Source organism: Cyprinodon tularosa, unplaced genomic scaffold, assembly GCF_016077235.1.
Source record: "Cyprinodon tularosa strain WSP-4 unplaced genomic scaffold, ASM1607723v1 ctg350, whole genome shotgun sequence".
Classification (NCBI taxonomy): domain Eukaryota; kingdom Metazoa; phylum Chordata; class Actinopteri; order Cyprinodontiformes; family Cyprinodontidae; genus Cyprinodon; species Cyprinodon tularosa.
The window spans coordinates 131,979-250,747 of NW_024039064.1; the positions used below are offsets into that span (position 1 = coordinate 131,979).

The 118,769-nt window shown below is 38.7% G+C and overlaps 8 protein-coding genes across 10 annotated transcripts; 4 read left to right on the forward strand and 4 right to left on the reverse strand.

Annotated features, from left to right (window-relative positions):
- The first annotated feature begins 3,385 nt into the window (after positions 1–3,385).
- Positions 3,386–12,636, forward strand: LOC119789934 (UDP-N-acetylglucosamine/UDP-glucose/GDP-mannose transporter-like). Its single transcript, XM_038295137.1, has 13 exons — positions 3,386–3,647; positions 6,421–6,454; positions 6,526–6,612; positions 6,691–6,758; positions 6,855–6,926; positions 7,000–7,068; positions 7,167–7,269; positions 7,339–7,431; positions 10,075–10,142; positions 10,223–10,301; positions 10,382–10,464; positions 10,592–10,644; positions 10,845–12,636. Exons 1-13 carry the CDS (start codon positions 3,454–3,456, stop codon positions 10,853–10,855), a joined length of 1,014 nt encoding a protein of 337 aa, XP_038151065.1. The 5' UTR covers positions 3,386–3,453; the 3' UTR covers positions 10,856–12,636.
- A 2,994-nt stretch (positions 12,637–15,630) lies between these two features.
- Positions 15,631–30,664, reverse strand: mier1b (mesoderm induction early response 1b, transcriptional regulator). Of its 2 annotated transcripts, none has more exons than XM_038295131.1 (13): positions 30,562–30,664; positions 27,523–27,547; positions 27,156–27,304; positions 26,764–26,940; positions 25,710–25,833; positions 25,564–25,631; positions 25,377–25,449; positions 25,114–25,265; positions 22,954–23,035; positions 20,480–20,574; positions 20,122–20,168; positions 17,868–17,995; positions 15,631–16,062 (listed from the first exon to the last, which is right to left on the reverse strand). In XM_038295131.1, the coding sequence occupies exons 1-13, from the start codon at positions 30,568–30,570 to the stop codon at positions 15,755–15,757; spliced, it is 1,437 nt and encodes a 478-aa protein (XP_038151059.1). In that variant the 5' UTR covers positions 30,571–30,664; the 3' UTR covers positions 15,631–15,754. The 2 variants fall into 2 exon arrangements, with proteins under 2 accessions (XP_038151059.1, XP_038151058.1); XM_038295130.1 differs by having other exon boundaries at positions 20,122–20,249.
- Positions 30,665–34,434: 3,770 nt separating this feature from the next.
- On the reverse strand, positions 34,435–38,246 carry LOC119789919 (tctex1 domain-containing protein 1-B-like). Its single transcript, XM_038295113.1, has 5 exons — positions 38,089–38,246; positions 37,778–37,912; positions 37,540–37,645; positions 35,441–35,626; positions 34,435–35,359 (listed from the first exon to the last, which is right to left on the reverse strand). The coding sequence occupies exons 2-5, from the start codon at positions 37,879–37,881 to the stop codon at positions 35,156–35,158; spliced, it is 600 nt and encodes a 199-aa protein (XP_038151041.1). The 5' UTR covers positions 37,882–37,912; positions 38,089–38,246; the 3' UTR covers positions 34,435–35,155.
- On the forward strand, positions 34,499–35,074 carry LOC119789930 (relaxin-3-like). Its single transcript, XM_038295132.1, has 2 exons — positions 34,499–34,742; positions 34,824–35,074. The coding sequence occupies exons 1-2, from the start codon at positions 34,550–34,552 to the stop codon at positions 34,970–34,972; spliced, it is 342 nt and encodes a 113-aa protein (XP_038151060.1). The 5' UTR covers positions 34,499–34,549; the 3' UTR covers positions 34,973–35,074.
- A 2,574-nt stretch (positions 38,247–40,820) lies between the features above and the next one.
- mgst3a (microsomal glutathione S-transferase 3a) lies at positions 40,821–42,475 on the forward strand. Of its 2 annotated transcripts, none has more exons than XM_038295128.1 (6): positions 40,821–40,979; positions 41,285–41,411; positions 41,544–41,617; positions 41,730–41,787; positions 41,917–41,989; positions 42,078–42,475. In XM_038295128.1, exons 2-6 carry the CDS (start codon positions 41,295–41,297, stop codon positions 42,215–42,217), a joined length of 462 nt encoding a protein of 153 aa, XP_038151056.1. In that variant the 5' UTR covers positions 40,821–40,979; positions 41,285–41,294; the 3' UTR covers positions 42,218–42,475. The 2 variants fall into 2 exon arrangements, with proteins under 2 accessions (XP_038151056.1, XP_038151055.1); XM_038295127.1 differs by having other exon boundaries at positions 40,843–40,979; positions 41,276–41,411.
- Positions 42,476–46,863: 4,388 nt separating this feature from the next.
- Positions 46,864–60,692, reverse strand: LOC119789918 (endochitinase A1-like). The gene is made up of 5 exons (XM_038295112.1): positions 60,408–60,692; positions 56,724–57,002; positions 52,725–53,009; positions 52,471–52,637; positions 46,864–47,123 (listed from the first exon to the last, which is right to left on the reverse strand). Exons 1-5 carry the CDS (start codon positions 60,472–60,474, stop codon positions 47,079–47,081), a joined length of 843 nt encoding a protein of 280 aa, XP_038151040.1. The 5' UTR covers positions 60,475–60,692; the 3' UTR covers positions 46,864–47,078.
- Positions 60,693–60,862: 170 nt separating this feature from the next.
- Positions 60,863–86,225, forward strand: LOC119789916 (importin-13-like). Its single transcript, XM_038295109.1, has 21 exons — positions 60,863–61,253; positions 61,648–61,773; positions 62,191–62,831; positions 62,901–63,041; positions 64,417–64,558; positions 64,680–64,846; positions 67,953–68,073; positions 70,654–70,801; positions 70,891–71,072; positions 71,149–71,175; positions 71,258–71,392; positions 72,544–72,693; positions 72,779–72,859; positions 72,951–73,088; positions 75,646–75,742; positions 80,217–80,269; positions 80,363–80,429; positions 80,584–80,642; positions 80,726–80,815; positions 80,905–81,086; positions 85,197–86,225. Exons 1-21 carry the CDS (start codon positions 61,185–61,187, stop codon positions 85,288–85,290), a joined length of 2,910 nt encoding a protein of 969 aa, XP_038151037.1. The 5' UTR covers positions 60,863–61,184; the 3' UTR covers positions 85,291–86,225.
- On the reverse strand, positions 85,457–99,552 carry fzr1b (fizzy/cell division cycle 20 related 1b). Its single transcript, XM_038295111.1, has 14 exons — positions 99,341–99,552; positions 98,854–99,027; positions 98,524–98,625; positions 98,366–98,429; positions 98,158–98,285; positions 97,836–97,918; positions 97,536–97,719; positions 95,154–95,219; positions 94,973–95,075; positions 91,605–91,786; positions 91,199–91,432; positions 89,935–90,039; positions 89,629–89,721; positions 85,457–86,033 (listed from the first exon to the last, which is right to left on the reverse strand). Exons 2-14 carry the CDS (start codon positions 98,929–98,931, stop codon positions 85,992–85,994), a joined length of 1,464 nt encoding a protein of 487 aa, XP_038151039.1. The 5' UTR covers positions 98,932–99,027; positions 99,341–99,552; the 3' UTR covers positions 85,457–85,991.
- Between the last annotated feature and the right edge of the window lie 19,217 nt (positions 99,553–118,769).

Consider the following 118,769-nt stretch of genomic DNA (forward strand, 5'->3'; position numbering starts at 1 on the left):
CTGATCCAGATGTGCTACCTGTTTTTTCAGGGCCCTGTGTATTTTAAGGCTGGTCCTCATAGGTCATACAGACTGTACAGATTGTACCTTCAGGACCACTAAGCAAATGTTTTTTTTTTCTTTTTAAGCGTGAGAATAAATGTGAGTTTTTAGTTCCTTAGACTTTGAAGGATTCCTCTGCTTTGAACTTGAGTTTCTCTCACAGAAAACTACAAGTTCTCGCCTGAAGTAGTGAGAAGTGATTGTTAAATGTAGACGGTAGACGGACCATGGACATATCTGGCTCCTTCAGTACCTGTACTGATTTTCAGAGCTCAAAGCGTTTGGTTTTTAATCACCAATTGTCTTTTGATTTTTTTTTTTTTTTTGCAGTTGCAACCCAGATGTTTCTCTCTACTAACCAGTGCACACCCATCATTGCGTTATTTGTTAAGGAACTGTCAACTGTCCTTGTGGAACAATCATCGGGCCACAGAATGTAATGTAAGCTAATGGTGCTTTCAGCCGCCTGTGTCGGAGTCATCGCTGAGCTTTTGCCTTTTCAGTGAAATCTGTTCGCTGCAGATGACTTTCCAGGTGATGAAGGGGTTTTGCATTGGAAACATGGAGGGAAATGAAAGCTTTAGGCGTTTTGTTCTGCAAAGGCTCGCTGGCTGTCCTCCGATACAGACGGCTGGAGCAGATTTCTTGTCGGACTGTTTGAGCCACATGACTATGAAACTTTCTCTATAAACATCCCTGTTCTAATAAAGTGCTCTAGAGGTGTGACTGGTTCGGTCTACGGCTTTCTGTGTGCATTCAATGACTGCTGGGGATTTTAAAAGTTAAAACAAGCCTCACGCTGGCTTCTATTTTCTTTTACAAGTTACAGTATAATGTGTTCTTAGGTGCTACTGGATGGCGGACTATAGTTTTGTGTTGGTGGGAATACAGCTTGACAAAAAAAATGCAGTTCCTGTTAAGACATGAAGTTTCTCACTCCAGCCCTTGAGGTGGCCATACATGTGCTTTACTGCTAAAGCAAACTTGCGCTTAGTGAGTTCATCGCCACACGGACGGAGAGAGTTGAAGCCAGTGTGCAACATACCCTGGACCAGAGCATAAAAAGGCCTGAAATTTTATTTTTTTATCTTTGGTACAAACATTTATTTATCCTAGTTAAACCTGGAAAATTCGGTCAGCAAGGAGTAATCAGTGGATTATTATCTATACCTAAAACTAATACATTCGAGTTGATTTAATGAATTTAGTGTTAATCAGTAAAAAAATAAAAATAATTTTCATTATGATCACAGAGTGTGGGAGCGGCCATTTTTGCCCAAATATAGTAACACCTCACTCCTGACATCTTCCGGCAGTGACGTCACTGTGCGGTAAGCCTAGCGCCAATCTCTCCACCCCTCTTTAAAAGCAAAATCAATGGGAACTACTAGACAGATCTGGACGTTGTAATACATCTGGTAAAAGTGAAATATTTCCCATTCATGATCCATCACGGGTTTGTTGTTGAAGAGGGAGGATTTGCCATCGAACTTCTGGCCAGAGAAAAAAAACATATGTAGCCAATATTTGAAAGAAGAATGTTTTCAAGATGGATAATAGCGCGTTGTGACAAACACCAGATACAGCACTGGGACTGGATCAACAGCCGATAGCGCACCGTGACGTCACAAACCAGTAGGGGGCAGTAGTGTTCTTTGACAAACATGGATGCCTCCAGTAAAGAACATTTAAATGAAAATCACTTTAAATTAAACACATTTATGGAATGGTATTTAATAATTTTATATTTAAAGTAATTTCAGGAGTTTGATTTCTGAATATTTCCTATAATTAATAAAATGTAATAATTTGTTGGGGTTTTTTGCTAAGATTTAATTCTTGGAAAACTGTCATTCAAGTTGATCTCAAAATCCAATATGGCCACCTAGCATATAAACTTTGAATCGTTCATTTGGGTTCATTTACATCTCAACAAAATAAGACATTTTCATGTCAAAAGACCAAACTATTCAATGTTTTAATTTGGAGGGCTCTCTAAATTTACACACTAATAAACGAGCTGAGTTTGTGGCAGATTGTTTTTATTACAGCCATCAGGCTTTATGTGCAGAACCTGCTCAATCTGAATGTGGATGGAGGGAAGGAGGAGAGAACAAGTATTTTTTTTTTTAATCAAAGGTATTATTTTTAGACATTTTCTATATAAGATTTTATAATTGGCAAGGTAAAGCTAACTCATTTAGTATATTATGGGAACCACAAACCTATGCTTGCAGACCCATGATCTAACAGATGACAGCTGTTCCTATCTTAAAGGTATAGTGGAGGATGTTCCTTTTCCAGGTGGATCATCAAAATAAGTGGTCCTCTTAGTTGTCAATCATTGTGATATGTTTGCATAAAGCCGCCCTACATGCTCATCCCCATTTTCATTTACCAATGGTGAATCTGACAGTGGAAAAATTGCAAATGTTCTTTTGTTTACTCTCGGAAGCGGGTACGGGGTTGTGCATGTGCCTTTTTTTTTTTTTTTAGTGCAGAGGGCGGGTCTTTTCAAAAATCCCTTTATTGTCCCACAAAGGGTAAATTTACTCTGAATTGAACCCATCCCCTTGGGGATCAGTGGGCTGCCATTGTGTGGCGCCCGGGGAGACGTGTGGGGTTAAGGGTTTTGCTCAGGAATCCAGAGATGAGGCTATGGGGACCGAAACGGCTACTTACAACCTTCTCAGAGCTAAAGCACACTGCTCTAACCACGAGGCCAACGCTCTCCATTTATTAAAGTTAACTGTACACTGCAAGAACATAAATTAAGTTAAATAAAATCTTAAAATCTCTCTTTTTGCCCCTAAATTGAGCAGGTATATTAAATATAACGACGGAGTATTAGGGCCAGGCTAGAGATTTTTTTCTTCTATTTCGAGAATAAAATTACAAGAATAAAGTCTGTAAAATTAGGAGAATAAAAGTCACAACAAGAGTAGTAGTAAGATTACGTGAAAAAAAGTCATGAGAGTAGTCGCAAAATTACGAGAAACAAGTTGTATTTCATGACACCTCTTAAAAGAAGCGCTTTCTTACCTAAAATGAGGAATTTTGAGCATCATGTGAAGTTATACCTTTATTATCCTACCTACCAGCTCAAATCAAGGGGAAATGCATTTAATTCAAGAAAAATTGACCTGTATTTCAATTTTTATAGTGTTTGCTTTCAGAGCAGGGGCAGGGCCCCCTGTTCAAACCCGTCTGGAACAGCCCATGTCTTTAAACGTAACCAAATCTCTCCAAAGACCCACTTATAGTAACCAGAAAGTCCTCAGATGAGCTTTAGAGCACCAGTGCTTGCAGTGTTACCCCTCACCTATAGTGAGAGTTTATTGTGCGCATGCGCGGCAGGACAGGCAGCTGGAAGCTGCCCCTTTTATCAGCTCCACGGTCGTTACGTAGACCATGGCTGAGCTCCACAGACGCGGCGGAGGGAGATCTTCGGCTACTGGGGGAGCATCTTCCCCCTCCACCGGGGGCCATAGGGAAACATCCGGAGACACCTCCACGGTCTTCGTCAAACTGCTCGCCGCGGCTTTTTACGGCGTCAGCTCGTTTCTGATCGTTGTTGTCAACAAAAGCGTCCTCACCAGCTACAGGTAAAGGTGCAAAGTTCAAAGAGGAGCGGAAAGGGGGCGCGAGGGCGGCGGATTAATACTGAAACATGAGGAAGTGAAGACGGAAACAGGAGCGCAGACTTCCTATCAGTGGAAAAATTGATCAAGCAAAACTAAAAACTTTACACTGCAAATTATCTGGTTCTACTGAGATAAAATATATATTTAGAAGTCTTAGATAATTTATCTTGTTTTAAGACATACATTCTTGATTTAATAATCTTACATCAATAAATCCTGTCCAATGAAAGCCTCCTACTGCATGTTCTCCTACTAGAACATTTTATTAAAACGGAACAAAAACTCATTTGGCCAAGTAAAAGAGTTTAGCTGGCTTTGCTTAAAATTATGTCATCTTATGTTTAACTTTTAAATCTAACTTTATACGTTTTGCGTTCTTTTTACGAACTAGGAGTTTGGTTTAGGATTATTCAGGATGCTGAGATTTATATAAGCTTAAAGTTTTTGGGTTTGTTTTCCCTTTTACCAAACAATCAGTTCAATATCTGATGGTTAAAACTCCCATCAGTCTAATTATGGACAGGCTTCTATATTTATTTATTTATTTTAAGTTAACTATGGTGTTTTTATGACCAATATCACTGAACAACAACATTCTTTGTTGTTTTTTTTTTTTTTTTAATGTAGCATAGAGACAAATACCGTAACAATCCAATCATTGATTTTTTTTTATTTGATTTAACAAAACCATCCGAAAGTATCACATATTTATGAAGTAAAAGGAACATATAATTTTGAAAAGATATTTACTGTTAAAATAAAATAAAAAATACATCTGAATTTGTATTAACCTTCTTTAATTAAAACAAGTCCAGTGCAAGCCGTTTCCTTTTAATAAATCTCAGGATAAATCTAGTTGTGTTTTGGATGAGTTCAGAAGTTGTTTTTTTTCCTTTTAATAAAACAAAGGAGTGAGGAACACAGCAGAGCAGTTGGAGAGGAAGTTCTGGAAAACTTTGAAACAGGATTAGGATTTAAAACGCTGCACCGAGCTTTGAACATGATGAGCACGAGTCTGTCCGCCAAATGATGCAACTATGATGAGACTAGACCTACTGCCTAAAGTAACAGGCCCTGGCTAGGATAGCAAATATTTCAGACATAGAAGTCTGCATTAGTTTATTGGTAATCATGTTTTATTTTAATGCACAATCATCTTTTTAACTAATTTGAATGTTTTTGTTGTGATGTGACCAAATGTGAAGGAAACTTCTTTTGCAAAACTCATTAAAGGGGTCATAGAATGCAAAACCGAGTTTCCATTGTCATAGAAGAATAACGATAGTTCAGTGGGTGAAATGGACGTATGGAGAAGTTCAAAACCTATCGACACCTCCTTACTTTGCAAATCTCACCAATATAAACTTCCACCATAAAACGGGCGAATCCAAACAAAGCCCTGATGTCAATTTGTTTTTTTGACATACGGACCAGCCCATTGGTTCACTGGCCAAAGGAAGGCGGGGATATGAAGTGTCGACTGCTGAGAGCTGATTGGACCAGACCTCAGCAGGGAGCCATGAGTTGCCCCTCCTCAGCCAGAGGGCAGGGGGCTGGTAAGGCATGGGTCGCCGTTGTCCAGGCTACCGTCACCAGGTCCGATTCAGTCACTCCAACCCCCGCTGGCTCCCTAGCCCCGTCCACCGGGGTTCCTGGTCCAGCATCGGAGCTCACGGCTCGGTTCAAATGCCCGGTGTGTCCCGACTACGTGCTGCACTGTATTCAAGCAAAAATCCTGGACGATTTTGAAATTCCCACGGACATTTTTTTAGGTTCAAAAAGTAGGACAGTAAGACATCTGGACCCTACCATATAAAAAATTTTATATTTCAGTGAGTGAGTGCTTGTTGCTATGATGCGTCTTTGCTCTAGCCTTGTGAGACCATCCTGATCTCGCGAGCTTTCAAGATTTCACTCGCTAATCAGTCTGGAGACTCTCCGTTGAAGAAAATTTGGAGCCGTTCACCAAACAAACGTCCAATCAGCGTTGGCTTTGAGGCGGGTTGAGGTGTGACGCAACGAGAAGCGCGACAGTTCAGTCTAAAGAACATGGCGGCTTCAGCCGATGAAACTAGCGTTAGCGTGGCTATCGAGCAAGTTTTATCGGAATTGCAGAGTATTTCTTCACTGAAAGAAGAACAAAACACTGCTCTGGAGGCTTTTCTCAGAGGAAAAGATGTTTTTGCTCTTCTCCCGGTTAGGGCAAGAGTAGCCTGGCTTGTGGTTGTGTTTTCGTCGTCGTTACTACGTCATATACTTCGTTGATCTTCGTTGTTGGTCTATCACCAACATAGGCCAATCAGCTAACCAGTATTTTCGCCCCTTCCCAAAATTACTTCAACGGAAGGTTTCCAGATGGATATGCGGAGCAAATCCATCTGGCGGAGTCAGGTTATCTTTACTCAGCAGCTTCACTCGTTATAAACCAACCAATCAGCGCACAGCTCATCTAAATATTCATGATCATACCATAAAAGGAAGAAAACCTGTCGTTTCATTCTAGGGCTTATAACCAGGCTTGCATTAGGATTCATAGAACAGCAAATATGCCATTTTCAACCCGACCAATATTACACAACCTATTCAGAGACCTTAAGGGCCAGCACCAAATACCCTATATTATCATTCTATCACCCCTTTAAATTTCAACTCCTTATGTGAAGGTTGATCTAAAGCTGGTTGAGCTAAACATCAGCTGGAGGATTTCTGTCTCTGACCCTGCTGTGTTTTACAGGTTTCCGTCATCAACATGTGTTGGGATTGGCCAGGTAAGTTTTTCCTTTTGTGAATCTTTTCCTGTTTCTCTACCTACCGCATCTTTGTGCACCGATCTCTGCAGATGCTGGCCACCATAGTGGTCCTGCGGACTGGGAAACTGTTGGGTGTCATCTCATTCCCAGATCTGGACTTGACCATACCTGGCAAGGTAAGGGGGAGAACAAGGCCATCATTAAACCGACGTGGAGCTGCTGGCGTGTTTTTGACGTGAGCTCTGTCCTTCCAGATGTTTCCTCTGCCGCTGCTGTATGTGGGGAATCAGATCTCAGGCCTATTCGGGACACAGCGACTGAAGTCAGAGCTCGTTAGCGCTCCTGGTAGCGAGATATATAAAACCTGTTTTTTTTTTTTTTGAGAATGTGACACAGTTGCTTGTCGTCCCTATCTTAGCTTACCCATGTTCACGGTTCTGAGGAGGTTCAGTATTTTTCTCACCATGGTGTTTGAGGGATTCCTGCTGAAGTGAGTCAAACCTTCTGCATTTCCTCCAGAAAGTTTCCTATAAAAGGTAGATTTTAACCTCCTCACTCTGCAGGAAGACCTTCTCTGCCTCCATAAAGATGACAGTGTTCACCATGATCTTTGGTGCTTTTATCGCTGCAAGGTGAGAGGGCTCCACTGAAAGAGAAAAAAAAAATACACGTTTCAGTCTGTATGAACTCACTTTCTGTTGGGTTTTTTTTTGCATCGTTTTTACCATAGCGCCGACTTAGCTTTTGATATTGAAGGATACATTTTCATAATGCTCAACAACATCCTGACGGCAGCCAGTGGGGCTTTTGTGAAGCAGAAGCTGGAGTCCAAGGTGAGCAGCAGCAGATCTGGGAGCACTGAGATTGATGAGAAACCTGAAAGAAATTTTCTTTTCTTGCAGGAGCTTGGAAAATACGGACTGCTGTATTACAATGCGTTGATCATGATTTTCCCCACGCTGGCATATGCATATTACTCAGGAGACATACAGATGGTAGGTGTGCAAACAGGAATTTGTGTTCTCGGCAGAGCAGCAGGGGTGGAAACTGGTCCGTGAGTTTTCAAAATCATTGTGATGTCATCAATTTAATTTTTTTCCCCAATACATAACTGGTGTAAAAACAAAAAGGTCTAAAATGCACAAAATAACCACATCTTAAATTATATAACAAAAATATATTAAAGGTATACTATGCAACCGGTGTTGATTTTCCAGCGAGGCTCCCTCCAGAGGGCGAAAGTAAAAGTGCACTGTCGTAAATATGCTCAGCTGTTCTCCTGGTTTCTCCGTCAAGCCAGGCGCGGTTGTTTTAAGCTTAGCAGACAGGCGAACGCAACGAATCACCATGTCTACTGCGTTAACTGACTATTTTGTTCCAATTTTCGAGTTTGAAAATTCTTACTGGTTCCGCCCTGATAACTGCACAAATATCGCCACTGTGCTAGCAACGAGCATGCCTTTCACTGGGGGCGTGTAGCAGTTCTCGCCGTAAAGCAAGACCGACTCTCCCGATGCACGAGACTTCTGAGCCTGTGGGTGCGGGCCGAGGGCTCCTGCAATTGCAAGTACAGTATTTCCCCTACAAACCACCAGGGCGGCCGAGAAAACCTTTGTTCGACCTGAAATGACTTATTTGATCATCCAAAACGTTATGGAACACATTAATTAACTGAAAAATTTTGCATAGTATGCCTTTAAAATGGATGATGCATACAATGTTTAAGAGGTGACGGTAATAAACAGTTCTAGGACGGCGAGCGGTGCTATGCGCCACACAAAGCCACCTTTTTTTTTTTTCTACTTGAGCACCTGCCCCCCAAAATGTCTGTGCACAGCCCTGTCTGTACACTGCAAAAACGATGTAGAAATAAGTAAAAATGTCTTAAATTAAGTATATTCACCCTTAATTTGAGTAGGTAAATGAGCTAGTTTGCCAATGGAATGAGTAAAATAAGATAATTAGATAATATGCACTTGAAATAAGACAATGCAATTGTGTTTTCTTATTTTAAGTGTAAATTGTCTTGTTCCATTGGCAAAATGTCTCTTTTACCTCCTAAATTGAAGAACAAATGCACTTATTTTAAGAAAAAATGACTTATCTCGATTTAGATTTTTTTTTTGCAGTGATATGAGCAGCAGAACATTTAATTTGAGTCTTATTTTGTTTCCTCCTTGGTCTCTGGACTGTTGACCAGAGAACAGCTTTTCCAGTTCAAAGCAGACCCAAACAAGCCTCATGAGACCATCCTGATCTCGCGAGCTTTCAAGGTTTCACTCGCAGATCAGTCTGGAGACTCTCCGTTAAAGAAAATTTGGAGCCGTTCACCAAACGAACGTCCAATCAGCGTTGGCTTTGAGGCGGGTTGAGGTGTGACTAGTGTTGTCACGATACTAAACCAACTCGATACGGATACTAAGTAAAATATTCGATACTCGATACCCTTTTCGATACCACAAGAATAAAAACAGACTCTAAAATTCAACAGAAATATTTTCATTACTAAAAAAATACAAGAAATAAATATAAAACAATAAGAATAATATTTTGAGGTTGTATGCTGTGCACAATATTAAGCAAGCTTGATAAAAAAAAAACTTACAAAATAAAAATTAAGTGTTCCTTCCTTGCACTGCAAAAAAATGAAATGTAAATAAGTAATTTCTTCTTATAATAAGTGCATTTTTTCTTGAATTAAGGTTTTAAGTGAGACACTTTGACAATAGAACAAGACAATTTACACTTAAAATAAGAAAAAAAAACAGTTGCATTGTCTTATTTCAAGTGCATAATATCTAGATACCTTATTTTAAGAGTGAAAATACTAATTCCATTGGCAAAACATCTTATTTATCTGCTCAAATTAAGGGTAACTAGCCTTAATTTAAGACATTTTTACTCATTTTGAGATCATTTTTGCAGTGTGGCTATGTTTTGCAGATGTTTTTCAGTCTGAAACTGAAAAATGCACAGAATTATTCAATTAGATGGCTGAATAGATACTTTTGAAAATGAGTATTGTATCCGGATACAACGTTTCAGTATCGATACTTTTGACAACCCTAGGTGTGACGCAACGAGAAGCGCGACAGTTCAGTCTAAAGAACATGGCGGCTTCAGCCGATGAAACTAGTGTTAGCGTGGCTATCGAGCAAGTTTTATCGGAATAACAGAGTATTTCTTCACTGAAAGAAGAGCAAATCACTGCTCTGGAGGCTTTTCTCAGAGGAAAAGATGTTTTTGCTCTTCCCCCGACTGGCCCCTTCCCAAAATTACTTCAACGGAAGGTTTCCAGATGGATATTCGGAGCAAATCCAGCAAATCCATCTGGCGGAGTCAGGTTAGACCCAAACATATTCAATAGTGTTTATTCTCCTCAGGGAGGGGAGGGAAAATGTGGGTGCTGAACGTGATCTTGGGAAAGTAATGAGATATTTCGCCTTGTAGGAAACTAGACCCCCAAGACTTGTCAATAAACATATGTTTTGTAATCCCTCCACCCTGGTAAAAATAAAGATGTAAGCTCAAGGGATCATCAAAAGCTCCAAATAAAGATCAGTTAATGCTCATCTTGATGGTTTGTAAAGTTTCTATAATAGCTGGTGAGACTGTTGACATGTTTTTTTTGGGAACAGGGACTGGAATACCAAGGATGGGCTGATCAGCTGTTTGTTGTGCAGTTTGTGCTCTCCTGCGTCATGGGGTAACATAGATACAAGACTCAACTTTTTTTTTTCTACACAGAATGTGTTTCTGAGTCCTTCTTCCTCTGTGTTCATACAGCTTTGTCTTGATGTACTCCATCATGCTGTGCACGCAGTGTAACTCAGCACTCACTACCTCCATTATCGGCTGCATCAAAGTAGGTCGCCTCACTTTGCATGCAGTCTCTCCTGGATGAACTAATGCATATATTAAGCTTTGTTTTGCACTTTTTCTCAGAACATCCTGGTCACGTACATTGGGATGGTGTTTGGAGGAGATTATATATTCACCTGGCTGAACTTCTTAGGTCTAAACATCAGGTAACAAATCGGTTTTTCTGGATTCGGTTATAGGAGGAGGAAACTGCAAAGACTGACGAACTTAGCTGATGGATTTCCAGAATTTAGCATACCGGTATTATAAAAAAGTTATTCTTTTTTTTAACAGCATTGCTGGCAGCCTGGTGTACTCCTATATCACTTTCACACAAGAACAAACCAGTAAGAGACGCTTTAAATGTCATTTAATCATCATCCTGTCTGAAGTTTGCATTGTTTTTTGTTAGTCTTAAAGGAGCAGTGTGTAAGATTTACACACTATCTCATCAACAATACTTTGTTGTTCTTCAGTTTTTGCAGCTTTTTTATCCATTTCTGTCTAAAAAGGAACTGAACTTGTTTCTTTTCACCATATTGAACAGAAAAGGCATAAATCTTGGACTGCAAACCCAGCGAAGGTGAAGAGTGATGATCGCCCACCCAGTCCGTGAAGTCCGCACACTTCCAAGAGAAATGATCTGACTTTTTAACTTTGCAGATGTCTCTATAGTTTCTAGAAAACTTATGAATTTTCTAAGCAAGATTTTAACATATAAAGTCAGGATGATTTAGTGATTGTCTCACTGCAAAACCTGATCATTTTTCCTAAAACAAGCCAATTTGCCCTTAAATTGAGCAGGTGAATAAGATGAGCTGACAATGGAACAAGTATTTTTCCCCCTTAGAATAAGATACTTGCAGTCATATGAAAAGGTTTGGGCATCCCTATTAATCCTAATTATTGTTATTTCTAAATATTGCAACAGCTACTTAAGTTTGATATATCTAATAACTGACGGACACAGTAATATTTCAGTATTGAATTGAGGTTTATTGAACAGAAAATGTGCCGTACGCATTAAATCACAATTTGACACGTGCAGAAACATGGACACCTAAGATAAAAAGAGACATTAATATTTAGTAGATCCTCTTTTTGCAAAAACAACAGCCTCTAGTCGCTTCCTGTAGCTTTTAATGAGTTCATGGATCCTGGATGAAGGGATTTTTGATTATTCTTCTTTGCAAAACAATTCCAGTTAAGTTAAGTTTGGTCTTGCTTGCTTCAAATCATCCCACAGATGTTCAATGATATTCAGGTCTGGGCATTGGAATCGTTCCTCTGCATGAATGCCTGAGTAGATCTGGAGCGCTGTTTTGGATCCTTTGTCTTGCTGAAATATCCATCCCGGGTGTAACTTTAACTTCTTAACTGATTCTTGAACATTATTCTCAAGAATCTGCTGATATTGAGTGGAATCCATGCGACCCTCTACTTTAAAAAGATTCACAGTGCCAGCATTAGCAACGCAGCCCCAAAGCATGTGCTTTTGCATACCTCAAGCGATTCTGTTTGTGCTTGCAGAAAAGGCTTCTGTCGCATTACTCACCCATACAGCTTCTCCTGGTGCAAAGTCTGCAGAATTGTTGAACGATGCACAGTGACACCATCTGCAGCAAGATGATGCTGCAAGTCTTTGGAGGTGGTCTGCGGGTTTTCCTTGACCATTCTCACCCTTCTTTGCCACTCTGATATTTTTCTTGGCCTGACACTTTTGGGCTTAACAAGAACTGTCCCTGTGGTCTTCCATTTCCTTACTGTGTTCCTCACAGTGGAAACTGACCGTTTAAATCTCAGAGACAACTTTTTGTATCCTTCCCCCGAACGATTATGTTGAACAATCTTTGTTTTCAGATCATTTTAGACTTGTTTTGAAGAGCCCAGGAGATTCAAACAGGAGAACAACTTGCAACTGGCCCCCTTAAATACATTTTCTCCTGATTGGATACACCTGGCTATGGAGTTCAAATCTTAATGAAGTTACCAAACCAATTTTATGTTTCAGTAAGTCAGTGAAAAGTAGTTAAGGGTATTCGAATCAATAAAATGATCAGGGTACCCAGATTTTTGCACCGGTCAAATTTTGTTTTAATGCGTACTGCACATTTTCTGTTAGTCCAATAAACCTCATTCGATACTGAAATATTACTGTCCATCAGTTATTAGATGTATCAAACTGAAATAGCTGTTGCAAACACCCAAATATTTAAGATTAATAGGGGTGCCCAAACTTTTTCATATGACTGTACATATTCTCCACTAGAAATAAGTAGTTTTTGTTGTTTTTTCTTGTTCTAAATGTTAATCATCTTTTTTCCATTGGAAAAATACCTTGCATACACTGCAAAAACAATCTAGAAATAAGTAAAAAATTCTTAAACTAAGTGTATTCATCCTTAATTTGAGTAGGTAAATGAGATAGTCTGCCAATGGAATGAGTAATTTTACTCTTAAAATAAGATAATTAGATAATATGCACTGGAAATAAGACAATGCAATTGTGTTTTCTTATTTTAAGTGTAAATTGTCTTGTTCCATTGGCAAAATGTCTCAATTACCTCCTCAATTCAAGAACAGATGCCACATTTAAGAAAAAATTACTTATCTAGATTTAGATTTTTTTGCAAGGTACCCGCTTAGGTGTAAGCAAAAATACACTTACAACAACATACTTGCATGTATTTCAGTTTTTACAGTGTTCCATTTTATAGTCATACCAAATTATGTTTATAATTGTTTATAATTATTATCTGTTTATAATAATAAGAATGATTTTACTACTTTGAAAGATGTGGTTACTTCATTTAAAAAGCCATTAATGTACAGACTGATACAGGAAACCAATAAATAATATTTTGTTTTACAAAACAAAGATCTGTATTTTAATTAATTATTTATTAATAAACAATAACTGGAATCCAGATGACTTCATTCAGTTCAGATCTGCTGATTTGAAACTCAGATTGTGACTCTAGGATGAACTATATCTATATGAAAAAAAAATCCAATTTGGTGTCAACTAAGTTGCCCTAACACTAGTTGAAGCAATGTTTTCAACTTGATGGTCGGAAACAAAAATCTGATTGTTCTGTGAACCACGAATGCACCAGAGGTTAGACTCCTAACAGCCACTTGGAATGGATGCTGTAGCTAAGTGCTAATTTTATTTTATTTTTTACTGCCTCAAACAGTTAATCCTAGCCTAACATAACTCCAGGATTAGCCTTTTACATCATTTAAAGATTTTTAAGTTTTTAAGCATTTGTATTGCTGCACCCACTATGGAGAGAATTTGGTTCCATTATTGTTGCCATCAAAGGACATGATTTAAAAAAAAAAAAAAAAAGGCAATCCAGAAATAAAATTTAAAAAAAGATTTCAAATAAAGGTTTTGAGAGTTTTGTTTTTTTTTCTTCAAATTATTTTATAATTTAGATAAGTTTTTTTTTTTCTCACTTTTTTTTTGCCAGATTTCCCTTTTTCAGATTTAGTTTTGTGAATTACTTTTTCAAATAGATTTTTACGGATCACACTTCTGGAGGCGGACTTTCCTTTGGATTTAAGAGTGAAGATGCATTTTTATACGTCAGCCTGAATGTTGACAATATTTTCATTGGTCGGTGTGCGCGCCAAGCAGGGGTTAGTTAGTAATGGGCTTTGAGAGAGCGCAATCTGTCAGGCAAAATTTTAAAACAATGCAACTTGTAAAATTCAATCTAAAAAAAGAGAAATTTGAGAAAGAAAAAAAAAGTTGGATTTGGGAACACAGCAGTTACTCTCAAAACCTTTTCCTGATTAATATTTCCATTTACAAAGCCTGCTTTTAGCTTGCAACAATAATGGAACAAAATGAACTCCTTCCAAATCAAACCAGCTAGATTCCTAATCATTTCAAAAACTATTTAAGGCAGATTTAACGAGCACTTCCAGTAAGACAGCCAGAAAAATAAAACCACATTTTTGGATTAGTCAGACCAAACAAAAAACAAAACAAAGTCATGATATTTGGTCTAATAAAATAAAATTAAGTAAAGTACTTTTAAAAGTAAGCTTTCCCCTGCGCTAAAATGCTCAGGCTATGTTTTGGTTAAACACTATAAGGGTAGATCTTAACTATTGAAACTTTGTCATGAAAACCTACTCTATCTACATTTAGAATATATATTTATACATTTTATGCTTATATGCCTAATTTTACACCTTTTCCCTTTTTGATCTTGTACACCAGATATTCCCAAATTGAAGCAAAATGGACTAATGATTCAAATTAAGTTAAAATTTAGAATAATACAATTATAGAAATAATAGTAATGAAAACATCAAAAAGCATTTTTTGTTTTTGTCTATTTCTAAATGATGTTTCCATTTCTATTACCTTAAATGTCTCAGATTTATTTAGGTAGGAACCAAACTTGTGGAATCAGTGTCGTAGACCTAACATATTATCTTCCTAATTCTAAATAATTGTTAAAGTAGAATCCAATTAAATTCTGGATCGAGCCTAAGATTAGCAACTTATCTCCGAATTAGCTCCACCTAGGAGGTTTTTATTTTAAACTAGAACACGGTTTCATACCAAGGAAGGGGGAAACAAAAAAGGGTTATTTCTTTATTACATCCATCAGAAAATAATTAGGAAACAATTTGTCAAAGGAAAAAAAAAAAGCTGTATCCTACAGAGACAAGAAAAAAGCAACATGATCACTGGAGGGGAGAAATAAATGCACCGACTGCAGAAGGTAAGAAATCTATACAAACTTTACATGAGCGGCCACAAACCTTCTGTCAAGTAAAAAAAAGTGTTGAGTAAAGCATTGGGCTATGGAAATAATAAAAACAAAAATACAGAGATCTACATGATAATACAGGACATCACTGATGTCAGCTGCTTTTCACAAACAAACCTGTACGGGGCGACAGACCCGCCGGTTCATTTAGCAAACTCAAACAAACAGCTGTGGCAGAGAGAACATGAAGTTCTATCAGGTTACCTCCTCAACCAGGAGAAACGTACAATCAAAGTGCAACTATAGTGAGCTGGAGACAGCGCCAGCTTCTCCTCCTCAGGATTTTACTCATTTCCAACAAACCAATGGCTTAAAAAGCAACAACCCATCATTAGATCTTTTTTTTTCATTATTGGTTAGAAAATATAAATATCTCTGGTGTAGAAAAATATCACAGATGATTTGTTTTCATTACAAATAGAAAAAAAGAAATTCTTGGCAAAAATTCGACTGTCCAAAGTCAGAATGGAGAAGATGGGTTAAAATGATGGGAGTTTGTTGAGGAGCAGACCGTCGTATGAAGCGCAGCATTTTGGTTGGTTTTTTGAGAGATTCCTCGTCTTCCTAATCCTCTGCTCCTAAGCTAGCCATTTATGGAGAAAATCGGGGGGGAAAAAAACCAAACCAGGGCGTGTTTAAGTGAACAAAGCCAGTCTTGAAGAGTTTAGTCTTCATGTGTTCTGGGTGGATCCACCTCGCTTTGGCCCAAAGCCTCTGCTTCAGTCCTGCACCTTTTGGCCGGCCTGTCTTGTGCCACAGCTGGTGCGGTTTTGTGCTCTAGCACAAGCTCTAGTGAGCCGTTTCTGTCGTGGTTCGCTGCGCTGACTTGGCTGCAGCCGTTAGAGTTGTTGTCTGGGGCTGAAGGAGGAGGTTCTGCCTCTGGATGAGAGGGACCGTTGGACTGAACGCCTTCAAGCTTGACTTGGGTTGCATCTGGCAGATGAGACGGATCTACAGGATGACCCACAACACCTGTTAAGGAAGAAGAAAGCACTATTAAACTATATTAACACGCCGCCATGTGGGGATTTTTAAATAATTTTATCAGATTAAAGACAAATTCACACAACCATGCATTAATATTCAAGGGATATTCTTGTTTTTTTCAGTAATCTCAACTCAGTAATCTGAGAGTAAATTACAGGTGCTGGTCATAAAATTAGAATATCATGAAAAAGTAGATTGATTTCAGTAATTCCATTTAAAAAGTGAAACTTGTATATTATATTCATACATTACATACAAACTCATATATTTCAGATGTTTATTTTGTTTAATTTTGATGATTACAAATGACAACAAATGAAAATCTCAAATTCATCATATCAGAAAATTAGAATATTGTGAAAAGGTTCAAAATTGATGGCCCCTGGTGCCACACTCTAATCAGCTAATTAACTCAAACCCTGGATTTATAGTAAAAAAAAAAAAAACAGTTCAAGAGTCCAGAAACAAAAAACAAAATAAATTTTAAAAGATTGTTAGGTTATGTTTATACCAGAAGACTGAATGCAAGGTATTGTCTGCTGGATAAAAACAAAAAAAGAAGAAAAAAAACTCGATCAAATGATGATCTTAGTTAAAATTTTGTCCATTAAATCATCTCAAACAGTCTGTCCACTTCCTTCTCTAGCTTTTCCCCTAGGTTTTGCTTCTAGTTGGGTATTTGGTTGGACAGTCAGAGAGTGCGGCCGGCAGAGAAGGTAAACTGGGTGCTAAGCAATCTAACCTCACCTGCATTCTGAATAAGTTTGGTATTTCGGAGTTTAAACACACTAGAATCTATTTGGTCTTGTATGGAGTGAATTTTGCGTCACAAAACATTTGTGAATGGAAAATGCATTTTTTAATAATAAAAAAAAAAGGTTTTGAGATCTGCAAAAGTTACGTTTTTATTCCTTTTTTTTTTTTCAATGGAGTTTTACAAATTGCTTTCTTTTCAAATTCTTTACGTTCTCTTCAATTTAAGCCAAATAGAAATACTGGCTATTGACCAATGATGTTGTAGCTAGCTTCCAAGCAGACCAATAGAAATGCGTCTTCAGACGAGGAAAGCCCGCCCCCAGGAGGGAAGAGAATGTGATCTGGTTAAAGCAATTAGAAAAGAATACAGCTCAAAACTATAAAATCTGTAAACACTTTTTTTCTTTTAAGTTTAAAAATCTAAATGCTAAAATCATTTCAAATATTTTACATTTTTAATTTCTGGTTAGTTTTTTTTTTTTCCTTCTTTTTTTTTCAAATAAATGTTTTTTATTTCCATTTACAAACCATAAACATGCTTATGATTTAAACTTAAAATAGATTTTATTTGTTATTTTGTTTACGCAAGTTTAAAACAGCTCTCTGGACAATTTCATCTTTTTTAAAAGTGCAGCCTTGAAAAATAGTAAGAAAAACAATAAACAAACTTATGAACTCTGTTAGTCACAACTAAACAAGCCCATTTAGTGTGAATTATATACTAGGATTTTTTATTTATTTACGTGGAGCTTTTATTGACTCCTACAAAATCAGATTTGCATAATAGTTCTTAACTTCTGAAACAATCAGCGTTTCCATTGATCAACCTCTAGTTTTTCATCTTTATAAATGTTTCTAAAGGGATCTGAAAAGTCCCCAAATTAGCAGCAAAGCCTCTAAGCTGTAATCTTTAAATTATTTGTTTTCATGTTTTTCTCAAACACATCATCCCGTCTCATCCTGAATGCATCCCATCATCCGTCCCGACCAATTGCTACGCTTCTTTAAAGGACCTAGAGTGCAGACCGACTCACCGTTCTGACTGCTGCTGTCCTCCCTCTCAGAGTGGCTGGCGCTGCTGCTGGAGGTGGTGGGCGGGGGCGACGCCGCCCTACTGGACGTCACGCTCTCCGTCTCATCCAGTAATCTGTCCATGTAGTCCCTGAAACACAGCGGCGTCGGACCCGTTAGACACATCTGACCGAGGGTTAGGGTTGCTAATCCAACACTAATGTTAAAACACTAGAGTCCATTTAGATCCTCAAAACATTGTTGGGCATATTCCCGTCTCTTGATCAAATTTTCTTAAAGTAAACCCCCCCAACTTTAAAATATTTCACTGGGACTGGACATAATTGTAATAGACCGATTCAAAGTAGGGAATCCTTTAAAAATGGTGAGAAAAGTGTGTTTAGTTTCCCCATTCTGATACCTTCACATCAAATCCAGGTTAATAGAACAGACTGAATAGACTGAACACAACTTTTCCATTATTAAACATGGGGATGGAAGTGTCATGCTATGGGGAGGCTTATAGCAAAAGGACAGGAAGTGGTTCAGAGTTTAGATACAGGGCGCCGCTGAAGGGGAAAAAAAAAAAAAACCTAGAGGCTACAAAAGATGTTACACTCTGGAAGAGACTTAAAAAAAAAAAAAAATAGCAGAGATGAGGGAAAAATAACTCAAACTATCTGATAATGTGAAAAATAGCTCAGTAAAGTTCCCTCAAAATCAGTAGGTGAGATCATTTGCCAATTGAATAAGATTAATTATTTTTACAAAAACAAAATGATCCTATTTCAAGTGCATAATAGTGAATTATCTTATTTTAAGAAAATTCTTATTCTATTGGCCAATCATCTTATTTATACGGAAGAGGATTAGGGCCACTGGAAAAAGAAAAAAAAAAGTTAACTTATTTTTTTTAATTTTATTTCAGTATAGTATGGGGAAAAAGTCAGAATTCTGACTTTTTTTATTGTCAGAATTCAGTCAGAATTCTGAGATTAAAGTCAGAATTCTGACTTTTTTCCCATGTTAAACTGAAATAAAATTTTAAAATTAGTTAACTTTTTTTCTTTTTTTCAGTGGCCCTAATCCTCTTCCGTATATTTACTTCCTCAAATGAAAGCAAATACACTTATTTTATGAAAATAAAACCCATACAAGAAAAACCCAAAGAAAGAGCTTTAACACAAGACTGGAGTCTCTAATTGCACAAAGCTGCTAGAGTTGCTTCCCAGATCTAAATGCAGCAGCTATGAAGAAGTCTTAAAGGGCAGGTGAGAATAAATATACTTTCATTTTTGGCTTAATTTGTAAATAAAGAAAAGAAATTCATTACCGAATTTACACTACCCCTAAAAAACCGATCCATGCCGAGAGCGGTCTGAGCTCGGATCAGTTAACCAGGCCAAGTTCGGTTCTGATGACCGTTTACGCATCACGCTATCTCGGTTCCTCGACTGCTCGCCTCCTAGTGACGATCTGCGGTATTACTGCCAGTATTGAAGGAGGAAATCAAGCAGTTGGTGGCGGTAATGCACCAAAAGTTGTTTGCCAACCGCCATAATACACAAGAAGAAGACGAAGAAGGAGGGAATCAAGCAAATCAAAATGGCGGCGCCCGTCACATTCAGAAAGTGCTTGATTATTATTACTGTACTTCGGTGTTTATTTAAAATGCCATTATTTAAAATGTTGCGTGTAGAAGACTTCGATTGTTGTTAATAGTTGAAGAAGAAGTTGTTCTTCTTCTTCTGTTTCTGGAGGGGCATTACCGCCAACTACTGGAATGGAGTGTGAATCGTGATGTGCATTCAGACGGAGATGACGCGTTCTGCTCATGCGCTCTTGTTATCAGAGAACCGAGCCAGGGAAAAACCGAGCCGAGCCCACCTCTGGAACTGGTCTGCAGTTAGCGCGGTTCGGTTGTGTCTAGCTTGGTTCAGTTCAGTTTGCTTTCCATTTACACACGATAAGTTATCTCAGTTACTGAGCTCGGACCGGTCTCGGCACGGTTTTTCAAGGGTAGTGTAAATGGGGTACATAATTCATTGCACTTATGCAATACTTTGTGTTGGTCTCTCCTTAAGAAACTCAGTGTAGACTCTCTTGGTTGTTTTTAAAACATAATAAAACGTATTACAGTTCAAGGGGAAAGAATATCTACTTAGAATTTCTTTTTCCAAAATTTTTATTGAAATATCCTGGGCTGTAAATCTGAATGACAGAAAAACATTTCAGTTCATATCTGGGTGTTTTGCAGGATCTCTTTTGAAGACTTACGTGACTCCAGGGTGAAGGTTGTATTTCCTTTTTCCAAGCCTGGTTTGCTGTGCAAAGAAATCATAACGCTCAGACTTCTTCCACATGTAATAAAAGGCCACACATTCTCCTACAGACCTAGTTCTCACCTGAAAGATTTGAACCGGTAGAAATAAAGTCACCATTATTAAAATCATCCGAAGAAGCAGTTTGGTACAAGTCAAACACACGACAGATTAAAAATTAAAAGCTCATGATTACAAAATCAAATCTCTCATAAATAATTCATAATTAAAAACATTCCCAGTTATAATTAAGTGGTATAAATAAAAATCAGTTTTATACAACTGAATAAATTAATTATTAGGACATCTCTCACCTTGTTGGCCTGTATTAAATGAAAATCTTTCCCATAAGCACGTAGTCCTTGTTCAAAGTTTCTACATTCCTCTTCAGTCCAAACCGATATCTCCTCTGTTAGATAGAAATTGAGCGTTAAATCTGAACGTTTTCAACATTTTCAAAAATAACATTATGCTATCATTTATGGTCTAGAATAGGATTATTGACACACAGAGTGAACCGGATGGTAAGGAAGCTTTAAAGGACCATCACAGCTCATTAACAGAAACGATACCATAAAAAACACAACCGACGCAACAAAGATTGATCTTAAAATAAGATTTAAAATTCTTAAAAGTATTTGCCCCTAATTTAAGCAGGTAAACAAAATGGTCCGCGAGCAGAATGAGAATGTTTGCGCTTAGAGTAATTAGATGTGTGCCATGAAATGATATAATGGATTTGTTGTTTTTCTTATTTTAAACACAAATAATCTTATTCCAATCGCAAATTCTTTTACTTACTTACTCTTTCAAGAATTATTGACTTGCTTCTATTTCAGTTTTAGCAGTGTACATCAAACTGTTTTTGGGACGCACTTAAACTGCTTGTTTTGGTGTCAGACTAGAACAGAGGCCTCATTCTGATCCAACTTCTGCAATTAAGTCAGAATGAGATGATTGTAAATTCAGACACATCTGATTTTTTTGTGTTTTCAAACCCAAAATAAAAACACAATAGTATTTTTTTGGCTTTCTGACTAAAATGGAAATCTGATAACAAATCTGGCTTATCGTTTTTCTTTTTTTGTTTTAGAGAAGCAGCCTGACCCAGAAGTTCCTGCTGCCTCATATCAAATCAAGCGCCCTCTAGATTTCTAAGATCTCTTTCAGGCACATAAGCCTAGAAGAGATCAGATAAATATAAAGGTGTCTTTCCATTCAGGGCCTTATAGGCCTAGACTCATTATTCTTGCATCAGTCTAATAAGAAAAACAAAAAGAAAAACATTCGTTGATTAAAAACCCCCACTAACATTGGATTGCAAATTAAGGGAGCAGCAATAAATCTAATGATATAATATGATCTAATGCTGCTGAATTCAGTATCGGCCAATACCAACATAAGGAGAAAAAAAAGCTAATATTGAACAAAAATAAAGGCCAACAAATGTATCAGTGTATCTCTAATATATATACATATATATATATATATGTACAGACAGACTAAAACAACTGTGCAAAATATGCCAAAATTGTAAATAATAAAAAATTATATATATATATATATTTTTTATTACGGCCGATGACGTCACCATCCCAGCAGACATTAGTGCTGCGATCTTCCCCCAATATAAAGTTATTGCGTAACATGACATGTCATTCCCACGCTGGTATTTAATATAACAGTGGGCATGTTTACTTTATTTAGTGGCTGCAATGATTGTCTAATATTTAGTAAATCACCAGCCTCCTAAATCCCTCGCTTTGGCAACAACATTTCCTGTCAAGGTCTCGCTGTCAGCATTTCAAAATAAAACACAATCAACAAACAAATGGTTTCTTTCAGAGCGGTCCCAGTCATACACCTTAATTCTTAGGGGTGTAAATCACATCCATCATGTCGATTCGATTCAGTATCGATTTCCTGACCCAACGATTCGATTATTTTCGATACTCAAGAATACACCACGATTCGATTCGATTAATTTTTTAGCTGTAATATCGTTATGCATTTTTTTTTTTTTTGAAACAGCAGTTGTATCAAAAAATACTGCAAAAATTCTGCAGATAATCAGTACAATGAGTGCAATGCAATATCGCGGCTGCAGACGTCCCGTCCCCTTGAGAGACGCTCCGCTGCTCCTCTCCCAAATTGTAGCTGACTGCAAACAGTGCTTGAGACAGGAGGCCGGCTTGTTTTGTTTTTATGACCGAAATTGCAGAAAACAACTCGTGAAGTTTGACCCGCTAGAAGAGCGAGATGTGCGAGAACGCTGGGACCCTTTTTCCACCTGGATCTCCGCTCTTTTTGGCCCTCATGTCCCTCCGTCGTCGGACTAAACTCTCCCCCACTTCCTCACCGCCTCGGCCGTATCTAGACCCACAGCGTGTAGCACAGACCACGCTTCAATATTGAGCATAATTTAAAAATGTCTGTGTCAAGCAACACACTGCTGTAAGAGTATAACCAGGAAGCGAGGTAGGAGGGCAAAATAGGTTTAGCGCCACCGCAGCACGGGAGGGAGAATTACGCCCAGGAGCAAATGAATAAAAATAGACAGGAGGAAAAAAACAAAAAAACATGAATCGATTCTCTTGCGGACGTGTCGATGCATCGGATCGTCGGCTGTTGGATCGATGCATCGATACAAAACGATTATTATTTACACCCCAAGTAATTCTACTAAACATCTATGGACCGAGGTTGAGAAAATATTGCAGAAGATGAGATCAAAAGAGTTTTTTTTTTTATGTTTGTGTATTGACTCAAGCACTTCTATGGTTCTCACCTCGAGCTGCTTTCACGTTAAACCTCAGTCTTCTTAGAGCTTCCTCTGAGTCAAAGTCACATTTCACCAGCTCATACAAAGCCTACAAAGAAAAAACAGAAGCAAACTCAAATCAATCATATGAAATAATTAATGCATTTGATCTAATAAATCAGGTAAAACATTGATGCTGCTTTCACACCGACTGAAACGATGCTTGTCCACATTAAAGTTGTAGGGAGGCGGCAGTTCCAATTGTTGCTTTTCCGAATTCTCCCAAGCGGTGCCCGACTTTACACCAGTGAATAAAGTGAATGTGATTTGTCGAGGGGGTGGAATTGTTGTGGCGGAAGGTTCGCAAGCAGGTTTGATTGTGGCCGGTTTGTCGGAAGCATCTTGCTAACCAGTTAGCAACTTAGTGCTAGTAGGTTCCCAATGGGAAATTACATTCGGACCAAGTAGTACTTGGCAACGACACTGTCAAGTAACGCTATGGACGGCGGAAACATGCAAGAGGAGGAGAGTTTAGTGTCGGAGGTCGTGGATGAGTCTCCATCATACATTTTTTATTTAGAGTAGGAAAGCGGGGACGAAGATGTTGTGGAAGAGGACGCCAGGGCGGCAGAAGCTTGGTTTGGTGTAGAAGGCTCACAGCCGTACATGTTTGAGCCCTTGCCTCGCAACGCTACCAGTCCTGTTAGCTCTACGCCTGCTGAAGACACAGACGTCCATCCCCGTGAACACTGGGACAGAACTCAATGGGGAAGGAAATGATTCTGAATTCAACTGTTACGTATATTAGCTGCGACATATGAATCAAGAGGCTATGGCCGGAAAAATAAAATTGATTGACAGAAGACCGTTGATATATGATTGGCCGAATGTAGGTGTACAAGCTGACGTATAACTAACTGGCCTGCATAAGATAACGGGGGGGAAAAAAACAGATTTTAAGAAAGGATTTTTTTTTTTTTACAGAAATTTTCTAACTTTCGGGACAATATGGTCTGATAAAAGGTACGATAATATAAATGAGAAAAAGAGTGGCTATTTACTAAATACAACTAGAGAACACTGTGGTTGGGGGCCACGTCTGGATTGACTAAATACTGGTTGTGGGACAAGAGTCCCTTCCAGGGCTATTTTCATCTCACCTGAGATGAAAGTTTGACGACCTGCTGACCAGCCACGGTGCCTTTACATCCTACCAGGACATGACCATCACATAGAGGAGCCTCTCTCTGATTGGTTGTTTTGGTTTAGATATTTCAGATCGGGTGTCGGCTGCTTGTGAAGCACCTCAGATTCTTAAATGCTAATAACCTTCTCCTCCAGCTGTGCTGTGGAACCTCCTTATAGACTTCAAATATGTTGAAAGTCAGAGACATAATAAAAAAAAAATCTTCAAAATTTAACTTCCACGAAATAAAAAAAACAACCTTTTTTTGTGAAACAGACAGGAGTTATGATTTAATAGAAGGGAATTCTAAAACAGTGTAATAGGAAAACCAAAAGGGTTTTTTTGTCTATCGGGACACGGAGTAGATCTATGGACTGGACTAAATGATGGGTGTAAATGGAAACCAGTTTAACACACTGTGCAGAAAGGAGCTTATTGGAAAATGTGTTGCATAGGATGGGTATATCATAGGCTAAAAATAGCAATGAAAATGTAATGTTTAATGTGAGGGTACTCTAAAGGTTTTTGATGTGGAGAGATGAATAATTATTGGTGTGTATAAGAAGGCAGGAAATTATGATACCTTGTGTCTTCCACCTGTTCCTTTTGGAGCAAATCAACTATTAATCTTTTTAATTTATTGCTGTTTTACTTCTATTAGTATTAATATAAACCAGCTGCTCCTGCTGCTCAAAGCGTGTTCGGTTTGAACGCAGCATTAGACCTCCGACTGCTGAACAGACGGAATCATTTCAGCATCCTGACAACCATTAGTGTGTGACGTCTCTTAGGCGGCGAGTGAACATTTTACCCTTAATGTTTGACGATATAGAAACAAGCAAAGGAAAAACTAAAAAAGTTGGGTGACGTAGTGCGGTGAATGTGATCTAATTTACAGCACTGCCTGCTGTAGATCAGTTAAAGCTGGTTCTGATAGGAACGGATAAGGTCTAATTTTAAGCCTGTTTGATTAGCATTAAGCTTTATATTAGTTGTTTCACCTGTTCATTGTCTTTGATATGAGATCCCTCTGGTATTGCATCCACTCCTTTCTCCTCTCCGGTTCGCCTCGACGCCTCCGTCAAAAACTCCACGACTTTTCCCTCGGGGACACAATCAGGGTTCCACAACAACTGGTCGTCGTTTTCATAGACTAGACGGCGAAATTTAAATCAATAAAACGGTTAGAAGGGTCGACCCTCATATCAACAGAAACACCAGCAGACACTTTAACATCAGAGAGGAAGACAACAACCAGACTTACTTCTCTCGTTTTCTTTGTATTTACACAAACCGACCGGAGTCTCTGCCTGATACATAGAACCCACCATAATCTCCTGTTGGTAGAAACAAATAGTTACTCACAACCACACAGATAACTTATAGCTCTTTTACTTTCCATTTTTACAGGCAAATATAGCACTTTGGTTATTGCGTAAGTGCGAGCCCACCTTCTTCCAGTCTTCAGAGGGAACATAGTCCTCATCTTCCTCCGACTCCTCCTCTACATCATGATTACCTGAGAAGTGTCATAAAGGTTAGAAAAGCGGCTGCTTCTTAATGCAAACATTAGGAAATGCCGCTTGTAGACTCTTACTTTCAAAGTACTTGGCGCGGCGGATCAGTTCTGCCGTCCCGAGCGATCGGACTGAGCGTGTGCGGCCATCAGAAGAGGTCTGAGGATCGCTGCCTTGCTCTGATGAAGCCTTAAAATCTTCACCCTAAAAGAAAACCAAACAGGACCTTATAGAGATTTAACAAACACGCCTCTGAGACAGGAATGTGAAACTTGGACATTAACTTTTATTGTATTTTGCTGGGATAAGAGAAACGATTATATGTTTTGTAGCAAAAGACTCAATGGCTTTTCACTTTATGTCCCCCCTGCATTCGATCAGAGCCCAGAAAACACGAATGATGCTCTTAAAAATAAAACAAATGCATTATAAAGTAGGCTTTCTGACAAAACTACATACTTTATGCCATACAACTGAGCTGCTAAATAACAGCATTTATTCATGTTTTGAAATACTAAGATATTGACTAAGACATTTACCAATTAGCATTATCAGATATCGGATGAATGATGCAGATCCAGCATTCTGATCCAGTCATTTCTGGTTTAATCGGTATCCTACACAGCAATACAGTTACAGCAATCTAGTGACTTTTACTTTATGATTTAACGCTGATCACGTAATCGCGCAGAGCAAACACAGCAGCTAGTGATGATTCAAATTTTTAACATTATTTATGCCATGTGTGATGCATTTACTCACATGGCAAGATATACTGTTAATTATAAATTAGCACTGGGTCAGCATGGGTTATGGTGCAACCCGCTCAGCCCATGTATCAGTGCTGGATTTGAATAATATGGATCAGTGCATCTTGACTCACAATTGATGGTTATTAGATGAAAAATTGTCCAAACGGACTCCAGGCCGATTAACTGATGCATTACTGGTTTCAAAGATGGAAATATTAAGAAAGAAAGGTTAAGATAGTAAATAATGTGGCCGAAATGGAAGAAAACTTGAATTTGCGATTGAATTTCAATTCTATTGGACTATTGATTATTTGCACAGTAGCTTTCCATGATTCATTTTTCCATGTCCTGGTTTTAAATCACAGCTAAAACACCAGCATACCTCATTCTTTTTCAGCTCTCCAGTGCTTCTGCTACTTTCATCATGATCAAGGTCCTCTTCTTCATCCTCTTCATCCTCTTCCTCTGGTTCTTCATCTTCCTCCTCCTCTTCCTCTGCAGGAGATCTGCCCCCATAACCATAAAGACTAAGTAGCTCATGTATGGGCATCTCGCCCTCCTGTAAAAAAAAAGGTCATTCAACCAATAATCCAGGCATCAGTGAATTAGAGAGAACAGATAAAAAGATGTTGATGTGTTTAAAATTCTTGAACCTTAAAATTCACAGTAAAATACGTGATTTGTTTTTTCTTTTTTTAACTTTAGTTTTCTGTTTTTGTTCTTTTACCGTAATACTGACTGAAACCCAAAACGACTGAAATGTTTCACACAAACCCGAGCTAGATCTTCGATCTCGTTGGAATTGGTCTCATCTGTTGCCTCCAGCAGCTCCTCCTCCTCCAGGGTACGTTCATCATCGAAGTCGTGAACAAGCATGTCCGCCGACGGATCAAAATCGTGGTCATCAGAACCTGCTGAGCCTCCTGGAAAAATTCAATGTAGAAAAAAAGTCTGAGCTAAAACTAAAACCAAGATCTCACAAATCTTTGTGTATAAGACAACAGATCAAATTATTATAAGAGAACATTCAAAATAATAAAAGAACTATCATTATCAATATTAGCAGTTGATATTCTGAGGGAGGGGCGTTGAATGGTCTACATATACCAAAGGCAATGCAGAGAAACAAAAAACAATCTACCTGGGCTCGCATTCCCGAGGGAGGGCTGAAACACAGGAAAAGGAGGGGCATAAAGTTAGGAAGACAGAAGAAATAAATCCAAACATATGCAGGACGTAGTATTAGATGATAAAAAAATAAATAAATAAACAACATCCCAAACAAGCAGAACATTCATAACCAAGTGTAAGAGAGTGATTTATCTATATACAAAGGTTCAAAATCCAAAAAACCCCAAAAAGAGTGAAGGGACGAATCAAACTTCACAGACGTTTCATAGGAGGCAGAAACGCTAATTAAAATTTGCTTTAATGGTCCACAGATGATATAGATGTTAAATATCAAGGTGATAAAACCCAGGGAGAACAGTGGGGAAAACTACTGAAGAAAGTGAATAGTAGTCATAAATATTACAGTTGTCAAAACATTCAACTTTATAGTACTTTCCTTATATTGTGAAGCCTTACATAATAAGGTGAAATATTACTTTAAAATGTAAAAAACAAAAATGTGGCTCAATATTAGCAGAAAAAAATAAGCTGATTAGGGCTGAAACAATTGATCAGATTAATTGTGATTATTCAATTACTGAAATAATCGTCTACTCGTTTTGCACTTGTTTAATCATCAAATGGAGCATTGACTCTAAAACAAGCCTTCAGCTGACAGAGCAACCCACTTAGAGCAGTAACTAGGACCGAAATCGTAAAAAAAATATATAAATATTTTGCATTTATGGCGGAAATTTTTTTTTCATCTATCAAAATGCTCTATTAAGAACTCTATAAAAGAAAACGTTTTACTTTTGGTGTAAGTTCTGTAAAAAAAAAAAAAGAAAAAAAAAGGAAAGGATTAGTCTAAGGAACCTTTTATTACTGATTATTAATCAATCGGAAAACTAATCAACAGATTTATCAGTTAGCAAAATGACGGCTGGTTGCAGCCCTAAAGCTGAAACATTGAAACAACTTATTTTATGCTTATCGGGTGCTGACCAGTGATTGGCTGGTGGAAAGCTAAAAAACAAAATTACTATATTCTAATCTTTTTTTTTTCTATAAGTGAACACAACACACCCAAATCTTAGCATGTGTTGAAGGCCTCTATCCTGTGCAGGTTGTGACTCATGAAGGGAGACTCGCTTAGCCATTTTCCAAACCAATGGCTGTTCAAAAGTAAAATCAGAGACAAACAAAAGGTGTGGGAGGTTTTTTTTATGAAGAGAAAAATGGCAGTTCTACATCATACTTCGTAATTTGGACCACTTCTTAATAAGAGGGCAAGATTTATGTGAAAACAAGAGCTCCTGTAAACATGTACATTTGCTAGCACATTAAGTAACTTTGTAACAAGCTGTTATTATTATTGTCTTGTTCTTTGTAATCTTTAGGTATTACCTTCTTAAGTTGTAACAGACATCGCTGTACATAACAGTGCTCATATACTGCAGCATTTTTAAAAGATTGATTTTAGGTTTCTGGCCTTTTGTCAGTCATTTTAATGCAAATAAAAATAAATTCCTCTTCTGAACTGTTGAAATGACATTCTTGTTTGTAAAAGAGAAAATCTTCTCTTAAGTGGTCTTCTTTATATATTTTGTGGAGATTAAAATAAAATAAATGAGCATCTTGTTTAAGAGCAAAATCAAAAGGTATGTTGTAGTTGCTTTTATTAAGCTTTATTTCTAAAATACCTCTTCCCCTCACAGTAACAATAAAAACGGAGGGAGAAAAACTCCAAAACCTGGTAAAATGATTTAGACAAACAAAATATGATTCACTGAACAAATTAGAATATTAAAATTAAAAGTTAATTTATTTCAGTCACTAATGCAACAATTGAAAACTTCATAATTAATTACATGGAGCTTGGTGTTTTTATACCTTTATTACTGCTAATTATTGCATAATTACATGAGGCCAATACATAGCATGAAAAACTTGGACTTTATGAAAGATAGTTGAACAAATGTTGAACAAAATGTACATTTAATCAGAACAAATATTTTACTACAGAGCAGGAACGTGTACATTAATACACAAATGGCATTATTCAGTTGGATTTTTTCTTAGATGATTTTTTTTCTTTTTAGCTTCTTTGGTAAAAAACCTGATTCCAACATAAAAAATAATTTTCTACTGAGCCATTTGTTGATAAATACTGACTAAATATATATTTCTTTCTCCAAAAAGTGAAACAATTTAAGGTATTTTTACACAGAGATCCAATACTAAGTTTACTAGACTGAAAATGACTGGTTTAAACTCATTGTTTTAGGTCTACCTCCTAACCTCCCCATAAACAAAGTAAAAAAAAAAGAAAGAAAAGAAAAAAAGACAACCCCTCCTCAACAGGAGGACCATTCGGCGACCACCCCGAGCTATGGAGCCATTGCTGCATCAGTGGGAGGTGTGCGGAGTCCAAAAAAAGCGCGCCTGATGCTGCTGAGCCCTAAAAGCTCCCAGCAACTCAATGGGACACAAAGGCTACATGACCGCTTCATGTCAGGAACATGTCGTTTCATCCATGTCACTATAGCCAGAACATTCAAAATGCAACGGCTTTCATAAGCTGGACTAAATCAGTTTCCTTTAATAAAACACCGCTTAGTGAGTTCATTTTCTCAACTCGCTAACTTCAATACAAGTTGTAAGCTAATTTTACCTCCATAGAATTCCGCTAAGAAACCCAAGTTTAGCTCACCATCAACAAACGGCAAATAAGAATAAACACAAAGACTTAAATAACCCTAAAACATGAAAATGTCCCATAAAAAGTTTTCCCATACGATGATGAATACCTCAGAGAAACCGTGAAGTAATAAACACCGCAGCTAGATGAAGTACCTCTAGGCTAGCGCGGCTAATGCTAGCTAAATCCGAAGTTTACAAAACATTTTGGACTCAAATAAATGACCGCCCTCTAGCAAATCAATACGCAGCATTTTCATTTGTTTTAAAACCGTCGACACGCAGATAATGTGCGCACATTCAGAAAAAAAAATTTACTATTGCGTATGATGAGAAATATTTTTTCTGAGTATTTATTTCACTTTCTTACCTCCGCCATGTCTGCTATCCAGCAAAGTGACGTCAGAGGTCAACGTCAGTTCCCCGGATGCGGAGCTCCGCCCACCTGCAATATCCGCACCTTTAAAGCTAAAATGTTAAGCAAAATTAAGTTAATTAATGCTGTTTTTTGTTTATTTTGAATGTATTTAGGGGTGCAGTTAGTATTCATTGTTAAATAACCCGAATTCATTGGTGTGGAAGTCATTATAAAGTTGCTCAAATACAGCTTTTCATCTGTAAATAAATCAGTGCAGAGAGAGTGAACCTCCGGATTACGCGCTCATCTGATAAACGCGCTTGCTGCTCGTGCTTATGAGCACGTAGATCTGGAACAGCAGCTTGATGTGATAAAATGATATCAATGAAAATTTGTTTGAATCTAGGCAATTCAATGTTTTACATGAATGAATCAGTAAAATAGCAAAATCAAAGCAAAAAAAAAAAAAGCAAGTGGATGGATAAAAATAAGATAAAAGCAGGTACTGAAGCCAATAAAACAGTCAGACCATAAACTTAAACTAATAATACCTCAGTTAACAGTTTAACTTTAACAGTAAAAGCCGGTTCTAAAAAAAAACCGATTTTTAACTTGGAAGAATGACCTGACTACTTTAAAAAAGTAAAAATATAGAGGTATAAAAAATTAGTTTGAAACGTTTTTTTAATTATTGATTAATTGTTACTTTATTATTCACACCCTAAATTGTATTTTGTCACAAATCCATATGAAAAAGCTTTTGACTTTAAGAAAAAAAGAGGCTGTAAATTCAGCCTACGCAGTGTTAAATATGAAGTGTCAATGTACATTGACTCTTTTAGAGTTATTACAACAACAACTGGTGTAAAATATACACTATGTAGCGTTCTGATTTAACACTAATTCAAAGTGGGACTAAATGCACTTTTAAAGTGTTACTTTAACACTGCAGAATTTACTGTATAGTTGTTCACAATTGCAAAGTATATATATTAGCCGCAGTTCCCCGTCTGTGGAATGCCCTCCCAGACCACCTTAGGGCCCCACAGATGGTGGACTGTTTTAAGAAAGGATTGAAAACTTTCCTTTTTAGAAATGCTTTCAATTGCTAATTTTTAGACTTTATAATAGGCTACGTATGCCTTCAAATTTTTTGATTTTAATGATTGTCTTTTACTCTGTTTTAATGTTATGGTCTTTTAACCTTTGTTTTGATCTTCTCTTTTTGAACTGTAGCACTTTGAGATTTGAATTCAAATGTAAAGTGCGCTACAAATAAAATTCATTATTATTATTATTAACTATTCCTAAAAAAATTAAAAAATCTGAGCGGCCTTCAGTAGAAATGTAGAACCATCTTTTGATGCAGAGCAGACGCAGAACCACTTGCAGATTAGATGATACCACAAGTTCTCAGGTTTATTGCATGTTAGACTTAGACAGATTTAACTGTCATTTTGTACACACAGTGTATACAAAAAAAAATAAAAAATTGTTCAGTACAGCTCTCAAGACATTTCCATTTTTTAAGTGCAGCAGTGATAAAATGTAAACAAACTGGTATGTGATATACAGTTTTCAACATTCAGCGCTTTTTTTTTTAAACCCCATTTTATACAACATTCAGCAGTCTAATGGCAGTGCAGAAGAAGCTGTTATGGAATCTGCTGGACCTGCTATTATAACACATTCTCTGGTTAAATATTCAGGGTTGCTGTTCATCTGGTTAGCCTCTATCTCATCCTGAAGAATCAATAATCCCTTGTTGTTCACATCATGTTTATGTGATCAGGGTGATGAAACGTGTTGTTTTTTCTCAACAAATGGTAGTTTACATGTAACCTGACTCCGCCAGATGGATTTGCTACACATATCTATCTGGAAATCTTCCGTTGAAGTAATTTTGGGAAGGGGCGAAAATACTGGTTAGCTGATTGGCCTATGTTGGTGATAGACGGGCCAAATAAACCAATCAGATCAACGAAGCGTATGACGTACTAACTTAGCGACGACAAAGAGGAGCCAATTGATGCATCAAACTCTTGCCGAAACCAGTCGGGAGAAGAGCAAAAACATCTTTTCCTCTGAGAAAAGCCTCCAGAGCAGTGTTTTGCTCTTCTTTCAGTGAAGAAATACTCTGTAATTTTGATAAAACTTGCTCGATAGCCACGCTAACGCTAGTTTCATCGGCTGAAGCCGCCATGTTCTTTAGACTGAACTGTCGCGCTTCTCGTTGCGTCACACCTCAACCCGCCTTAAAGCCAACGCTGATTGGACGTTTGTTTGGTGAACGGCTCCAAATTTTCTTTAACGGAGAGTCTCCAGACTGATCTGCAAGTGAAACCTTGAAAGCTCGCGAGTTCAGGATGGTCTCACGAGGCTAGTTTACATGTAGGTCGGAAAGCTGAATTTTGGTCTTATTTCTTATTCTTAGACTTAGATGAAATGAAATTTCGGTTTGTACAGCTCTCATGCCAATTCCATTTTCTTAAAGTGCAGCAGCGATCGAATGTAAACACTGGAGAAAAAAAACACGGTGCAAAAAAACACATTTCATATGGTCCAGTTTGATGCAGAGACTGTGATATGATTTACAGTTTTTTCAGCTTTATTTTTTTTCTTTTCTTTTTCAACATTCAGCAGTCTAATGGCAGTGGGGAAGAAGCTGTTTTGGAATCTGCTGGATCTGCATTAAATGCATGGTGGGGGTGTGAGGGGTTATTTTGCCGTGGTGCATTACTTTGCTTTTTTGTTCTGTTTCCTATGGCTTTAAAATATTTTCAAAGTAATGGCTTCCTGCCTCCCCATATTCCACAGAGTTCAGAGATTTTGGTATATAAAATAATCACACTAGTGTTCTTGTAAATAGATTGTCCTACTTGAGCTGCTGACCTCCGCAGCTTCTCCTGAGTTATCATCAGCATATTTACCTATTCTTTATTTCTAACTCTGTCCTGCCTGTCACCCCAGATGGAAGAGTAGGCTACAGCTTGATTGCTAAGCAGCAGTGCTGGACAATTTCCATTTTTAAACAAGGGTTTAAACACTTTTTTGTATGATAAATAAAGTTTGGGATGTTGCTACCCAGATAGTCATATAGCTTAGTGCATAGTGCAATAATCCAGGTCAACTACTGTGTAGTCTTTTTAATTTTCACCTATTAAATTGTCAATAAATTTCTGTAGTGCAAGTGCAATAACCCAAGTCAACTACTATGTATTCATCCCTTAGCTCTCTTTATATCTAAGGAAAGCGTATTCCAGGACATTACAACTTTTTTTTAATGTTTTTTTGGTACTATATACACTCTTTTTATATTGTCTGTTGTATTTGTATCTTTAATGGCATTTTGCCCTAACTGTTTGTACTCTATATAAGCTACTGGAAACAGAATTTCCCAGAAGTAGTTATAAATAAATGAAAGATAAAGTTAAAATTAATTCTAAGCTTTAAACACACATAGCCATACTTTGCCTGACTTCCTTGTGAACGTAAAATACTCATCAAGTTAGAAATGAAGTTTATTGCAATAGGAAGATAAAATGTAATAACATTTATATATATTTATTTATATATATATACCAGGCAGTGCGGTTGAAAAGGTCTCCTTTATGATAGTGTAATCTGACAAGTTCATCTATGGATGTTTGCATGTTTTCTTCCTCTTCATAATAGCCACATGAATCTCACTTTGTTGCTATGTGGAAAGCAATCACCTCTATTTGTTGCTGGATGGATATCTAAAGCAACCCATTTGCTGACTGTCAGCTAAATCCCTGGCTGTAAAACCTCAGCATTTCAGATGTAAAACGGCTCTTCTCAGCTTATCAGTCATCTTTACAGCAGCCTAGATTCCCACACATGTCCCAAATCACCAAAGTGACATCCGCTTGGTAAAAGCACAAGATGATTTCCAAAGATAACAAATGTTTTTTTTACAGAGGAAGGCTTGGTGGAGGCTGTATTTATAACGGCTGGCCAGGACAGGTGTAGACTGAAGATGAACAACATGAGATCATCGCTCCAGCTTGCCGCTGTATTGCTCTGCGTGCTGTGTGCGGCACACGTTCAGGCTCAGGAGAAGAGGAACTCGCTGAGGCTCTGTGGCCGGGCCCTGGTGCGAGCTTTGGTGTTCACCTGTGGGGCGTCCAGATGGAGAAGACAGCTGGAGGAGACGGGGTTCTTGCCAGACGGTACGTGACAATCAGCTTGATAAACTGATGTTTTAGCTCAGATCTAAACTTTAACTTTGATTTATTTCTGTTCTTCAACAGTTTTTGGGGCAGAAAACCAAGAAGAGACAGACTTCCTGAAGGCAAGTGATGCTCCAGTGGATTATCATCGGAGGGACCAGGACCAAGCTCTGATAACAACATGCTGTCAAAAAGGCTGCAGAAGAAGTGAGCTGTCCATGCTGTGCTAGAGAGGACGCTGTCGCTCTAAAATGTCAACATTTGAGTCCAAAAAGGTTTCTGTAATTCTATGATTTACCTTTCTAAGCAGAGAATTAAAAAAGCATCATGAATGTTTGTCCTAAGTTCTTCTTTAATTTTCACAATTTAACCAAGAGAAACAAATTACTGACGAATGACAGATTTCCTGTGAGTTACTCAAAATAGACGGCGAATACAGCGGCACAGCAGAACAGAGAATCGTTTTGAAAGGAGTGAGATGCGAAGGTGTCGGTGGACGGGTCCCACAGAAAGCCGCTTCTGGTTTGTATCCCCTGCCCGATGATCTGGCCGATGTGGACTTTGACCACAATTCTGTATCTGGGGATCTGAAGCTGCTTCACACGGTTCTTTATCACCTTCAACGGATCAAAAAGAGGTTTTCTGATTTAGCAGATGTTCAGGTAGAATTTAAAAGACTTCCCTTAATTTTCACCTACTTCACAGAGAGTTAGGGTCAGTTCTCGACTGCGCTGTACTTCATATTTTTCTCCTTGAAGCTTGTTGTCGATTTCTTCCTTCAGTATTTTTAAGACGTCAGTGACGGGAAACGGTTTAGAGGGACCTGTGTGCACACAAACACACACAAACACAAAAATGCTTCTTATGTTATGGATACCAAGGCACTTAACGGTGAGAACATAAAATATCACAGAATTGTAATGCTATCTAATGGATGGTGTTAGATATCGGGAAATAAATCTGTTAAATTTTAAATAAAGATTAATTAAATTTAATTATACTGCAAACATAATTACCAATAATAATACATTCCTACAATCATCAACATCTTGTAGAGAGCAATCCTGTTTAAAAGTAGTCCTCAGCGTTGGTTGCAAGCATTAATTTAGTCCAAGATCATTCAGCTTTATCATTAAAGAACAGCAGAGGTGACATGTTTATATGGGTTTTCTACATGTGTTTTTTTTATGTTAAAAAATATAGTTTCAGTTGCATAAAAAAAAAAAAATCCACCCTGTTAGCAAGAGAAGCTTAACCCTGAAAGTGATGGATAATAAATAAAATCCATGCAAATCTTTACATTATAAGTAACAAATTAGCTTGATTAAAGTAGGTAAATCCTATCTTGACCTCATGTTAACAGTAGCAAATGCATGATAAAAATATCTAATAAAATGAATTTAAAAGTCTGCACCAGTCAGAACAGGACTGCCTTTTGCAACAAGTAAATATTTTTCAGTTCATTCAAGTCTGTATTTTTGATATTATAACTTTTCACTACTGTTTTGATTTAGATTCAGTTATAAAGTGCAGACCAGTTTATCTTACTGTTGAAGAGTCAAGAATGGTAAACTAGACGGTGGTAATGCTAATGCCTTGCAGGAACAAGGACATAGATTTGATCCCAGACTATCACCTTTCTATATGGAAAATGTTTTAGGGTCATATTGTAGTATGGAAATATTAAGTAGACGTTACCCAATTTCTGCAAGATTTTTATTGCTATTAAACTTACATTAACATACATTTTACTAATAAACATTTTAAAAATTGTTACCTATATGCTTTTTTTTTTACAGTGTAATACACATAATATTTTACCTTTTTTCCTAACAGTTTAAAATATTTTTTTTATTATTTTACAAACCATTTATATCTTAATTGCAAACCTTATCTTATATTTTTTGTTTTGTTTTGTTTATTTTGTTTTAACCTAGAGACCAAACCGGTCGTTGATTTTTTTAGCTGGTAAATTTGAATTATTTCTACTAAAAGACGGAGACTTAAACAAACTTTATTGTCATTTAGTAAACACAGAGTGTTTACAAAATGAAATTTCAATGCATATAGCTTTCCGACAGTGAAATGAATATTACCATTTATAAAGTGCAACAGGGATGAAGAATGTAAACGGTGTAGGAGAAAAGGAAAGCCAGTTTTAAGGCATGGTGCAAAATGCATTGATATGGAAAGGTTCAGTGCAGTGCTAAATAAATAAATAAATAAATATGGTGCAAAACGCGGAACATATACATACATAAAATTTATATATATATACCTTTTTTAGCAGAAATTATTTACCCATGTACACAAATTAATGTAAATTTAACTGTTTCTTTTTAAAGTGTAGCTGGTTCTAATGAGTTTCCCTGAATGTGGCTCAATCTGTACATGGATTAAAAAGGTTGATATCTTAAAATATTCATATTCTTCTAATTGCTGCTATCACAGTTAGCCACCATATGAAAAGCAGACTTCAAGTTGTTAAGCTGTAATAAATTTGCTATTTCTGATTATCATAAATAGAATAGTTATTCTCCAGGTGCTCAGTTTTTATACTGTTAAAGCACTTAATAGTACAGTATTTTATTGTTTATCTTTTAACTCTTCACTAATATGTTATTCTTATACATTTTCCTAAGGTCCATATATGTGTGACTTTTTTTTAAGGCCACACATTTTTTAAGGCCACATATTTCCAGAATTTTCCCCTTTGTGGGAAAATAAAGGGTTTTTCTGTTCTATTTTATTCTAATCTATTCCAGAAGATGATCTCCACATAGTTAAATTATTTTACCCAGTGATGGGTTAATTTACCCAGTTGATGGGTGGGATCCATCTCTGCAGCATGGAAATCTTCATGGTTCCCTTGCTCATCCAAACCATAAGCAGTGATCATAGGGCTGAGCATCACCATCGGTTAAAGATGATGGAAAAAAGAAAGAGAGAACAATGTGAGATTGGTGAATCAATTATGATAAAAAAAAAAACTGATAAAGAGTTAAAATGAGCAAAAACACATGGTTAAACTTTACTCCTCAGTTCCACCGGCTTTTTCTTTGTCCCTGGTTCCATCTGCAGGCATTTTATCAACTTTCTTTTCTTGTTTCTCTCGTTTGTCTCTAAGTAGATCCGCCATCACTTCTTCATCAGATTAACCTGGAAAATTACTATTAAAACGAAGCAAGATGAAGCTGATTCAGAGCCGCGGCTCTGAACACGTTATTTGCACATTGTTTTGAATTTAAGCAAAAACATCCCGATAAGCTCTTGAAAAAAAAAAATACAAGAAAAACTTATCCCGATAGTAAAGTGAAAAACAAACAATCTTGAGGCCGCAGCTAACCTCAGTGGCTCGTATCCAAGGCTATATCCTCTTCAAACTTCACACACGATCTCAAATGTAATAGTTTGAATATTTACAGCATGTAGAGTAGGCTAATACTAGCCGATTAAAATGATTGTCCTTACGTGAAGACGCTACGGTAGTCATAGCAACCATGATTCCTCAGTGGGAGGAGTCAGGACGGCGGAAGCTGCCTGTGTTCTTGGAGTTTATTTCATGTATTCGTGTTTCATTGCGGTATAGAAGCCCATTTCCGCCACTGTGATAAAAAAAAAACCCACCAGCTATTTCATAATGATGAGATACTGTCCCATTATAATGAGATATTATCTCATTACTATGAGAAAGTATCTTTTCAGTTCATTTCTATACCGCCAATTCACAACATCTGTCATCTCAAGGCACTTTAGATTTCACCAAATCATCCAGTCAAATTGATTCAAAGTTTTCTATCTAAATAAAACCAGTTAATTGCATCGACTCATTGACTCAAAGCAATCCCTCAAACTAAGCATGCTTGTAGCGACAGTGGAGAGGAAGAACTGCCTTTTAACAGGAATAAACCTCCAGTAGAACCAGGCTCAGTGTGAGCAGCCATCTGCCGAGGCCGACTGGGGTTCAAGGTGACAGAAGAAGAGATACAAAAAGCAGCTGTAAAAGGTGCCCCGTCCAGGAAACACACAGCCAGGCAGACGAGCTCCGAGCCAGCTCACATGTCAGAGGATGAAGAGAGCACATCCAGCCAGTCACAGTCAAAGAAACAGGACTACACTGGAAAACAGGCTGATCTCCAACATCTATAAACAAAGATGTTGATGGCAGCAGCAGGGCCGGAGCTAGATGGGGGACCAGGCCAATCATTGGCCACCCCAACCATTTTTTTCCTCTAATACAGATGGTGGCAGCAGTAATACTCTGAAGTTGAATACTCAAAACATTATTTTTTTTTTTTTGGTTAATTATACACATCAATATACTAACATCAAAGATGATAAATACAGAATTCATGCTCTTTTCAGAACTAGATTTGGTGTTTTAGGGGGTAAAGAGAAAATTATGTGTCTCTGCAAGTCATCTAGGGGTTTTCAGTGAAATCAAACATAAATAACAATTTTAATAAAAACTTATCAAATCATCAATTTATGTAAATATTAGTGCTTGTAAATATAAATTTTATGCAGAATGTTTATTGATAAAAGTAGGTAAGTAATGACAATGAAGATTGATTTACACCCCAGAACTCAAAACGGAGTTTTATCTGGCGAATATATGCGTTTTTGTTAGCAAAGGCTTTAAGAAAGTATAGTTAGTCTTTATTTAGAAAATATGGATGTTTTGTTGGTTCATTTTCCTGTTGGAACAGAGTAGATTGACCCTGAGGTTTTGGTGCCTATCCGCTTTCGGCCACCCCTCAGTGAACATTGGTTATTACCTGGCCACCCTTATAAACAATTTTGGCTATACCTCTGGGCAGCAGCACAGCTGATATTTCTCTCCAGGATGGAGTCACAGCCAAACAAGAGCGGCTGAGGCGAAAATACTTTGAGAAAAAGCAGAGAGAGCAGAATGTTAGAGATTCAACTAACAGATTCTGCAGAGTGGGAGAAGAGAGATCTTATTATGAACAGATACCTAAGTCCTAATGTTTAGATGGCATTCCACAGTTTAGCTGGTATTAATAAAGTATTTTTGAGTTGAATTTGAATTTAATTAAAAAACAATTGAATAATTTCTATCTATCAAATATTGTTGTTGGCTACAATATTGAGAGGTTTTTCATTCAAATACATTTCTTCGTTTTGTACAAAGTGAAGATACACAACATAAGTATAAAATCAAGCAGGCTATAGTCATGCATTTAATTGCTATGGGGTAATTGCTTTATAAATAAGTATAAAATTGTATCGAGAGGATGTGTTGTTCATTTTTAAAGGTAGTAATGACAGTTTAGTACCTCTAAGTTTACCTTTATGTATTAGAAAAACCTGGCCACAGAAATAATTAGAAGAATTATATATAACATATCTAATTTTACAGTTTTCTTTAATAACAAACGGTATATTCTTCCAGAATAAAATGAAATATTTATCTAATTTAATTAAGCAAAATGTGTCATGCCAAAAGGACTTGATAAATTACCAGTTCCAAAACAGATGAGCAGATTTTTCTGGATTATTACAGATATTTGACACCCAGTGCAACAACTATATATAATAATATCCATCTATATAAATACCCCATGTAAACACCCTGTGCAATAACCTTGTAAAATAATCCTACTATTTAAAAAAAGCTGTCATATGTGGACGCACTGTATATACTGTATATATATATATATATATATATATATATATATATATATATATATATATATATATATATATATATATATATATATATATATATATATATATATATATATACAACATGCACCTTTTTCTTCTTTTGGCACATTCTTCTACTTTTATTATTTGAGCTGATATAACGAGTACATTTCTCCACTGTGAGATCAATAAACTCAGTCAATTAATTTATCTTCTTTTTTTAAAAAGCGTTTCTGGGAAAAAAAAAAAAAAAGGTAGGATAAGGATCAAAGTCCGCACCATCCTGATCTCTGCGCCACCATTAAATAAACCACAAAACACGCTCCTTTTTAAATGTTATTTTCTTTTTAATTAATGAAATCTTATATCAAATCACTGCACCATACATAACCAAAGAATAAAAATTTAGAATCCATAAAGTAAAAATTTCTGCACCCAGACGTGGAAACTTGTTACGTAAACACGTAGAAACGCGGAAACTGTGCGTAAAGCGAAAGTTTCCAAGCTCCTTCACCGCTGCATCTCTGCGTCAGGGTCAGATCAGCCAGCCTGCCTCACAGCTTTCAGGTAACATTCTCCTTTTTATTAGACGCTCATTGCTTCAGGTAAAAGCTTCTAAACTCATTTCTGTTTCTGCTCCTGTTCTCATTTGACCTTCCGCCTCCCATTCGTCCTTGCTCAGTCATTTTCTTCGCCTCCAGCCTTCTGTCCACTTTCATTTTCTGCCCACTTGCGCCTTTTCATTGCCTACAGACCTGCTTTGCGTCTTTTTTTCATAAATTATTCTAAATCTAAAAAAATAAGCCTCAAATGTTGGCAACTTGCATTTAGTTTTTAACTCTATTTTTTATTTTATTTTTGGGTTCTTTCAGGTTTTCCAAAATGGGTGCGCTTTCTAAGGAGTATGGGTTCGTTGTGCTCACTGGCGTTGCCAGCATGATCATGATCGGACACCTGGGCATCAAAGTGGGAAAAGCCCGCAAGAAGTACAACGTCCCGGTGAGTTTGGGTGACCTCACTTCTTTGTTACCTTGCTGTTTCAAAAAAAAAGGTTTAATCTTACACATAAGTAATTTCCCTCTGGGATTATTAAAGTATTTCTGATTCTGATTCTGATATAATCTCTTCCAGTACCCACAGATGTACAGCAATGATCCAGAAAATGGAAACATCTTTAACTGCATCCAGCGTGCACACCAGAACACGTAGGTATCAGTTGCCATCAGAGCAGCCTTGCCCTGCACACACCTGCCATTGATTCAGGAAGAAAAAAAAAAAGCAGGTGAAGGTTAAAAAGCTCTTATCACCTTTCAACAGGCTAGAGATGTACCCGGCCTTCCTCTTCTGCCTGGCTGTTGGTGGTTTGCACAGACCTGTAAGTTACTTGTTTTACTTCACACTACAGTTACCCCCCAACCTCATAAGGGTTCTATAAGACGGACCCTGGATCAGATCTCAGCAGTTAAAGCATGTCCCTCTGGATGTTTGCATGTTTCTTTCACAGCGTCTAGTAAGTGGGCTTGGACTTCTGTGGATTGTTGGCAGAGAGGTGTTTGCTCATGGATACTCCACAGGGGGTAAGATGAAGCTGTACAGAAATCCTTTCACTCACTTAAAAAATAAATAATTGATTGTGCTAAAATGATCTATCCTTTTAATGATCAGATCCAGATAAAAGAAGGAGGGGCATGTTTGGCACTCTGGCTTTAATGGGGATGATGCTGACCACTTTGAACTATGGTCGTCATCTGCTGGGCTGGACAGGACTGCCACGCCTGGGGTTCCGTGGTGCATCCTGCCACTAATGAGGATGAAGAGAGAAGCATCACAAGCCTTTTTATTCCAATCACACTAACTTCATGTAGAATAATGCTGTATATCCTGCAGCATATATGCTCAACTCTGACCTGCATAACAGGTTAAGTTAATGCTTGAACGTAACTGGACTGGTTTCTTTGAGAACTCCACTCCTATTATATCACTATTTTTATTACAATGGCTGTAGTTGTATGGCTTCTAATGTGTAATTTTTGCAATAAAGATAAACGTCTTTGTCACAACGTGATCTCCATTTGCATTTGTGAAGCTCACAAATTAATAATTTTCTGTGATTATTGCAATGTGCAAAATTTCTTCTTTTTTCTTTTGAACTTAACTGCACTAAAGTCAGCCTAATGAGGGTTATTATTCAAAAGGAGTATACTAAGGTGTTGCATTGAATGTAAGGGTGTGTGTGACATGGGTGTGTTTATGGGGAGTAGCTTTTTTTTCTATTAAGTAAATGTTTAAAGTCCAACATGTCTGATCAGGTAAGAGTAATAATTCATTAAGGTAGTTATAAATCTTTGTCACAGCTCGGACTGGATCAAAGCAGTTTGTACTAGGTAAAAAAAGAAAAGCAGTAGGCTTATCTTTGGTTTCCTTTTTTTAATTACTAAACATGTAATCATGTAATCATTCAGTTATTTCAACATTTACAATCCTTAGTGGCAGTAAAACAAAGTGGGGCCCAAACTCTGGTATAGAACCTTGTGATTCACACCTCTTCAACTTTTTCACATGCTTTCATGTTTAAACCACAAAGATAATATATACACCTATAAACTGAGATTTCTGTTTCACATGACTAGTCATGTTTGTCAAAGTTTGCAAGATTTACACCTGCAAAATTGCTCCAGGGCACTAAAACAGGATATAGAGCACCTTCAAACGTCTTTTTTTTTTTTTAGGCCACATATTTTCAGTTTGCTTTGGATTATTATGGGATCACTGTTCTACTCTGACCATAACTCCCACAGCATGATGCTGCCACCACCATGTTTCCCCTTCACAGAGGGTGTTCAGGGTAACTTTTTTTTTTGCATGCAGATTTTTTGCAGGTAAGCAGGAATGTTTAAATTTGGTCTCATCTGACCAGAGCATGTTTGTTGTATCACCTGCATTGCCTTGAACTAAGACTCTAATGGCTTTTTTTCTTCCACTGCCATAAAAAAGCCAGATTTGAGAAGTGCATGGGAAATAGTAAAGCTGTGGATATTTGGTGCTCCTCAAGCATTATGGATCTCTTGGTACTTTCTCTGATAACACTATTTTTGCCTGACCTGTTAGCTTGGGTTGGCAGCCATAGATCTGGAGTAAGGTCATAGTACCGTATGTTGATTTTCAGAGGAAGTTTTCAGTAACAACACTAAGATAGATGTTCTAAGCTTTGAATGTTTTTCATCCTTAACTACTAAAGAGATCACTTGTAAATTAAGTTGATCTGGGTTTTATTTACTTACTTGACTTTATTTAAAGGAATTAAAGCGCACTGAATCCTTTCTTTTGTCTAATTTTTGCCGGTTTGTGTTTTACCGTTTGTGGTTTGCAGCATGACAAAATGAGAAAAAAGTTAAACAGGTATGAATGCTTTTTGCTAAACACGCTTGAATCCAGGAAGTTTATGGCACTTTAACAGAAACAGACACGGAAAAAAAACTCATCAAGGTTAAAAAACTTCTCATATGCTGACAGCACTTAGATTTTTATGGCAGGTTTATTTCTCAAGGAGCTTCGGCACATTTAACATTCAATCTAAGGAACAATCGTCAATACTCAGGATCTATTTTGCAACATTAAACACCTTCTCACATTCCCTAATTTACTAATTTTGAGGTTACTGGTGTGTTTGACTTAATACTGAAAAGTGGAAATCTTTTTATTTATGGAGTTTCTTCATCATGCAGCTTTAAGGCAGCAGTTTGATTTGAAAGTGCACTTTACTTCTATTTGGTCACCTAAAGCATCTCAAGTGAAATTTATCGGTCTGTATGGACAGCATCTCATCCTCATCACATTTTATATGTATATACAATGTATATGTCATATTTAATACTAAATGACCTGAGGTGTTTGTTTTTATGCATGAATCTACATTATCTTCCATGTCCACTAGAGGGCAGTCTTCTCTCACATTAAAAACGTTATTTGTGCAAAGATGCCACAAATTTCAGGTTTGGTTGAAAGATTTAAGTCATCAGGAATAAGAAGTACGGTGGCTGAGAAGTGCAAAACACATTTACAATTCAAAAACACATTAACAAATAAAAAACAAAATAACATTTGAAGAAACAAAATTATATTTTGTGAAACAAATGTATTTTTGAAAAAAAAAGTTTAAATTTTTAAAAACAAATTTACATTTTAGCAAACAAATTTACATTAACAAATAAACAAAATAAAATTTGAAGAAACAAAATTATATTTTATGAAACAAATGTATTTTTGAAAAAAAAGTTTAAATTTTTAAAAACACATTTACAATTCAAAAACACATTAACAAATAAAAAACAAAATAACATTTGAAGAAACAAAATAATATTTTATGAAACAAATGTATTTTTGAAAAAAAAAGTTTAAATTTTTAAAAACAAATTTACATTTTAGGAAACAAATTCACATTTTAAATAAGTTAGATTTTAGGTGAGAGAAAGTTTCATTTTAGAGAAAAAAAAATACATTATAGGGAAACAAATTTACATCTAAAAAAAAATTGACCGTTCGGAAACACTTGTACAAGTGCAAAGACAAAACTGCAAGTGGCAAAACACAGTTACATAGCCAAAAACAAATTAACAGAAGACGGCTACACGGAAAGGGAATGTCCCAGTGGCCGGATGTGACGTCACGATTACCCTGACTTGTAGTACAAACAGCTCAAGCTGTAGTCCTCCTGCTTCACGTGAAAAGTCAGCGGCGATTTTAGATGGAAAGAATTGCACTGAAGCTGTTTTTCTTAAGTTTACGCTAATCGAACAATGTTTTCAGCCAATTTACACCATTTTGTTCTTCGTGCGGACGGTCTCTGGAACTTTTACGGGACACGGACCAGGTGGCAGGACCAAGCAGCAGGGCCGGGCGTATTACTGGCCGGAGCAACTATTATTTTGTCATGTAGTTTTTTAATTACTTTTCTTTGGTATTTAATTATTTTTTGGGTATTTTTCCTGCCGTTTTTCGGCAAATGCCTTATTTATAGTACTTCTAACTAGATTGTTTTATATATATATATATATATATATATATGCTATATATTGTGATGTTATCGCTTAATAACCTGTATTAAAATGTATTCTTTATGGGTTTCTTTTTATTGTGATGTTATTGCTTAATAAACTGCATTAAAACTTTTATAATGTCACATTTACTTGATGGAACGGAGTACTTTATCTGCGAATAAGTGGCCTCGGCCGGCAGCAGCCACCATCGGCCTCTCCGATGGCAAGCTCTGCCGGCAGCGGCCACCATCGGCCTCTCCGATGGCAAGCTCTGCCGACAGCGGCCACCATCGGCCTCTCCGATGGCAAGCTCTGCCGGCAGCGGCCACCATCGGCCTCTCCGATGGCAAGCTCTGCCGACAGCGGCCACCATCGGCCTCTCCGATGGCAAGCTCTGCCGGCAGCGGCCACCATCGGCCTCTCCGATGGCAAGCTCTGCCGGCAGCGGCCACCATCGGCCTCTCCGATGGCAAGCTCTGCCGGCAGCGGGCAACAACGGCCACTCCGATGGCCGGCTCTGCCGCAGCCACTGTCACGAATTGAGCCCGGCCCTGCTGCTTGGTCCTGCCACCTTGTACCGTGTCCCGTAAAAGTTCCAGAGACCGTCCGCACGAAGAACAAAATGGTGTAAATTGGCTGAAAACATTGTTCGGTTAGCGTAAACTTAAGAAAAACAGCTTCAGTGCAATTCTTTCCATCTAAAATCGCCGCTGACTTTTCACGTGAAGCAGGATGACTACAGATTGAGCTGTTTGTACTACAAGTCAGGGTAATCGTGACGTCACATCCGGCCACTGGGACATTCCCTTTCCGTGTAGCCGTCTTTTGTTAATTTGTTTTTGGCTATGTAAATGTGTTTTGCCACTTGCAGTTTTGTCTTTGCACTTGTACAAGTGTTTCTGAACGGTCAATTTTTTTTAGATGTAAATTTGTTTCCCTATAATGTATTTTTTTTCTCTAAAATGAAACTTTCTCTCACCTAAAATCTAACTTATTTAAAATGTGAATTTGTTTCCTTAAATGTAAATGTGTTTTTAAAAATTGAAACTTTTTTTTTCAAAAATAAATTGTTTCATAAAATATAATTGTTTCTTCAAATGTTATTTTGTTTTTTATTTGTTAATGTGTTTTTGAATTGTAAATGTGTTTTTAAAAATTTAAACTTTTTTTTTTCAAAAATACATTTGTTTCATAAAATATAATTTTGTTTCTTCAAATGTTATTTTGTTTATTTGTTAATGTAAATTTGTTTGCTAAAATGTAAATTTGTTTTTAAAAATTTAAACTTTTTTTTCAAAAATACATTTGTTTCACAAAATATAATTTTGTTTCTTCAAATGTTATTTTGTTTTTTATTTGTTAATGTGTTTTTGAATTGTAAATGTGTTTTGCACTTCTCAGCCACCGTAAAGAAGGGAATGTGGAACAGATATTAAGTGACTCTAAAACCTTTGATTTAAACAACAATAACTAAATAACTAAATCTGTTCTCCAGTAAGTCTTAAACAGAGAAGTTAATAAATGAGAAAAAGCTCCTTTGAAGGTCATGTTTCTTCCAACATGGCCTTAATTGCTTGATCTGCATATGTTCTCTGCAGGGTGCAAGTGAAGGAACAGACAGGAGCATCAATCAGTGGGCGTACGGGGAGAGGGGCGTGTCTTCCATCAAATCGTCCTAGAAAAAGAGTTTAAAATCAAAATTAACACAATGATCTCAAAAGAAAACAATTCCTCTCTTACCATAGACTGTCATCAGAGAGGTTTGTCCTTTAATTTCTGTGTGCAACATTTAAAACATGACATACTTGTGCATACATATAACAAGACAATATGTATCAACATGGTAATAAAAGCAGCATTAATAATCATCAACCAAGTAGAAATATCACAATCCTGGCTTAACTGCAAGTGCAGCAGTAAATGGAAAACACCTTTTGGGAACAAGTCAACACACTGCGCCAGTCGCATCTTATCTAACAAGCTGAAACAACTCTGTTTATATTCAATAAAAATGGTGCAGCACTGGTAAGAGGAACAATACAGCACACTTACCAAGCCCTGACTTCCTTACATGTCGCTCTCCATTGTTTACTGTCCTGATTTCTGTCACTACATTCAATGACTCCATGCAGACAGCTGGATTTTCCTTAGAAAACTTTTAACCAATTATATATGACTATATAATATAATTGTCTTTGTAAAGTGCCTTTAGGTGACATGAGTTGTGAATTTGAGCTATATAGATACAGTGAAATAAATTAAGATAAACTTTATTATTATTCCAAAATAATGCAGTCAATGTAGCTTTTAATGTAAAACACGATAGCAGATGTGCTCTCATCACTGCCATGGTTTGTAAACATATCTCAGCAAGTGCTCAAAACATTCATGCAATTGAACTTAAGTCCCCTCTGACTATATATTAATAATTATCACATAGGATAAGGTCTATATCAGGGGTCCTCAACTCAGGTCCTCAAGGTTCAGTGTAGTACAACTTTTACATGTGTCTCTGCTTTCAACACACCGAAGTCAAATAATTAGGTCATTAACAGGACTCTCAATTAAGGTGTGTTGGAGCAGGGACATGGGAAATGGTATAAACATGATCCAACCTGATCTCTTGTGGGAAGGTTTCAATGCTGGTATAATTGCAGTAGGATTGACCTCAAGCTTACATGATTAAAGTCTACAGATATAAAAAAAAATCCATCTGGATGGACAGTCTGTTATTAGCTAAAGGCAGTAGGCGATATGTCTAATGTCAGCCCACTACTAGAACTTAGCTGTATCTAACCAGCAATAATGATAGGCACTGTAAGCTCCTGTGGAAAGTGAAATAGTTGGCATCCCACTATGATGAACTCAACATCTCCTGAATGGCATTAGTCCACAGCTATTTTTACACAACTGGTTATTAGTGTAAATTCAAAACCTGGCTTTTACCAGAGCTGTTGTTCTGTCGACCCAGTGCGCTCTGACCTAACCTGACTCCGCCAGATGGATTTGCTCCGCATATCCATCTGGAAACCTTCCGTTGAAGTAATTTTGGGAAGGGGCGAAAATACTGGTTAGCTGATTGGCCTATATTGGTGATAGACGGGCCAAATAAACCAATCAGATCAACGAAGCATATGACGTACTAACAGCCAGGCTACTCTTGCCGAAACCAGTCGGGAGAAGAGCAAAAACATCTTTTCCTCTGAGAAAAGCCTCCAGAGTAGTGTTTTGCTCTTCTTTCAATGAAGAAATACCCTGTAATTCCAATAAAACTTGCTCGATAGCCACGCTAATGCTAGTTTCATTCGGCTGAAGCCGCCATGTTCTTTAGACTGAACTGTCGCGCTTCTTGTTGCGTCACACCTCAACCCGCCTCAAAGCCAACGCTGATTGGACGTTCGGTTGGTGAACGGCTCCAAATTTTCTTCAACGGAGAGTCTCCAGACTGATTAGCGAGTGAAATCTTGAAAGCTAGCGAGATCAGGATGGTCTCACGAGGCTAGCTCTGACCTGGGTGTGTAATGAAAATTGTCACGCAATTTCCCTCCTTCACCTGTGCAGCAAAGATTAGCGCAGATTTTGTCATTTTATAACCCAGGGATCTGTCAATTGAGCGGGAGCTGATGGGTAAAATAGGCTTAAACAGAGCTTTTGATAGCCTCATTAGCACAACAGCTCAGCATCCCTTTTTCTTCCCTTGCGCTACCTTCACCCTTTCTACTACGTGGACAGCTGTTTGTATTTTTACATATGGATAAAGAATTAAATATTAGCATTTTACACAAATCCCCTAGACTAAAGCAGCTGATTGTACTTGGACTGGAATTAACTGATGAAATCGCTTGATTTAATGTTTTTTCAGATGAAATTATTTTTATGCAATAAAGGCCTTTATTTTTGTTAATTTTTATAGTAAGTGGAAAAAATGGGAATAGAAAGAGGGGGAAGACATGCAGCTTGGGTCACTAGACTGGGACTCAAACCTATGACAGCTGCTTAGAGGAGCAGAGCACTTTTCGCTGTTAGATATCTCCTAATAAGTCATCAATTAGCGGACTGTGTGATACCACTAGCTAAAAACATTCAGTATGTTATATTTCACTGTTTATTGCTTGAATTTTGTTGCCCTTTAAATTAAGGCCACCTCCGTGAAAGGATGATGCCTCTGGAGCTTAAGTCACAGACTGATATTCGACTTTTCTCCACAAGATTGAAAAAATGGCTCAAAGACAATCAAGAGTGTGAGCACTAAACAGGCTCGTACTGTACATTTTTTTTTTGACTTCTCTTGTTTTTTTTTCTGCATCTGTGTGTCGTTACTAACCTCCCTCCCCCTTAATGCTAACACCTTTTAAAAGCCTAACCAGGGACGAAGGCTGCAAATTAGCCCATGGCTACAAGCCTTATGTACTTGGACATCAGCCACCTGTTTGGTTGCAATTTTTAATTGTACTTACCCTGTCAAATAAACAAAAAAACAAAAAAATTTAAATCAAAGCAATATATATCATGTTATGTTTATAACAAAACTTAAGTAGAAAAAAACCCTGATTAATTGCATTTTGTATGCAAAAAATCTGAAATAGATAATCCTTGTTCTAAATACCAGCAAGACTGAGGCCATGATTAAAGGTTCAGAATCATGCTTTTTTTTAAAAGCGTTCCACAGTCAACTAAAGGCACATATGGTAAAATATTTCATCTTCCACCACAGAGTATTGATCTGATGACAGACATGTTTCCAATAATAATAATAAGAGTTTTTGAGCAACTTTTTAAAAAGTTGAAAAAAATAATGCAACTGCTTTTGGCACTTACTTAATCATATTTAGTTACTGTAACACAATTGTTTTATGTCCTACCCTGCTAACACAAAACAATTGTGTTAAACTAAATATGATTAGGTAAAAGCCAAAAACGGTTTCGTTATAGTGTATTAGAGTATAGTGTAATATTTCATAAGGCTGGAGCCATGGATGTCTCCTCATCTGCAAACTTGATTAGTGACAATGCTTCTTTAACCCTGTAATGCCAAATGTATCATATTTGATACATACGGTTTCTGAAATTTTTTGCGTCTGACACCTTTTGCATAATTTAATGGTAAAAACTTTGCTCAAAATCCTATTGCACACAATCAGATATACCTGATAACAGAGGGCAGAAGACTACACAAAAAATAATTTGACTTATCGCATAGTAATAAATTATTAATATAAAACATTTATTTTTGTTTTTTCTTTTTACATATTTTGTTAAATGGCCAAATAAGGACTTCAAACCAAAAAAAGTAATTTTCTGTTTTGTTTTATTCCTGGGTCAGGCTTTAAAGGGTTAACTGTGATATGCACTTCATGAGATGTGAGCCCGGTTGATAAGAACTGCCTTCTGTAACCCTATGCAACTTCTCTGGACTGAGTTAGATTACAAATTTTGTCAAAATCTGTTGTTATGTCTCATGGTTATTTAATACATATACATTATGCAGTGTTATAAGAAACAGAGAGAGAAAGCTTCAAGGTGTAAAAGCTTTCCTTAACAGACTTATATGAAAAATGTGTTAACATCTCCTCATTGGTGCATTCATGCTTTTTCAAAAAACTCAATAAAAACCTCATGTGAGCATAGATTGATTTGATTTTTGCTGTTTCCATCAAGCTCTAATTCAAAATGTGCAACAAAAAACAAAAAAATCGGTTGATGGAAAACTGATCTAGTTGATGTGTGGGAGCCGACCATTTTATAATGTTATCCTAAAGTCGCTGCAGAATAGTATCATGCCACTTCTGGTGATTAGGCTCTCTTTTAGAAGGCCAAAGAAAGTCAGATACCTCTCACAGCCAAATAATACAGTTGTGCAACCCATAGTAAAAGAAAGAAAAAAAAAACAGTTGCTGTCACTGTGCAGATTCAGTGCTAAAAGGGCCAGTGTTGTTTACTGGGCGGATGCACTGCGGTCAGGGTAGGTGCTTCCTGGAGGGGGTTGGAAATCCCTGTACTACTTAGAACAGGGGTCTGCAATCTTTCATATCCAAAAAGCCGTTTTGCCCAGAGTCCGACCAAGTAAAAGTTGTTTAGAGCCGCAAAATATAACATGACTTTTTCTAGAAAACCTTTTTTTTAAAAAAAATCTTGTATAGGAAACTAGTTGTTGCCATCTCAAACAATCAACAATTCATGTATTTTTAATGTTAAAACATATAATTTTCAAGCTAATTCATAGAAAAATGTCTCTTAAAACATATTTCTGGTTCTTTTAATCTCATTCTTTTCCATCTTATAAAAAACGCTAAAGCTATTGATACCGGTATATATTATAGTAAATTATTTAGCTCTTTATATACATTTTAGCTACTATTAAGAGCCGCTGGAGAGGGTCCAAAGAGCCATATGTGGAGCCGCAGGTTGCAGACCCCTAACTTAGATATTCATGGCAACTCATTTCCCAGTACAGTTATGAGCTGTTGCCCAGACAGCAGAATTCACAATGATAATTCAGACATACATACATACAGGAATAAAGCAAAATAACATGAAGCATAGTCAAAAACTAAAAAAAAGTTCAGTTTGACTTAAAAAGGCCCTTTTAATTTCTGAAATAATATCTCTAAGTATTAAAAAATCTAAAACTAAAGGCACTGCAAAAACTGATCTAAAAATAAGTAAAAATTTCTTGGAATATGTACTTAATTTGAGCAAGTATATAAGATGACATGCCAATGGAATTAGTATTCATGCACCAAAACAAAAAATGTCCTTTTTTCTAGAAATATTTATTTATATTTCAATAAATCTACTTGTAATTTAACAGTTTCTTAGTGTCAATATAGTTTTCATCCCAGCTGTTGTGTCATCCATTTATTTGTTACACGAGTCTGTATGACTTAAAGATTAAAGACTATTTTGATCACAATTAATCCATAGTGAAACCAGCAATTGTATGAAAGAATACACATACTCTAAAAGTTGATGTCTAGACCCCATGATCCTATTTGAGTGCCAGCTGAGAGTGTGCATCTTACCATGGGAAGGTCCTGCAGTCGATGGAACTCAGGGTTGTTCATCCTCTTGCGGAATTTCAAGAACAGAACGGCGAAGACGACAGCTGTGGCAACAATGAACACTGACAACAGACTCGCTAGCAGAGGGTCCAGAGGAGAGCTGGAGCCGTGGTGGGACCCCTTCAGGTCTACATGACAGAGAGTAAATATAAGATAAGTACAATGAAATTATAAACTCAAACAAATAAGAGGTCAAAATCATCTTATCTCCTAACCTTCATCTCCGATGTTCAGCTCAGATGGAAACTCCCTGTGTGTGGGTCCCACTGGGGCCAAAACGAAGGCTAAGGTCTGAGACAGAGCTGTTGTATGTGTGGTGACTGCAGATTGTGGCTGCATGGTAGAAGTAAGGGAAGTGGAGCTTTCCTCCCTCGCAGTCTGTACTGTTGGAGATGAAACGGTGGAGACAGTCTTGCTGGTCAGCAGATCTATGTGACCGGTAGCTTGATGAGAGGTGGAGCTCAGAGCGGTCGGCGTGGAGGAAAGGTTGACTGCGGCAGCTGGGAGTGTGAACAAAAACATCTGTTCAAACCAGTATAAAGAGTTCTTCAAAGGTAATGAAGCAAACGCATCAACCAGAGGTCACTGCAGTGCTATGATCCTGAACCGGATCACAATACTGCTTCTGCTAATTTTTGCTAAAACCATCACTGCAAAATGTAATGAGAATTACCTTTCAGATCGGAGAATCTTCCACAACCTTTTCCTTACTTGCAGTCATTAAAACAATATAACAAAAATATCGATAGTACTGCAAAACTGTTTTTTAAAGAGGTGTATTCCAAATTGTTTGAACTTCTCCATCAACAGGGACAATTTCCCAAAAATCACAAATATTTCTGCATGTGTAAATATTATTAAAACTTCTTTTCACATTATTTCTATAGTATGATTCTTATTATATGCCACAGAGCTTATTCCCTCAGAAAAGTCACGCCATTTTCTATATTCCCTTAATATTCCTACACAACATGCATTTTTTTATACATGTCCATTATCTGTTTGTGTAGCACTTCACTATCAAGGCTAAATTTTACTAATCTCTCTTGTGGATGTTACATAATTAATTCACTAACTTGTTTATAAATAAGCATTTGAATAATGATTAATGTAAGTTATACTCATCAATCATGAAAAAATATATAATAATATTTAACATCTTATCCATGTCTGCATTTCAGCCTTTAAACATTGAGTTGGGGAGTGGAGGTCTAGTGGTTAGAGCATTGGGTCCCGGAGGTTCACATCACACTCACTCCCACAGACTGCCACTGTGGGTCCCTGAGCCAGACCCTAAAACCCAGACTACTCCCCTGGCACCGCACGATGGCAGCACACTGCCCCCTAAGGGAAGGGTTAAAATACAGAGAGTGAATTTCCACATTGTGGGAAAATAAAGGGATTCATGGGGGAGAAGGAAAAGTTAAGAGTCTGCAAGTTGTGTGGGAATTTTCTATGTAAATGAGAACAATTGCTCAACATAGTATATATATAAATATTATATATATATTAGTATATATATATATATATATATATATATATATATATATATATATATATATATATATATATATATATATATATATATATATATATATATATATATATATATATATATATTATGCAGAAAAATAAATTATTCATTAAGACATCATAAGTGTATGACTTGATTTATTGGCAATTGATTTATGATGATCTAGTCTTTCTTCAGTGATGTATTTGGAAAATACAGATGTGCTTGCCCTTTTCCATGCCTTTCTTGGTGAATTTTAAAAGGGCTTTAAAATGTAAAATGATAAAATCCTATGTTATGTAGATTTGAATATTTATATACGCAGTATAAAAGGTAGGTTGTAAAGGTTGTAAGTATAAAACAGGGTAGGCAATAATAAGCTTTGCTTCAGCCTATTCCTTTTTTTTTGGTAAATTGTTGGTTTTGTTTTGTTTTGATATTGTTGTTTTGTTGTTTAATGTTGGATTATTTGCTTAAAAAAAATAAAGTGAAAGTGAAGTGAAGTGAAGTAAAGTAGGGAAGCCGCTAAAAGCTGCAGGACAACGTTGGGCCTGCCCACCTTAGACTCTTTCTATATGGATTGCTGATGTTGTTTCTTCCTGATGTGGTGTTATCACACACCCATGTGCTCCAGAGCAGCATAAAGACAAAAGTGTTTCTTTATAGGAATAGTCACTTTTATTCATGTTGATTTGACCAGCAGCTCCTGGATCCTAGTTTAAATAAACTCAGGCTTGTTAAAGAACTGATTACTTGTTTCTTTACTCCAAATATCATAGATGCTAGAACGTTGCCTCTAAATAAGGTTATAGAACAATTCTCTGTCTAAGATGGTTTAAGAGTGACTTCATGCTGCACAACTAGCAAAAACAATTTATTAAAAAAGATTGCAAACATGGGAGGTTAATAAGAGTTTGTTTGCATCTCTAAAACTGAAGCTTTTTTATTTCTAAGTGGAAACCTGCTTCATCTGTAAACATCAAGGTGACAGTAATAGCTGCCATTTGCTGTTGTTTCTCTGCTCCAAAAATAGACACCCAGCGTCAGATGAGGGCAGCGGGGGTTATATTTATCAAACCTGTAAAAGAGAATCTCTTTGAAAATTCTACCACATATGCTCCTTTCTCATTGCAGTCGTGTGGCATTCAGGGCAGGACTGAATGCTAGGGGAACATAGGCTGGGAAAACGGGCCGTTTTTTCCAAAAAGGCAACATTTTCTTGTGTGGCTGTTTTATTTTAAGGCTTTAGTCTGGACGAAAAAAAAAAAAAAGAGAGAAATTGCAAAACCCAAAAATAAAGTAGTGACATTAGACCAGATCAAAGGAGCTTGACAAAAGTTTTGCCATTACAGCCACAGACTACAATATAGTTTATGTGTCTTTTTTAAAGACTGCTCTGTGTTCAGCCCTCCCTGGGAATACTTTTAAAATCACACTTTGGTGAAATCACAGCTATAAGTTTTTTTAGGTTGATCAGATGCTGACTATACACTGGAAAAATGATCTAGAAATAAGTAAAAAATTATTAAAATAGGTGTATTTACTAATTTGAGAAGGTAAATAAGGTAGTTTGCCAATGTAATGAGTTTTTTACTCTTAAAATAGGATAATTAGATAAAATGCACTTGAAATAAGACAATGCAATTGTGTTTTCTTATTTTAAGGGTAAATTGTCATGTTCCGTTGGCAAAGTTTCTCTTTTACCTCCTCAATCCAAGAACAAATGCACTTATTTAAAGAAAAAATGACTTATTTAGATATCGATTTTTTCCAGTGTAAATTGGGGGTTATAGGGCACTCATTTGAATACTTTGAAAATCAAAATTTCAAGCCAGTTTTATTGGAGTCCAGGACAAGAACTTATTACCTTTGTAACATTAAAAATATGGATATTTTGATGGCAAAAATTAATGTCAATGTTATAACAAGAAATGCAAACTTGCCCGAATATATCAAGAAAAATAACAAAAGTGTTTCTATAAGAAATTCATGAAAAACTCTGCACAAAGAAACAAATTTTTTTGTTACAACATAATCTTAGCAGCATGTCTGGCTGATACTGGCATTAACATTTTTTAGTTTATAAACCTTAATATAATTATTAACTAGGCTTATTAACTTTAATTTTTTACTTTTGAATTAGCTTTTTACCTTTTTTTCTTGACTTAACTTTTTTTTTCCAATTTAATTTACAGTAGGTAATATATCATTCAAGGGCTCGTCTAATTGGTCAAATGCCAAAATGAGATGTGCAGCCATCTAGCAGTATCTTTGCTGAATGCCTGGATATAGATCTTGTGCTTCTAGACCTCACTGAGGGACGGGGAGACTCCATTTTTAAGGGGTATGCAAGTGATCCAAAACGGAAACTTGCCCTATAAAGCGTTAAGTACAGAAAAAATGTTCAATTCTTTTCCAGCCTGTGCTTGTGTCTTATATTTAATACTGCCTAATCACCAACTTCAATGAAAAGCAGGATGCTGCTACTAACATGTTTCACTGCAAGGACAATGAGTTTATTATGTGTAGTGTTAATTACAGCTGGTACATCCCATATATGAAAACTTTCACCTTTAATCACACCATCTCCCACAATGACACCACTTTTAGTCAGGTCTTCATATGAATACCTGATAGTTTTTCGTTTAATTAGTTGATTTTGAAGGCACTGTAAGCAGATAAGCAAGTAAATGTAGCTTACCTGACAGGGATGGAGTTGTATTTGTACTCTGAGATGTAGCTTTAGTGGAACTTGAGACGTGCAAGTGTCCTGCATCTGCTGAGGTCTCCCGTTCAATCATCCTTTCTGTCGAGGAAGGGACTGTGGGATCACTGAAGGTTTCATTCCTGCCTGCAACATGTTGTGTCCGCTGTGGAACCTCTGTTATCGTGGGCTCTGTCCCCTCAGGAGGTGGCGGGGTCTCGGTAGGAGCCGGGGATGAGGATGCAATAGATGCAGCAGGCAAAGCATGGCTCTGACCTGTAGACAGTGTCATAAACACTCAATGATGATGTGAAACAAGTGTTTATTTCATTTGTTGACATAAATGCTTCCTCATCCAAGATGTTATTCCCCCATTCATATCATGCAATAACGAACATTTTTACGTATAAGTACAATCCGAACTAGTCATTCTCATGCTTTCATTATAAGAAGTAAAACATTGTGGCCACAACAACAATAAAACAAAATAACATACTTCTCCCCAAGGGCATGGGATAAATGCAGAGTTCATGTTGCTGCCCTGTACTTGTGACAGTGCAATGACAATAAAAATGTGGGAAAAAGGAAACACAAGACAAAAAAAAAAACACTTTTTCTAGTATTTTGAGATAATAACAAAGGTATGCAAATGCACATATCAACATAACAGCTTAACTGGTTGCATGAAATTCTGTTGTGTCAATTTTGCTCCTCAGATGTCTAGGTTTGCTAAACAATGACATCAGCAGTGAACTTAAAGAAGTAATGCTCATCAAGTTAGGAAGGGTCATAAGGACAGCCGTAGATTGCTTTCAGTGCAAAAAATATCCCATAGAAAATAACTGCCCTGAAGTTATCTTGTTAAAGTACCTTTCAGTACAGATAAAACAAACAATAAAACACCTCAAACATTATTGTACAGATCTGGAATAGTCTAAGGGCAAAATACCTGAATACCTCAGATTTGAGCTCCTACCTCCTTTTCCTAGCTCCTATCCTTTACCTTTCGCGGCGCCAACGGTAAGTAATCCCGACAGCTTTCCGCCTTATGGACATTATTATCCAGCGGACATTTACATGAATAAGGCCTCTTAAACAAGTCTACAGCTTTCCTAAAAAGAACTACAAAGTACCAAAAGTTACTAAAATGTAGCCTATGGCTAAAACTCTTCATTATAAAACCCAAAGCTTATGAAGGTTTGAACATTAGCATGTGTCACCCCGAGTACAACTTAAGAAATAATGCACTTTTGTTTAACTCTGTGAGAAGGAGGAGGGTTGTGTTGTCACGGTAAGAATTGTGGGCAAACCTTTAGTTCCTAGCAGCAGCTAGGAAAATCAGGAGGCCTCGATGCTTAGTGCATCCTAGCCCCTTCCTTGCTGCGAGCACTATTTGGATAGCACTTATTATGGCCACTGCTGACATACTTCCGCCTTGGCCTAAGTGTCCTTACCGGTTTGAAGTTTTCAGATTGAGCTTTGATTTGCCTTATTTTACAACAGACTAGAACCAAGGTTTTCAATGAGGGGTTAGCAGCCCCATGGTGGGTGGTGGGGGCATTACAGTGAAGCTGTGTGTATTTAATAGTTTTTTAAGAAAAGATTTTCACATTTTCAACCTTTACACATGTACCAACCGTTTGCCTTTGTCATGATCTTGGCACTATTGGCTGTATTTGGCTCTTTTCTCAAATCTGCTTTGCTCTGCCCGGAGCTCATTGTCTCTCATCAGATCAACCTGTTCTTGCTTTCTATTTAAGCTACCTGTTCCCAGCCATCGGTGCCAGAGTGTCACAGTTTTTTTGCCTTCTTGTTATTTTTATTATTATCCGATCGTGACTAGTTTCTGCCGCTGGACTTCTGAGTTTTGGTTGCCCCTGTTCTGCTCTGTATGCCTAAATTGTTTCTGGACTACTGTATTAACTGGATTCTGCCTGTTAATGACCTTGGACCTGTCTTCTGACCCTTTCTTGGATATCCTTTCGGTGCCTCTTCGGACTTCTGATCCTCTGTCCTGGAAACCTGTTCCTGCTTCGACTCTGCCTTCGATTATCCATCTGGATTCTGCTTTTCCTGTTCATGCTCTGTCTTCTGCTTGTCGTTGCTCCACTTCTCCCTGGAACTCTGGAAGCGGCTCCGTCACAAGCTACAGAGAAACCTCTCCTCTCAACTTCTTCTGGGCTCAGACTGAACTTTACCAGGTTGGAGACTCTCATGCTCATTATTGTTTCCCCTCTGAGTTCTGAAGTCACTGACCTGAGTTTCCGTCTCTACAGAGTATCCAGTGAACCCGCCCCAGCTGACGAGCAGCCACATATTTACGTTTTAATAAAACGCTCGTTTTGAAATCACCCTGATCTGTCTGCTTGAATTCTGGGTCTTACGTTCTGGGCTCCCTACAGCATTAAGACCTGTTAAGTATGAATTTTTTCTTATTTTTTGTTGTTGGTGTATATTTATGAAGTGAAAATTAGTTCTAAAGCCCTCTGTGGTTTAAAGGTAATTCTTTGCCATCCACACCCCATCTGCCTTCCAGGTATTAATACATTCATTAAAAATTAAATTCAGTTTATTTATATAGCGCCAATTCACAACACAAGTCACCTCAAGGCACTTTACAGTTCAACCAGATCATACAATCAAATTGATTCAAAGTTTTCTATCTAAGGAAAACTAGTTGATTGCATTGACTCATTGAATCAAATGCAATCCCTCACACTAAGCATGCTTGTAGCGACAGTGGAGAGGAAAAACTCGCTTTTAACAGGAAGAAACCTCCAGCAGAACCGGGCTCAGTGTGAGCGGCCATCTGCCGAGGCCAGCTGGGAAATGGGGAAATTATTGGTCACATAAAGTGACCAATAATTTCACAGACATTTATAAAGAACCCTATATGCCCCAGTAGTGAATTTGACCCACCATGGTTTTTGAAATTATTAGAACACCTAAATTAAATGATTTGGATGGTGAACAAATCATTTGATTTAACACCATCTGTTAAAAACTTTGACACTGCTCTCCAGGAAATATAGCAAGACTCTCTCAATATAGCTCTCTCTCTTCATTAACCTGTGAGTCCCTCACTGAAAAAAAAAGATTAAAGACACCTAGACTAGATTATTTAATTGAAGTCGTTGGATGCTAAAATACATGGTCATTCTGACAAGTAAAGCAGATCATATCTTGCTTGCAATTCCCCAAAAGTCATGTAAAGATGTTTTGATTAGATGAAATCAAAATGGTTGGCAATTTTTTTTGGATATAAAACGACAAATCCTGTACAACAAGGTGTTGGCAACATCAGGAATAGATGCTTTCTATCCACTCTGATGGACTTGACCTACTTTACATAGAGAGAAAGGGGGGAAACCCTTCTGCATGAGGAAAGCAGCTATCCCATCAAACTACTGACCAAAGAAGACTTAAAAGCACAGCTAACTTTAAGAAATCATGCATCCTTCCCACAAATTCGCTGAAATTCTGCTCCTTAGATGATAAAAGGGGAAAAAGTTGAATAAGGTTCTCAGTGTTAAAACCACAGATAGACTCTCTGTCTGCGTCAGCGGGTCAAATAAGGTGACAAGCTTTCTCTGAATTGCATTTCAGGAGTTAGAGCATCATCTGCGTGACTCCAGCTGACGTCAGAGACAAAAACCACAAACTGAGGGGGTGAGATCTTACCTCCAGTCTGCGGTGATCCGGTAAACACCACCAACACGCAGATCACCAAATGGATCTCAGCTCTCATCTCATCGGGGTTCCTCTGCCTTCCTTTCTTCTCTTCTGCTGCAGATGTCAGTGAAGCCTCCTCTCGCCAGCAGCTCTGCCCTCTTTCTCTCTTTTCATGTTGTTTCCGTTACGGGATTTGACAGGGCACATCATCAGCGCTAAAAATATCCTGAGGGAGTCGGGCAGAAGAGGGTGGGGCTGCGTGGCCTGCATGCTGCGTGGGAGCAGAGGAGGAAAAAAAATCAAAACAAACAAAAAAAAATTTTTTTTTTTTTTTTTAAAGAAGCCTTCACAGATGTCACCGTAAAACTAAACCTCTGCTCTCATCCTGCCAATATCACTGAGATTAAATGAACTGCGTCAGATTTTGCTGGCTGGTGCCGCGCTGCTCCAATCAGGCGTCGGTGCGTCAGAGGCGCAGCTGTCTGCGTCAGGAGCGCCTCTTAGGAGCGCAGTCAGCTCCGTAAAGGTTGTCCTAATACACTTCCTGACCTTTCAGGGGCTTTAAGTGAAAACAGGCAGTCAACTTTAGATCCTCACCTTTGGGGGTCTCTTTGCAAAATAAGGCAACTTTTTTTTTAAAAAGGTCAGCATGTCACCACACCTGAGCGCTTTGGCAACCCGCGTGGGCTGCGTGGAGGGCTGAGAGCGCCAACAGACTCATTGGGCTCACTTTTGGAGAGCTTTAAAAAGTATATTTCTATTTATTATTTACTGAATCTGTGCCTGATGGAGTCCGAAGCCATCCCAGGACAGAACCCGGTGGAGCTTGAGTTTACACAGGACAACATAGAGACGGTGAGATTATACTTTAAATACAGTTATAAATGCAAAATGTGTATACAAATATTTTTTTTAAATTATAATTATCATTTAAGTCGGTTTGAAATAAAAATCAAAGCTTTGTCTGGGAAATAACTGGTTTAGCGTTTAGGAAAGTGGTCCATTTGTAACTTGATTCCAGCTTTAAGCATATGCTGTCCTAATAATAACCAACAGCATGTGCCTTGGATTAGTTCCTATGACAACACATTTTTACTGTCTAAGGAATTGGTCCTCCAGCATGCATGGTCATTAACACATTTCAGTTTAATTAGAGGTAAATATTTTTATTCCATCATTTTTGCAGAAATTCTGCATTGCTTATTCTGTTCAATGCTCCCCTTTACATCAGTTTCCCTTCCCTCTGCAGGCTCTCTACCAGCTGTACTTGGATCCAGACATGGAGCACAAGAATGTAGCTCAGAAGTGGTTGACCAGAGCCCAGGCCTCTGCACAGGCATGGCAGTTCTGCTGGGCCCTGCTCGCCCCAGATAAGGTTCTGTTTTAACCACATTTAACCTTTAATTTTTTATTAATTCCCCAGATGCACTGATTTAACTGTTAGTGTATGATCAGATGATTTTTCAGCCTGATTAGCTCTGATATTTAAGAATATGATTGCACCATCCTCTCTTTGTTAGGGAAGTTTTTCTTTAATTTGAAGTTAAAGGAAAGAGTTTAAAAGTCAGAGGTAAACCTAGAAATTATGTTGCTAGAGACTGAGACTGAAAATGAAAGATGTTCTGCTTTGTTATCTGAGCTTTGAATGGAAATCAGTGACACATCTATTTTGCCAAACTTCAGTATTTTGTTTGGGACAAGAAGTCAAGACAAGAAAACCTTGAAATGTTCATTAGAAATTGATCTTGTGCTGACTCCTAATTAGTTTTCCTCCAAATTTGTGTCTTCATAGATCCCGGAGGTTCAGTTTTTTGGTGCCAGCACCCTTCACATTAAGATCTCCCGTCACTGGGGGGACCTCCCTGAAGAACAGCATGAGGACCTCAGGATACAGCTTCTTTCTCATATCTTACACTTCTCCTCTGGCCCTAAAATGGTGCTGACTCGTTTGTGTGTGGCGCTTGCCTCAATGGCTCTGAACTTAATCCCTCAAGCCTGGTCCAAGCCAGTGGCAGACTTGGTGAGGGCATTCCAACCTCAGAAACCAAATTCGGAAGAAAGCCCTGGTGCAAAACCATCTCCGGACCCCCATGCACATTGTCTTGCTCTCCTGGAGCTCCTCACTGTACTTCCAGAGGAGTTCCAAAGTGGGCGCCTGGCCCAAGCTCGTCGCGCCCAGCTGAGGGAAGCTTTAGCCGGGGAGTGGGCTGTGGTGTGCGGCATGCTCCGACAACTCCTACAAAGCCAGGACTCGTCTGTTCAGGTGAAGGAGAAAGTTCTCCGCTGCTTTTCTAGCTGGGTGGGTCTGGATGTGCCACTAGGGGAAAGTCAGGAACTGGTCCAGGACTGTTTCACAGTGCTGTCTGACCCAGGGCTGTTCGACACTGCCGTGGAGACTATAGTTACTGCCATCTCACAGCCGGATTGCCAGAGGTGAGAACGGAGGAGGATCATAGGCAGCCTTCAGGTATCAGCAGCGTGACCCAGTACTCTTGTGTGCAGGTTCATTGATGCTCTGCTGAGCCTGATGCCTCTGGTTCTGGGCCTTTATGACCAGCTGAAGACAGCAGCTCAACACGGGGACATGGAAACCACCCATGGTATCTGTCGCATTGCTGTTGCTTTGGGGGAAACACACTCCAGGTATCACCACATACACACCCATTAGGAGATTATCCTGTCAAAACAAGAACTTTTTATTGGCTTCCATTCATTGTCGATTGATTTCTATGTCCAAACCTCTAACGCTAGCCCAAGAACAGCATTTTGTGACCGTTTGATCCCCACAACAAAAGGCAGGAATGTTAGGAAAATGATCCCTGCATTGTAAAAATGCTTATGCTACGTTTAAACCGCAAGGCCTAGAAGCAGCAAAAAAGCTTCTTGTTGCTTCATTTTTGATCCTTGTTCACATCAAGGTCAGACACACATCAAGAGCAGCTTTCATGCTCCTGAAAAGTGTGTCCAGATGTGTCTTCAGAGAGCAGCTTTTCTATATTAAATGTTTTAAGTGGATAAAAAGGAGCAGACAGGATCAGGTGCAGCTGAGCAGGCTCAGTGGAAGAGGGTAGCCGAGACGGGACGTGGAACCCGAACGTGATGCAGGACCTTTAAACTGGTCTCCTCCCTGGAGCCAGGCTTACCGGATAAAAACTGAACCTCCCCACATATAGAGCCAAAAACCCAGAGGACTCCGCGGGGGAGGAACAGTGGACGATCAGGAGACGAGACAAACACAAAAAACGTTTTTCCACTGGCTGCCAGCATCCATGACATGAACCAAGGAATAAAGCTAACAGAAAGACAAATAATGATCTGGCACTGAATGCTCAGGCTGAACTGAATATAAACCAGAGGAAACAGGTGAGAGGAATAAATTATAATTGAGGCAGGGAGGGAAAATGACAGGTGAGAGGAATTACTAATTAAGGGAGAGCAAACAGGCCAGATCATGACATTTTAATATGTTTTTAAGTGAGAAAGTCCATCTGAAAACTTCATCTGTGCAGCAGGTTCATCAAGATAATGATCCTGCCTTCAAATATTATTTCGCTGTCAGAGCTGCTCAGACCCCAGTACACCTGCGGTATACAGCAGTTCTCTGTCCCTCGAAATCCAGTTCAATGGCAGCCTCTGGCCCGGTCGCCTCTTCACAGTTTTTCACCACTGTTTTGCAAGCATTTGAAGTTAATTTAGGCGTTAATAAACTGTTTCAGCGCTCTGCATCAGCAGTGCTGTGTCTGTCACCCTGACAGCTCCCAGATCAGCTTCTCTGATTGGTTGATGTTGTGCATCTAGCAGCAAAAGTTTAATATTTCCAACTACAGCAGCTGCTGCTTTCGCAGTGTGTCCTGCTGCAGGACCTTTTGCTGCGCCTTGATGTGCGTCAACCGTTGATTTTGCATGTAAACCAGCTGCTTCTGCTGCCTTTAGCGCGTGCGGTCTGAACGTAACATTAGACTACACACACACAAACTAAAACCTGCAGCTGTTGCATATTAGTTTTTATCCCTGGTAGGGTTATGTTGGAACAGCTGGACCACTGGCAGGAATATCTGGCTTTGGTGAACATGATTCTATTCTGTACTGGAATCCCTGGACACTACCCAGTTAATGAGACCACAAGCTCCCTGACGCTCACCTTCTGGTACACACTGCAGGTGCGGAAACACAAACATCGGTTCTACCTTTTCTTCTATCATGGAAAAAAACAACAACTTGTAATTACATGCATTCATTAATGCTTATCAGTCTCTCTGTTGCTTTTCATTGGACTTCCAGGACGACATTCTCTCTTTTGAGGAAGAAAAGCAGGCGGTTTACCTGCAGGTCTATAAGCCAGTTTACTTCCAGCTGGTGGATGTATTGTTGCTCAAATCCCACTATCCCTCCCAGGAGGAGTACGACTCCTGGTCCTCGGATGACAAGGAGCAGTTTCGAATCTACAGGTGAGGATGCTTTCAGTCATCTCTTAGATCAGGTGCAGAAAAATCTGCTAATCCAAAGCAGTTCCTCAAGAAAAGCTGGGATGTCTTATTTCTGTCTATAGCCTTATATATACAGTCCACATTCCCTGAACACACCACACCCTCAGTAAAACACAACGGTGGCAGTATTATGCTGTGGGGTTTGCCTTTATACTGCAAGGTATTGCAAGCTCGTCAAAGTTGATGCTTTGATCGACACAGGTTTCATGTAACTGTGTATAAATAGTTAGTTACTTTATATGAGTAGCTTTTTTTGATATTAGTACTTTAGTTGAGTATTTATAATCCTGAGGACTTTTCACTTTTACTCACTGCATTTGAACCCAAATATCTGGGCTTTCTACTCCTTACTTTGAAACAAAACAGAGAGAAAATGAAGAGCATGAAGACTTACTATAGCCCAGTTTGTTTATAGAAAGACACTAGCTCCGTTGAGATGTGATTTCCAGGATGAACACTAAGTAAAATGATCCAATCATGACGTTTTTATAAATGTTCCAAGCATTCGATCAGATTAAAGAATTTAAACATGCGCAGAGTTTTCTAGTTGTGTACATGAACGCCAATCGGAATGGCGACCAGCAAAAACCAAATTTTTTTCCAAAGAGACTAAATCAGATTAAAATCTTCAGTCTGACATGTTTACGTGGAACATTTTTGGTCTGATCATGCCTTCAATTTATTATTTGTGTTCCTTTAAATGTAGCTGCTGATAGAGACATGGATGAACACAGAGGGTTGGGAAATATTTCAGATGATGGATCAGATTCAGGACCCCCCCCTCGATCCGCTTTTGCTATATTCTAAATGTACATGTTGCTTTTGTTTCTGGTTCAATTTCAAGTTTAATGCAATTTACACCTTTATTGCTGTGAAAACTAGTAGTCTAAAAGTTTCCAGCAAGTCATGCTGGACTGCTGTTTGCATTATATAATAAAATTAAACTGAGCCGAAACGTTTTTACATTTTCTCTACCAACTAAGTGAGCAAAAAAATAAAAATAAGCATCTGCTTATAAAATCCTTTTTTTCTTTTGGATCAATTAAGACAAAGACTTAATTTTACTGTTGTACTTTGTCCAATGTACCGTAGAACCTGATCTTTCCTACTTTTACTTAAAGAGACATGATGGAATTTTCAAGCTATACTGCCACCTGTGGCCAAAAGACAGAACTGCAGGACTCTTCTGCTCGTTTTTGAAGCGCACTCTCGTACATACGTACTTGGCAAGGTTTTCTAAAACTTTTTCCACCTTACGCAGAGTTTCCATTGGTGTGTGTTGAGCTGCATAACAGTCCCTTCTGAGTATCCACGACATCTATCTTGAGTATAAAGTTTTAATTGTTTGCTAGGTCTTAGCCATGTAACATGGACGCACTTGAGGTCACACCTGCCAAACAGCGCAGGAACTTCAGACCCCAAATAAATGAATGAAAATAGGCTACAGGCGTATCGATGCATCAGAGCTGAACTACTAATGTGTCTACTGCTCATCAAACAATGTTTTGGCCATAAATGGTCAAATAAAAATGCTATTTTAAAGGTACTTTTCACTAAAAGCTTACAAAATGTCTCTAAAAGAGGTCAGTTGGTACTTTTAGCTTTACTCTGTTTCTCTTTTACACTGGTATTTATACTTTTAGTTAAGTAGGGAATTGTATGTTCTTTTTTAACACCTCTGTTGATTGGATGGAGCTAAAAACCTGATTGGATGGAGCTAAAAACAGGACAACAAAGAAAAACAAAGTTAGTGAGACAGTTAGATCTTGTAAGACTTAAGACTACAGAGTTGGATCCCTTTCAATCAGGACAAGATTTTGAAAAACCAACCAGAGCTAAAATGGCCTAGTCAAAGTCCAGATATAAATCTAGATATCATACATATATTTTTTCCTGCAAAGATAAAATATACTCTAATTTGTGTAAGTTAGATTTTGTCATAGTGCAATAAAATGTAAAGCTGCCCCAGAAATATGAAGACCTAAAGGGTTGAAAGACCCACTCAGAGCTTCTCACTCTCTCCCACCGGGCAGGTCTCAGTTTAGCCTAACCAGCAGTGGTGTCAAAAGTTCACACATTTGTTACTTATGTAGAAGTATAGATACTGCCGTTTAAAAAAACCTCTTTACTCTAGTAAAAGTGAAAAATTATGTGCTCCAAAAACTACTTAAAGTATAAAGTAACATTTAAAAAAACAGCCAGATGCCACTATATGAATTGAAAGCAAAATTTTTTGACTATGACGAAAATTTCTTTGCGATAGGGCAAAGGATGAGGGAGGTCTTGTTGGTCTGCGTCTCCCGATACGCTCTCGCCTGTGTCCGACCTTTCAGACATTTCAACATCTTTTTCTGAATCCAACATGGTAGCATGGCATAGACAGTTCACGTTAGCAGTTTGAAGAACACCTGCTTGCTTCTGATGATTTCCTTTAGCTAACCAGTGAGTGATTGTGTTATATGACTCATCCAATCACACTAGTTTTCACTAGATGTGGATGGAGCCAATGATCTGCATTGGACGGCGCACAAGGCGTAAAATAAATAATAAAAAAAAATAAACCGAAGCTAAAAGTAACGAGTAACGTTTGTTTTAAAAATGTAAGGAATAGAAAGTACAGATACTTGTGTGAAAATCTAATGAGTAGAAGTCAGAAGTAGGAGGAAAAATAAGTAATGGAGTAAAGTATAGATACCTAAAAAGTGTACTTAAGTACAGTAACAAAGTATTTGTACTTTGTTACTTCACACCTCTGATAACCAGGCATTGAAATTCCCCCAGCATCACTTCCTGTACATTAGACTATCTGAGAGAAGAACAAAACTAAGGATAACATCTTAAAAAAAAATTTGATACATTTGACTCGCTATTTTTACACAAATTATATCTGGGGTTTTTTTCCACATAAAAAAGTATTTCCTCTAAAGTTTGCCTTATTCCGATGATATGATGTAAAATGAATTCAAGCTATTTTATTTTGGACTAACCTTCTCTAGCTGTTTTACATTTGACTGTTACACCTGAGTTGTACCCTCATCTCTGTTACCTGGGCTGTTTTATTTCCAAGGGTGGACATCTCAGATACTCTAATGTATGTGTATGAAATGCTGGGAGCTGAGCTGCTTAGTAACCTCTATGACAGGCTGGGCAGGCTGCTCATGGACCCCCAACAGTCCGCAGTATGGCAGGTAATGTCTCGAACAAACTGCATCCACTGCATGTTTCTTCTTTTTTTTTTTAAACAGGTGATTTACAGTGAAAAACTGTCAGGATTAACAGATCTGTAGATTAGAAAAAACATCCAAAAGCTAAACGACTTCAGTAATTCAATTAAAAAAGGGAAACTAATTATATTGATATATTTAACACAGATTGATGTGTGTGTTTTACATTTTTTATTGGAAAATGTAATGTGTTTCTGAAAATTTTAATAAAAAAGACAGTAAATGTAATCTAAACTTGAAGGGAGGGTTTTTTGAAAAACGATCAATAAGTAAAAAAATCCCTAAGTAAGCGTATTTACCCTTAATTTGAGTACGTAAATAAGACAGTTTGCCAATGGAATGAGTGTTTTTATTCTTAAAATAAGGAAATTAGATAAGATGCTCTTGAAATAAGACAATAAATTGAGTTTTCTTATTTTAAGTGTAAATTGTCTTGTTCCGTTGGCAAAATGTCTCTTTTACCTCCTCAATCCAAGAACAAATGCACTTATTATAAGAAAAAAATTACTTATTTAGATTTCGATTTTTTTTCAGTGAATGCAATGAGTAATGCTTAGAAGCTGTTCAGAAGACATAGGTTGCTTGAACAACAGCAGGTCTGTTCTGCTGGCTTTGATTTCTCTTATTTCTCTCATCTTTTTGCCCACAGATTTTCTGTGAGGTTGAAGTTTAAGCATCAACAGTGCTGAGGTATCCTGGATTGCATAGCGTACATTCCGCTTTCTTTTAAAACTAGTTATTTTTTGTGCAAATTGAGTGCAATTAGTCAGTGGAGAAAATGCTAAAACATGCATTTATATCTGTTGTTCAGAAAAGAAGCTTTCTCTTAATCAATTTTAGCCAAAGGGATGAAGAGTCAATGGCGTAACTATCAGTAAGCAGAGACTGCAGGTGCTTAGGGGCCCCAGACCTCTTAGGGGCCCCGTCAATGACTCCTTATAGCCCCCCTAAGCAATTGTGGACTAGGGTGTCTCTTTGCCAAATGTAATGGTGCCAAAAATTACTATTTTACCCACCTGATACTACTCTGTCTGACCGGACCTTATTTATACCACAAAACATGGCAGATTTCAACATATTGGTGAGCCGTTTAAACATGACACCAATAGCAAATCAGACTGTGGTACGTTTAATTACTAAGTTAATAACTGTGTATAGTTCATTAGAAGGTTGGTAAAAAATATGCTCATATAATATGTTTCAAACCACAAAAAAGATCTTAAAAGAACGATGTATTTGAGTATTTTATTTTTTACACTATGACTTTGAATTGTGGGTAATCCAGAGCGTAGATTAAAACCATAACCGTTACTTACAATGTGTTAGCGACGAAGGATACCAAAAAGAGGTATGGGGGAATGGGGTGTTATACTTCTTATGGGGCCCCACCCAGATAATGTTGCTTACGGGCCTATTGTTGTGTCGTTAGGCCATTTGAAGAGTCATTGTAGCAGACACCCTGAGTGTCTTTATCAGTGTGCAGGTCATATTCTAATAACCAAACCGTGCAAATTCATGTGCGGAGGATATGCAAATATAAACATTAACTGCATGAAAATCGATTTTCTTTTGCAGATGCAGGGTTTGCATCTTTTTTAAGCACTTCTAAAATAAAATACAAAATTACACAGAAATTACTGCAGTCATTAGAACACAAAAGGAGTGATTGGAACAATAAGAGACGATAGAGAGAGATTCTGTGTCAGTGAACAGGGCTGGATTGGCCATACAATTCATTTAATTGTGTCAAAAATGGTTAACAAAGGCTCAAAAGCAATACAAAATAACTTTAATAATAAATAACATGGATCTGGGCCCAATTTAACTGAGGTCAACTGAGGATCCAACTCAAACAAAAAAAAAAAACTGACCTGCAAACAAAGAACTAATGGCTGCTTAAAAAGGGATGGAGTAACCCAAGTCGACCACATGAGGGAGGCACAATATAACAAAAGCACCAATAAATACAAAATTAACTAAACCATTCTATGAAACAAATAAAGCAAAACTAACTTTTACTTAGCAGAAACAATTATAAGTGAGTATTTAATTGACAAATAATCTAATAAAAAAGAACTTGAAACAAATCTCCCCCCGTTAGACTTTCAGAAAGCAAATGGTACGCTCCAGGTTTCCTCCTCCAGCTGGTTTGCATCATCAGCACCTCAAACAAAAGAACAAGTGTAAATAAACCATTCAGACAGACATTAACTAAAGTGTGCACCCATTAGAAAATACCTGTTTAAAAGAAATAACCAACTTAAACATAAACTGTAATATAATATAAAGCAAGAAAAAAAAATAGTAACATGATGTGGTTGGAGGATCATCCGCCACAACTATATTGGATTAAAGGATGTGTTTGATGGATGGATGGATGCTACTAAGAATTAGCGTAGCCTCAGTTCAGGCTGATTTTGTTTACCTTGTTTCTGCTAACAATCAGTGTAGCTTCTGTAATCAGAGTCGCCGCCTCATTTTGCATCTGAAAAGCTTCCTTTTCAGTCCTCATTTCCTTACAGCCCCCTTCTTTACCATCCTTAGGACACTGAAGCTTTGCTGTTCGGCTTCCAGTCCATAGCCGAGACCATCGACGTGAACTACTCCGATGTTATCCCTGGACTGATCGGTCTGATCCCTAGAATCAACATCAGCAACGTGATGCTGGCTGACACAGTCATGTACACCATAGGTATCAACAGAGAACTTTGAGGTTTATTCAAAAAATAAAAATCTAATCATCTAATGAGTCCAAACTTTTCAATTTCTGCCACCTGTAAGGGTCACTGGCTGAGTGGTTGGCCGACCATCCTGTGATGCTGGGCGGCATATTACCCATGGTGCTGCGGGGCCTTGTGAAGGCAGAGCTGTCTGTGTCCAGTATCTCCACACTCAAAAGGATCTGCAGGGAGTGCCGGCAGGACCTGGCCCCTTACGCTCAGGACGTTCTTGCTGTCGCTCAGGTCAGACACACAACCTGTCATCACACCAGCCTGAGGCGTGTTTTTAACACAGATTTGTTTTGCTCTTTTTTATAAGGATGCACTATTTAAGGAAATCCACGAGGTGAGTAAGGAATCCTGGACGATTTATTAAATCTAAATCGGTAAATAAAAAAGCAGCTGCATTTTTGTGTGTGTGTGTGCAGAGCAGCCAGTGCATGTGGCTGATGCAGGCTTTGGGTTTCCTGCTGTCGTCTCTGCCAGCAGAGGATATTTTAGGCAGACTGCACTCACTCATCACCCCCCACATCCAGCAGCTGGACTCACTGACCCAACAGGAGGTACGCATCAAAGGAGTCCGAAAAAAAAACAAATCTTATACTTAAATATAGAATATAATGTGAGACACATGACAAGATCAGGCATAAATCTGCAAGATTTCTGTTTTTTATTATGGTTTTTTTATTAGATTTTTAGTGTTCTTTTATTGTTGTGTTCCACTATTTTATGTTTTTTTGTGCAAGCATTCAACTTAAACTGACCTTCACAACATCGTGTTATATTATAAACACATGGACACAATTGTTGGTACCCTTCGTTTATAATGAAAGGAAACCCACAATGATCACAGAAATAACTTGAATCCCAAAAAAGTAATAATAAATAATAAAATGGATGGTATCTTTAGAAAAGATTCAAAATAATTTAACATGGGCGAAAATGTTCTTATTTCAGCTACATCATCTTTTGTTTAATCTTTCTTTGATTATTTTGGTATCTTTAAAAAAACCTAAATGCATCATGAAGCATTGTCTATTTTTGGCTAATTTTAACTGTAAAAATCTTTCTACCTTTTATTTCAATATATTGTTAGTTTTTTTTTTTTTGCAAAGTATTCAACTTAAACTGACCTTCACAACATCGTGTTATATTATAAACACATGGACACAATTGTTGGTACCCTTCGTTTATATTGAAAGAAAACCCACAATGGTGACAGAAATAACTTGAATCCCCAAAAAACTAACAATAGAGGTAAAAAAAAAAAAAAAAAACTATGAAAAAATAAACTCATGAAACAGGTCTGGATAAAAATAATGGTACCTTTTAGAAAAGATTCAAAATAATGTGACCAAAGGGACATATTAAATCAAGGTGTGTCCACTAATTAGCATCACAGGTGTGTAATATCTTGTAATCGGTCAGTGCGCCTATATATAGGGCTACAGGTAGCCACTGTTCTACCGCAATAAAGTTACAGTTTGAATCCTTGTGTCCTCCTGACATCATATATGTGATGTCAGGGTTAAATAAATCGCTCAGATTTGGAAAATCAGGAGCAGCAGATTTTTTTTTCAAAGTTTCTCTTCATGCATCTTAACTTTAAGTTATTAAAGTAGTGTAGCAGAGGCAGAATTCCCTTCAAAAAAATTAAAAATATATGAGGTTTAGTCTTAAAAATTTTTTTACATTAAATTTTCTCTCTTTATAGCCCAGTCCTGCAAATAAACAGAGCATTGTTTACATCCTGGGCATGTTATCCAGCCTCTTTACCACCCTGGATGTCAACAGGCAATGGGATGGTTTAGAGGAGGAAGGCGCCAGCACCAGCCTCTCCTCCTCAAAGAGCGTTCAGAACCCAGTAAGTCTGCAGAAAACCTTTGTAGTATTTCATTAAAAAAAAGGATGAAAGTTTTACGTGCTTTTTTTTTCTTTCACATCTTTAGGTCGTAGTTGTGCTGCAGCAACTTTTCCCTTTAATCCAGACCATCGTTAGCAAATGGATTCATGACTCAGAAGTAGTGGAGGTGAGATTTTTGGTTTTTAATTTTAGCTCCTTCATCCCTTCACCTGCATATTTGAACAACTTTTGCTTGTTTAATGATCCTCCCTTCTCAGGCAGTGTGCGGGATCTTCGACAAGTCAATCCGGACTCTCCTGCATGATTTCGGCCCCATGGTGCCCCAGCTGAGTGAGACGCTGGGACAGATCTACAACGCTTACCCACAAGCCCCTGCTCTGGACCTGACACGTCAAGTATGGAGTCACAGATCTGGGGTCTCATTTATAAAACGCTGCGTATGGATTCATTCTAAAGTTGTACCTATGCCCAAGACCTAAAAATGGAGTACGTCAAAAAAAAAAAAAAAAAAAAAGATCTTATTTATAAAACCATGTGAACAGATAAAAAAAAAACATTTTTCTTTATGGATCACAGCTGTACCTTAAAGTCTGTGTTTAAGGCTCACTGCCCACCCACCTCAACCCATAAATGGTCCACTCAAAGCACCCATGAATCTCATTGTTTATTAAAATTAGCCAACTGATCAATGTTATAAAGTCAAAATCAAGCACTTTTCAAGCACTGTCAAGATCAATTTTTTTCCCAGAACCTTACACCACTGTAAATTACATACCAATACATAGTCTAAATTATTATTTAGTGTTGTCGGCCGGAACCATCTTTGCGTAGATGACTTGGGGGGGTGGGGGGGGGAAGGGTTCGAAATGAATACATAAGACTAAATCCTATCTTAATTTGTCAGAGCACACGAGGCAGATATTAATTTTCTATTATCAGTTTTAATTAACTACTTACCTTTTCTTTTTCTTGGAACGTTGGCGAGGTGGTGAGTTTGGCCGCCTCGCCAAGATAGTGCTGTGGGAAACACTGCAATACTAACATTACATTATCACACTGTACTCTCAGTCACTCAGTAACTTAGCCTGTGAATTCCTAGCTAGCAGTTACTAGCGTAAACAAATAGACGCTAACGTTAACGCGTACTAGGGTACTTCAGTTGGCTTACTTAAAAGTCTATGACTTACCCTTCATGTGACTCGAGAGTACAGACTCGCCCATTGTGAAAAGCTGCACATCTTTTTTGCAGACTTTACAAGAGGCAACTTGTGGGGTTTGTCCCCGTTTAATTCATAATTTGTATTTTTCATCTCCCAGCCAACGTTCATTGAAACCACAACCTCCCGGCATGGTGCCGTAGTGGTTTCATGGGGGCGGAGTCACACATGGAAATAGACTGGCAGATCGCAGTCACACATAAGCGAGCAGGTTTAATTTTCGGGCTCTCCAACATTTTATTTCTCCATTTAATAAACACACGATTCAGTTAGATAGGTATTTGTTGCGAAAGAAATAGTTACAATTTCAAGCATTTTCAAGCATTTCATCCAAAATATAAGCACTTTTCAAACCTTGAAAACACGTCAAAATGCAAGCATTTTCGAGGATTTGCAGCACCTGTACGAACCCTGCAATAGCAACCACAGCAAAGTAGTAACTTAAGTACTATTAATGACAGCTTTAAAGTCTGATTTATGGACTGATTATTTTAGTTTACATCTTACTATGATATCTCAGCTTTATGGATAAAGAAAATGATTTTGTTTCTAAAGCCGACCTCAGACAGAGAGTCAATTAATTTTTGATTATGTTTAACGCCTGTGCGGAAATTTGCGCTGGTAAAGAAACCAAAAGTTGTTATTAACAAAGAAAAAAGAAAAAAATATCAACGAAAACACTTGTTTCAGCTATATCATCTTTTGTTTAATCCTTCTTTGATTATCTTGTATCTTTAAAAAAACTAAATGCATCATGAAGCATCGTCTATTTTTGGCTAATTTTAAATGTAAAAATATTTCTACCTTTAATTCAATATATTTTTGGTACAAAACATAAGTCCAAGAGCATTGCTTTATGGCATCTGATCAGCTGATAACCTGTTTTAATCCTGTGTTAGGAAAAAGTTGTCCAAACCTCTGCCCTAACCCCTAAATCTTATCTTATAGTGAACTCAGTTAACTGAGCGTTCGGACAGATGATCACTACTTTTCGCTGCGCCATCTTTGTTATCTGTCGTCAACAGCATTGTGGTGTTTGTCACAACAAATCCCATGATGCTTTGCAAGGACAGCTCTCGTCGCAAAGCATTCCAGGATATATCTGCTCATCTAGCAATCATGGATGATCACTACTTTTCAAGGTACATTGTAGGAAATTTCGAGTCCATAGACTCCAGCATAGTCACAGCGTCCATCGTGCACTTGTTTACAGCAATCCGTTTGTTATATTTATTTATTGATCCGCGGTACGACTTACCTTGCTGATCACCGGGGGGATGGAATGTGATTGTGAGGAAATGGCTGAATATTGTGTGGGCTTTCACTTTTAATTTAAGCTTGTTTATGAATCTTATTTTTAATTGGATGGGGCAGCATAAATCACACTATGGTTTCAAATCCAAAAAAGTCAATCTATGATTAAAGTTTCAAGTGAAAATAAATGTGATGTATTCTGGCTTCGCTTCCCCACCTAAGTCACCATCTGTGTCATCAACATAATCCAATATCTTCGACCTTCAGATGGGTTGGGGTGATGTGAGGAGCTGCACATTTTTTTTTTCTCGTAAAGTTAGCTTTTTATAATCACCAAATTTCAATGGATTAAATGGATTAAATTAACAAGTTTCAGACCCCGTTTTGTTGCATACACAAACTTTCCAAATGAAACCCCTGGACTGAACCCTGGGTGTGAAAATGCCTGGATTAAATATTATCTCTTTCTTTCTCTGTCTAGATGGTGCATATCTTTGCTGGAGACGAGCAACACCTCTCTGACATCCGAAGACTTGTAGAAGTGCTGACCTCAACCACGCTCTCTATATTCCAGCAAGGTAATAAAGGCTAAACTCTTATATCCAACAGACTTGTTTTGTCCTTTAGTTTGCTGTAAAGCAGTGCTCTTTCCTACATATCAAATATTATGTTCATTAAAGACACTTCAAAGGAGAATTTACTGACTTTTTTCCAATTTGCAACTTTTGAAAATCTCTTATTTTAATTTTAACAATTTCAGACTTCTATTTAACAACTGTAATAAAAGATTTTTCTAGCCTCGCCTCTTGAAGCAGTCATACATTTTATTTAACTTTCTTAGGAGATGAAGTTTATGAGAGTGTTTGATGTAAAGTCTTGGGTTCATTAATAAGATAATATGTTAAATCTACCTTTAGCTATTAAAAAAAACAGCAATTAGCAAGGTTAGCATTACTAAAAACTGACTGATTTATTTTTCTAAGGCTGCCAACGTATCATGAGTTCAGACAAAGCTCAGACAAATGTGTCCCTCTCCTCACAGAGTATATAAACCCAAACATGCTTCAATGTTTTCTGAAAGATGAAATAAATTCCCTCATTGAGCCCCTCATATCTAGATGATCATGGCTAACTCAGATCTTCATTCTGTAGCAGCATTCACACTGAAGAGTGTTGTGAGCGTGACCTCCCAGTGCTTTGGTGTGGTGTGCACAACAGTTAGAAAAATATTAGATTCATAATTTTCCAACCATGCTTTAACTAGTTAAGGCTAGAAACTGACTGAAATTGTTTTCTTTGGAGGTGGTTGCAGATACACATCATTTTTACCTCAGCCTAACCGATCCTAGATATGTTCTGCTAATATTTGTATTATTATGGAATGAGCAGAACAAGATTTTCCTCTAATATAGCAACTGTTGCCCCTACTGAAGACTCTTGGCTGAGTCTCCTTTGGTACTTGAACAAGGCATGAGGTCTTCCACCTCACTGGAACTGTCTCCAGGGTCAGACTGAAGGCCCATTCATACCTCACGTAAAAGACGGATACGGATACGTGTGGAGTGTTTCATACGTTCTAACCGTCGATTTCGTCCGTACTTTGACACGAAAATCGGGAGCTTACGCTTACGGACGAAACGGATCAATACGGAGCAATACTACCGTAAACGGTGGGGGCGCTATTGAGTTTTTAGTACAAAATGTCAACAGAATCAGGTCTTGGACCATCGCCATGTTTTGATCAATGACGAATCATTGGCGCCCAGCACTGCCACCTAGAGGAAATACGGGTTATTGCGCACCTCAACGGACGGAGGTATGAAGGAGTCAACGGATAGAACGTACGGCCAGAAATACGGACGTGCAGGCCAAACGTGAGGTATGAATGGGCCTTGAGGGTGAAATGGTGCTGTAGGATCGAACAGGGCTGCTATGCACAAAACATTCAGGACTCTGTGGCTGATACCATCCGGACCTGGTGACTTATTACGATTCATATATATTTGACTTTTTAGAGACAGTCATGTGAAAGGTGGAGGGAGCAGCACCATCTTCTGATTTGGCTGATAACAAACTCATAGAAGCAGGAGAGTCAATGGGAGAGGAGGGCAGGATGTCCATGTGAATGTGGACAGTTCACTCTGTCCAGACCTTCATCTGTCTGATCATCCTTCTGCTTGAAGCCTGTGATCTAAACCCTGGAGATAAAATGATGAGCGCCCCTAGTGGCTAAATGTTACATAGTGTTAGTTTAACAATGGATAGCAAATGCAAAGAGTGGAAAATCAGTGGCGGTAGGGCTGGGCGATATGGAAAAAAAAACTATATCACGATATGGATTATTTTATATCACTATAACGATATATATCACGATATACCACAACTGATGTTGCATTTTATGTTTTCATAGTCCGTCAGATGGACAGGGTTGAAAAAAATCTTTCATCGCCTATTTTTTACCCATCATCTTGTTTCCTAATATGAGAATCCCAACCCCAAACCAAGAACACCAGTTATGCAATTTGCGGCCATGACAGTGAACAGTATAGAATCTTGGCTATTGCGCTGCAGTAATTAATCATTTAATATTCGTTTGTTATTGACATTTTATAAAATTCCAAGGCAAGGTTTTTCTCTTGTCTTTCATTTACCTTGTTTTCCACTAGGAGGCGCCTCGCCTATTTAAGAAGAAATGTGTCTGCACTGGTAATTATATGGTCCCGAAAGCTGTCTTTCTCGACTATGTAAACGGGGGCCATGCCTTTACAGATATAGCGTGAAATAGCACCTGTGATCTGCTTGTGTCGCTGAGACGTCTTCTCATATTGTGATCCTTGGGCGAATGCTTCCTTAAGCTCCGGCTGTGAGAATTTCTTTCCAGTGCTTCCTGTATTTTCATCCCTTGTTTGTTTTGATCGGAGTGGTTGTAGTTTCCCGTGTTCTTGTTCATGATTTTTCTTCAGGTGGTAAAAGAGGCCGGAAGTATTTGCATCAGCCGCTGGAACGGCTTTGCTGCACAGTTTACATATCGGCTGCGTTTGTTCTTTATCAGATGGCTGAAATCCGAAATATAACCAAACAACCGAGCTGCCTTCCCTTTTGGGCAAAAGTGGTGTTTGTTGTGTCTGTGACCTGGCAACCGTTTCGGACTCTGTAACCGCTGCTGTGGTAACATCTTCTTGGGTGTCCATCATTCATTTTTTTTCAAGCCAGAAAGAAATTTCGCGGGCTCTCTCCATTAGTAATGTTGCAAACGTATGGTGCAAAGCCGCGTGACGTAAAGCGGTGTAGTGTCGCAAAACCACGTTCTCTACACATTATCTTTTTATTCTCTTTTTTTTCGTTATACACTTAGAGTTTGCATAGCAAAAACGCAAAATGTTATATTAACAAATTATATTAAAATGTATATTAGCAGTAATAATTATAATAAAAAAGTTTATCACGATAGAAAAAATAGAGGAGAAAGGTCACGATAGACATGTTTCTCTCGTCCTCACGATATATATCGCCATATCGCCCAGCTCTAAGTGGCGGTTCTAGACCAAATGAACCAGGGGGCCAGGAGGGGGCAAGCTTGTTTTCATGGGGGCACAGAAAAGCATGAAATAAAAAACAGGGCAAGGGGTTTAAATATATTAAGAGAGCGAAGTGAAGTGAAATTTCTATTCAGTTATGTTTAATTAAAATTATATTTCTTATTAGGGCAATAATTTAGGAATTTTACATATTTTGGGCTTTATTTAAGTTAAAATGACCGTAGTCTATAAAATCAGAATAACAAATCAAGAAAAAACTATAAATTCAGCTGTAAAAATTAGAGCATTTTTAAAATTTGTTTTGAAAACAACATTTAGCAGATGAAACCTGGGATACTGGGATCTCAATACAACTGAAGCAATCCCCTTATTGTTTTTAAATAATTAGTAAAACATAATTTGTAAAGAAAAAAAAAAGAAATGTAATAGATCCAAAGGGACCTATCAGTAACCATGTCTGTTCCAGTGGATCATTAGAATTTCTTTGAGTATTATGTCTTCAGTGCAGGGGCCATAACAGGGGCCAGGACATGATCTACAGGGGCACCGGCCCCCATTGGCCCCTGTCTAGAACCGCCCATGGTGAAAATGCATGCACCTTACATGATGTTAAGGCATTGCTCCTAAATGCCCAGATGGACCAGTGCCAGTGAATTGTTTGTATCTGTTAGTGTCGGGACTTTTATGGCTGTTTTGAGAAAGCTTATGTCTCAAAATGAGCTTATGAGTCTGATAATAGAATTATTTTACTGTTGACCAATGTCAAATATAGTGCAGTTAAATACTCATCTGTGCTTTGGAGACATTGGTATAATTGCCTCCTGAAGGGTTAGGCACCTTCTCTGTTGTACTCTTATTCTTTTTTATTCTTAGTGTACCTGTTTTCTTTTAAAGTATATCGGACCTTGAGTCTGTAATAATAAAATCAATCAAATGCACCAATGAATTAGCAAACACATGCATATTGGCTGATGTCAATAACAGAAAAAAAAGAGCTAATATGGGCGACTGATTTCATGACCAATGGAGGTGAAAATCTTTTGAATCTAGGCACTAGTAGCTCTTCTGATCACAACCTATACCTCTTTAGGGTTCCGAAATTCTTTCCCCTTTCATTTTAATCACTGGTACTGAAATATTCTCTATAAAGCATGTCAACCGCTCCCCAGAACTTTCCTCTGTTCATAACACAACCACATTTGAGCTGTTTTTTTCTTACTTATTGAACCAAAGAGATAAAAAGAAATATTTCTAAAGAGTCTTTATTCAAAAAAATCCAAGAACGTTTTGATCCTTAGAGGCAAAGTTTTGAAAAAAATAGTGATTGAGGCAATATTACCTCTGCATTTCACCAATGCCCTTAAGGAGCAGTGGGCTGCCATCATGGGGAGCACTCTGGGGTTAAGGGCCTTGCCCAGAGACCCTGTGGTAGTGGGGCTTGAACTCAGAACCTCAGGATTCCAAGCTTTATGCTTTAACCACTAGGCCGCCACCCTCCCTCCTTACTCTGCAGGTCCAAGGGAGCATCCTGACATCGCAGAGTCATTCATGAACCTTCACGCTCAGGTTGGTGAAATGCACATTAGCTTCCTCAAAAATCCCAAGTACCTCTGAACAAATTTAATATAACTTCCTAACCTGTGTCCTTCTGACTTTAAGATTCTGAAGAGGAGTCCAGATTTGCACCAAACAGCCCAATTCGACGTCAAAACCTTATTTTACTCAGGTGAGCATCATTGTAGGTACAGAACTAAAAAAGCAGAGCTAACCTTTTAGTTCTTCAAAATGTCTTTTCCACCTAAAAGTCTAAAATCTAGCAGCAGATCTGAGTTATTGTTAAAGTCTGCTAATTGAAAAGGGTTTCTCTTGCTTTTAATCAGGGATCCTGTCCATCAAGTTCCCAGAGACGCCCACAGTTAAAGCTGCCTGCCTGTTCTTTGTAAGCTTTGAACACAAAGTGGGAGACTTTCTCAATCTAGTTCATCACAGGAATTATTTTATTTTCTGCCATTTTACCAACAGACAGAGTTTTTGAGTCGCTGCAAAGACATGCCACCCCTCGTTGATGTGCTGCAGGGGGATGGAAAGATCCTGACAGAGACGGTGCTGCAGGTAGACCATGAAATCCTTCTTGTTATTCTCATGCCAATAAGGAGGATCCATGTCCTGCGCTGCAATGTTTTGTTTTGCCCCTGTCTCAGGCAGTCGGAGGAGGTTCTTCCCGCAGCCTGACGGAGCACTTCTCTGAGGTTCTGCTCGGTTTGAATAGACAGTGTCCGGCCCTGCTGTCCCAGTGGCTGAGGGAAACCCTGCAGACCCCTGGCTTCCCTTCACCTCATGTCACTATGGAGCAGAAGGACTTGTTCTCTCAGCAGATCCTGAGGTAACCTAACATCCATTTTCCATCATAGGACCGAGTTGCTGCTGTGGAAAAAATCCTGATCCAACCATCTGATCATTGGGAGTCGAATATTCTTTGTTGTTGAAAATATTGGCCAGAGGAGAGCACAGATTGATACGTGTTGTTCAATTTGAATTCTACTTTCCTGATTGGATAAATCACCAGAAGCACCTGCCCCCATGTCGAGCTTTTAGCCAATCACAGATCTGTCATTCTTGATTTGTTTCACAACTACCAGAATTAACTGAAAAATAAAATCTAGTTGAAGAACCCACAAACGTCTTTCCCATCCGAAAAAAAAAAAAGACACAAATCGCACTCTTTTGATAGTTTTTTTTTTTTTTCAAAAAGAAGTAGAGGTTATTCCAGCCAAAATTGGAGCAGCCATCTTTGTTTCGTTTTTTGTCCTGTTTTCTGGGAATTGATGTCCCTGAGCTAAATTATCGTCCAACAGCTTCGCTTATAATCAGACCATTATGACTGTTTCCATAAGGATCCGTTTGGTACTTGTATATGAATCTTTATTGAAAATTATTTAGGGAGTAAAATCAAATGCAACGGGGCTAATGCTGCGTTCACACCGGGGGCAGCTGGCGCGACAGAAGCAGCGAGTTTACATGCAAAGTCAATGGTTGACGCGCGTCAAGGCGCAGCAAAATGTCCCGCGGCGCGTTTCGAGCAGCAAGCGCAGCGCGTCTGAGCAGCCGAAGCAGCGCGTCGGGCGCGTTTTGGCATCTGACGTGCGCGACGCGCCGCAAACGCGCTGCTGCTCGAGATGGAAAAATTGAATTTTTGCTGCTCGACGCGCCGCGTCAACCAATCAGAGAAGCTGATCTGGGAGCTGGCTGGGAGAGAGACACAGCGCTGATGACACAGACTGCTCTGATCACTTCTCTTAAACAGTTTATTAAAGCATAATTAACTTAAAATATATACATCTGCCGGCAGAATATGTTCGCTTTTATTATTCTGGTGCCTGCAGACCGGATTATTTAGATGAAAAACACCTACCAGCCACAGCGGTAAACCGCGAGGAGGCGACCCGGCCAGAGGCTGCTGATGAATGGATTCCTTCTGTCGGCGCACCGCTGGTATGTGGGGGTCTGAGCGGCTCCGACAGAAATAATATTGGGAGGCAGGATTGTAATCTGGATGAACTGACTGCACTGATGAAGTTTTCAGGTGTATTTTCTCACTTAAAAACATATTAAAACTACTTTATTCCCACTGATCACAGCAAATATAGCTGCAAGGCAGAGAAAAGGATAGTGAAGCTCCGCCCAACGCGCGTCAGAGCCACTTTTGGACCGCGCAGCGAGAGCAGCAAAGCTGCTTCAGACGCGCGTCAGAATTCACTGGTACAAGCAGCAAAAATGAAGCAGCAAACGCGATTTTGCTGCTTTTGCTGCCCCCGGTGTGAACGCAACATAAGAGTGAAGCTATCTTTGTTTTGTTTCAACTTGCTGCTTCTGGTTGATGCACTGACATCGAACACGTGACTGTATCTCGTTGGCTCAAAACATTTCTGTTTATAACTTTAATGCATCTATTTGCTTCTGGCAAGATGTATTTATTTTTTTATTGTGAACTTACAAACCGAGCAACAATTCATCTTGTGTATGTATGTATGTGTATATTAGGGATGGGACGATTTATGAAAACCGTCCGAACCATTCGGTTCGACTGTCTCGGTTCGGTTCGCGTGTGTTTCGTTCGGTTCATGCCCTGCTCCTTTTTCTCATAGGGGAAGCGATTACACTCCAGAGCAGAAGGTGGCAGTGCTGCGACCAAAGCCAACCACCAGTAGTAAACAAGAAGAAGAAGAAGCGAAGCAGCGTAGCCGGGTGTAGCAGGGAAAAAAATCAGTTGTTGTGGAGAATTGTGTGGGTATGGCGAGTGGGAAAGAACAGGAGTTGGAAGACGCGCCAGCAGCACTTTCTAGGTCTGCTGTATGGGACCACTTTGCATTTAGAGTGACCTACGATGACGATGGAAAGAAAGTTGTGGATAAAAGTGCAACAGTGTGCAAGCACTGTGCAACACGTTTTGTTTATGCTAACAGCAAAACGACCAACATGTCATGCTAACCCCGAAATCCCTCATACTCTGTCAGCGCTCCGCTCCGCCCCGCTGCGCTCCAGACCGGCTGCTCAGAGCAAAGCCTACAGCCCCCACTGTGGCTCCCTCCGTCTGCTCCCCTCTGAGTTCCTTGGAGATGGTAGTGAGCATGCGCGAGATGATTAAATTCAAAGCAGCAAAACATACGGAAATGATCCAGGGTTTCCGCGGATCTTTTAAAATAATTAGAATCCATTATTTTTGGGGGGATTTTTTCATTAATTCCATCAATTTTTATGGGATTTCGGTGTAACAATCAACATGTATTGAACCGAACCGAAAACCGTGACCAGAAACCGTGAATCGAACCGAACCGTGGATTTTGTGAACCATTCCACCCCTAGGGTTAGGGTTAGGGTGAGAAAACATTTTTTTTTTGTTTTTTTTATTTATATATATATATATATAGTGAGATGCAGAACCAAGGAGCTATTCAAACCTTCACTTTGAAACGATTGTTGAAATAAAACTGAAAAGGTAAAAAAAAAAAAAAAAGAAGAAATATGAGTTACAGTTTCTGAGCAAAGTTTCATGAGAAACTTATTTCTTATTTTTTTTAGTAATGGGGTCATAAAAGCAGCAAAGATCAGTTCCAAAGGGCCTCCGGCCCCTGTTGGCCCCCATCTAGAACCACCTTTGGGAGGCCCGACAAATGTGGATGATTCGCAGCTTTGCTGCTACTTATAGTAGCCATTCAAAATTTCCCCACTTTCCTTGATGGGCCCTTGGCTGCTCCCTTACAAATCCTTATTAATAATCAATCTTTGTACTAAAATATTCTTTGTCATAATTTGTGGACATTGAGACCTATAGAGAAGCATCCTCTCCAGGTCAGACCCTGTAATTCACTGAAAAGGTGGAGTCAGAGAAAAAAAAATATGCACACCCTGGAGGCGGTCAGTGGCTGGAAGTTGGAGGGGATTTGGCTGCCGTTTGACTGGGAGGGGCCATTTTGAATGCCTGCTACTGTTTCAGGGAAATACTGGTAGCTTTGGAGGAAAAGCATAGCCTGGGTGCCAGTCCGAACTTAGTCCCGCCCACAAGGTTTGAGTTCGGGGAAGTTCGGTCTGGCTCTGCTCCATTGTAGCGCGAGTATTAAAGCCCACTGTCAGGCGATCCAATCAAATTGTCAGGGCGGGCTTTATACGATGATGGACAGATGATCAAGAGTAACGTTATCAACCCCGTGACCAAAGCGTGCCTAGGTGACAACAATAATGGCTGCCGCTGGAGAGTTTGGGTGAGTAGATTCTGCTATTAGGTCTGTTCTAGAAGATATCGACAGCAAATTAATTTTAAAAGAGGAACAGAGAAACGCGATCAAGTCTCATCTTCTTATTCTAGGCGTGAAACTGCACGCTTTGATTTTTGTGGACAACAACTATGCGTCGCTTAACATACGTCGCGCACTCCGTTGCTCCTATTGGTTGTAGGTCTATCCAATTGAGTGCAGAGGCATTTTTTTCCTGGTTCGTTCAAAACACGCCCCATAATCACAGCTCTATGGAGCAGCATCAGACTCATATTCTGACTAGAATTGAGTCGGACTACGTCAGGCTAGGAAAAGCAGGGAAGTGAAGAAAAAGATGGAGGAAAATACCCTGATCAACTAAAACAAAACAGATGTTTACTGTGGTGATTAGTTACAACGTAATAGCCGCTCACACTGAGCCTGGTTCTGCTGGAGGTTTCTTTCTGTTAAAAGGGAGTTTTTCCTCTCCACTGTCGCTACAAGCATGCTTAGTGTGAGGGATTGCATTAGAGTCAATGAGTCGATGCAATCAACTGGTTTTCCTTAGATAGAAAACTTTGTATCAAATTGATTGTATGATCTGGTTGAACTGTAAAGTGCCTTGATGACGTGTGTTGTGAATTTGGCGCTATAGAAATAAACTGAATTGAATTTGAATTGAAATACATAAAAGCTCCAACTTTAACAGCTTTTCATACCTGTGTCTTTTTCCCCCCACCCAGAGAACAAACAAACAAACGTCGCATTAAGGAGACTGTGAAGGAGTTCTCTCTGCTCTGCAGAGGTCTGCAGGGATCCGGATACTCTGAGAGCTAGTCGTGGCTGCGGTCGTGTTCCTTCAGCCTCAGAAGCTTTTTATGAGGGTTAATATGAAGCAGCCAACAGAGAAATCATGCCCCATGTGTTCAATAGGACTGTTCACTCGGGATGTGAGAGTACTTGACGCCCCCCATGACTGACACAAACACACAGCAGACTGTTAGACATGTTGGTCACTGTTGGACATGTTTTTAATAAAATACCTGTCAGAAAGTGTCACAGTGCCATGAGTGTACATTTACTGACGAAACACTGATTAAACCGATCTAATGGAGGTGGATGAGTGACCGACTGGTTTCTTCTTTCCTGCAACATGCTGCAGATCATAAACCTGCATTATGAAAATATATAGAAGCCCCGCCCCTTCTTCCTGTCTGGTACAAAGGAGCCTGCTATAAAAAAAAAAAGGGTCCTTCGTTACATTATGCAGCTCAGAACAGAACTAATGAGACAACTTCATCACATCCAGGACAACGAGGAGAACAAGAGCGACTTCAAAAGGAGAACGTGTTCTGATTTTCGGATTCTTTTTAATCGGTGACATCACTGTGAAGGGCGGAGCTTTGAGCCGCGTCCTTGGCTAAAAACGTCTGGACCAAGATCGTCTCTGTGGATCGTGGTGCTCGGAGGAAAGGCTCTACGAGTCTGTGGGTGATAGCAGCCGGGGTTCGCCCTGCAGCCGACCGTGCGGCGGCTCACTACCGGATCCTGGTGAAAAGGTTCAACACAGACTTTGATTCCTGGATGGAGAAAGAAAAGCAAGAAATCCGAGTTAAAAAGTATCAAATCTTTTTAAGTTATTATTCATTTTGATGTTGTTTTATAGAGCTAAGTATTCACACTGATGGGGCTTTTTACTTAGATAACCACAAACAATGAATTCACATTTGGGATTTTATGTGAAACACCAATAAAAAGTATTATGGAGTGAATTTTGTTCCATTATTGTAAAAAGTAAAGAACATATTTTGTAAACAGAGCATATGCATGAATTATTCTGAATACCAACACGCCTCCGAGCTGCAACAGGTGGAAATCATAACATTAGCCAGGAGTAGCTGATTATAAAGTTAATGGAAACTGCACAGTGGGTAAATATAGTAATGCTACACTGAAAAAACGATCTAGAAATAAGTAAAAATTTCTTAAATTAAGTGTATTTACCCTTGATTTGAGTAGGTTAATGAGATAGTTTGCCAATGGAATCAGTATTTTTACTCTTAAAATAAGATAATTAGATAGTATTCACTTGAAATAAGAGAATGCAATTGTGTTTTCTTATTTTAAATCTAAATTGTCTTGTTCCATTGGCAAGATGTCTCTTTTATCTCCTCAATTCAAGAACAAATGCACTTATTTTAAGAAAAAATGACTTATCAAGATTTAGATTTTTTGCAGTGTAACAATTCAAATCAAGAAGTATTATTTAAATGAAAATTTGTTAGTTTTTTGCCTCAATAAAAATCACTGATCTGTAAAACAGTTATTTAAATCCAATCTAAGACAAAAGCTATTAAATTGCCATCTGTAAGAAAACAATCAGAAAACAGAAAAGGTTAACAAAAATGTGCAGTTAAGAAAAACATTTAACACAAGTCCAAATTCCTGGATTAGCATTAAAGAGATATTTTATTCTCCAGAACGTGTTCTTTAGACACTTTGTAAAACAGCATGATCCTTTGCATGTTTTATTAAGTCAATTTTGGCTTCCTAATGTTCCCATAAGTGGAGCTAACCTTAGATGTGCTGAACAGGCTAGGCTACACTAGCATTTACGTTTAGCAGACTGTGAGCATTCTGTGAACTGAAAATAGTCCTTGTGCACATTTTTAGACATATCTCAAACTGCCATGCTATCATCGGATGGGTTTGCCTTCTATTTTTACAAAAACATTAAAAACAAGTCTAGTAGGGCGCCTGGAACCTTTTCTTCTCCCACCGCACACGAATTAGTGAGGAGGAGAGATCAGCTGAGATGCAGCGGGTAAAGGCTGCATAATATTGTTAATGAAGTCTTGTTAGTTTGGTTTTATTTTAAGAAAAGTTTGGTATCAATATCCTTCGCTGGGGACGGTATATTCCCACCCAGCTGTGCACAGAGGTTTGTAAAAAAAAAAATCTGTGGAAAAATTAAGAAACAAACAAACATACAGAGTGGCAGTTGTGATAAAAAAAACAATACCAAAAAAAAAAAATCGTCAGATCACGTTTATCAGTTTTTAATTAGGTTTAATGGAATTGTTTTTTATGATCATTTTTATCATTTAAACAATGTAAACCCCCCCCACCCACACCCCGGTAAATAGACATAAAAATAAAAAATAACAATCCAGAAATTAAACTTAAATTTAAGTCATCCAGGGTGTCACGGGAGTGACTCTGTTGGTATAATTACTAGGGGTGTAAATCACATCCATCATGGAGATTCGATTCAGTATCAATTTCCTGACCCAACGATTAGATTATTTTCGATACTCAAGAATACACCACGATACGTTTCGATTAATCGATTAATTTTTCTTTTTTTTTTTTTTTTTAGACCTTACAGGCTAAACAAAGTAAATGACTGGCTTTTTAAATCATGTTTGCTTCTCAATTTCAAAAAAACGGTCTGTTTGATGTTCTCAAAGCAATCAAAAGAAATAAAAAGCTCCGGAGTATTCTTGAGAGGAGAAGAATTACAACTTGTCACAGAATTCAAGTACCTTGGCGTGATACTTCATTCCACTTTGTCCTTAAAAAATCATATCAAAAAAACTTGCCAATACTGTCAAATTTAACCTTAAAAATTTTAAACAAATCAGGTCTTTTTTAACACTTGGTGCTGCTAGAATTGTTCTCCACTCAATGATTTTATCTCACATTGAATACTGCATCACAATTTGGTCTCTCACCACAGTTACCAATTTAAAATTAATTGAATCACTCTACAAAAAAATCTCTAAAAGTGTTTGACCAAAAACCAAGTTCTTTCCATGTATGTAATATTTTAAAACAACTACAATCTTTTAAATTTTGAAAATTTTATAAATTTTAAGTATGTATGCTTCATTTATAAAGCGCTACATGGACTAGCCCCACCTCCTGTGTCTACTCTGTTCAAACCCGAGACTTCAAGTGGCCTGAGAACCAGAGGAGACTGTGAGGTTCCTCACAGAAGAACAACTTTTGGTCAGAACACTCTCTCTGTGAGAGCCACTAACATCTGGAACAGTCTTCCTCTACACATACGGGAGAGCCCTACACCGATCAGCTTCAAAACCCAACTCAAACTACAGATGAAAACAAACCAGTCATGTAACCACCAAACTTTTAACATTTCCTTGTGATGCTTGTATTGTATGTTATGTTCTTTCTTATTTATCTGCCTGCCTAGGGACTACGGATGAAAACTAGCTTTGTAGCTATAATCCTGCATATTTACCTCTTTTTTTTTTACTGATGTTCATTAATGTGCATTGTCCCTATTCAAATAAATAAATAAAAATAAAAAATAAAAAAAAAGTATCAAGTTTGAAATAAATCAATGAAAGCTGTAATATCGTTATGCTTTTTTTTTTTTTTTTTTTTTAGAAACAACAGCAAATAACAGAAGTAGAAAAGTTGCATTAACAAATACTGCAGAAAATCAGTGCAATGAGTGCAATGCAATACCTCGGCTCCAGACGTCCCGCCCCCTCCACAGACGCTCCGCTGCTCCTCTCCCAAATTGTAGCTGACCGCAAACAGTGCTGCAGACAGGAGGCCAGCTTGTTTTGTTTTCATGACCGAAATTGCGGAAAACAACTCATGAAGTTTGACCTGCTAGAAGAGCGAGGTGCGCGAGAACGCTGAGACCCTTTTTCCACCTGGATCTCCGCTCTTTTTGGCCCTCATGTCCCTCCGTCGTCGGACTAAACTCGCCCCCACTTCCTCGCCGGCTCGGCCGCATCTAGACCCACAGCGTGTAGCACAGACCACGCTTCAATATTGAGCATAATTTAAAAATGTCTGTGTCAAGCTCACTGCAACACACTGCTGTAAGAGTATAACCAGGAAGCCAGGTAGGAGGGCAAAATAGGCTTAGCGCCACCGCAGCACGGGAGGGAGAATTACGCCCAGGGTCAAATGGATAAAAATAGACCGGAGGGAAAAAAAAAAAAACATGAATCGATTCTCTTGCGGACGTGTCGATGCATCGGATCGTCGGCTGTTGGATCGATGCATCGATACAAAACGATTATTATTTACACCCCTAATAATTACAGGAATGCACATGCGCAAAGGGAACATCAGTCACTAGGAATGAAATAGAGCACAGACTTTGGGGAGGACTGGGCGACCATTTTGCCGTACCTTTGTGCATCGTGTTTTACTGAAGACGTTCCAGAAACGAAGCGTCTCATCTCCGGCTCCTGTAACGATGGCTTCTCCGTCTGGAGACACAGCCTGAGAAGGACAGCGTAAAGAGGAGATGACTTTGTGAAAACAGGCAACCGATCAGCAAACCATGCTGCAAATAACACCTACAGAGATGAAGAGGTGCTAAACTTTGCAGAAATCTACACTGAAGTCCTGTTCAAAATGCAATAATCAAAAACACTAACCTTTCCTGCTAACTTTACTTTTTCTTATTTGCTCATAATCACACTATAAACCTACCAGATATAAGACTCTGTAGGAGTGTCCTGTCAGCTTGGCCACCTGTGTTAGAGACGGATACTTCCATACCAGGATCTGGTTCTGAGAGTAACCATGGGTGCTAACCTGCACACACAAAACACAAATAATGAATAAATTGTTTGATTTAACTGGATGGGAGTTCAGAAATACTTAGATTGATGATGATCAATACAGGTTTTTAATTTAATGAGACTAGGACAGAGGTCATGATTTTCAGCAGCACATCTGATGCTCCCTCCATTGACCCAAGTTACCTTAACCAGTACAGGAAGTCAGTCATTACTAACATTGCTGTAAAAGTGAAAACGGATCTTAAATTCGACAGCCAGATTCAAGTAACTGAAGACAAGTTTATTTCAATTAAGGCAGTTGGCCAAAATAAAGCAATTATTTTCTAGAGAACATTTAAGGACAGTAATCCTTGCCTTCATTATGGGTGTAAATAATAATCGTTTTGTATCGATGCATCGATCCAACAGCCGACGATCCGATGCATCGACACGTCAGCAAGAGTATCGACTGTTTTTGTTTGTTTTTCTACTCCGGTCTATTTTTATCCATTTGCTCCTCTACGTAATTTCTGACTCCTGTGCTTCGGTGGCACTAACCTATTTTGTCCTCCTACCTCGCCACCACTACAATCTTTTTTGCACACACACACATGCATAAACAGCAGGCAAGACAGACTTGGTGGAGGAAAAAGTTGACTTACACACCCCTTGCAGGTTAGTATTGAGTATTTCGGGGCGTATTCTTGAGTATCTAAAATAATCGAATGGTTGGGTCAGGAAGTCGATACTGAATCGAATCGCCATGATTGGTGTGATTTACACCCCTAGCCTTCATCACCACCTGCCTGGGATACTGTGGGTTGATTATTTTTTTTGGGGGGTGGGGGGTTAGGCATAGTGCTTCCTGGAGGGGGGCTCACCCTTTCATACTTTGAAAACCCTGCTCTACATCATAGTCTCCATTCCTACAAATCAGCAAAGGTTAACCTGCATACAAAATAACTAATTCTGAACAGGAAGTGAATCAAGTAAAATGATGAGACATAAAGAGTCAGTACTGTGAACTAAAGCTAAGAGCTAAAACTACTAATGGGAGTATTTATTTAATCAGGAAACAAGTTTCTGTGAAAACGATTTTTAATGATCTAACATCTCATTCCTCTTTAAACCTAAATAAATAACTAGATCCTGAGGATGCTAGCATCATCCAGAGCGCGCTTCAGTCTCCTCACCAGTTCGTTGGCATGTTTGGACCAAGCCAGGTTGCAGACCTGCGACCCGGTGTCTGTGCTCTGCAGCGCCTGACCCGTCAGAGTGTTCCAGAACCGCAAGCAGCGGTCAGCTGTGCCGCCACCTGAGGCCAGGAGCCCGTGTTGATGAGGTGACCAGGCGATAGCCTTCACCGCTGCCAGGTGGTCGCTGTACTGCTGCACAGGTACGAGGCTGGAGCTGTTCCACACCAGTAACTGAATGCAGGGAATGGGAAGAGGAAGACTTTATGGATGCTGTCGTGTTAAAACCTCAGGGGTTAAAATACTGCTGCAAAGATGAAACAGACCAGCCACCAACCCCAATAAGTGGCTGGTTGATGCTGGCAGTAGACTCTGCTAGTGTCAACTGCTTCTTAAGATGCCTTACCTTGTTGTCGTTGCCTCCAGAAGCCAGGTGCTGGTGGTCTGGAGACCATTTTAGGCCACAGACTTCTTGCCTGTGACCCTGCAGCCTCCGTTCTGCAGAAGGCGGTGTTCGGACGTCCCGCTGTAGGATGACTCTGTCCCGACTACCAGACGAGAGCTGCTCCCCGTTCCACGCCAGCGCGCCTGCAGCAGAAAGATCCCCATGGATCATCATACGATAGATCAGCTGACATACGTAAGACAGACTGATGAATAGATATATCGTTTTTGATTAAAAAAAACTTTTCAATTATGTCAGAAATTTTGCTGACAATAGGTCTTTCTTTTGGCAAACTGCTTGTTTTAGTGTCTGTGTACCATAGCTCTAGGTAAAGATTGGATTACCAGATTAGTTTACAATTATTTCAATAATAAATTAATCCGATAAAAAAATGTGAATTAGCATATAGAGATTGGATTTGGTTGAAATATCGTTTTTATCCAACTGGAGGGGTGTTTCATGCCCGCTGACCATCCCATTAGCATACATGCTAATGCTAGTAAGGATTAGCTTAGTCTAAATGAAGCAAGCCAAGCTGAATGCTCTTGTTCATCCAACTTAGATGTGATGCATTTCTGCTTTGAGTGATGAGATACTAGTCAAAATATTCTGAGTGCCATGTTTACATGATTTATTTTTAATCTGATACACCGTTTTATTCAAGTCACTTATTTTCATACTAATGTGTTTTAATTCTGGATACATTTTAGTTGGATCAAGAACTTCTGTGCATGTAGGCATAAATAATGAGCACTTTTATTACTGGGCAAATGCAATAAAAAAACTGAATGGAACAGAAATTGTTGGATCAATAAAAAAAATAAATAAAAAACAAAAAACATTCTCATTGATAACGCTCATGTTCGACGTTCGAACCCACATCAGACAGAGCTGGAGCCATTAAGCTCTTCAGCAAATCCTTTGCTGGTTTTCAACCAGTTATAAAAAAAACTGAATTTTAACTATTGTGTGTGTCCGGAAATGAGCATTTTCCAGGCACGGTGTTAAAAAAAAACCCTGCAAAAACCATCTAGAAGTAACTAAGATTTTCTTAAATTTAGTGTATTTAGCCTTAATTGGAATAAGTAAACAAGATGATTTGCCAATGGAATGAGTATTTTTACTCTTAAAATAAGCTTATAAATAGTGATGTTATGAGATGAGCCGAGGCTTCGAGGCGTGTGTCGAGTAATGGAGGGGGCGTTTCCCCGAAGCGCGTGTCGAGGCGTGATTCATTTAGAGGAGGGGCCAAAATTGATGACGTCCGAGGCCTCGTTACCGTGATACCACGTGACCGCCTCGAGAAGTGGTTCAGAATGCGCAAGAATTTTGAAAGGCATCTAAACAGCCTCAGTGTTCAGTTAAGATGTGGGAGTTTGGAGGAGAGATGCTCTCAGCTGGATAAAGTTTGGATAGATTCTAATAATAGATTGGTTGTTTTTCCAACCAATCTAGTTGCTAATTTGGTTGGAATAAACAATGTAATTATCAAAATTTGACCAAACCACCGGACAAAGCCCGCGTTAACACGTCAGTTATAAGAAGTATTTTCTCCTGGGTGAGATCAGCTACATAGGTGGCGTCGGCTGTAAGAGTCAGGCTCCCATTCTAGAGGTTGATGGTTCAAATCCTGTCTTTGACTTTTGAAAATTTCGATTACACTTAATTATTTTGGCTGATGAGACTAATTTGCATTGTTTTGCCCGAGTAAAAATATAGATTGGGTAAATTAGGTTGGCTTAGCCAAAAGATTGGTTGAACATAACTTCCAACCTGATTAAAACCAAAAAACGTGGAAAAACTATCATGTTTGAATAAAAATGACTAACACCATTCATTTTGCACATCATTGCCCAATTTGCACAAACACTGTCACTGTCTGCTTGAGTTTATTTCACTAAAATGGCAGAACAACGGTGCACCTTGAATTATTGTTCTAAGAAATTTTACACTTAAAAAAACTTACAAAAGATTTTATTATACACACCAACCATTAATAATTTCAAGGGAACTTAAAAGGAGAAAAAAAGAAAAACAGTTGCAAAAAAAAAAAAAAAATCACTGATTTTATTACAAACTGTAGTTCTGCACTCCAGCAGTAGGTGGTGACATGTTCACATGAAGCCTCATGAACTGTGGGGATCGTTGAAGCAATTTGGCCAAACGGTTCAATGCCTCATGAGGCTTCATCTCACCATCACTACTTATAAATAATATGCACTATTTGTGTGTGTGTGTGTGTGTGTGTGTGTGTGTGTGTGAATGGTTGTTTGTCCTATGTATCTCTGTGTTGCCCTGCGATGGACTGGAAACTTGTCCAGGGTAAACCCCGCCTCTCGCCCGTAGACAGCTGGATATAGGCACCAGCACCCCTCGCAACTAGGGGTGTGCAAAATAATCGTCATGATGATGCATCGTGATTCTAATTTTCGTGATCTACTGCATCGATTCTTGACGCCAAGTATCGATTATTAATTTAAAAAAAATTATAAATAAAATTGCATGAATGGTTAACGAACATCAGCCAAAAACAAGTGTAGTACAACTTCCAGTCCAGTAGATGTCACTGCGGATGTGTTGACTCACGCTGCCTTGTGTCACAAGCATTTCCGGCCCCGGGTTACTGCGCCGAGTCATTCAAAAACAAAACATGGAGGAGAAAATATTAAAAATGCATCGCAATAATTCAAGTATCGTGATGCATCGTGATAGAATCGCATCGTGGCCTGTGAATCGGGATTCAAATCGAATCGTGACATCTTTGGCAATACCCACCCCTACTCGCAACCCTGCTTGGGATAAGCGTGATGGAAAATGGATGGATAATATGCACTTGAAATAAGTCAATGTAAATGTTTTTTCTTATTTTAAATGTAAATCGGCTCATCCCATTGGCTAAGTTTCTCTTACCTCCTAAATTCAAGACAAACTGCACTTATTTTAAGAAAAAAATATTTCTATTTTTTTGCAGTGCAACTTGATGACAAATTTATCATTTGCATTGAACTAATGAGCAGATTTAATGCACCGATGCGAGTCTTGTTACGTAAGTGTTAACTATGTACAGGAATCAGTAGAATCCAAGGGTTAGGAAACTGATATCGGGCACCATGTGGCTCAGATCTCAACCCCCCAAAAGGACAACAACAAAAAAAGATCTTTCAAGGTTATTAACTTTTTTAAATTGGAAAACTTTAATTGATTTATAGGACCTGTGGCAATCCTTTATCAATAGTGCACCTCTTAAAAATCCAGACGGTTTATCTTAAGGTGATACTGACTGTTTCTCATACTTAAAGCCCTGCTGTGCTTCTTAAGGTGTGACTGACCTACTCGGGCTGAATGGCCCTCCAGACAGGTCAGCTTCCTTCCTCCAGCTGCGTCCCAGATCTGAACGTAACCCTTGTGGGTCCCAACAGCCACCAGGCTTCCCTGTGCAAAAATAAAAGTCAGTTTCTTTTGTGTCTGGAGTGGATCTAAAAAACAGACTGATATCTCCAGGAGCCTCACTCTTTCATTCCAACAAACAGATGTGACGGAGTCCCCATCCACCGAGAGGTCGCATAACCTCGTCACCTGTCGGGATCAGAAGGAAGAAATCACATCAATCATGTGAGTAAAGACGACAAAAAGACCCAAAGCAGTCAGAGGAACCTTACAGCATTCACATGCATTCATATTCATCCGGTTTGGTCACATGAGTGCAACCTGTACAATTTAAAGAGCCAATTTTGACTTCCTTCCAGCTAAAAAAAAAACTTGACTAGAGCTGCCAACATTACATGAGCTTGTAACAAAAAAAAAAATAAATAAATAAATAAAATAAAAAAATATATATATATATAACTAATAAATATCTACCACAGGAGATTTGGCCTTTTTAAAAAACCATAATGATACAGTGAACTTTAGGTCTTAAAATAAAGGAAACTACTTAAAAAAAAAATATTCAGGGGGTTGCTGATACTTTTGCGAAATCATGTTTAAAAAAACAAAAACTTTTCCACCTTAAAAAAAGGACAAAAAATATATTTTATCATAATTAGTCAATAAAATTTTATGAATTGGCAAGAAAAAAAAAAGACTTCAGTTCTAATAAAACATATTTAGAGTTGCAAACATTACATGACATAAAAAAAAAAAAAAGGAAAATTAATTGAAAAATATCTGATATATTTACATTTAGGTTAAAAAAAATCCTACTTAAAAAAAAAAGAACAAAACATATTAATGTTATAATTACACTCAATTTATTTTGTGGTGAAAAAGTTGACTTCAGTCCAGCGTGATTAGAGCAGCGAACATCACATGAGTTTGTTTTTGTTTTTTTTAAAGAAAAAAACCTTTTTCCATCATCAAATATTTATAACAGGTTGCTAATATTTTGAGAAAGTCATGTAAAAAAAAAAGTAAGTTTCTGTAATAATTCACTTTAATTAGGCGCGATTAGGCAGTGGGGAAAACTACGTAGGCCCTGAAGTGCAAACTGCAACTACAAATCTAAAAGCGCAACAAAACTACATAAAGCAAAGCGCAACTACATTAAGGAAAACACAATTACATTAACCCACCAGAAAAGGTAGGTACCAGTGGGAAACATGAGACATCGCTGATTGGACGACAGCGCCGTTTGACCCTTGAACCGGAAGTCATTCTGCCTGCTGCGACTTTTGAAAACATGGATATTGTCGGCGCCCCAAACATAGCTGCCGTTATCCAGGAATATTTTGAATCAGGACATACGTACGAGGTGATACTGGATATGCGTTTGCGTACACTGAAGACACACTTAAAAGAAGCTGGACTGTTCAGACGACGCAACTTCCGGTTCAAGGGTCAAACTTACCTTTTCCGGTAGGTTAATGTAATTGTGTTTTTCTTAATGTAGTTGCGCTTTGCTTTAGGTAGTTGCGATTTCCTTAATGTAGTTGCGCTTTTAGATTTGTAGTTGCAGGGCCACCGTAGAAAACGCTAAAACATGCATTTGTTGCCTGTTATGTATTAAGGCTAGTATTTTCCCAAGCAGTTAGCTCCTCCGTCAGTACAGAAAGTAATCATCTTCATTTGAACGTAACTAAGATTTGGGAATGAAATGGGAGCAAACAGACAGGGAGGAATCTTCTTACAGATAGCCCTGTCACTGTGCATTTAGGATTTCCTTGATCTAAGTTTAAGATAATGGCTGGCAGAGAAGTCTCCTCATGTGCAAACGTGTGTGATGTCATGATGTAACAGGCCGTGTGTGTAAAATGCTTCTTTAACTGGTATGTGGGCCAACTTTCTGAAGAAGCAAGCCCGGTGGTCAGCGCTGCCATCTGTAACATGAGCCATTTCTCTGCTCCGAGTTTAAATACAATTTCTGCAAAAACACTTTTATCATTTCTCATAGTTATTTAATATCTATACATTATGAAGTGCTGTTTAATTTTATTCCAAGTGATCTCTTCCCAGGAAAGAATCATGTTCTTCTAAGTGTGTTTTATATGTCTTGATGTTGTACCTAAAAGGGCTTTTAATCTCTGTGTCTGTTTCGCCTCCTAAGCCGGGAAGAGATTCTTCCCTACTGAAGTACAAACATCAGCATTTCACAGAGTCTGTGTTCATCAACGTTAGCATTCTGCATGTAGATCAAACAGGTTTGAATTTAGTTTCCTCTGACCTGAGCCCAATTTTTGTTTATTATTTAAAAGGCTTTCTGTGTGTAGGTCACAGCAAACTGCATAGCAATCTTTTATGGTATTCTTATGATAATGATCTAATTGCATCAATTTAAGAGAATCCATTTAATTGGAGGTTTAATTCAAGGATGATCAGATCACTAGGGAGTTGTTGTTTCTTCACTGACGGGGAAATACGTAAAGGATCTCCCTATCTAAACAAATGTGAAATAACCTGGCTGGTGCAGGCACTCCACAGGTAGACGCAGGCCCCCAGCCCCACGCTCAGCAGGTTTCCCGCCGACCAGTCCACCAGATTGAGGTAGAAGTCGTCCTGCAGCTCCGGAGCATCCAGCACTTTGAAGGGGATCTTGGAGATCTTTCGCGCTGGCTTGCGAGGCGAACGGAGCAGCTTGTGACTTTAGGAATCCATTGAAGTTTAAACAAAAAGAAATGGAAAAGGAGAAAAAAAAATGAAGTAACAATTTTGAGCCGAACAACACATCTGTACAGGTTTTAGTGGGACGTCTTATACCTCTTGTTGCTGAGCGGAGAGAGGGAGAAGGGGGACACTTCATTACTGCGATCGCAAGGCACTCTCTTTGTGTGGACAGTGTACTGCAGAGATGAGGCACAGGAAGCAGAACCTTGTTGGATGAAGCTGAACAGAAGCGGTTATTCTTAGCTAAAACAAACCAAAATAATGATCAGTCTACATACGATTAACCCAAATATACATTTTTCTGTCCACAGAACCATAGATTTGGAAGAGTAGACAGACTTTACCACTTCAATGCTAGCATTAGTAAATCTAAGCAGCTTTGTCTACTGAAAACCTAATAAATAATCATCTGCACCCTAAAGAGGCTGTAAGAGTCTTGAGCTAGAACGTCATGCCGCCGGTCGTCCGCGTGAGGCTCTGCCACAATCTCTATCCTAGCACCCAACAACTCGTTCCTCAGCAGGGCGGCGTACGCTGCGGCATCTATGGAGGTGAGACAAAAGAAGGTGGTGAACCCAGAAAGAGATCCAGCTTGATTATTTAAAATCTGCAGAACTCCTGACCTTTGCTGGAGTCTGAACTGGCATCCTTTGCTTTGTGGTTCTGAGCAGGAGAGCGGCAGTTCTCCTGCAGAGAGAGAGAAAAACGATGCATCTGCTGCTGCATGGAACCCTTTTGTTTCTTTAAAGAACAGCTCACACAGTGGGTGCAAATCTCTCACGTTGGCATAGTGGAAGTTGATGCTCCAGTTGCTTCCGGCGCGGGTGGGAATGAAACGGTCCCCTGATTTTACGCTGGCAGGGCTGCAGGCAGCACCTAAGCTCTAGGAGGAAAACAACCAATCCTGCAAGGTTACTACCACACATACATGAGGACAGGATTATTTCATGATCTTTATAGTTTTTATAGACTTGGTGAAGATGGAAAGATAAACAGATGAAGGGTTAAAATATCTGCAGATCTTTAATATATATATATATATTTTATTATTATTATTATTAAAATAATAATAAATAAATAAAAATGGGGGGGGGGGGGTGTCCCTCCTCACCTTGGTCAAACGGCCCTCCGTGGGCAGGTTCTGGTGGTTGATCTGCCTCAGCAACCGTCTCTCGTACTCTTGGTCCATCTGCTCGGGGCCGCGGGGGGGGGGGGGGCCCCTTCCCGCCCCCCTTTTACACCTCCGCTCCCTCCCGGTGAGGAAATCCGCAGAGGATCTCCATATCTAAACAAAAACACGAACAAACCCGGAGAAACGGACATCTTTAAAAAGCTAGGATGACAAGCGGCCCGGTTAGCCTGATGTGTTCATGCTGAATGGGCTCACAGGGTTTAAACCCCCCGTCGCCATTATTATTTTTATTTTTAAACCAAGCGGCTAATAAAGGAAGACATCTCTGAAACGTTTCAGGATGTGCCAAAAAAGGAAAGCCGCACCGTTGTCATGGTATCTTATGCTCGCGCTCACATATAAACCGTTTTCATCTCTTCAACTAATAATGAATCCATCCAGCCGAATGGCTGCGTGTTTCACCGACCTGTCAGTGTCTCAGGTGACCAAGGCGGCTGACATCTTCTGCGGAAAAGATCAGCTCCGCGGTGGGATTTGCTCTTATTCCGTGGAAAACCTACAGCGGCACGGTCAGACGCCAACGCGACTCCCCCTGTGTTGTTTATATTCGCGACAAAGATGGCGTCCGAGTCAGCTGGAGCAGAAATTCTTTGGTTTGAGTTGACTTCTGCTGCTCTGAGCCGTCAGCACTGGAGATGTCGCAACAGTGACACCAGCTGGTGACTTCTACTCATTGCTGTTAAAAACAAGCCTACTGTCTGTGTGTTTTTTTTTTATGCTGGTGAATATTCTCAGTTATACAGAAGGAATTAGGGCCACTGATTTTTCCTCACAATTATGCCTTTAATCCCACAATTCTGACTTTTTTCTCAGGATTCTGACTTTCATCTCAGAATTCTGACTTTAATTCCACAATTCTGATTTTTTTCCCTCAGAATTCTGACTTTAATCTCACAATTCTGACTTTTTTTCTCAGAATTCTGACTTTAATCCCACAATTCTGACTTTTTTCTCAGGATTCTGACTTTTCATCTCAGAATTCTGACTTTTTTCTCAGAATTCTGCCTTTAATCCCACAATTCTGACTTTTTTCTCAGGATTCTGACTTTCATCTCAGAATTCTGACTTTTTTCTCAGAATTCTGCCTTTAATCTCACAATTCTGACTTTTTTTCCCAGAATTCTGACTTTAATCCCACAATTCTGACTTTTTTCTCAGGATTCTGACTTTAATCTCACAATTCTGACTTTTTTTCCTCAGAATTCTGACTTTAATCTCACAATTCTGACATGCAAATTGAACCAAGTTCAATTTAGAATAGAATAGAATAAAATAGAAAATCCCTTTATGGTCCCACAATGGGCAAATACTAGTTTTTACAGCAGCATAAAGATTATAGAAAAGTTGGTCACATAAATTTGGACCTTAAAAAATATATAAGAATAACATAATAGTGAGGAGTTAAAAGATAAACAATAAAATACTGTAATGTAAAATATTTTAACAATATAAACACTGTGCACCTGGAGAATAAAATAATAAAACCAGTTGCATGTTTTCTAAGCCATAACAAGGCTTTTGTTGGGTAATTTTATAAAGCCTCTATAAAGCTTTCGAGATGGGAAGCGAAACGTCTTCAAACTTGGAGAAAAGAATGTCCAGTGGTTTTGTTTTTTAACTTTTTTCCCTTTCTTTTCAGTATGGCCACACGGTGTCTCTGTTGTAACATGGAATAATAATAAAACAAAGTTTATTAGCAAAAACAGCCCACTTTATGGACCGAAGATGATTTAAATGAAAGTACAAGTATTAATAAAAGTTGATGTATTTCTTAAAAAAATACACATTGTGATGTTATATTCTAAAGCCCTTAAAACTTATATTTATGATTCAGCCTTTAAAAAAATCTGAATTATAAATACAGCATCAACAATTTAATAAGAGTATAAACTAATCTGTGAAGGCCTTAGAAGTGTATGGTCAGGCAAACATTATTTTTTTTAGAAAAGTAGACTGTAGTCTGCAGTTCATGTGGGAGAATATATGGATATTTGCATAATGTGCTCTACATGTCCAACCTTTATAGAAAAGTGACTAAAGAAACCAATTTTTAAAGAGAGATATTTTGCAGTATGTGGCACAACACCGACGGTACAGCAAACATATGGTGCTCTGATCACAAAAAACAGGTTTCAATTTTCGGAAAAAAAATATATATATATATGATTGAAACATTGAAAATACTGACAAAATGTGAAAAAGTTTAAGTTTATACATGTATTACACATAACAAAAATACCCCACTTTGTCACAGCCAAGCTTCACACCTGGATAGTATTTTTCCCATTATAGTTAAATTGGATTAAAAGTTAAGGTTGAAAAAAGTAAATAAAAGAAATAGGAGAAAACAAAAGATTTCCAGACCTCCTGAAACCATAAAAATCTGCCTGACAATACTTTGCGCCCCATGTGCCCAACATCAAAAGCTGGTCTGTAAAACAGATAGTCTAAGAACTGATAACACATGCTGGCTTAATGGCTCCCTTGTGAATTTCACATCAAAGTAAACCAAGATCTTACGTTAGCACTTTATGATGTTAAAACGTTAAATTCCCCAACTGGTATCTCTGGAGGGCTCATTTGGCCAAATGAAACAGATAAAAAAAAAAAATAAAATCACTCTTTGAACTTTCTCGGGTAAACCGGTCAACACATCAGGGGGGGGGGGAAAGTGAGGAAGACGTAAACAGAGACAGCAGAACTGACCTGTTGTTGCTAGGATATTATTGAGACATGGTTGAGTAGAGGCAAGGCATGGCATCTTGGTGGCAGCCTGAGCTGCACGTAGGCTCGGCGGTCATATTACCCTCTGACAAGCAAAACACTGTGCCAGCAGGAACATGTCAGCAGACCTGACTTTCCACACTCTTCATAGATTGTACTTGATTATTCTCTATCTTTTGATTTTACTCTGTAAATGTTTTTTTTTTTTTTTTTGGAAGTCAGTCCTGCGTTTTTGACCAGAAGTATTTCCTTCTTCTCTCTCCTAATATAAAGAACATTCCGCACAGATTCATCAGACAGAAAACAAAACAAGAAATCAATTTATTGATATGTTTTAAATACAGTACCAGCAAAATAAAATTAAAAGGTATAATAATAAATTGGATCGTTGTCCTGTTTATTCATAGGCGATGATATACTAAAGTCGACGGATTTTTATCTATAGTAGTATTTCATGGTGACTTGCTTTCTCACAGGGTTCCCAAGGACTTATCAGAGAAAAAGGCCCTCAGCATCACAGGTCCTCTGCCATACTTAACAACAGGTATGAAGTGTGCTTTCAGATGTTTATCCTTTGTCTCATGACAGTCCCCACGTAAAAGGTTTAACCACACACATACACACACATGTACATATGCACACATGCACAAAACAAAAACAAAACAACAACATTTCAATCTTATCAGACTAAATTACTCTGTTCCAGTTAAAGTCTTATTAAACTGATCAAACGCCAAATGTTAAGTCTTCTGTTTCTGGAATCCCTTTTGAACTGATGTATAAATGTTGTTGAGATCAGCAGAGTTTCTGAAAAAAGTATAGATTTAAAAAAAATCTTGCGCACACACAGACACACTTTGGACATAAATCTCCCCAAATAATTGTACCCATATTAAAATTTTCATTTCTGTTTGCATTTATTCAATTCAATTCAGTTTATTTCCATAGCGCCAATTCACAAGACAAGTCATCTTAAGACACTTTACAGTTCACCAGATCATCCAGTCAAATTGATTCAAAGTTTTCTATCTAAGGAAAACCATTTGATTGCATCGACTCATTGACTCGAATGCAATCCCTCACACTAAGCATGCTTGTAGCGACAGTGGAGAGGAAAAACTCCCTTTTAACAGGATGAAACCTCCAGCAGAACCAGGCTCAGTGTGAGCAGCCATCTGCCGAGACCGACTGGGGTTGGATACAAAAAGCAGCTGTAAAAGGCGGCCCGGTCCAGGAAACACACAGCCAGGCAGACGAGCTCCGAGCCATCTCCCATGCCAGAGGATGAAGAGAGCACATCCAGCGATTCACAATCAGAGAAACAGGACTACACTGAAAAAACAGGCCGATCTCCAACATCTATAAACCAGGGTGTTGATGGCAGCAGCACAGCTGATGTTTCTCTCCAGGATGGAGTCACAGCCAAACAGGAACAGATGAGGCGAAGCTACTGTGAGAAAAAGCGAGAAAAGTATTATAAAAGCGTAAATCGCTGCCTGTTTGTGATAGGTCAGTCATCACTGAGTAAGACAGTTTTAATTTTGAGGAATCCACCGTGGATAACTGACATAGCCACATTGTGTGCTGCTACCTGGTGACTATGAAACTACTGGATTGTCCAAAGAAGGTCCATTATATTTTATATTTCAATATCAGTTATTTAACTTTAAGAATGTAGACATATTTCTGCTGCATACAGATCAGTGTTAAACGTACACAGTCATGTACGCCTTCTGTACCCAAAAGAGCAAAATCCAGTTGATCATGATAAAGTAAGGCCATATACTCCAAACGTCTGTTCTGATAGTGCTTTAACAGAGGTGGATAATCTTGATCAGGAAAGTTAAATTCCTGCTTTTCCTTTATCCTGTTCACTTAACTAGGTGATTAGTCCCTCAGGTTATTAGTCTGCATTGTGGAGCTTGAAATGGAAGAGGTTGGAACTGATCTCTGTACAGGTCTTTTACTTTCTGGACCTGGATTATGCTTTTAAGCCTAAATAGAACCTCAGCAATGGGTGCGGTCAGCTGAGCTAAACAGATCTTGCACAATCTGGTGTCAATATCTCTGAACTACCAGAAAAGCCGGATGGTGGCGTTTGACCCAAATACTAAATAAGGCCAGACTGTGCTGTAATGCCTCATTTAGAAACAAGAGCCCAATACAAAATGCAATAAAAAAAAATCTATTTTATTACAGGATCTGCCAAGTAAAAGCCGTTTTTGCCCTTTTCGAGCCGATTCTCCAGTCATTAAATCCGGCCGAGTTTCAGCCTCACCGTGCGTCTTGTGTCATGTAGTATACCAGGGTGTACCGAGGGGCGACCAGGAAGCGTCAGGTTGGAAGAAAATCAAACATGTTTCAAATTCAGTCGACCCTCGTGAGGTGTTCATGGGCAAATCCTCCTGTTGGACTACGAGCGTCTACGAGCCAATATCCCTGAACCTCGCGCCCTCCGCATGTGTAAACAAGGGAATTCTTCTTCTTCTTCAAAATTGATGAGTCTGACCATCATCTCTTGCCGCTGAGTCTGATGTGTGGTTTTTGGTTTTCACAACATGCATCATGTGCTGTGAACTTTTAAACCCAGCGGTTTCGCCTATTGTTTGGGCTGTAGCCGAGTACAACGATTAAAAAGATCATACAGTGTATGATGGCCTTTAGTAAATGGAGCCATGTTTGTGTTGAAATCAGTGACAGTTCTAGAACAAGTTTACCATGGAGGTCAGAGTCAGGCCAATAAATAAAATAAAACAGACAAAAAGCAAAACAAGACTGGACTGAGCAGAAGGAAACAGTGATCCTGTATCACCACAACGGAAAAAGCCTTACTTTTAAAATCATTGATAAAGTAAAGCTATGTAGATTTAAAAAAAAGTGTGATTTTCTCTATTGTAAAGGTAAAACATGCAATTCGTCCAAGGGACAAATAAGTTACAGTTCCTGTGCCAGCTCACATCATTATACGAAATTGATTTACTATTATGGGTTTAGTAGAGGGACCACAATGGGAGCCAAGGCAAGGTCTAAAAGGGCACTGGCCCCTGTTGCCCCCTGTCTAGAAACACCGATGGTTGAAATGCTACAGAGTTGAGTGACTTACGACTGAAGTAGAGCAGGAAGCTGATTCACTGAGGGAAAGTTCTGAGTGCAAACAGGGAAAACAGAACAGAAAAGAGTTTATAACAGCATTTTGTGAACTCCAAAATAGATAGAAATATGAAACATTAACTTAAAACTCTATAGATAAGGACAAAATCATGGATTTGAGTTAAACATCTCTTCATAACCTTCTGCAGTTTTTAAAATTGTTTCATTTAATTGCTTATATTATTACCATTGGTTAGAGAGAACAGTCCTATCAGAGTATAAAATAGATATAGTTGTGAGTCCTCCATCCTTTCTATTTAATTCTGCTTTCAATAAGAATTCATGCCCCTTGTGTTTGCAGCTTTCCTATTCCAACCAGAAGCATTAATATATTCTAATGGAAGACTTTTTAGTTATCAGGCTCCTCTCCTTTGGAACAAAATACCGGTAAGTCCATGAGGCACACATACTTTCTACTTTTAAAGCATTCAGGTGATTGAGGTTACCCTGAGCTATCTCTATAGTTATGCTGCTATAGGCGTAGACTGCTGGAGGACATAGGGAACACTTCCATCTTTCTGCTTTAATTTACCGTATCTCTGTTCTTTAAGTCTGTATAGTTGTTAGTTCAACCTCCAACTTTATGTTTTCTCTAATTTTTCTTTTCATAGTTGCTTCTTTTGGCCTTGATGGAAATATCTGGGCAGCTGTCATCAATACCTTCAATTATAGATGAAAGGGTTGGGCCTTTCTCTCTGTGCTTAGTCCTGTTTCTTTTACTAGACATAGCTAAGGGCTCATTTTTTTGGGGGGGGACTAACTATATATGATGTCTCACATTCCTTGTAAAATGTAAACTGGCTCAGAACTCTTTTTTTAAACTGTTTCTTTCCTTCCCAGAGCCACCTACCTTCCCAGAGCTAGTAGATGTGAGGGGTTGCCGATGGGACTGAGTCAACAACACAGTGCAAGAAAATGTCTACTGCCTCCACATGCTCATCCAGGAGGAGAAAAATCCTGCAAAGTCAATGACTGTTGGTTTTCCTTAGATAGCAAACTTTAACCAATCTGGTTGAATTTTCTCTGTAAAATGACTTTTTTTATTTTCTTCAAATGAAAAGCAGAACCACTTTTTGTTGCAAATCCAAATCTTTAGCATCCTGGATACTATTTTTCTCACTTCTTACCTTTTGTTTTCTTTAGAAGGGATTCCTTTGTCTTCTTTACAATCCTCTTTGTTCTCTATTTTTCTTCTAAATAAACTGTGAGAACTGCTGGATTCACAGTGATAATGAATAAATAACTTTGTTTAATGATTAGGTGACTTGAAAGGAATATGCTTTTTTGTAGGGTATGACAGAAAACCGTCTGAAACCAGAATATTATTTGTAAAAAAAAACTGGAAAGCCATGTGGGTCCTTTTTTGTTGTTGTTCTTGTTTTGTTTCCCCACACAAAGTCCTATTACACACTTTAAAGACTGTGGTTGTAAACATGATGGAAAATGTAGACATGGCAATTTAGTAAACACACCAGAAGTAGGATATTTTGGATGTTTCTTCCATTGAAAATATGAGTATTTTACCTCAAATGCCATGTAAGACATCGAGAAGATATTTCTTTTTTCTATTATTCAACAAAAAAGGCTGAAAACACAAGGATTATTTACAAGAAACCCGTCTGACCGTTTTCCTTTTATCATTCTAAGCCACAACAGGCACCCTTATCTGCATCCCCCATCACCCCCACGCGGGGCAACGACTCAGAGGCCCGATGTTGACATGGAGACCAGCGCGTGCTGGAGTTGTTGCTGTTGGTGGCAGGGGTCAGGGGTGGAGGGGGGGAAATGCTGCAGCCTTATCATTCCTGTAATACAGTCCAGCCCAGCGGAAGCTGGGTCAGTGTTTTCAGGCTGCGATGCTGTCAGGTCCTTACTGGAATCAACAACAGAACAATAATAGCACGCTGACTCATCTCTGGGCATTTATAATGACTAGAAGAAAAAATTTTCAGAATGATGGATAATAATAATTTAAAGGAACGGGTAAAGAAACAACTGTTTTCTTGGTAATACTGTGGGTGTGTAGAGCAAGCTCAGCATTTTTCCAGGTAAACAGGAGTCAGAGAGAGGTGTAGTTGCTTGAAAGGTTGAAGCTAGTTTTTCATACACTCAGGTCAGGAAAATACAGCTGGAGGCTTTTACAGTAAAGAAAACAACCAGCTTATCTTCAAAACATGTTCATCTCGTTGCGTGACAAAGCAGACACTCACACAGAGCCAGTGCTGGCAACAAGCTGCTCTGAAGGCATCTTTAAAACCAGGATTATATTTTTAGGTGCTTTTCTGAATCACTAAATCAGCTCCTGGGTGTTTTAAAGAAAAGCAAAAGGCCCCAACAGCGAAGATCTCCGGTCCGATGGGTGACCTTTGATAGCATCAGGAGTTTACACCATGCAGCCATGAGAGCACTTTGTTTATCTCACCCTTCTGAATGTGGTGTTTTTGATGTATTCACATTGCGTAGGCCCCCCTCTCAGTTTCTTTTCGCTTTGCCGCAGACCTTGCCACTGCAGCGCATGACGAGCACCTCCTCCCACGCTCCATCTCACGCTCTCACTCTCAGAGACGGCTGCAGAGCTGCGTGTGCTGCTTGCCTTACTCTCTCTCTCTCTCTCTTTGGTGTCAAACGAGGACAAGTATTGATCCGGGCAAAAATCGAGACTGACATGTGGAATAAACGTGGTTCTGGGGTGAAATAGTCCATCATTTTCACATTCATACTGCAAAAACCTGTTTATGAGTTAAATATGAAAAGAGGTGATTTAATAAAATCAGGTTGCAATCTAGCTTTAATGATACATCTGATTTATTTATTTTTTTTCAGGATAAAAGACGAGGTTTCACAGGTTACTTTGGGTTACTGGTTTTGTTGTGTGTTTGGAATCATTGTCCCATTGAGAAACCCTCGATTTAAAGCCAAGTTTAATCATTCAGGGCTCTTCCTTTTTTCATCATTGTCACTCAGCTCCAAATGCCCTAAAACAGGGGTCACCAACGTGGTGCCCGTGGGCATCAAGGGGCCCTCAAGGACGACATGGGGTGCCCTCAGCATCTTTTGAAAACAGAACAATTCACCAGTGGACTAAATCTGAAATGTTATTTTTTACTGAAGCTCTTATTTTGAAGCATTTATGAAGCATTTTATCACATCAATAAATTAGAACATTTGAGGATTTATATGGATTTCATAATGAGAATATCTAAAAGCAAATAAAAAATGAAAAGAAACAATAGAAATATGTTTATTATCTATGAAGTTCAGGTGAACGCCGACTCCTCTAGTTCATGGGTCAGTATTGGTAGCCTGTCCTATGACCCAGTACCCATAAAGTAGCCCTCAGCCTTATAAAAAATGGTTCTGATGTAATGTTACTAAACAGAGCCATCTTTGTCTCATTGAAACTGCTTAATTTGAGAAATTTATGTGAGGATCAAATCCCCAAATGACTTCTTTATTTTGAACTTATTAGAGACTCGCTGCAGAAGGTCCCATTTTCCATTCAGCTCACCGCAACGAGACGGCGATGATCATACATCACATCCAATTTTTATACAATAGTCAACAAGTGACAAAATGACAATGATTGCTTATGAAAGGGTGGGAGGGGGAATCCCTCGATGAGGCTTTCCGACCCGATCTTGGTGGAGCTGAGCTTTACTTCATCTCTGCAGGGTTAATCTTTATCCTTTTATATCAGATGGTTCCTTGTTATATACAGTTAATTGATGTCACAAATGATTTTTCTTTATCATTAGCAGATAGTTTGATGACATATGGGGCTGAGAGCCTGCGTCAGAGTGGGTGCATATCAAACTAGCTAAGAATTAGGTCACCCCGCATCAGAGCTGACTGCTGTCTTATCTATGTCTGCAAGATCTGTGGCAGGCAGATATTTTATTCAAGAGTTTTTTGCTTTGCCATTTGTCATGCAAAACATTGTTGGGGACCGTATAGCTTTTAGCAGCAACTAGGTACGTCAGGAGGTCTCCATTCTTACTACACTGGCGCTTTCTGGTGCTAGCTCCTTCCTAACTGCCAGCCCTTATGGTGACTGCGGTTGCACTTCTGCCATGGCTTATCTGTCCTTACCAATTTGAGATATTTGCAAAGGTCAACTATTTAGTGTTAAGGCCAGTTTATGCAGACGCATAGCCTCTGCAACCGTCAAATCCTGACTATGCGTAGAACGGTTGCAAACCCGCGCAGACCTCAAACGGAGGTGTGCAGACAAAAAGTAGCTGTGATTGGTCCAGAAGTTCTCACGAGTTCTCGAATAGGCTCCTCCTTGCGCTTTGGCGGGAAACTGCTGTGTCCCTAGAACTTCTAGACCACAGAAGCATACCAGCAAAACTGGTTCGCGACCAGAACCAAACAACATTTGAAACATAATATACTCAAGCAACAGAAACATCTTTGAAGTTGTAGCTTTTTTCGACATTTTTGCAAGAAATTTTTGCAAAGACAGCCCATGATTAATGTATACAAACCTTCCATGACAGCACATATACAGTATATATTGTTCATCAAAGAATTATGTTAAGAAAATAAGTAAAAGTCAATGCTAATTATTTATATCATGGCCGGCTAAATGTCACAAACTACCCTGCTAAACACTAAGTGATTAACTTTCCATTTGTGTGTTTCTGTGTCAGTAAGCCAGAGTGTCTAAATGAGTCAGAGATCCTGTTTTTTCTTGTTTTTAAGAAAGCTGCATTTATTTGGCTGCAAGATCCCAGGGGAGTTAGAACAAATATCCAACACAGTGTTTTGATAGCTAGTTTTTAAATGAGATTTGACTCCAACTAGTACTTTACACACAGACTAATATGCTGCAGTCCACTTATGCTGTAATTATGATTGTGCTGTCATGTTTTGATGCTGCGATGAAGAACCAAACACGAGATGGAGCAGACAACACATGGCTGGCTGACACAATAAAAGGGATGATTTGATTTTATTTTACTATGGAAATAAAAACTTTGATTTTATAGATGTAGAGCATTAGAAACAGAAATTCAAAGTGACAACATGGTGGAAAACAAAAGCTATGGGTTGACACTGGGAGCACTCCCACCTCAGTAACCTTAAATCTGTAGTCTAGCAATCATTTTTAAACAGGTTTTGAAGAGTTATAGCTGTTTTTATTTATGTTTTGTATTTTTCACTGTAAAATTCGTACTGGTGTCTTTTTATGGACAGCAGATGAAAAACAGCCTTTTGGCTAATTGTGGTGCATTTGCATGAATGCTTATTAATGTAAATTATCTGTGTCAAATAGATAAATAAATCTAAATCTAAAACTGGATTGATGGGGGGGAGGGTTTGGTGGTCAGGGGCTGATCTGGAGCAATCATTGGCTGGACAGGCCATAAATGGGCTCATCTCAGGGCAACGCAGAGACAAACAGGAAAAAACACCCATGCTTCCAGACAATTTGGAGAGACATAGCCTAATAGTCATGTTTTTGGACTGTGCAGAGAAACCGGAGTACCCAGAGAATGTTCCAAACATAAATGGCCTGCCCAAGAACAAGACAAGAGACTGACTGATATGTAACAGCTGTAAAGGGAAAAGGAAGCTAGAGCACTGAGAGAAGATGACTTAGATGGAGGCCGTGCTTGATTTCCTTGGAAAGCAACAGTCACCGGATGAGGCTGGCTGGTCTTAAATCCTTCTGGAAACAGAAGAGCTGAGGGTGGAACAGCTGCAGACTGCGGCTGGAACATCATAGGTTAGAGGAGAGACCAGGGCTTCTGGGCATTGAGATGATGCTGATGGAGGTATAGCTACAGATGGCATTAGAGGTAAAGAGGAAGAGATTAAGGCTTTGGAGAGGCTGGAATTCAGGTTGAAATCTTGAGAATGAAAAACTATGTATAAGAGATTCCCTTGGAGGCTGAAAGAGAGATACCATCTGGACTCCTAGAGACAAAATATTAGACCGTTGCTGGATCCAGCAAGAAGGGCGTGAAATGTGATTGTGGCATCTGTAACGGGAGGCTGAGGAAAAGGTCATAAGTATATTTTCAAATCATGTAAAAAGAGATTATTAGGATAGGAAAAAAAGGCAAAAACTGAAAATACTACAAAAGATTAGGAAAATAAGCAAAAGTAATAAAAGTAGCTTACAAAAAAAGTTGTGGGTACCTTGCAGTTATTAAGTTAATCATGAACTTTAGGAGACGATCTATTTCAAATATATTGACCAGGACAAAACCGTCTCAGATCAAGTACAAGAACATTACCATCACCATGTTCAACTGCAGGTTTGATTAACTTTCTTTAAAATTTGTCTCCTAAAAACATGTTTTTTGCCAACTCTAGCAAGACTGTCTTTCAGAAAAACCTCCAGTTGTGTGTCATCAATCTGCATTGGTTTCCAAATAGGGCCTCTCCCATGGTTGTCAATTTAGCTAAATCTCTTCCTCATCAGAAGTGAATCTTAAGCACTTGTTTTTTGTGAGTCGTTAATGCACTAGGAGTAATTATAATAGGTCAGCCAATTCAAGGAAGGTTCAGCACTGTTCCATGTTGCCTCCTTTGGTGGATAAAAGTTCTGTCTGTGGTTTGCTGGAGTCCCAAAGACTTATGATGCATCGACACTTAAGAGAGCGACTGATTTATATGAATCTTCAATGTAAAGGTGCCATCAGCAGGAACGGTCGGCAATGAAAGGGTTTCTTTCGAGTGTTGTGAATATAGCAAAATGAGTAAATAGTGCAGAGCGCCACTTGGTCTATTTGCTCATTAAATGCATGAGTAGACCGAAGCAAAATGTTGCTGAAGTTGCTCAATCTGAACTTTTCTGTTCATGACCTGATGGAATGACCTATCAATGCCTACATCATTGTTCAACTTTCTACATTATCCTACAGCGGAGGACTTTAACAGGGGGTCCGCGGCCCCTAGGGGGTCCACGGGTCATAAAGGTCGCAAAAGTTTTAGTTTTTTTTTTTTATTCCTTTGTAATTTTTTCCGCTATTTGAAATGTCTTTAACTACACATTAACATGAATTCAACACACTGTAATAAACAGATAAATGGAGGCAGAAGATGTCTTTCAGTCATCACACTGGAAAAATGTCTTAAATTAAGTGTAATTACCCTAAATTTGAGTTGGTAAATGAGATAGTTTGCCAATTGAATGAATATTTTCACTCTTAAAATAAGATAAATAGATAATATGCATTTGAAATAAGACGAGGGATTTTTTTTTTCTTATTTTAAATATAAATTGTCTCGTTCCATTGGCAAAATGTCTCAATCTACTCCTCAATTCAAGAACTTTGTCACTTATTTTAAGAAAAAATGACAGCAGATTTACATTTTTTGAAGTGCAATGCACACATTAAGCGACACACAGGAGCTCTTTTAGGCTGGGCACCGTTTCATTTACAACACCTGTCTCATCAACCAGGAATCAGAATCAGAAATACCTTAATAATGCCAGAGAGAAATTACTGTCGTTACATCACTCCATATGTAATAGAGTGATATAGTTTGATATAAAACATACAGTTTGATATAAAACAATTTCATACATTGTATATAATTAAGGGGTCCCCCGCTCCATCTCACCATTAGTTTGGGGGTCCTTGGCCTGAAAATGTTGATGACTTCAATTCAATTCAATTCAGTTTATTTCTATAGCGCTAAATTCACAACACATGTCATCTCAAGGCACTTTACAGTTCAACCAAATCATACAGTCAAATTGATACAAAGTTTTCTATCTAAGGAAAACCAGTTGATTGCATTGACTCATTGACTCAAATACAATCCCTCACACTAAGCATACTTGTAGCGACAGTGGAGAGGAAAAACTCCCTTTTAACAGGAAGAAACCTCCAGCAGAACCAGGCTCAGTCTGCTGAGGCCGACTGGGCTTCAAGGAGACAGAAGCAGAGACACAAAAAGCAGCTGTAAAAGGCGGGCCCATCCAGGAAACACACAGCCAGGCAGACAAGCTCCGAGCCAGCTCCCATGCCAGAGGACGAAGAGAGCACATCCACTCAGTCACGGTCAGAGAAACAGGACCACACTGGAAAACAGGCCGATCTCCAGCATCTATAACAAAGGTGTTGATGGAAGCAGCACAGCTGATGTTTCTTTCCAGGATGGCGTCACAGCCAAACAGGAACAGACGAGGCAAAGCTACTCTGAGGAAAAGCAGAGAGAGCAGAACGTTAGAGATTGAACTAACAGATTATACCAGTGGTTCTCAAAATTTTTCTGTCATTCCCCACTTTGGACAAGGGGGAATTTTCAAGCCCCGCCTGTCCCCATCGCCCCAACACAATGCTAATGAAATATGCAACAATCTTAAAATGTTCCAATTTTATTGAAGTAACAAGTAGTATCTAAATACAAACTATCTACATCAAATAACAGCAAGCTAAAAAAAAAGAAAATAAAAATGCAGCTGTGTCAAAATTTGTATCAAGCTCAAAGATAGAAAAAATTAAAGTGCCACTCTGCAATCTGTTAATAAAAGAAAAGAAGTTAAATCCATCTGGCAAGACAGGTCTATTTATCCCTGCATTAGTGGCTGCAATGAGCCTGTTTTGCATTGCACAGTTTCTCAAAACGGGGTTGCAGGCTTGATACTGCCACTCTCAAGTCATGCTCAATGTTCAGCTGAGATCTGTATTTTGTTTTCAGTGAAGGATGTGAGATATGACACTATGGCGGAGTTACAATTTTTTAAAAACTTTTTTAAATGTTTTCTTTTTTCCCTTTTGGTCCACCAAGGAGCCTACAAATCACGGTAAAACATGAACATGTGGCTGTGTGAATCAAACGCCGTTATTTATTTAAGATAAAATATTTCAAATTCAGTTATTTATGATCAACCTGCGCCGTCAATCCCGGCGCATATGCGCTTTATTTGCAGTCTGGACGCTGAGGGTAAACATGCTGTGTCTCTGACTGCAGCGCTGAGAGGTACTCCTGCGATAGCGGGGGAGAATGGGGTTGGGACGGAGGAGGCGCCCCACGGCAGCACCTGCCGCTGGAGGACAAGAAAAGGAACGATACGTGCTTTCACGTAAGAGTCTCCAAAAGTCGCTAATTTGTCGCTAGTCGCTTTTTTGAAAAAGAGTCGCTGGAGGTTCATGTTCTACATTTATAGTCACACAACACACACACACACACACACCGGAACTTGGCGCGCCCCACCTGTCACGTCTCAATTCCCCACCAGTGGGTCGCGCCACACACTTTGAGAACCGCGGGATTATACAGAATAGGAGAATAGAAAGAGAATGAAGCAGAATGATGAAATGGGGGTCCCTATGTCCTCCAGCAGTCTAAGCCTATAGCGGCATAACTATAGAGATAGCTCAGGATAACCTGAGCCACCCTAACTATAAGCGTTATCAAAAAGGAAAGTTTTAAGCCTAGCCTTAAAAGTAGACAGGGTGTCTGCCTCACGGACTAAAACTGGTAGTTGGTTCCACAGGAGAGGAGCCTGATAACTAAAAGATCCGCCTCCCATTCTACTTTTAGAAATTCTAGGAACCACTAGTAAACCTGCAGATTGAGAGCGAAGTGCTCTGTTAGGAACATAAGGAACAATCAGATCTCTGATATCAGATGGAGCTTGGCCATTTAAGGCTTTATATGTGAGAAGGAGGATTTTAAATTCTATTCTGGATTTAACAGGAAGCCAATGAAGAGAAGCCAGGATAGGAGAGATGTGATCTCTCTTTTTAATTTTTATCAGAAGTCTGGCTGCAGCATTTTGGATCAGCTGAATGCTTTTAACTACAGCTTGTGGACTTCCTGATAGTAAAGAATTACAATAGTCCAGCCTTGAACTAACAAATGCATGACCCCTATCCTACATCACTGTGACTCACTCAGTAGAATTAAGAAGAGGCAAACAATTTTAGAACACTATATATAGCATATATGTCAAGTCCACCCTTGAACCCTTATGAATAGATGAAATAAAATGTTGTTATGGTCCAATAATAGTCTGAACTCCAACCACATGCTTTCAATGCTGTGAAGAGAAGTGGGCCAAGATTCCTCCACAGAGATCAGAGAGGCTGATAAGGTTATTCAGAAGGAAGATCATCTCCGGTCCTTGCTGCTAGTGGGTTTTCAGGGTGGGAACCGACTTCTTTCTTCTGCATTCGGTCTTCTAAAAATATTTTATGTGTTTTTCTCACTCATTTAATGAACTTGAGAAACATCAAACAATCTGGCCGTTGAATTTTTGTTTTAATGAGATTCAAAACTTTGAAAAACAATTTAAGGTCGTATAGTTTTGATATTGAATGTAACCAGTTAAAAAGGAACTTATCAAGAAAAAAAAACCTCAACATTTCATTAAATGTATTTTGACATGTTTCCCTCTCTAATGTGGGTTATGTAACCACTGTCACATACTTGCTGCTTACTCTTTTTTTTTTTTGCATGCAAAGCCAAAGCCACTTGTAGTGGAACAATGGCATATCTACCCTGACTGCCTCCATGTTTGATAACTGGATGATTTGTGGCATTTTCTGGGAAGGACACTTCCTGTTATTGTCCTAATGCTGGATTTGAGATTTTCAGAGTCTGTAATGTGGAAGATAAACACACACACACACACACACCTGTTGTATCACAATATCCTTGTGGGGACCTTCCATTGACTTCCATTCATTTCCCACTAATTTATATGGCCTAACCATGACCCTTGCCCTAACCCTAACCATTACCGACACATACCTATCCCTAAACCTAACCTAAACTCAATTCACACCTTAGTCCTAAACCTAACCCCCACCCCAAGAAGAGAAACTTTCCTTATGGGGACCAGTTGTTGGTCCCCACAAGTACCTATGAGTCCCCAAAATGTAGCATATTCCTAGGAAATTGTTCCCACCAGGTATTAAAGACATGGCCACACACCCACACACAAACACATCTGCTCGTTCTGCTGTAGTGAGGACCATATATTGACTCCCATTGACTTCCATAGATTTTCAGTCATTTCAACCCTTTCTATAACCTGACAACAGCCAGATGCATGTCTCGCTCCGCCTAGCTCCACTCACATACATCTGGAACACCGCTCATTGAAAGTGATTTCCCCAACCAAATTTATGGTCTGGCCAATCAGGACGGGTGTGTCCTGGAGTGGAGAAGCGACCGTGAGATTCCAACAACAATGGCGGCTCGCATCGAGGAAGCAAGCGTTAGCATTGATGCTGCTATTTCTTCTGTGTTGTCCAATCTATCTGATATTGTTTCATTAAAAGAACATCAGAGAACGGCTTTGAAGGCTTTTGTTGGTGGAAACGATGTTTTCGCCCTTCTCCTGACCGGATTTGGCAAGAGCTTGATCTACCAAATGGCTCCTCCTCTCACAGCGTCACGGGTTAGCTTCGGTGTGAGTGGTTGAAATAGCACATCAATAAAGATGACAGACAAGTGGCTTATCCAATCATATGCAAGGAGTTTTGAAAAGGCCCAGCCTTCATTAAAGGCAATTCCTATGGCGGTGTTCCAGATGTATGTGAGTGGAGCTGGGTGGAGCGAGACATGCATCTGGCTGTTGTCAGGTTACCCTTTCTATGCCCTAACCCTAAACCTAACTATTACCAATGCATACCTCACCCTAACCCAATTGACACCTTAGCCCTAAACTTAACCATGAGCAAAATAGCATCTGAGGACCAGGAAAATGTCCTCACTTTACAACAACTCGTCCTCACTTTGATAGTGAAAGTGGAAAATGGTCCTCTCTTTCACTGACTTGCATTTATTTTATATGGCCTAACCCAGACCCTTACCCTAACCCTAACTGTTACCCAGATGTACCTAATCCTAACCTAAACTGAATTCACACCTTAGTTCTAAACCTAACCCCAACTCAAAGAACAGAACTTTACCATATAGGGACCAGTTGAATGTCCCCCTATGTACCTGTAAGTCCTCGCATGTAGGATATTTTACAAAATACTTCCCTCACATTGTAGGTAAAACTAGACAACACACACACACACACACACACACACACACACACACACACACACACACACACACACACACACACACACACACACACACACACACACACACACACACACACACACACACACACACATACATAGGGCCTGAGATGAAGCTGCCTCATCAGATTTCTGCCAGATTCATGGCAGCCTTCAGCGCAGGGACAGATCTGTCTTACGGTGATCATATCCTAACCTATCTGTCTCAGCCACTCTGCGTTGATCTGTGCCATCCACGCACAGGCATCTGCACCGTTATTTAATTATCCAGGAATGCCCCGTTCTAAGCTCTATTCACCTCTGTGGCGGCCAAGCTGACTTCACTTCTTACTGTCAACCCGACTAAAAACAAACAGCAGCTGGTTAGGAGAAACTCCAGGAAGACATTTGTTTTTATAAAGTGGAGATGGAGAGTGCAGGTTTGTTTTGGTGGAAGTGGTTCTTTTCCTCTCTGCTCCGGCCCCTGGCTCTGGGTCCCTTTCAGGGCCTGGCTAGTATGTAGAGCTGGAAGCTCTGGCAGGGAGAACGTCCGGCCCCGGCCTGGACCCAGACGCTGCGGATGCTTTCATGGCCGCTGCATGCCACCTTCACCCAACTGACGTCAGTGACTAGCACCACCACAAGGCTTGTGTTAGACTTTCAAACAAACTTACTGCTCATTGCTATGGCAGTCTGGACCACCCCCATGGAAAACAGGGGAGTATGTCTGCACTGTTTTTAGGATAAACAGCTGCCTCTACTTTGAAGGAAGACGAGGATGGTTCGGGTTTCCTGTTGTCATGCAGACCATCTAAAACCAACAAAGTAAACTCACACCCACCTGGGATCGAAACGCCTCCATGCAGCTGAAACACGTTCTGCACAGAATCCAGGCTTTCTCGACACTGGCCCACCAGCAGTGAATGGAAACCAATGAGTTCCTTGTTTATACTGGAGAGCAGTGGAGTGCAAAGAGATTCCTCAGAATTTCAGATGAAAAGGTAAATGTCCTCCATTCTGAAGAAATCCAGGACATCCTTCAGTTCTTACGTAGTTAGACCTTCTAAGTCTTCTCAAAACAGAAAATAACTCATTCATAATATCACACATTTCCACCCAATAAACGCCAAACTTTACCTGTTATTGTCAGCAAAGGATTTTTTATTGAGTTATGGAATCAAAATTAATTGTGTGTTAGCTACCCTTATGTAAAAAAAAAAATCATTTATCAATCTAAACAAACATAAACCTGAAGAATCTAAGAAAAATCAAACCAAAAACATGTGCAGCCTCCCTAAATAAGCATCTTTAAGTACATTTTCTCCTTGGTTACATATTGATTACTAAAGTAGTTCTTAAAAAGTGCAAATAAAACTTTAAAAAATGTGTGGTTCAGACCCATTATCTCCAGAGCAACTCAGATGTCATTAACTGAATAGGTGTATTATTTAAATGGCGGTGCAGATGCACCTGTCCTGCGAAGGGCTCAGAGGGTTATTAAGCAAATTATCTTTTCTCCAAATTCAGTGCATTTACATCTCTTGAAAGGCTTCCTTCTCATTGCATACTGTAGGGATCACATAGAAATGATTCACTTCATGCTCTTCTTGTGTGAATAAAAAGCATTTCTCAGACCACAAAACACAGCAGAAAGGTCAGATATAAAGTTAAGGAGATGTTTAAAGAAAAAATGCTGCAAATTTTATCATCAGAACTTAAAATCATCAAAACACTGAGGTCTGTGCAAAGATAGAAGCAGCTCAGAGAAGAAAGAATCTCTTAGCAAGACAGGTATGCAGGCCTCAAACTGTCAAAATTGATTGAAGCGCATCAACTTATGTAGAATTCAGGATAGTCACATTTGAAACAAGCCATGGAGTGAACAAGGGATTTTTATACAAGGTCCTCTGACAAGAGGAGACTAAAGTTGTACTTTTTTGCTCACATGCAAAATGGTTTTCACAAGAACTTAAAACT

What these genes read in the sequence shown, in the direction of transcription:
- LOC119789916 (XM_038295109.1), top strand. Translation starts at nt 61,185, where the DNA reads ATGGAGTCCGAAGCCATCCCAGGACAGAACCCGGTGGAGCTTGAGTTT. An exon ending in CACAGTCATGTACACCATAG is followed by an intron (nt 70,802 to 70,890) that starts GTATCAACAGAG and finishes GCCACCTGTAAG; the next exon opens with GGTCACTGGCTGAGTGGTTG. An exon ending in CAAAACCTTATTTTACTCAG is followed by an intron (nt 80,430 to 80,583) that starts GTGAGCATCATT and finishes GCTTTTAATCAG; the next exon opens with GGATCCTGTCCATCAAGTTC.
- mgst3a (XM_038295128.1), top strand. Translation starts at nt 41,295, where the DNA reads ATGGGTGCGCTTTCTAAGGAGTATGGGTTCGTTGTGCTCACTGGCGTT. An exon ending in CAGCGTGCACACCAGAACAC is followed by an intron (nt 41,618 to 41,729) that starts GTAGGTATCAGT and finishes ACCTTTCAACAG; the next exon opens with GCTAGAGATGTACCCGGCCT. An exon ending in TTGGTGGTTTGCACAGACCT is followed by an intron (nt 41,788 to 41,916) that starts GTAAGTTACTTG and finishes TTTCTTTCACAG; the next exon opens with CGTCTAGTAAGTGGGCTTGG.
- LOC119789918 (XM_038295112.1), bottom strand. Translation starts at nt 60,474, where the DNA reads ATGAGAGCTGAGATCCATTTGGTGATCTGCGTGTTGGTGGTGTTTACC. An exon ending in TACAACTCCATCCCTGTCAG is followed by an intron (nt 53,010 to 56,723) that starts GTAAGCTACATT and finishes TCACACTCCCAG; the next exon opens with CTGCCGCAGTCAACCTTTCC. An exon ending in GACTGCAGGACCTTCCCATG is followed by an intron (nt 47,124 to 52,470) that starts GTAAGATGCACA and finishes CTCTTTTTCTAG; the next exon opens with GACGATTTGATGGAAGACAC.
- LOC119789919 (XM_038295113.1), bottom strand. Translation starts at nt 37,881, where the DNA reads ATGGCGGATCTACTTAGAGACAAACGAGAGAAACAAGAAAAGAAAGTT. An exon ending in AAAGCCGGTGGAACTGAGGA is followed by an intron (nt 37,646 to 37,777) that starts GTAAAGTTTAAC and finishes GGTGATGCTCAG; the next exon opens with CCCTATGATCACTGCTTATG. An exon ending in TGACCCTAACTCTCTGTGAA is followed by an intron (nt 35,360 to 35,440) that starts GTAGGTGAAAAT and finishes GATCCGTTGAAG; the next exon opens with GTGATAAAGAACCGTGTGAA.
- fzr1b (XM_038295111.1), bottom strand. Translation starts at nt 98,931, where the DNA reads ATGGACCAAGAGTACGAGAGACGGTTGCTGAGGCAGATCAACCACCAG. An exon ending in CCAAACATGCCAACGAACTG is followed by an intron (nt 90,040 to 91,198) that starts GTGAGGAGACTG and finishes TTGTGTGTGCAG; the next exon opens with GTTAGCACCCATGGTTACTC. An exon ending in GTAAAACACGATGCACAAAG is followed by an intron (nt 86,034 to 89,628) that starts GTACGGCAAAAT and finishes TTCTCCATCCAG; the next exon opens with GAATCAAAGTCTGTGTTGAA.
- LOC119789934 (XM_038295137.1), top strand. Translation starts at nt 3,454, where the DNA reads ATGGCTGAGCTCCACAGACGCGGCGGAGGGAGATCTTCGGCTACTGGG. An exon ending in AGCGTCCTCACCAGCTACAG is followed by an intron (nt 3,648 to 6,420) that starts GTAAAGGTGCAA and finishes TGTGTTTTACAG; the next exon opens with GTTTCCGTCATCAACATGTG. An exon ending in CATGTGTTGGGATTGGCCAG is followed by an intron (nt 6,455 to 6,525) that starts GTAAGTTTTTCC and finishes CGATCTCTGCAG; the next exon opens with ATGCTGGCCACCATAGTGGT.
- mier1b (XM_038295130.1), bottom strand. An exon ending in CCTCGGGAATGCGAGCCCAG is followed by an intron (nt 27,305 to 27,522) that starts GTAGATTGTTTT and finishes GAATTTTTCCAG; the next exon opens with GAGGCTCAGCAGGTTCTGAT. An exon ending in ATTTAATACAGGCCAACAAG is followed by an intron (nt 20,250 to 20,479) that starts GTGAGAGATGTC and finishes CAAATCTTTCAG; the next exon opens with GTGAGAACTAGGTCTGTAGG.
- LOC119789930 (XM_038295132.1), top strand. Translation starts at nt 34,550, where the DNA reads ATGAACAACATGAGATCATCGCTCCAGCTTGCCGCTGTATTGCTCTGC. An exon ending in GACGGGGTTCTTGCCAGACG is followed by an intron (nt 34,743 to 34,823) that starts GTACGTGACAAT and finishes GTTCTTCAACAG; the next exon opens with TTTTTGGGGCAGAAAACCAA.